The sequence below is a fragment of the Aedes albopictus genome, chromosome 3, assembly GCF_035046485.1.
Source record: "Aedes albopictus strain Foshan chromosome 3, AalbF5, whole genome shotgun sequence".
NCBI lineage: Eukaryota > Metazoa > Arthropoda > Insecta > Diptera > Culicidae > Aedes > Aedes albopictus.
This window is the reverse complement of record NC_085138.1, coordinates 256412172-256556350: the sequence shown is the minus strand read 5'-3', so window position 1 is coordinate 256556350 and position 144179 is coordinate 256412172. Positions and strand designations below refer to the sequence as shown.

At 38.5% G+C, this 144179-nt stretch overlaps 1 protein-coding gene across 15 annotated transcripts; it reads right to left on the bottom strand.

The window, feature by feature from the left end:
* Nucleotides 1-26517: 26517 nt before the first annotated feature.
* On the bottom strand, nucleotides 26518-143843 carry LOC109422342 (MAP/microtubule affinity-regulating kinase 3). Of its 15 annotated transcripts, none has more exons than XM_062860339.1 (16): nucleotides 143593-143843; nucleotides 132789-133009; nucleotides 132431-132712; nucleotides 132165-132358; nucleotides 117529-117641; nucleotides 109246-109426; nucleotides 108192-108441; nucleotides 107735-107862; nucleotides 97152-97329; nucleotides 95418-95570; nucleotides 77026-77123; nucleotides 70368-70482; nucleotides 40354-40389; nucleotides 39064-39216; nucleotides 38875-38993; nucleotides 26518-27258 (listed from the first exon to the last, which is right to left on the bottom strand). In XM_062860339.1, exons 1-16 carry the CDS (start codon nucleotides 143791-143793, stop codon nucleotides 27200-27202), a joined length of 2481 nt encoding a protein of 826 aa, XP_062716323.1. In that variant the 5' UTR covers nucleotides 143794-143843; the 3' UTR covers nucleotides 26518-27199. The 15 variants fall into 15 exon arrangements, with proteins under 15 accessions (XP_062716323.1, XP_062716325.1, XP_062716324.1 ...); XM_062860341.1 differs by having other exon boundaries at nucleotides 39064-39213; XM_062860340.1 differs by having other exon boundaries at nucleotides 40354-40386.
* Between the last annotated feature and the right edge of the window lie 336 nt (nucleotides 143844-144179).

Here is a 144179-nt window from a genome sequence, read left to right as displayed (position 1 = left end):
GCGGTAACATCCACTCTGGCCACATCCTGGAGTTGACAATCACCAGGACCATCACCACCACTGCACCCAAAATTCAACGTGGAGTGGTTGAGAAATCTCTGGAAGAATTTCAATTCCTGGAGACTATCCTGGAGTGATCTTTGGGGGACAAATTTTGAAGGAATCCCTGGTTGAATTCTAGGAGAAATCCCTGGAAAAAAAAAATGTCTAAAAAAGAAATCCTTCCAGAAGTGTTTCTAAAGAAAATCATGGAGGAATTTTTGGAGGAAATCCTAGAGCAATCCCTGGAAGAATTCCTGGAGAAAACCCGGGAAAAATCCTGGAGTAATTTTTGGGGAAATTCTGGGGAAATTCTTGGATTAATTCCTAGAGAAATTCCTGGAGGAAGTACGGAATTCTAGAGGAATCCCTGTAGCGATCAGAGTGAAACACGTATTAACTGTTTAACGGTTTATTACAGTATGACTCTGTTATTCCTACCGTCTGTCACTACTCAAATGTCAGTGCCTACTGTGATAATAATTGTTGAGTGTATTAGTGTATTATTGTGAGATGTTCAATCGTTCAATGACTTATGATAATTACTACATTTCAGTCATCCTGACCCAGCGATGCCCTCATCGACATCATCATCACCCGTTAAACTACTAGAAGATAGCCATTTTCGCATGTTTCCAGGTGAACAAATTGAACTGTATGGAAGGCAAGAGACTTGAAATCCGTCTATGTCGGTAACTAAATAGGGGTGGTGGGGGTAAAGTGAACAACCTAAGCGTTTTGGTCGTTTCCCGCGGAAATGCGACAAAATCCATCTGCTTTACCGAGTAACATGGAAGGTAATGATATACTCTAGAAATCTTGTAAGGGGCTGCTTTTAAAAAAATATTGTTTTCTTCGATTATTTTCTTCACCAAATCGTGCATTAAAATAGCGTGAAAAAAATTGGTGGGGGTAAAATGAACAAGTCGTTAAAAGTTGTATAACAGCATATTGTTTCTATGTTTTTAAATACAAACTATCAAATTTCATACGATAGCTTTATTTTGTTGTTTTCAAACTTTTAATACAAACTTTAAAACACACTTAAATAATTATTGTAAAAATAATGTAAAAAAATAAGCACTGTTTTGGATGAAAATTATATTTTGTTGATATAAAATATTTTTTTATAACTTTTTACTTTAACTATGTCACGATAGGTATGACGGCTGATGATTCTGAAGTTTGCAAAAAATACAGGGTGTTAGGTTCGTGAGTGCAAACTTTTTAAAGGGTGATAGAGGACCATAAATGGTGAAAAAAATTGTTCTACGCAAATTATTTCCAAACCCTTTTTTTTACAAAACTTAATTTTTTTTTCGGTCGAATATATTCTTCTACGTGGACTTTATTGGTTTAGGGTTTAAAACTTGTAATAATTTGAAAATAACTTACGAGAAAACCTTAGCAATTATAAGCATATTTTACATCATTTCCGATTTTTCACGTGATTTTTTAAGTTTTTGTCATCTTGAAGAGGTTTATTTGATTTTAATGTTCAAGATCAGCAAAAGTGTAATGATTCATGCTTAAGCATAAGATCCAATCGTTGAAACATTCTGAAAAACAATAAAAGCCATGAAACTGTACCTTGTCCACTTTACCCCCACCACCCCTAACGATCGTTTGGTAAAATTTTCTTGATTTTATAAGGTCCTTTAAATTTACTGGACAGTTTATGATTATCAACTGATTTTTTTACCACAAAATCACCCTCTTTATAGTCTTGCACACCTTTTCGTTTTTTATCAACATTGCGCTTATTGTAAATTTGTAGCTTATCAATGTTTTCTTTTGCAACTTTTCTAATTTCTTCAATATTTGGAGATTCGGTGACTAACTGATTGCTCAACTCTATTACAATGATTTTGAAGTTTGCCAAATAACAGTACACTAGGATAATTTTTTATCGATCTATTAAAAGTGTTGTTATAAATAAATTCAATATTTGGTAATAATTCATCCCATTTTTTATTAGAATTATTCAAAAGTTTGGCCAACATTGGCGTAAGAGTTCTGTTAACCCTTTCTGCTTGCCCATTTGCCTCTGGAGTGTATGCAGCTGTCTTTATATGTTCAATTAAACGATCTGAGCAATATTTCTTAACCTTCCGTAACTCGCGCGTTTGCCCACCACCGTCAGCACCATGCTAATGCTGAACGCGAAAAGCGAGATTATTTCAACGTGTTGTACAAAATACAACAGCGCGATCGCTCGAGGGTTAAATTTATCAGAGGTGAAACAACTTCCTCTATCCGAAACTATTCGTGTTGGTTTGCTGTAGTGATTTATATAGATATTTAAATTTTTTAAAACTTCATTCGTATTTGTAGATTTAGTTGGATGAAATTTGAGAAATTTTGTAAAACCATCAATAACAACCAAAATGAATTTGAAACCTTTTGAAGATCGTAATTGTATTGGGCCATAATGATCAATATGTAAAGTATGAAAAGGAGTTTCACCTTTATCAATATTTTTTAAGAATCCTTCTTTTTTAGAGTCAGATGGACTATAAAATATGCAACTTAAACAATTTTTTATATACTTTTTAACCATTTTTCTCATATTAGAAAACCAGTAAAACTTTTTTTATTTCTGTAATAGTTTTTTCGATTCCTATATGCCCTAGATTGTCATGGCAAATTTTAATTATATTATCCAACATTGTTCATCTTCGGTAAGTAGGCCTTGACCGGGTTACAGGTCTTTTTTTCTGCGCTGTCAAGTTTTTTTCTGTTTTGCAGGTGGATTTTCACTTCGAAGTATTGGTTTGCTGTGGCGAGGTTTTGGATGCTGTATTGTCGAAACAACAGTTGGAGTCAACCGGAGAACAGTTTCATTTGTCAAGATTCAAGCTTTTTTGGTGTTTTTGGAGTTTGAACGTTGGTCATCGTTGGACGTTGGCGTTGTGGTAGCTCCTTGGCGTTCGGTTTGAGTTTTTCCTGAAGTTTCGTTATTTGGAGAAGACCTTACAAACAGAAGTCAGTTTGAAGAGGAGCAGAGGAATTTCCTGTGCAGTTTCAAGTTGGCGTTGGTGCAGCCAGGCGTTCCATTTACCTGTTTTGAAGTTCAAGCATTTTCCGTTGTTTCTGAAGTTGATTGGTGTTTGTTAAGTATTACTTTTCTTTTTATTGTTCAATTTAGTAGTTTAGATATTTTGATATTGCATAATTTGAAGTAATCCCCGTCATTTTTCCATCATGGAGACTGACGGGGATGTATCTCCTGCAGTTTCTGATGAAACTGCTGCTAAAACTAAACCTTTTCGTATTAAAACTTATCCATCCACATATTTGGGTCCTTTTGTGGTATTTTTCCGCAAAAAAGAAAAGCCTATTAATGTGCTTTTAATTGCTTCGGAAGTTTATAAAATTTACAAATCTGTCAAGGAAATCAAGAAGATTTCACTTGGCAAATTGAGGATTGTTTTTGGATCTCGTGATGATGCCAATGCATTGTTGGAGTCCAAATTGTTTCACAATTCATATCGAGTTTATGCTCCATGCGACTCGTGTGAAATAAATGGAATAATTTATGACGAATCTCTGAAATGCGATGATATTTTGAATCGTGGTTCTGGAGTATTCAAAAATAAAGCAATTTCTCCAGTGAAAATTTTAGATTGCGTTCGTTTATCTAAACTTATTTTCACTGATAAAGAATCATCATATAAACATTCAAACTGCATCAAAATCACATTTGAAGGAACTGTGCTTCCTGATTTTGTTGTAGTTAATAATGTTGAATTTGATGTTAGGCTTTTTTATCCAAAAATTATGCACTGTGATCGTTGTCTTCTTTTTGGACACACATCGCAGTTTTGCTCTAATAAAGCAAAATGTTCCAAATGTGGTGGTATGCATTCTTCATTGGAATGTGAAAAACATTCTGATGTTTGTATTCATTGTGGTAAAAAACACAATCTTCTGAAGGAATGTTCAGTATATATTGATCACCAGAAACAATTCAATTTGAAAATAAAAAATAAAAACAAATTTTCTTATTCTCAAATTGTCAAATCTACTGACAATTTTACTTCTGATAATGTTTTTGAACCATTATCTCATGCTGTTGATTCTGAGGACTTGAATGCTAATCAAAATGTTTTTGTTTACAAACCACCTATAAAAAGAAAAAGGAATAGTAAAACATCTACTAACCATAACCCCACTTTAAATCCTCAGCCTTCAACATCTTATGATAAAAATTTCCCCCCTATAAATAATTCCAATTCTCCTCGTAACATTCCTGGTTTTCAGAAAAGTAGTTTTAATTTTTCTGAAAGTAAAGATAATCAAAATACTAATGAGACATCTCAAGACAATGGAAATAGTAATGAAAATAGTTCTTTTTTAAGTATCTTGGGCGATTTGATAGATTTTTTGGGATTAAACGATTTTTGGAAGAAATTGATTAAAAACATTTTACCTTTTTTGGCTACTCTTCTTGAAAAGTTGAATTCTTTTGGACCCCTCATTAGTTCTCTGTTTTGTTCGTAATGGCTGGATTCAAAAATAAAGGCTTGAATATTCTTCAATGGAACTGTCGAAGTATTATTCCAAAAATCGACAGGCTCAAAGCATTGATAACAAGTTGCGACATTGATATTTTTTGTTTAAATGAAACGTGGCTAGTGGATGCAAAAAAATTTCGAATTCCATCTTTCAATATAATTCGAAAATATCGGAATGTTTCATATGGAGGTGTAATGATTGGTATTCGAGAAAACATTGAATTTAAATATTTAGACTTTTCATTTGTTTCACAAATTGAATATATTCCTATTTCTGTAAAATATAATGGTTTGGAATTTTCTATTGTTTGCATATATATTCCTCCTCAAGCAAGATTTTCATTGTCAGATTTAAAAACAATTTTGAATAATGTTCCTTCACCTTTTTATATTCTAGGTGATTTGAATGCTCATAATTTAGCTTGGGGCAGTGATTTTACTGATGGCAGAGGATCATTGATTTTGAATTTAATTGATGAATTAAATTTAAACATTCTCAATGATGGGTCTTTTACGAGGATTGCTGTTCCTCCTGCACATCATTCGTGTATTGATTTATCTGTTTGTTCAAATAATTTATCCTTGAAATCTTCTTGGAAAATTATAAATGATCCAAACGGTAGCGATCATTTACCTATTATAATTTCCATGGAGAATCCGATTCGTGATAAATTTGTCCAAGAACCTTGTGTTTTCGATTTAACAAAAAATGTTGACTGGGTCAAATTTTCTGATTTAGTCTCTTCTGCTTTAATTGGTTTTGATGAATCACTTTCTTCTATTCAAAATTATGATTATTTTTCAAAATTATTAATTCAATGTTTGTACAAATCCCAAACAAAAAAACTATCTCCAGGTTCTTCCAAAAGTAAACATCCTTCTTTTTGGTGGGATCATGATTGTACAATTGCTCTAAAAAATAAATCAAATGCTTTCAAAAAATTTAGACATTCTGGATCTAGAGACCATTATCTTTTTTATTGTAAAACTGAAGCTCAATTTACCCGAGTTTGTAAATTCAAAAAAAGAAACTATTGGAAAAATTTTGTTCAAAATCTTGATTCGCAGACATCTTTGTCTCAATTATGGTCTGTTGCCAGAAATTTGAGAAATTTCAGTAATCCTCCATCGCCTGTATTGGAGTATTCGGAAGATTGGATTGAACATTTTGGTTCTAAAATTTGTCCTGATTTTGTCCCGACCTCCATTTCGTTCAAAAAATATCAATGTTATAACTATTATCCGGATCTTTGTGACAAATTTTCCATCGAGGAATTGGATTTGGCCCTATCTATTACCAAAAATACTGCACCAGGTATTGACAACATAAAATTTATTGTTTTAAAAAATTTACCACTTGATGGGAAGATGCATTTACTTTCTTTATATAATTCATTTCTTTTTCAGAATACTATTCCTTCTGAATGGCGGTCTATTAAAGTAATAAGTATTCTAAAACCTGACAAAAATCCATCATCAGCAGATAGTAGGAGACCTATTAGTTTATTATCATGTCTTCGAAAATTAATGGAAAGAATGATTTTAAACCGCAAAATTCTTTGGATAATATAAATACCTGGGCGCATAATAATGGTTTCAGTTTTTCTGCTCAAAAAACCAAATTCATAATATTTTCTCGTAAACATACCCCAGTAGGTATTGATTTATATTTGAATTATAATCAAATTGAACAAGTATTTGAATATAAATATCTTGGCATTTGGTTTGATTCAAAATTGAAGTGGAATAAACATATTGAATATATTCAAAAAATTTGTTCGAGAAGAATAAATTTTCTTCGTACAATCACTGGCACATGGTGGGGTGCTCATCCTACTGATATGATAACTCTTTATAAAACAACCATTCGTTCTGTTATGGAATATGGTTGTTTCGCTTTTGGATGTGCTGTACAAACACATTTTTCCAAACTTGAAAAAATTCAGTTTCGATGTTTAAGAATCTGCTTAAAACTGTTGAATTCTACTCATACAAAATCCGTAGAAGTTTTAGCTGGTGTTGTTCCACTCAAAAATCGTTTTCATGAATTAAATAGTAAATTTTTGATCCATTGTTTTTCAATTAGTCATCCACTAATCGATACATTAAAAACACTCAATGAAATCAATCCTTCTAGCAAAATTTTAAGTTCTTTTATTTTCTGTTCTACAGAAAATGTTGTTCAAAATTCTTCCCCCGGTTTTCATGAATATAGTATGAGTGTCCATTCATATCGTCCTTGTATTGACTTATCATTACTTGAAGAGTTGAAACACATTCCTCATCAGGATTATCCTCGATTTGCCAATTTGTTATTTAAACGAAAATTAATTGGGATTGAAAATGATAAAATTTATTACACAGATGGTTCCATGATTGACGGTGTTGCAGGGTTTGGAGTGTTTAATTTGCATTTGGTCCATTTTTATAAATTGGAATCCCCATGTTCCAATTTCACAGCTGAATTAATTGCTCTATATTTTACATGTAATTTGATTAAAAATTGTACACCTAGCATATACATGGTGTGTTCTGACAGCTTGAGTTGTCTTTTGGCTCTAAATTCAATAAACTTTCATTTCAAAACTAACCATATAATTTTGTCAATCAGAGGGTTACTACATGATTTAAATTCTCGAGGTTATTTTATAAAATTTGTTTGGGTTCCAGCTCATTGTAGTATTTTTGGCAATGAACAAGCCGATTATTTGGCAAAATTAGGTGTTTTTCGTGGAATAATTTATAATCGTGATATTTTTTCCTATGAATATTTCTCCAAACTGAAGAAATATTCATTGAACAATTGGCAAATTTCTTGGAACGAAAGTGAACAAGGACGATATTGTTATTCCATTTGCCCAAGAATTAAGAATCATCCTTGGTTTAAAAACTTGGATGTTGGACGTAATTTTGTTTGTTCTATTTCAAGATTAATGTCTAATCATTATATTTGTAATGATTATTTGTATCGTATGAATATAATAGATTCTAATCTTTGTGCATGTGATAAATCATATGAAGATATAGATCATATTGTTTATGAATGTCCTCGTTATAAATTACCTAGACAAAAACTTATGGATAGAATGGTTTGCTTGAGCAATGATATTCCTGTGTCTGTTCGAGATATTTTGGCCATTAAATTTCTGCCCATCTTAAAAATAGTATATCAATATTTAAATGAAATTTCTTGTCAAATTTGATGCTCGCTGTTTTGTTTTTCCTTTTTATTTTTAGAAACCACTTCCCTAGGATACGATTCCGATGATTCCGATCAAGTATTTGACCCCTGATTTCCATACGTGTGGTGGCCCATTGGATGTCGTCGGCTCTGGCATGGAACAATTCCGGATGAGCCTTCAATATTAAGTTTTTTTTTATTTTGTTATTACTGTTTTTTTGAAAAGAAAAAGAGGTTTTATGCCTTTTTGAGAACGATTTCGTAATGTAAGGAAATCACTCAAAGGGGCTTTTCCCTCTTTCAAAATCATAAGTTAAAAAATAAACATAATAATAATAATAATATCCAACATTGTTTTTGGGATCACTAATAACAATTTATTGTTGTCTTTTCTGAATAAAATTCCGTTTTTCAGTTCGAAATTAGGAAATGTGTGTGTTTCCAAATGTGTTTTAATATTTCTTAACTTTTCATCCTGTTCTTGAGCTAAAATGACATTTCTTTCTACTTCTTCAGTATTCAATAAGTTAATTGTTTCAACCGTACTTGTATCCAAGCTTGCTATTTTATGAAAACATTCGCGAAATGATGCGATTTGCTTTCGACAACGAATAAGGTTTCACCCATCCTCGCTTTATTCAATCAACCTCCCATACGAGTAGCACACGAACGGACTCAACATTGATCAGCATAGTTGACTCTTCCTTTTCGCCGTTGCGTTCTAGCCAAGCATCTCTTTTCATCGCTTTCGGTGCTTTTCGACAGCTTATCGCGAAGCATCGTTGGCTGGAAGCTTTATTAGTATGGTATCGGTACATGCGAATGTTGCTTCTGTGTGCGTGTCGAGCGTTCGTGCCGTAGCTTCGCAAACCAACCCATTCGGTATGGTTCGGCTGTTCGGGCGAGCTTGTGGCAGCACAGTCAGATGTGTGCAAAATCGTTTGTGATTTACATCATGTTCGTTTTGCCACCTCTTTGCTGCTGGTCATCGCTGATCAGTGCACAGTTCAATCGCACGCGATAAATATACAGTTGATGAGTTGTGATGAGCACTAGTGAGGTGATAATTTGCATCATTGCTTGTATCTTTATTTCCATCAGTGACTGGAGGTGAATTTCCGTCACTCATAGCTAATCTACTTAAGGCATCAACATGGCGCATTTTCATTCCATCTCTAAACTCCAAAGTATAATTGTAATTTTCTAAAAATAAAGCCCAACGACTTATTTTTGGATTAATTTCTTTTTTCGCTAAGGTTTGAGCCAAAGCATTGCAGTCAGTGAAAACTTTGAATTTCAATCCTGATAAATACACATGAAAGCGCTTTATTGCATGTACTACTGCAAGTGTCTCCAGCTCGAAACTATGCAGTTTTGCCTCAAACTCATCAGTTTTCTTGCTGATAAAGCTAACAGGATGAAGTTTTCCATTGTTTTGCTTTTGCAATAATATGGCCCCAAATCCAAAAGAACTTGCATCACAATGCAGTTGTGTTTCAGCTTTTGAGTCATATAATGCTAAAATGGGAGCCGAAATAAGTTTATCTCTAAGTTGAAGAAAGGAATTCATTTCAGAATCACCAAATGAAAAAACCGAATCTTTTTTCAATAGATTGTAAAGTGGTCTTGCTATTAATGCAAAATTTTGAATAAATTTTCCAAAGTAGCTAGTCAAACCCAAAAATCTCTGAACATCCTTTGAAGTTTTTGGCACGGGAAATTGCAATACTGACTCAATGTGGGTTTTACTTGGCTTTCGTCCAAACTCGCTAATAACATAACCTAAATATTCAATTTCGCTATGACAAAATTTACATTTATCAAAATTAAGCTCCAATAAATTGTTACTAAGAATTTCAAATACTTTTTTGAGTGTTTCCAAATGTTCTTCAATAGTTCTAGAAGCTATCAAAATGTCATCAATATAAACACAAATCTTTCCTTCCTCAATTAGTTTCTTAAAATTTTTGTTCACATATCGTTGAAAAACCGCAGGAGCATTGCAAAGTCCAAAAGGGACTCGCATATATTCATATTGACCACCAGGAGTAACAAATGATGTAAATTTTGTGCATTCTGAAGCTATTCTTATTTGATGAAATCCTGATTTTAAATCCAAAATTGAGAATATCTTTTTGCCTTTTAATTTATCAAATATATCTTCTATCAAAGGTAAAGGATAATTATCACGAAATGTATCTTTATTTAGCTTTCTATAATCTACACATATTCGTATATCATTATTCTTTTTTGGAATTACTATATGGGACTTGCGAAAGGAGAATCACTTTCTTTTATGATGCCTGATTCAAGAAGTTCATTAACTTTTTGATCAACTTTTAATTTATCATTGTGTGAAAGTCTCGTTGGCTTAAAATGAAAAGGTGCGCCAGACTTTAAAACAATTTTCATTTCATAATCTATTTGTGGTGTTATTGGTCGCTTAAAATCAAAATAATATTTTTTAAGAACAAACTTTAAATTTTCTAAATGATCTTTATCAATGCCACCTGTATTTTCTAGAATTTTTTTGAAAATCAACGGAACAAACAGTGTCTATTACCTTTTTTCTGGTCCAATCTACACACTCGTGAAAACTGGTTTTTCAAAAATCTTTATATGGCCATTTTCTATAATTGTACGTATTCCTGGCTTCATAATTACATCCCTCCCAATAATAATGTCATATGAGCTCATCACTGAATCAGGAATAACTAAAAAAATAACTTTCAAAGATAAATTTTGAATTGAAACATTCGTCACGAAACATCCCACAATGTCAAGCCTGGTTCCTCCGATACCCTTATAAGAAATTTTATCATCATATTCAATTATATTGTCTTTTTGCACTAAACTAAGGCGTATCAGACTAACTGTGTCGAACAATGCTTCATATCGAGTGTTAGAATTTGTAAAGTGTATAGCTACCAGTCCATTCCTAGCTTTGTCGGTTATTTTGGGGTTTACAGCTCCAATCTTCACTGTCTTCTCCATACGATCCTGTCTCCTGATCCGATCCTGATTCTGGGCGTCAAAATAATTGCAGTTGTAAGCTTTCTTTTTGCGGCATTAGGCAGCGACATGACCAGGCGAATTACAGTTGTAGCACACAATGGTCTTGAACAGGCGAATGGATGTAAAAGCTTGAAGGAGTGCACTGACCGTCGAAAATCTGGATAGTTTGGCGAAATTTTTCAAATTGTTGTCCGGGATTCCTTCAATAGTGTATTCTATCAACTCCATCTCTTCAGGGTTTAACGGCGCGGCAAGGATTCTTTTGTCAATGAAATATTCTTGAAATGATTCGTTACTTTTCCATTCTCGATGTTCAAGTTTCCTCCTTAATTCCAGCGATACCACTGTTTTTGCAAACGTTGTTTTCAAAAGCTTGAGAATTTCGGGCAAACTTAAGGTGTAACGGTTTTGGTACGACTGCATCCATTTCTGAGCGTTTCCTCGTAATTTTTTGAAAACTATTAACTTCATTATTTCTTGATTGATTTGAAAAATGTTTCCCGTGTGTTCAATGCTGCTGATGAAATGCTATACGTTTTCTTCTTCATATCCAGAAAAGCTCGGAATAAACTGTTACAGATCATCCAATTTCACGGAAAAAGTTGAATTTTGCATCTCCGTAGGAACTTCAGTTCTAATTCCAGTAACTCGATCTCTAGACACATTTTCACAAAGATTCGTCCAGGTGCTTGATTGGGTGCTCATAACATCGGGTTTTTTTCTCCAGCCAAAGAAGGAAGATTTCTTCCGAGATTCTTCAGCATTTCAAGATCCGACATGACCAATAAGGACTGAGGAACGTTTCGACAACTATTCGGAACGACTATTGAAAAGCGTTTGGCTTTATCCGACTTCTGATATGTAGCGATCAAAGTGAAACACGTATTAACTGTTTAACGGTTTATTACAGTATGACTCTGTTATTCCTACCGTCTACTCAAATGTCAGTGCCTACTGTGATAATAATTGTTGAGTGTATTAGTGTATTATTGTGAGATGTTCAATGACTTATGATAATTACTACAATCCCTGAAGCAATTCCTGGAGCAATCTTTATAAGAATTCCTGGAAGCATTCCAGAATGAATTGCTGGAGGTATTCCTGGAGCAATCCCTAGTATAATTCTGGGAGAAAATCCTGGAAAAAATCCTGGAGAAATCCCTGCAGGGAATCTCTGGAGGAAATCCTGAAGGAACCTCTGGAGGAATTCTAGGAGAAACCTCTGGAGAAATTCCTAGAGGAATTCTCGAAGGAATACCTAGACTAGATATTCCTAGGTGAATTCCAGAAGGAATACTTGGGGGAATTTCTGGAGGAATCACTGAAAAAATTGCTGGAGCAATTTTTGGGGAATTTCTTTTAAAAAAATCCTGTAAGAATCCCTGAAGTAAATTGTGCAGGAATCTCTAGAGGGATTCCTGGAAGAATGCCTAGAGAAATGCCTGGAAGAAGTCCTGAAGGAATGCCTGGCGTATATCCTTTGGGAATCACTGGAAAAAAAAATCTAAAGGAATCCTCAAAAAAAGCACTGGAATAATTATTGGAGGAACCTCTATAAATATCCCAGGTGAAATTCCCGGAAGAATGTCTGATGATATCTCTGGAGGAATTTCTGAAGCAATCTCTGAAGCAGTCCTTATCGAAATCACTTAAAAACTATGGGAAAATTCCGGGATGAATTCTTCGATGCATCCTTGCAGAAGTATCTAAGATATTTGAAAGGAATCGTGGGAGGAGTTTCTGAAACATTTCTTGGAACACGCCCTGAAACAATCACTATCGGTATCGCACAAAACGTCCATGGAGGCGATGGCTGGCAATCGCCCAGGATGGAGATCTTTCAATTCGACCACCATGGGTACTCAGGACTGAAAGTAAGTAGTAGTAAGTTCTGATTGATGAACGGCATTATCGACGTTAGGATCTATCGTGGCGTTAAAATTACCTCTGATCACTACCTAGTGATGGTCAAACTGCGCCTTGAACTCTCCGTCATCAACAATGTCCGGTACCGGGGCGGCTGCCTCGGTACGATGAAGAGCGACTGAAGCAACCGGATGTCGCCGCAGCATATGCGCAGAATATTGAGGAACCGTTGCCAGATGAGACTGATGTGCCCCCCTCTAGCGGACTACTGGAGTACAGTACATTAGTCATCAACGACGCTGCAGAAAGTTCTGTCGGGTACGCGAAACGTAGTCAAGGGCGTAGCCAGCTTTTCTCTCAGGGAGCCCCCTTGAGAAATCCCTGAAAGAATTTCTAGAGGAATTGCTGAAGCATTTCCTGGAGGAATCTCTGTGGGGGAATCTTGGAGGAATCCCTGCATGATTTCCTGGAGGAATCCCTGAATGAGTTGTTTAGACAATTCCAAAAGGAATCCCTAGAGGAATTCTGGGAGAAATCCCTGGAGAAATTTCTGAAGAAATCCCTTGAGGGATTCCCAAATGAATTTCTAGAGGAAATCTTGGAAGAGTTCTTGGATGAATTCCTGAAGGAATCCCTGGAAAAAAATCCAGTAGAAATTCCTGGAGCAATTCCTGGAGGAATAGCTGGGGGAATTCCTGGATAAATTTCTAGGAAATTAATGAAGGAATCCCAGAATGAACTGCTGGAAGTATTCCTGGAGCAATCATTAGTGTGATTCTGGGAGAAAATCCTGGAAGAATTCCTGGAGAAATCCCTAATTTTTTAGGAATTTTTGTCGCGTGTCAGTCTTTTCGAGAACCAAAAACAACTATATGTTTCCTATTTCCAACGTTTCGATCCTTATTGGATCTTCTTCAGGGAATCGAATAAATTGTTGTTTCTTCGTCTAGTAGTTGTATTTTGAAACATTTTAACTGTCATTCCTTGTTTTAGAAATTTGTCCGAAAACCGAAAATTATACACAAAGTAATGGTTTGCGGTCCGGGTTCCGACTACCTGTTTTTCGAAATTTGAAGGTTTTCCGGTTCCAAAAAACGGACAAAACAAGGAATGACAGTTAAATTGTTTCAAAATACAACTACTAGGCGAAGAAACAACAATTTATTCGATTCCCTGAAGAAGATTCAATAAGGATCGAAACGTTGGAAATAGAAAACATTAAGTTGTTTTTGATTCCCGAAAAGACTGACGTCACAAAAATACCCAAAAAGTCTACAAAACAGTCGTTGTCTAAGCTGTGAAATCCCTGAAGCAGTTCTCGGAGAAGTCTCTGGAGAAAATCCTGAAGGAACCCCTGGAGGAATTCCTGGATAAATTCCTGCTGAAATTCTAAGAGGAATTCCCAGAAGAATACCTGGATGAGATGTTCCTGAATGGATTCCAGGAGGAATCCTTGGAGGAATTTCTGGAGAAATCTCTGAAAAAATTGCTGGAGCAATTTTTACTGTATTTCCTAGGAGAATTTCTGGAGGTTTTTCTAACGGATTTCCTTGAATAATTCTGGAGGAATTGCTGGAATTCCTGGATCAATTCTTCGAAAAATTGCTGGGGTAATTTCTGGAAGCATTCTTCCAGGAATTCCTGGATGAATTCTTGAGGAAATTCCTTTTTGGGGGAATGCCTAGAGGAAATCCTAAATTAATCCCTGAAGGAATATCTGGACGAATTGCAGGATAAAGTATGGAAGGAATTGCTGGGGGAATTCCTGGAGGAATCCCTGTAGTAAATTGTGCAGGAATCTCTAGAGGAATTCCTACAGGAATGCCTGGAGGAAGTCCTGGAGGACTTCCTGAAGGAATGCCTGAAGGAATTCCTCTAGAGAAATCCCTAGAAGAAGCCCAGTAGAATCCGCAGAAATTCTTGGGAAAATTTCTGGAGGAATCTTTAGAGAAATCCATGGAGAAATTCCTAAAGAAACACCAGGAAGAAACCCGGAAGCAATCCCAACAGAAATTCGATCCCTATTCTTGGAGATATTCCCGACTAAACCCCAGGAGGAATCCCGGAAGCAATCTCATAAGGAATTTCTTAGGAAATACCAGGAGAGTTTTCTAAACGAATTTTTGGAACAATTTCTGTAGGAATCCTTAGAAAAAATCTGAAGGAATCCATGTTTGCAAAAATGTATGGACGAATTATTGAAGGAATTCTTGGGTGAACTCCTAAAAGATTTTTTATGCAAAATTTGAATGAGCTTCTGGATTAATTTTTGAAAAATCACTGGTAAGTTTACCGAGAGAATTCATGTCGAAATACTTCGAATATTTCCAGATGGAATTATTGGAGCAATCTCTAGTGAAATTCTCGAAGGGATATAAGGACAAACCCCTGAAGAAATCTCTGAAGAAACACTTACAGAAATACCTAAAAGGATCTCTAGCGAATATCTTTTGGGAATCCCTGGAAAATTTTCTGAAGGAATCCTGAAAAAAAAAGCACTGTAACAATTACTGGAGGAACCTTTACAGATATCCCAGGAGAAATTCCCGGAGGAATGTCTCATGAAATCCCTAAAGCAATTTTTGAAGCAATCTCTAGAGCAGTCCCTGGTGGAATCACTAAGGAAAACGATGCTAAAATTCCTAAAGGAATTCTTCGATGCATCCTTGCAAGACATTCGGGAGAAATCGTGGCAGGAATTCCTGACACATTTTTTGGAACAAGCCTTGAAACAATCACTATGCTGCCGTCGGACGCATAAATGTCACATGTTACATTTCGATTTTTTTGAGGTTTTTATGTCAAAAGTCATATTTTGATAAGTATTTTTGAAATATTTGGTCAAAATCTAAATTTATAAATATTTCGATAGTTGAATTGCGTTGAAGTCAATCAATTTTGACAATAGTCTAAGTTTATTTTGAAACTTCAAATGTGTTTTTCTCGGGTTTTTCTACTGTAACATGTGACATTTATGCGTCCGAGGGCAGTAAGGGAACCCCACAAATCGTCCATGGAGGCATTCAAGAAAGAGAAATTCCTGGAGAAGTCCCTTGAGGTATTCCCTGGAGAACTTCCTGAAGAAATACCTGGAGGAATTTTGAAAGAAATCCTGGGTTTTTTGGTATTGGCAGGGCGTTCGTATGAATAGGACTCAAAGCGGAGACTACTTTATCAAGAAGATATGCAACTCTGTTAATTTTCCATACTAATGGCAAGCGTCACCGACGGCACCGCCGCCTGGTGAGCTAAGGTGGTACCTTTGTGTAAAATGTGAGAGTGTATTGGTTCGAGTATGAACATTTACACACACTATCATGAATAGTGCTACCTTCATCCGGGGTGGCGCTGCTAGCACTGACTCCCGTTTTTCAGCAGTGCTGCAAGTCTTCTTGATAATGTGGTCTTCGCTCAAAGCGAAGTTCTAGATTGAAAGTAGTGAGCTGGATTTTTGTATGGTGAGATGATCAATTGTCTATTTCTGCAATGGAATGGTGCTAACAGCGTGGGTGTTATGATTTCTTGCCTAATTTGATGCTGTTTGAGCAAAAGTTTGGGTAACTGTGTTGTTGAAGTTGCAAGAAGTAAATAATACAACAACACAGTTACCCAAACTTTTGCTCAACCAGCATCAAATAAGTCAATAAATCATCATCGTTACGAACAGAAGCGGAAACAGAGTGTAGAATTAGCTTAAGTTAAAATATACAAATAAAAACAAAAAAAGAAGCGGAAACAGCAGACTCGCCTCTATCGGTAGAAAAAATGGTCATACAATAGCTTTTTGAGCTACTGTTCAATGCTTTCTTTCATTGTTCCATCGTACAAAAAACAATCGAAAACCACCTGCAAATGTATAGGTATTTTCAATTTCATTTATTTGAAACATTTTCTTCACTTTAGTTCTGAGAAAAATGAAAATCATAATCGTATAATTATGTGTAAAAAAGGGATTAGCCATCACCACAATTGTATGCTTTTCTTCTTTCTTTCCGGTTGTTTCTTGTTGTTTTTTTTCTAATCTTCGGGTATTCTCGGGTATACTATTGCCGATGTGTGTGAAGTGTGAGTGTTTGCGTATGGTGTCTTTTGGTGGCATTTGTTTGTTACATTTTTCCACTACCGTGGATTTTAGTGGTACAGGAACGGAAAAAAAAGAAAGACGGATTGCAAAAATACGAAAGCTTTCAAGCGGCGCAAAAAATAAAGCTGTAACAGATTTGCTAATAGGACTGCTAATCGAAGGACGAACTGTGTGGTTGTGTGGGTGTGTGAAAATGAACTTAACCATAATTGCGTTGCTGTTTTCTTCTTTCTGGCAAAGAAAACCGGGGAGGGATTTACACTTAAAACATATTACACCTATAAAGGATTCATGAATCTGTGCCGATGTGTGTTTGTGTAGGTTATTCTTTCTTAGGATTTTGGGCTTTTGCTTGATGCTATTTTTGATGGGATTTCACGTCTGCGTCGTTCGGCCTCTAGTTAATAATGTTTCTGTTTTCAGTATATTTACACTACAGAGCATCAAGCATGTCCTACGGGGCTTTTGTGGGCTAATCGCTTTTTGTTGTTTTTAGGGGAAGATCCACCAGATGGCGCGTTTTCGTGGCTCTTCAACGTGTGCGTCCATCTGAATCTCGGAATGGTGGGTAACTCTTTCACAACACAACGGATACAATTTCCGAAATCACAATGGTGCACGGGATGGCGCTGCCATCTGGTTGTGAATTTCGTCTGGCAAAATGTGCTTCTTGATGGGATGTGTCTATGTGAAAGAAGTCGCTTGTGTCTTCATATTTTTTCGTTTGTATTGGAGTGAACATGTGTTTTGAATAATGGGAGTGAACTTTCAACTGTTTTGGGTCTGTTTTTTTTATACATACTTTTGAATCCTTTTCTTTTTTTGTTGTTGCACTTTTTTGTAATCTAACAATAACTAGTTTTATATAGGTTGTATTTGTAATAATAATAATAATGTTAATATTCTAGGTTCGCTTCTTTTATGCATAAGTTTCATGTGTTCTCTTTCAATAATTTCCCATCGTGCGCGGGGGAGCTTATCACTTGTTTACGTCGAAGAAGATATCAATTTGATCTTTTCTCTTTGTTTTTAAAATTTTATCCCTCACTCCCCGCAGCGAACGGTGATGAATGCTCATTATATTAATATTTATACTTCTTGGATAGAACATTACGTCAATGGTTTCTGTTCTTCTTCTAGATATTAACAGCTTTCGGCCAATTTACAGATCTGATTTGCGTCCTTTTTTTTCTTTGCGTGTCGTCGTCGACACGTCGTCGTATCGTACTGATTCAGTGTGTCCATTCTTTTTTTTTTAGAAAATAAATAGTCATTTCATATTAGGGGCTGTCCATAAACCACGTGGTCATTTTTTTGGGACTCTTCAACCCCCCCCCCCCCCCCGCGTGGTCATTAGTCCATACAAAAAATTTTATTTATCCATACAAAATGGTCATTGGCCGAACCCCCCCCCCCCCTTTTCATGACCACGTGGTTTATGGACAGCCCCTTACTTCCCTCTCTCTATCTCTGTTTCTCCCCTTTTCCGTCTCTCCGTGTCGTGCAATTTAATTAAATTTTAAATTTTCTCTAAGTCCATTTTGTAGCTTAATGTTCTAGAAGTTCTGCGTATTTCACCCTTCCATTCACTCATTGGCGCTTGTTTGTTTCCCCCTAGTTGGAATCTAAACTCTAAACACTCTAACAGTTAATGAGATTTACATGCTTGTTTGTTTCTATATCGTCGTTCATGAAATTGTGTGGTATGAGAGTGTCTGTGTAGCTGGCTACAGTGCAGAGTGTGAATAAAAACGTACATTTTTTGCAAGAACAAAAACTTTCTGGAAGTCTACCAGCACATTCGATGCTCAATTTGTTTCAGCAACTCATGTATAACAAGATTTGGTTATATATCAGTTTCTCTAACTTATTTGCAACATGTGTGCTACTCGAGTAGTTGAATGTGACTTTTTCATCCGAGTTACTCTAGAGATTCGACCCTAGTAGTGGACTACCACTCTTATATGACCATAATCAGTCATTTAAAAGTCGTTTATACTTTTGTAGAACTTGTGTGCTACTTGGGGTACCACGCTTGCAATTATTCATGGATATTTTGCTGCAGAACTTAATTGTAACCTAATTTGGTCACATATGAGTTACAATAATAGATTTGTTACATATAAATTGTAAGTAGCAGATGATGACAAATTTTAGTGGTTTGTTTCTATTGATAACCAGATTTAGTCGTATATCAGTTACTGCAACAGACTTGCTATACATGTGGTACAAAAGTTACAGATAGGAAAGGGATATTTCTATCCAAGGTGCTTGGGATCTACATCAAGCCTTAGCTTCAGTCGCACAAATTTTAAAACAGTAACTCGTTTGTACCACGATTCGGTTATATATAAGTTGGTATAGCTGACTTGTAACATGTACGCTACTCACTGCTTGTGCAGTTTGATATAAACTATGGTGGTATCTTAAGGCAATCGAGCATCCAGCATAACTCGTGACATTTGACACCAGTAACTTCAGTAGCACCAGATTTGATCATTCATGAGTACTTGAAACAATGTTGCAACATCTATTCAACTAGAACTAGAGTTGCCGATGGACATATTTACACTCAAGATGCTTTTAGGCGATATCGAGTATCTATCCAAGCAACACACATGTCTCAAAACAGTCACGACAGCGCAAGTTTTGGTTGCACAGATAGAAGTCTCTGTAACCTATGTATAACACAATGCCAGAAGTAAGTCACAGTGACTTTTGTGCAACAAAAATTTGCAATGTCGTGACTCTTCTGTGACATTTGTGCTACAGGGGTTATATGATCTAACGCGACTGCTACTTTGGGGTAATATGATCTAAAGCGATCAACCAAAGACGCTTGGGTTCAAACTAGTGACCACATCTAGTACCTCAGTATCCAACTTTGACAGATCATTGGATCAATGTTCACATATTTTAAATAATCTTGCAACTGGAACTTATTTAGACATTTTTTTCTGTAGTAGGTGATTAAGCTGGCAGTAGTCGATTGAGCCATCAATTAATGAACTAGACAACTATGAATAATTCCAATTTGAACAAGTACAAATGTTCCGTTACTACACTAGCCTTAAAACTCCTAGAAAAGGTGTTTAGGGGATTACTGGTTGAGTTTCTTATGGAATTCGTTGCGGAATTCCCTTTATAATTTGTTGATCTAGTACTTCAATATACCCAAATTACTGGAAGAGATTTCTGATGGATTTTTTTTTTCTTTTGGAATTCACGCCGAAATTCCTGGTGGATTTCATGGTGCAATTCCTGGTGTGAATTCATGGTAGATTTCCTTGTGGAATTACTGAAGGAATTCCTAGTGGAATTCATGTAAGAATTCCTGGTAGAATTCCTTTTGTAATTTGCTGTTCTAGTACTTTAGTACTTCACTAGCCTCGCATTGCTGGTGAAATCCTCAGTGCAATTCCTGAAGATGTTCCTGGTTAAATTTCTTGGTGTAATTCCTGGTTGAATTTCTTGTGGATTTCCTGGTGATATTCCTAGCGAAATCCTGATGGAATTCCTACTGGGATTCCTACTGGGATTCCTGTGGATTTTTTTGTGGAATTTCTGGTGGAATTCCTAGAAGAATTTTATTGTGGCATTCCAGGTGAAATTCACGATCGATTTACTGGTGACAAACAGGGTGGGGTCTCTAGTGATTAAGGCTATGAATCGCCAATCCAGAGACGGCGGGTTCGATTCCCGTTCCGGTCGGGAAAATTTTCTCGACTCCCTGGGCATAGTGTACCATTGTACTTGCCTCACAATATACAACTTCATGCAATGGCAGGCAAAGAAAGCCCTTCAATTAATAACTGTGGAAAAGCTCAAAGAACACTAAGTTGAAGCGAGACAGGCCAAGTCCCAGTGAGGACGTAGAGCCATAATGAAGAAGAAGAAGAAGAAGAAACAGGGTGGAATTCCTATTGGGAGTTCCTGTTTAAATTCCTGGTGAAATTCTTGGTTGAATTGTAGATTTCCTGGTGAAATTCCCAGTGAAAATCCTGATGGAATTCCTAGTGGAATTCCTGGTGGGAGTCTTGTGAAACTTTTCGTAAAATTTCTGGTGGAATTCCTGGGGAATCGCGGGTTCAATTCCTTTTGTAATTTGCGGTTCTAGTACTTCCCTAGCCTCAAATTTTTTGGAAGAGTTTTTTATGGAATTCCTGGTGGATTTTTTGTGGCATTCCCGGTGGATTTTCTGGTGGCTATCCTGGCGGAATTCCTTTTAAAGTTCCTGGTTAGATTTCTGGTCGAGTTCCTTGTGGATTCCCTGGTGAAATTCCTAGTGGAAATCCTGATGGAATCCCTGGTGGAAATCCCGATTTAAATTTCTGTTGGATTTTTTGGTGGAATTCCTGTTCGAATTCCTTGGAGAATTCCGGATGAAATTCAGAGTGGAAATCCTGATGGAGTTCTGGTGGAATTCCTGAAGAAATTCTTTGTTCAATTCATTTTGTAATTTGCTATTCTAGTACAACACTAGCCTCAAATTACTGGAAGAGATTCTCATGGAACTCCTGTTGGAATTTTATTGTGGCATTCTTGGTGAAATTCTCGGTGGCTTTCCTTGTGGCAATCTTAGTGGAATTCCTGATGAAGTTCCTAATTATAACCCTGGCAGATTTCCTGGTGGAATTCCTTGTGGATTTCCTGGTAAAATTCATAGTAAAAATCCTGATGGAACTTCTAGTGGAATTCATGGTTGAATTCCTACTGGGGTTCATAATTGAATTTCTATTGGAATTCCTGTGAAATGTTTCGTGGAATTTCTGGTGGAATTCCTGGAGGAATTGTTGGTTCAATTCCTTTTGTAATTTACTGTTCTAGTACTTCACTAGCCTCAAAATCATGGAAGAGATTCTTATGGAACTCCTAGTGGAATTTTATTGTGGCATTCCTGGTGAAATTCACGGTGGATTTCCTGGTGGCAACCCTGGTGGAATTCCTGATGGAGTTCCTGGTTAGATTCCTGGTGGATTTCCCGGTAAAACTCCTAGTGGAAATCCTGATGGAATACCTAGTGGAATTCATGGTTGAATTCCTACTGGGATTCCTGTGAAATGTTTCGTGGAATTTCTGGTGGAATTCCTGGAGGAATTGTTGGTTCAATTCCTTTTGTAATTTGCTGTTCTAGTACATCACTAGCCTCAAATTCATGGAAGAGATTCTTATGGAACTCCTAGTGGAATTTTATTGTGGCATTCCTGGTGAAATTCACTGTGGATTTCCTGGTAGCAATCCTGGTGGAATTTCTTATGGAGTTCCTGGTTAGATTCCTGGTAAAATTCCTAGTGGAAATTCTGATGGAATTACTAGTTGAATTCATGATAGAATTCCTAGTGGGATTCCTGAGGAATTTTTCGTGGAATTTCTGGCGGAATTCCTGCAGGAATTTCTGGTTCCACACCTTTTGTTATTTACTATTCTAGTACTTCGCTAGTCTCAAATTCCTGGAAGAGATTCTTATGGAAGTCCTGGTGGATTTTTTTGTGGTATTTCTAGTGAAATTCCCGGTGGATTCCCTGGTGGTTTGTCTGATGTGAGTTCATGGTAGAATTTGTTAACCTTATTTTGTGATTATACATTTCATGAATTCTGGCTACACTTGAAAGCTTCCACTGCGCTTAGATGTATTTGGGAGCGTTACAAATGTTTTGATAAAGCTCTCTACCATACTTAGCTTAGCAATCAGAAGCAACAAATGAAAAGAGAATTGACGACAATCCACGATAACCTCACGAATTGTTGTTTGCATAATGATCGGGTATTCAACAGAATTCATTGTGGAATTCGTGGTAGAATTTCCGGGGGACTTCCTGGCTGAATTCATGATAGATTTCTTGGTGTAATTCCTGTGGAACTTATTGTGAAATTCATGGTGGAAGTCATGGTACAATTTCTGGAGAAGTTTCTGGTTGAATTTCTCTTGGAATTTTTTGTGGAACTCGTTGTGTATTTTTTGTGGAATTTCTGGTGGAAGTCTTTGTGGAATCCATGTTAGAATTCCTGGTGGAATTCATTTTCCTGTGCTAGTACTTCACCAGTTCTCAATTCCTGAAAACGATCCTTAGGGAATTCCTGGTGCAATAGGACAGATCAGTGAAGTACTAGATTTGTAGTAGTGAGCTGAATTTTAGTATGGTGAGAAGGTTAATTCTCCGTTTCTGCAATGAAATGGTACAAAAAGTGTGGGTATTATGATTCCTTGCCTAATTTGATGCTGTTTGAGCAAAACTTTGGACAACAGTGTTGTTGTTTTCTCTATTTCTTGCAACATAAACAACATAGTTATCCAAAGATTTGCTCAAACAGCATCAAATTAGGCAAGGAATCATAATACCCACGCTTTTTGCACCATTTCATTGCAGAAACAGAACTAAAATTCAGCTCATTACTACAAATCTAGTACTACATCGAACGTGCCCCATTGTTGATGAAATTCTCGATGAACTTTTTGTGGAATTCCCAGTGGATTTCCTAAAGAAGTTTGTTGTGAAATTCATGGTAGATTTTTTGTTGGATTTTCTGGTAGAATTCCCGGTGGTATTCATGTTAGAACTCCTGGTGGAATTTATGTTAAAATTCCTGGTGGAATTACTTATGGAATTCGTTTTGAAATTTGCTGTTCTAGTACTACACTAGCATTAAAAAGATTCTTCGGAAATTCCTAGTGGAATTTCTGATGAAATTCCTGGTGAACTTTCTTGTGGAATTCCTGTTTCAGTTCCTGGTATAATTCCTGATTGATTTACTGTAAAATTCGTTGTGGAATCCATGTTAGACTTCCTTGAAAAAATTTTGGTTGAATTTCTTAAAGAATTTGTGGTAGAATTTCTGATAAAATTCCTGATCAAATTGCTGATGAAATTCCTGGAGTAATTCATTGTGGAATTCACGGTAGAATCCCTGATAGAATTCTTTGTGAAATTTGCTTCACGAGATTTGAATTCCTCGATGATATTCTTAGGGAATTCTGGTATAGTACCCTCTGGAATTCATGGTGGATTTTTTTTGTGATTTCTGGTGAAATTCCTTGTAAAATTCTTGGTGAAATTTCTTGTAGAATTCGTTGTGGAATTTCTAGGGGGCTGTCCATTAATTACGTAAGGCAATTTTTGCGATTTTCTGACACCCCCTCTCCCCCTTGTAAGATTTTTTGTATGAGAACCCAAACATTTTTGTATGACGCGTAAGATTTCTCAAACCCCCCTCCCCCCATAAACCCTTACGTAATTAATGGATAGACCCTAGTGGAATTCCTGATAAAATTTCTTGTGGATCATAACTGACTATTGACAAAAAAGCTGAAATTCTGACAAACTTCATACGATTTGGTTTTTGGCACATGCCTTTCGAAAGTGGATCGATTATATCGATAAATGTACTGAATATACGCAATGCATTCGTTAGATTGTCTCTTTAATAGAAACTGAGCTCGATTCAGTTAACTGCTAGATCTCCAGCAATTTCGATTCACACACAAAACTTTCACGTTTGATGGAAAAACCGTTGCGTGGAAATTCTTCAACACACTACTGTAGCCCCAGGTGACGATTTTTAGTTCTTTATTCTAGCGAAAGATGACTCGTTATACGATAGGGATGATAACCAAGAGCATATCGATCGAGAAACCCATTTCCAAGATGGCGGCGACTCACCTGACTTTCAGTTTCAGAAGCATATATCTTTACAACTACATAAGTTACAAAATTGCACTAAATTCGGTAGCAGCTAACTGGCGCTATGCTATGTATTTCCGTAAATATGCAAGCATTTCTCACTAACAAAAACGTAAACACAGAAAAGAGAAAACTAAAATAAACATCTACGCATACTTACAAATGAGCAATTCGGCGCTGCGCGCCATCTGTACGTGATAAGCTTGACCCGACTTGAGAAAGGCTCCGAGCTGCGCTCGCACCATTTTGGAAATCGACGGCATGCTTGACGCTGCTGCTTGGCAAAACTTGAGGGGGCTCTTGAATCTGCGCGATAAAATTTACATTTAATGTGAGTGAGACTTTCTCATGAAAATGGAGGGGAAGGTTTCTAACCTAGAATCGGGGGAAAACAAGAACGCGCTCACATTCGTTACTAATCATACACACGTTGTTGACGCACGCACATTACTAGAAAACAAATTCTACCACGGTTATTCTAGTACTACTACAATACGCTAACACACACGAACGAACGCCCTTTCACTTTCGCTCTATCTCGCCGTTCCCCGGCGATAGCCGGACGGACAAACGAACGAACGAACGAACGAACGAAAGAGCGGGAAGCGATAACAGGGGTGACATCTAGGTGGCGTTACATAATTTAGTGTTTTGTTTCTTCTTTTCATTGTTTTTTTTCTGTTTGTTTTCTTTTTGGTATTTGATTATACAACAATACACGGTCCGATTCGCTGATTTAGCTGCCACACATACACGCGCGAATCGTCGGAGATAAATTCGACCTAGCTACGTGGGAGACACGCGTGATTGAACGATGAACGATGATGCGTTGATAATACAGGTGTGTGTTTTTGAGTTTGAGTGTGTCTGTGTTTGGGTTCTACAAAATGTGTTTCGATTGACAGATGCTGACGACGGTGCTAGTACTACGCGCGAAAGATGTGTGTGCAGTAGTAGCAGCTAAGAGCTAGTAGTAGTAGTAGTAGATTCTGTGGGTTCGGGTTACGAACAAATCCCACGGATAAAATCAGTCGTTTTTGTTTCAAATATGTTTTTTTTTACCTAGAAAACGGGAGCTTCCACTTGAATATAAGTCTTTTCTCAGTTATTTCCACGGCTGCTGAATTTAGGGGAAACGGTTGAATGGTTTCTGCAAACTTGCTGTTTCACACAATAAGAGGTGATGATGGCGACGCTTTTTGTTGCTGTTAAAAGGCATTTTTTTTGTTATTCGCGTTTTGGATTAGAGTACCTAGAGGTTTTGTTTTTTCGTGATCAGGTGAAAGTGTGAACTAGTTCGAAATCTCAAATTTTTATGTGAAACTGATGTGATGTTGCGCATCTCGAATCGAAATTATTGAAGATAGCTCAGGAATGAAAATGCACATTTTGAATGTAGTACTAGATTTCGGATAGTCGTTCGAACAACTTGTATAAAATAATTCGTAAAAGTACTGAAATCTTTGTCTTTAGCAACTCCACAAACGTTAGAGCTGTCAATGAACATTCATTTCATCTATAGATTTTATCTGTATACAAACTCAATAACATCAACGTTGGTGAAGCTCCTTGTCGAGGTTAACCCATTTTGTAGAACTATCTCGAGTAGCAATATTCTAGTACTTCACGAAAAAATATTACCGAAAAAACATACATAGCCGTTAGAGTGAAGCTGAATTTGGTTTTCCAATCGCATTATAGCCTTAGATGATGATCTAGTACTACCACAATTCGGTAATCTAGTACTACCAAGATCTAACTCAAAAGTTCGAATTGAGATACACAACATACGATTTACTGTGATTTACTTTCAATAAAACATCATTAGTTGAGCAGCAGTTCGTCGATCTAGTACCTCACAAAAGTAAACTTTTGTCAGAATTTCAATCGCTTCGTCTAAACAAGGTAAGAATTCGCCCAACTTCCGCTCTTTTTGGAGTTTTTCATCAAGTTTCACCACTATTCATTAGTTTGTTTGTTGTTTTAGTTTCTGAATTAGCTAAATATATGTTTGTTTCTTTTTTTTAATCATGTTTAACCATCTACCATCTGGAACAACTGTGTGTGTTATGCTGCTTTTGTGTATGTGTGATTTTATAAAAAGGGCTTCTTTCTTGAATACGATATTCCGGTTACTAGTTTTTTTTTAAAGATAAACTGTCAACACTCTAAAAACTTGACAACATGCTCGGTAAACTTCGCTGCTCCTGACACAATATCATCCGCTCTAAAGGGTAGTAGTTCTCAGCAACGATGCAAATATATTATTATATCCGACTACCTTGTCGCCGCCATCGCCATCGCCGCCACCTCCATTCGAGGTGGCGGAATCTCTAGCCTCGATTCCTCGGCCCCCTTCTCGTACCGGCCCATACGGTCCATCGCTGGGATAATCGTAGTGATGGACGGCGTAGCCACCGTTTGCTTTCGCCATCGCCGCCCTAGTCGTCGTCATATAAGTAGTACCCGTAGTACTAGAACCACCACATCTACTACCAACGAAACCGTACGCCACCGCAGTACTAGCATATCCCACGGAACCCTTCCGGTTGCCACCGCCACCGTCCTCTTCGAATGTTGTTCTAGTTGTTGTTGTATCATCACCACCTGCGTTGTCTTTGTTTTGGTTGTTGTTGCTGTTGTTGCCACCAGAAGTCTGATGGTCATTGTCGCCATTGTTGCCACCATTGTTGCTGCCACCGCTGCTGCCGCCATTTCCGCCATCGCCTCTGCCGTCACCGTCGCCATCGCCGCCCTTATCACTGCCGTTCGGGGCATCGCTACCGACCGAGTGATACTCCTCCGACTTTGTATCGAGTCACAGGCGTAGGTCGTACGCGATCTTGGAGGCAATGTTCTTGAAGCCGATGCTGGTACCTGCGGAGGAAGGAAATCACATGGGTTGAGTTTAAACTTCAAGAATAAATATGGTTAACCCTTTCCTTCCCACGACTTTGAACGACTATTTCTATGCTAAGAAAGCGTTTCCGAAAAAAGTGCTTGAACAAAAGTTATTGCAAATTGGGCAAATTTTTCGAAATCAACGAAAAAAATTTTAGTTGTAAATCATTAGTATTTTGATTGTTTATCAATAGTTCCACTATTGAAACAAGTAGTTGGGAGTTGGGGTTACCTAATGGGATTGTAATCATATTCTAAAAACTATTGCATCATATTCATCTGATTCCGTTTGTCTCGAGTGCGTCGAAAATCGATGGTGCTCTAGAGCAACCATGGGAAGTAGAGGGTTAAAAAATACCATAGTTTAAAAACAAAAAGATTGAATTAAGGTGAAACGGGACGCCGTGTTATTTTTCCTATCTTGCCTCTCTTTCTAACAATTTGCCTCGCGATTTTGAAGATGGTAATCTCGAGTTCTATCGCACTGAAGATGCTGAAAAACAATCAGCATATGCACTGCAAGTGAGCATACACAGTGATAGCTTTTTGTTGCAAAATATGAAGTAGAATCTGAGATTACCATCTTAGTAGCAACAGAGCAATGGCGGATATTTCCCCGACCGTCCCGTCCGCCCTTAAATAAATCATTTCAGTTACACATTACTCTTTCTTATTTTAAGCAAATGATCGTGTGATCAATAAGAAACAATCGGTGAAGTACTGGATTGAAATTAGAGAGCTGAATTATTTGTATATATATCCCTTTCGTGACGAACCAGCACAATTGTGCTGTTGAAACGCGCTTGGTGGTCTTGTGGCTACCGCTTCTGATTCATATGCAGAAGGTCATGGGTTCAATCCCTGGCCCGTCCCTTTAATCCTACTTTGTATCTTTCTATCCACTTTCTTTCTCTCTCTTCTCTGCATATACAACTCTTGTATATTCATATGTTCATAGCCATCGCTAGAACCAGAAACGAATTGCAAAAATTCGTTTCCCGTCCAACTTCCATAGCACAGTGTATATAACGCCTACAATAGGGCAGTTCAGACTTTAAACATGTCGAAAATTTAAAGCTCCCATATGTTCATTGCAATCCTTGGTGCAAAACTAGACTCCTGTAAAATTTTCAGCCATTTCGGTGGTGATTTAATGGTGGCCCAAAAGCAAAATAGGTTTATATGGGAATTACTATGGAGAATTTTTAATAAAGTTTCTCCGCGCTGTAGAGTACAAACACATGGATGAAGGCATAGGGTCAAAGTCATATTGAATTCTTCGCACTTCAATGATGAATGTTGCCGAAGACCGCAACTCGTATAGACTCACGAGACAGAAGTTATTAATCAATAATCATCCATGCATGCGTGAACAGAAGACCGCAGCTCGATCGACACGCTTGACACGCAATCATAGTGTGCGTGTTACCTTCTTGCACATCTTGCAGGACATCGTGTAAGAAGATGCGCATATGAGTGAGGATTTGTTTAATAACTTTTTACCCGATTTTCGAAATAAGTTCCGATATTCGGCAACATTTATCATTGAGATCCGAAGATTTCAAATTGACTTTGACCCTATGCCTTTATCCATGTGTGAATGCTCTACAACGCGGAGAACCTTTTTCGAAAATTCTCCATAGTAATTCCCATATAAACCTATTTTACTTTTGGGCCACCATTAAATCACCACCGAAATGGCTAAAAATTTGACAGGACTCTAGTTTTGCACCAAGGATTGCAATGAACATATGGGAGCATTGAATGTTTGACATGTTTAAAGTCTGAACTGCCCTAGCCTACAAGTTATGCAACCAAAGCGTGCTGTGCCGCTTGACCTTATTCACCTTATTCACCACACAATATATCACGAACACTATAAATAACCCCTATCCATGGATCGCATCACCGACCCAACGGTGACTCCCAGATCTCTTGTCCTTTTCGTCTAACAAATACTCCAGTCCGTGCTGGTTGTGGGGATGCAGAGGTGATCTCGGTCTTTAGTATCAACAACCAGCACACTCTAACATTCCTTTCCCTTCCCAACTGACTATAAGGACGTGGCCGGCGCCGTTATTGATCCAAAATGCATGAGCTGCTTAAATTGCACTTTGAGAATAAGTGGAGTGTACCAGCCCTTATTCATTTGGATCTCAGTGCAATTGGTACCAGCTCAGATCAATCACGGAGGAGCAACCATTGACATGTATAGTCAGGTTTGATCGAACCAGCACAATTGTGCTGTTGAGCAATAACAGGTTTGTATATTGATTACTTTTCGGTTGAGAATCTTGGCTCCCAGTAGAATCAAATAGTTATGGTGCCTTCGTGTTTCTGCCTATTGCTACAAATCTAGTACTTAAATGAACGTGCCCCATTAGCCTGTGTATGCTTGCGAAATTCTTTTGTTCTTTGACTTTTACTGCGATCTCTGTTTTGGTGTTGTCCTGCTCACTCTTACAAAAATTTTGAACACAGTGCTCGCAGTAAAAGTCAAAATCTCACAGTATGCAGATGCTAATTCACGACGTTAAAATCATTGTTAGAACCTAAGAATAGGCCAAGAAGAGAAATTCGGATCGACGATGCTTAAGTTTATCGTCCATCAGTTACCGTCAAATGGGGTAACTTGCAACGCTTTTCAACTTCGATGGAATATCACTGAACATCTAAACATTTGAAATATATTGTGAAGCATCGTGTACACTAATGGGGCACGTTCAGTGTAGTACTAGATTTGTAATAATGAGCTCCGTTTCTGCAATGAAATGGTGCAAAAAGCGTGGGTATTATGATTCCTTGCCTAATTTGATGCTGTTTGAGCAAAACTTTGGGCAACAGTGTTGTTATTTTCTCCATTTCTTGCAACATAAACAACATAGTTATCCAAAGTTTTGCTCAAACAGCATCAAATTAGGCAAGGAATCATAATACCCACGCTTTTTTGCCCCATTTCATTGCAGAGACGGAGAATTGACCTTCTCACCATACTAAAATTTTGCTCATTACTACAAATCTATCACTATGTTATTATTGTTTTAATCGCCGCGATTTGATGTGCTGGTGGTTCATCGATTGGTTTTCGGCGAGCAGCACAAATCTAGTATCTACACCGAGTGTGCCCCATTACCACGAGTAGAATACTATGCAGACTTGCCACCTAATCAACCTAATGCTTGTTGAAAGTTACCCTATCTGTGGGGTAACTTGCAACATATGACATGAAGCTAATGTCGTTTTCGTTTTTGCGGTGGTAGATTAAATCTTTAGGTTATTTTCAGTGATGTTTGGCTACCTCAGCTAAAACAACATGATTTAAACATCTATTCAACTTTGTAAGGCATTCAACTGAAATAATTTACTCCATCCATTCAGAATTGATGTTGGTGATTATTTTAAAACGTTCATAATCTAAGTTAAACTTTAAACAAAGTGAAACATGAAAAAAAAAATCAGAATATGGCCGTCTTTAGCAATGTTTGAATGTTAGTCGAAATTTGAAAATGTGCGTGTTACGTAATTAATAAATGACCATTTTCGATTGTTTCTATCAGAAATATCGTGAAATGAAAATATATATTAGAAAGTTTTGTCAATTTCAACTGTTGCAAGTTACCCCAAAGTGTTTGCCATTCGTAGCACCTTCTTCCAGCACTGCCTCGCTTATCGATGCCTGGAGATCATCTCAGCAGACAAAATCGCAAATCGATCACACTCTGATTGATGGATGGCGTATCTCTGACATTAACGACATCAGGATCTATCGTGGTGCTAACATCGACCCTGACCACTATCTAATACTGATGGTCAAGCTGCACCTAACATTCTCCGTCATCAACAATGGACGACCGCCACGGTACGGCCTAGACTAGAGCGTTTTAAGCAACCGGATGTTGCCTTGCCATACGCACAGAATCTCGAAGCAGTATAATCGGACGAGTGTGAGCTCTATGGACCTGATAGACCTGAACACCGACCTACCCTCTAATTGCGATATGGATTACATGACCTTTCCCGCAATTAAATGCGTCCTTGTACCTGTTAAATGGAAAGCTGTCAGATATAAAGAAAATGTTCGAGCAGGCGCTCCAAAAGATACCTAAACCTAGACTGATCCTCATCATCAACCATGAGAAAGACGGGCATCCAATCCCCGGGGCTCTAATCTTCTCAGCACTTCGTTAGCAGCATGAAATTTAGACCCTGAATACCTTTGGACGGATGAATAGCCGAAACAAGGACAATATCAATCACCGACCCTCAACGCCCTTCTAGCCTCCACGCAGATAAGTGGAAAACTTGTGGAAACAGAAACTGCGCTAAAAAAAATCAGCTGGATTGGATGCAAGACAACTGAGAAATTGCGGTGGGCGTGAAGTGGGTGGCAACGTTTAATAGGAGACTCGACTGTAATCCCCCATAATGGCATGACGTATACGCCAGTGAAATTTTTATTCACCTGTCAATAGAGGACAATTCGTCAGTCAAGGTCAAGCTTCCTCTTGCGCATAATTTTACTCTTTTTTGGTACCTCTAAGAATTGCTTCAGAAGTTTCATCTGGGGTTCCTCCAAGAATTTCCTTCTGCAGATTTCTACAGAAAAAATATCTCCAGAAATCCAATATGCTCATTACTACAGAAATACCATCTTGGATTTCTTCACGAATTCCTAGTAGGAGTTCCTCCAGAAACTCCCTCTGGATATTCTTCAAGGAACTTCATCCTTGCATATATCTCATCTGAGTATTCATCTAGAAGTTCCTTCTAAAAAAAATGATTAACCGCCCGTAGGGGTAGGCGGGGCATAATGAGCAGCTTAAGCATTTTGCCACCAAATCCAGTAAATTAAGCGCAATCAATGTGTAATTTTGACGTATAATTCTCATTTGAACCTTATCTGACAAAAACTAATCGTTGAAATTTCGAATATAGCTATAAATGTTGCAAAATTTAATGTTTTTAAAAACGTATAAAATCGTGGATTGCGTTTTAGAGGTGGGGCGTAATGAGCACCTTAGGTGGGGCAGGATGATCAATCGCTGTTTTGTACACAATCAAATGTTAACTGACTGTTCTTGTCAATGATAAAGCATACCGGCAACAACCAATAAGAATTTGAGGGGATTATGGGGTTTAATTTGTAGAGAAGGGTGGGGTTCCATGGAGTTTACTATTAAAGCATTTTTAAACAGTGATAATTTACAGATACTGATTTTTAAAGCTAATAAATTGAAAATTAATGAAAAAACCTTACTATAGGCATCGTAACAGAGAAAACCAAAAGTGAAAATCGTTTGTTTAAAATGTTAAAAATTTTCATCAGTTGCTCATTTTACCCCACCCTACTATCAAATTTTGTATATTTTTTTAACAAAATAATTATACAAATATTTTGAAAGTGTTACAAATACATTTCACGGACCCAGTTAACATCAAGAAATTTGATAGATACCCATTACGTTCTTATTTTGATTCCAAAACCTTATTTTGGGTCAGCTGATTCTTATAATATTTCCCCAGTACATGACCACTCCACGCATTTTGACTTTTTTTTTTAAAGCAAACAGCTTTTTTGACAAATGTTTCGTCATCAATTCATTGGATTTAAGGTAATTAAACTATAATCAAGCAATTTGTTTTGAAAATTTGGAAATTTACAGTGAAAATACAAGGTGCTCATTATGCCCCGCCTACCCCTAGATGCTACTCCAGTATCGCCAGGCCAGCTACACTCACACAAAGAACCAATGAGATGAGATAGCTGCTTGGGACGAACAGGTATCTTCAGTGTGTGAGCATTGATGATGCTATATGTTTAGGCGACAATAACGCCTACTACGTCAGGCTGCAGGTCAATGTGTTGTTGCCAACAAACCGCGGAGTTCACTGCATCTGCACAAGTTCATGCGGATGTCGGAGTGTTGTTGGGAAATGTAATATTTTTGGGTTAAGCATTGGTACGTGGTGCCAGGCGAAAAGTGATAGATTGATGGAAGATTACTGGGAAGCGCCACAATCCGCTCGGTTGCATTACGTTGAGCACATAGTGGCTGAGGTGCGATACAAAGAGATAAGAGATCGGATAAGCGTCGAAGCACACTCTGTGGAAACTATATGCAGAACGCATGAACCGTACATAGTAGATGAGTTGCGATGAGTGCGGAGATGCGATGGAGCTGCTTCGACGCATGTGATCGCAAGAGAACGCAAGAGAATGCTTGTCGGGTATGGATTTTATGATTGCGCTCGTTGTGTATGTAAAGCAATGCAGATTTAATGTGTTGAGAATGCTAGTAGGTAATATAAAATGCGTTAATATGTTGTTGTTTTTAAACATAACTCAATGCTTTTTCACATGACATACATTTTGATGGACCAGACGTAATAAAAATGTATCATATTGTCCATCGATCACCATGTAAAATAACATATTTCATTGCATATAAAATAGTATTCCATCAAATCGTTTAAGTTTTTTACAGCATAATTTTTCTCTGTTCGGGATTTGAATCAAGTGATCAATGTTTGATATGGTCGTTTGTTCAGTGCATGTTATTTGTGTGCAAGTTAGAAAGTTTAAGGTTTTATGGTATTCAACTTAATTGCTAAAAGGATTCTGATTGAAAAGTTCTGCTTTTTTCTTTGTCAAGCAAAACTAGATCCCTTAACGAAAATAGTGTGACATCAATTTCGATTGATACTCTTTTACCTAATATAAGGACTGTATCGTTAATTATTATTAGTACAGCTGAAAATGGCTGTATCTGAAAATGTTTTATTTCTGGAGCTCGATTTGAATAGGTCGTATGTGCTTTTGTCGATATAAAATTCGATCTGATTATTTAAGTTATTGTAGCAATATGATATCTTCTTTGAAACTTTAAATGATGGAACGGAAAGCTTATTTTGTGAGGATTCTGCTGTATGTATCAATTTTGTTCAATTTCAACGGTTTTCGCTACAATAAGCGAATCCAACTGATCGAATTTTTAATCGACAAAAGCACATACGACCTATTCAAATCGAGCTCCAGATTTGTTTTGTAAATTAAATTCAATTACATTGTTTATTGACCATCAGAAAAGCCCATGGTATCATTTTATGTTTAATTTTTCGTGGATCTTGCCAGCTCTCGCACCTTCTTCTTGGTGTTCTTCATAAGGTTTTGGACAACCGTTTCGTCGATGGTTTTGCTTGGGTTGGCCCAGTTTTTTTTTTAATTTGACCTCTGCTCCTCTATCCTTTTGCCGTAGTTTTCCTTTCATCAAAGCCAAATACATGCCTAATTTGCGGGCAATTTGAAAGGTTCATTGCCTTTTCCACAAATTGAACAATGTTTTCTTCGTACCAGTCAAAGGTATCACGCGCATAGTGGCAAGATGCCATATCCGATCAAAATAATGTAGGACCTTTGTGCTTTCAGACGAGTGGCAGAATTGGTTTCTGGAGACATTCCTTCCGGTATATTTCGACGTTCATACTTGGGACGGTGAAGAAAGGTGACGATTTCATACCACTTTGACAAATTGCTTGCCAAACTAATACATTTTGCAAAAAATTGATTTGTCCGAATTCGGAACATCAGTGCCACGCTTCACAGTGAAAAACTGTGCCCCTGGAAGTGCCTTGTTGTCCAATATGACATACGTTTCATCATCCATGATAATGCACACATAACTTTTGCTCAAAACATCGTCGTACAGTTTCCGAGCCCGAGTTTTAACATAATCCGCCAGAATTTGACTGTTTTTTGGACATTTCTGTTTTGGGTAAGTCTTCAGGGAATTACGCTCCTTGGCGCGCTGAACCATACCAATAGTCGTTCCACACTTTTTTGCGCAATCTATGATGAATACCTCCTTTTTCTTTTGAAGATTTTGCAAATTTTGCTGTCCAAATTTAACTTGGACGCACCTGGTTTTCTGTCACGTCCGGGTGAGTCTATCAGTGTGTTATGTATACCGAATCGTTTGACAGCGTTTTGGACAGAAAAAACGCTAACACCTCCAACTTTTGCTAATTTTCTTAGCGATAATCATTTTTCATAGCAGTACCTGATCACAATCGATTTTCGCTTCTCATCCGTAAACACTCGCGTTGCTCCAGTTGAGGAAGAACTTTATCATTTAATGAAGGTTATCTTTTGTTTACAACGCCAGCAACACATAAACACACAGCAGTTGTCAAAGTAAGACTTAGTTTTTTTTTAATACAGGGCCTCAAAGGTGTACTCATAATTAACGATACAATGATGAATATTGTGTACTTATTGGAGACATCTTTTCACGTAGATATCGCCGAAAATTTTGTAATATAAAAAACCTATACCCTTAAATAATACATACATTGCAACAGGATCAAAACTGACTAAGTTATAGCAAAAAAAAAACGGCCCGCGCAAAAACAAAAGCGAGTGCATTTTACCTTTCCGCTCTTATAGATGAAACGATCATTTCACTACCCACACTCAAAGAAGCGCTTCAACATACAAGCGACTTCATCGATCAAATCAGGCGAGTCGTTAATGCGCACGAAATAGTCGAAAAAGGATGTGAAAACAACATGCGCACCCTCATTGAAAACCTCATGCACTATGGCCTATCAAACATCCCTCTTCTCATCTCATAACTTATCGCATCCGATCGCATATCACCTTACCCACTATGGTCACAGCCTTACTTGTAGGCGTTATATGATAGATTCACCACACTGTACTGTGCTGTGAAAGTTGGATGGAAGGGAAACGGATTTTCTTTCAGTCTGTTTCTGGTTCTAGCGATGGCTATCTACATACGTTTATACATGAGATGTATATGTTTAGAAGAGAGAAATTAGGTAGATAGAAAGATACAAAGTAGGATGAAAGAGACGAGCCAGGGATTGAACCCAAGACCTTCTGCACATGAATCCGAAGCGGTAGCCAGGCTTGATAATTCTCCTCGAAATCAAAAGAGTTTTGCAATATTCTCTAGAGCGGTGTTTTGCTTCAGCCTCGTCGCGAGGGAGCGAACGAATCCCAAACAGAGAGGCAATAAAAACTGAGCGAGGAAGAGGGGAACGAAAAAAGAGCCGATGATTATTTCGGGTTTTTGAGTGCGATTTATGCCTCGAAAATCTTTCTTTGCATAGGAGTGGAACTCCCGAGTGCTTTTTGAGTGTGAGTGGACTTGAGAAACACAACAAGAAATTATGAGTGTTCGACGAACTCCTCTCTGCCCGACAAGCTCGCGCTCGGTGCCGTTGAGGATTTGCGTTGTGATTTCTGAGTTTTATTTTCACTCCTCAGAAAACCGCCGAAATCGCTTCCTCATTTTCTCGCGAGGGAGTTTCTGTCAAGCCTGGCGGTAGCCACTAGACCGCCATGCTCGCCTGGGCATTCGTCCAGAAGTTCCTTCTGTAGATTTATACAAATATTTTAACTTTTTTTTCAGTAATCCCATCCGTCGATTTCTCCAGAAATTGCAACTACTGGGGATTCCTTTAAAAAAAATCAGCTGGAGATTCCTTCAAAAAATTCAACTGGGGATTCCTTCCAGAGAGTTCTTAGAAAGAATCAGGATTCCCAGAAGTAACTTTTTTGAAAGATTCCTCCCAAGAAACAACAGGAGCGTTTGGAAAATAAACTTCTAAAGGATTTTAAGAAGGAACTCCTGTAGAATCTCAGGATAAACTCCTGAAGATATACAGAATCCACTTCTGCAGGAATCCCAGAAACTGATCCTGAAGGATTCCCAGAAGCAACACCTGAAGGATTGCTAGAGGGAACTCTTGAAGGAAACACAGTAATTAGTCCTGGAGGAAGAAGATGTTAGAGAAGATTAGCAAAAGTTCCTGCAGGTATTCAAGATCGAAGTTCCAGAAGAAACTCTTACGGGATTAAAAGAACTCCTGTTGGAATTCCAGATGAAAGGAGGCAGGAATTGCAGAAAAAAATCTGCTGCAGCAATCGATGGAAAAATTCCTGGAGCCATTCTTTTACGAGACTCAAAGAATTTCCGGGAAGGACGTCAGACGGAACTCTTTGCAGAATCCCAGAAGGAACTCCTGATCAGGGATGCTAAGTATCAGTCTCAGTGCCTGTTTTTCAACCGAAAATGAATGGCAGCGGCGGTCGTTTTCAGTTCCTCGATGTGAGAGCTGACAGAGTTCGAGAGCTCCATTCGTGAGCGACCCTACCAAGTTTCATTCCCAATCATCCACACACTACTCATGCTGACAGGCCATTCGTCTCAGGCGGTGACTTGTGAAAGTGATTACCTTATACGCTACCACGGGTGAAAACACTCAACCACAGAAAATTGAATGGAAATTTGGCCCTGTCAGCTCTCGCTTTCATCATGCTGCGTGCGAGTGTGAGTACCTTTTTCAATTCGCTCCCTTTTTGCCGGTTGAAACATTGACAGGAAAACAAAAACGGAGAAAATTAAAAAGGCAAAATATCGCAATCATAAAGGCCTGTCGAAAAATTGCAGCCCTGCTTCTGATGAAAATCCAGATAAAACTTCCAGAATTCCAGGGAGATTTTTTGGGAAGACTCCAAAGGAGCTCCTGGAGGAATATCAGAAAAAAATTCAGGAGGCACCCCAGAAAATAACTCTGAAACGAATCCCGTAGGATCTGTAGAAAACTACGGAGATACTTCTGAAGTAATTCCAGAAAGAGCATATGGGTGAATCTGAAAAACAACTCTTGGATGAATTTCAATAGGATCTCTAGAAGATTCCCTTAATGAATTCTGATTTCCTGTGGAATTCCTAAACCAAGCTGAATCCTACAGGATATTTGGTGTAATCCCATTTTTTTTTTAAAGAAATCCCAGAAAGAGCTCTTTGGGGAAACCCTTGTGCTGTGCAGAATTTTTAGCAGATTACACAAAAAAAAAACTTGTGATTTCGAAAGGTAAGAAGCTTCTAACGGAATCCGTGAAAGAATTCCTGCAGAATTTCGGCAGAAACTCATGGAGGTATTCCGTCTGGAAGAAGATTGTTAATATATCGAAAACGTAATCCGGGTAATGAATCGTTCTAGCATAATGTGTAATTCTGGAAAGCTTCATACCGGGTAATGTAACTGTCATATGCGCCACTCTTGCGTTAAACCGAGTATCTTGCCTTCTCCGAAAGCTCCTAGTTTTCAAGATGAGAACGCATTCACATTTTTTATCTGTATTAACCGGATTTTTGGCCCTAAGCTATTTCATCTCGGGACCTACGCTTTACTTCCCTTCCGAAGGAAAAACTCACATTTTGTAAGTTTGTCAGGAGTGGGACTCGATCCCAGGTTCTCGGCGTGATAGTCACGTCCACATGCTTTAACCATCACACCAGGTCCGCTCCAACGCGTTCACATTACATGGCGACCGTGACGGGATCACTTGATGAACTAAACTTCATTCAACAGTTTCACTATTATTACCCTCCTGGTATAAATCCAAATATCCAAATGAATGAGGAGGGATACTTCACTTATTTCCAAAGTACTATTTGAACAACTGTCAAGATGCCTTAGCGATTAACGGCAAAATGCACGCTTTCGACTATTTCATACTCTTCCCGAAATCAACTTCCCTATTTAATTTTAATTTCTTACCTGATATTCTCTTGAACCGCACTCCGTTGAGCGATAGCCGGGGCAGCTTGCAGACCTCAATTTCCCACTGCACCAACGAGTCCGTATTGGGGTCACCGTGCACACACAGCAATACAAACCTACAACAGGAAATGAGTGGCGTTTAAAAACAATAGAGAACACTCTCCGAAACCATTGCTGGAACCTTACCTCTCCCGCTGCTCGTAATCACAATTGTTCTTGTCCAGCACGGACCGAATCTCGGCCATGATCTCGTCCGGCAACCGCGGCGAAGTCGTCTTCATCGACCAGGTGAAGCGTAGCACCCGGGGCTTAACCGGTTCCTCCGCCGTTGAGCCACTACTTGATTTTGGGTGCGCGTTTCGTTCAGTGTTTTTTTACCATAGTTTTGTTTTTCATTTTGGATTTGAATTTTTCAGTGTTTTTTCGTTTTTTGAAGCAAGTGAGAGAAAAAAAGAAGAAAAATACGATTCGTTGTGGTTAGCATTCAACACTATACGCTTCCTATTGGTTTTCTAAGGTGAGCATTTCGCTAGGTGTGTGTGTGTAGTTCAACTGTACGAGTGGTGTATATTGTTTTCTTTTATTTATTCTAGGGAATTTAAAAACGTGTGCAGGATCCAATAGAGGGAGTTAGCTTACCTATCGATAGTTTAACAAAAAAAAAACGCTTGGAAACATAACATATCGAAGTAGGCTATAGTTGGCGCAGCCTACTGGTTTATGTTCAAATGTGTGTGTGTTTACATTTTTATCGCATTTCAGGGTTGCATCGATGTACGACAAAACCAGCACAAAAACACTCAAACTCTACATGCAACACAAATACAATCAACGTGAACCGAGGATACGCGTGTGCGTGGAAAACGATTGCGAATACGAAGCGGCATTATGTGGAACACACACAGATATAGTAACAAAAAAAAAAACGAATAAATTTACTAAGCTAGGAGCTACACGACGGATTACATTTAGTAACAAGAACAACGGGAAACATGAAAAAAAAACGACAAACAAAATCATACTGGAATTCACGTAAATAACTTCCTTCGTTTTGCCAGAATGACTGACGTCGCTCGATGTTCTGGTTTTATATTGTTTACAGATTTCGTTTTTCAGATAACTCCCTCTACGTGTGGTGTAGATCTATTGCAACTAGGTTCGACTATGTGTATGTACTTCTAGTGACACACTGTTTTGTGTATGTATGTGTCATTTGATCAATCGGGTTCTATATATGCATTTCTCAATTTAAAGGATGGGTGAAAGTGTCTAATAAGAAACTAAATAAAACGCTAATTCCAAGCAAATTGAAAAGAAAAACTAAATTTTAAAACTAATCAAAAAATATCAGTGAACTGTGTTTTGAATTGTCTAACAATGTGGAAATGTGTCGGTATTGGTGACATGACTGACTACCATTCATTTAGGGTGTGTGTGTGTGGCTGAATTTTCGTTTTCTATCAATCATATATTTACCTATTTGATGAAGTATTTGCTTGGCCTTCGGTACTACTAAAACGGAACGGAAAAATAAAAGAGAAAAACGCAAATATTCGGTTAACAACGAAACGGAAAACGAACGACAGAACGAAACGCAAGAATGGCGTTAGAAGAAGAAGAAGAAAAAACGACAAGGCGCGGTTAGAAATCGAACGGTGAGAGGGAGAGAAAGAGAGAATGGAATGAAAAAAAAGAGGCGGGTGATGAAACTTAGTACTCGGTGGGAGGCTACCTAAATTTGGAAAACTGTAACTAATAAATAATGATAAGAGTCTACCAAACTAGTGAAATTCAGGTGATACTGTAATTTGTTTAAAATAAATACTGTAGTCATGTAACACTACTATAAATTAACTCCCAACGAAGCGGATGAACCAGAAGATCAATAATTATTGTGAATTAGACACCATCACATGGTTGACGTAGGACTACGATAAATGCACAAGCGTTAGGAATTTCACACAGGCTATTCTCGACCTGAATGCGCATCACCCGGATCATATTTGAACGCTATGTTTTTGTCTCAAAAAATTGGTATGCCAAATAGGCTTCCAGGAAAAACATTAAAGTTGGGGATGTTCAAATATAAAAAAAATGAAAAATCAAAAACCAAAATTCACAAAATCGAGAATTAAAAAGAATCATCTTCCAAAACATGTTTAAATCGATTTTAGATGACGAAAAATGATATTTAGACCAAAATAAAAAAAAATGGGTGTTAGAGGGTTAACAGTCATTCAACAGATTATGTTTTTTTCTGCGAAACTGTTCTTGGTTGAACGGAATATGGTACCCTAATGGCATTTATCTAAGTCAATAATGAGTTCTTTATGTTTATTATTTTAAAGGAAACCCATTTTTTTTCTTTTCGACCATATTTTTTTCAATGCTGATCCCAAAAGTACATGAAAGTGAAGTCATAAAAAGTTCACGAGGACTACATTTTTTTAACCTAAGTTGGGCCATGAGCTACGCTACTGGGTGAATTTTAGTTAGTAAAAATATACTAGAAAATTCGCCTGCTGCAGAGTAATAATCCTCCATACTCAAGTAGCGTTTTGATTGCCAATACGTCTTGAAGAGGTTTTCAAAACCATCATAAAACCATATACCTTTTATTTTGGTTTTATGAAGGCTTTATGAATCTCTTCAAGTCTATTTGACTAAAAAATTTTACTTGGATAAATTTCGTCAGGCATTCATTCAGATGTTCCTTCTGAATTCCTCCATAAATTATTCTGATTTTGCTACGGGAGTTTCTTCTCAGTTTCTTACTTGAAGCTCTTTTTGAAATTCCTCCACGAGTACCTTCAGAGATTGATTTAAGCGTTCTTTCAAAGATTTCTCCAGAGGTTCCTTTGAGGGACCCCCGGGAGTTCCTACTGAAATAACTCCAGCAATTTCTTCTGGTGTTCCTCCAGGAATTAATTCTGGGAATCCTGTACAAGTTCCTCATAGGATTTCCTTTTTTGAGAATTTTTTCAGCAATTTTATCTGGAAATTCTTCAAAAGTTTCTTCCGTGATTTCCAAGGAATTTTTCTGAGATTCCTCAAGGAGTTTCTTCACGCAGAAAAAAGCATGGTAAAATCAAAAATATTTCAGGTAAACTCAAATAAATTCTCAATTTGTTCTGGCAACAAAAAAAAAAACTGTTTGGAGCAAATCGAACGTCACATTTGAAGCAAATTCAATCCATTTTTGAAACAAACGTGCATCTTCTGACAGGTTATGTTAGAAACAAATGTAATTTTTTTTGTTTTTTGTGGCAGATCGGCCCTACGGAAATATTTGTTTTCCAATTAAATTTACAAAGTCATTTCCTTCTCTAGGAAAACCCACTTCCCGCGTGGCACTTTCAATGCCAAATCATGTAGATAACATACGCTCCCGAAATCAATGGGATTTCATGGAAACTTTTGGTGAAACTTGACTTTTTTGCAAGAGGAAATCTTGTTTGGTGCTGCAGCTGGAACTTGAGAGTTTTGTTTATGTTCTCGACGGCGGAACGGGGGGCTCATCAATGGATATTGTAGAAATCAATATGTAATTGAGTTAGTTTTAAAAATTAATATTTTAGTTTTAAATATTTTATCAGTTTACCGAATAAACATGAATATTTTTGTTTCAAACGAACGAAATTTGTCTCGTGATCGTGATTTCTATCGGTATACCTCCACAATTTCCTTCTGCAATTCACTCCGTGCTTTTAGGATCTAATCTAGTACTTCACTAATTGCGTCTTATTCATTGAGAAATGTAATCCCAGAAGGAGCTTTCGAAGGAAATCCAGAACGAACATCTGGAGGAATTTATACAAAACTGCTGAATTCCATTAAAAAAAATGTTGAGGAATGGAGGAGGAACGTCGGAGGACTTTCCCTAAGTAGTCGTGGAAGGAGTTCCTAATAATTCAGGAATAAGTTCTAGGAAGAATCCCCCAAGAAGTTTTTCCTGGATGAACCAAGAAAGAACTACTGGAATTTTTGAAGGAATGCCTGGAAGGAACTTGTTAAGCGATTCCGATAAGAACTTCTTGAGGGAACTGAAAAAAAAACCCAAAGTTAAATTTCTAAAGGGATCCCACAAGGAACTTCTTGTGTGATCTCCGCATAATATACTGAAGGAATTTTAGAAGAAAGTATGGGAAAAGCATGAATGAATTCTAAAAGAAATTCCTGGAGGAATCCCGATAAGAGTTAATGAAAAATCCCGCAAGAAATTGTAGCCGGAATCTAGGAAAGAACTCCTGGAGACAGCCAATACATCCTAAAGGAATCGAGGAAGGAATTGCTGTAAGAATCCCGGAACTCCAGGAGGAATCTAGAAATTTTCATAAAAAGGAATCTCAGAAGAAACTCCTTGAAAAAAAATGAATTCCGGAAGAAACTTCTGGATGAATTCCAGTAGAAATCACGGTTACAATTTCTGGAAGGGGGCATCTTTGAAGGAACTCTTGGATAAATCCCAGAAGCAACTCCTGGTCAACCTTAGAAAATTTTGAAGGAGTCCCAGAAGAAACTCCGGGGGTATCCGTGAAGGAACCCCTGAGAGAATTCTCGTAGGAACTTGTGAAGGAAACTCATTGAGGAATCTCAGAAGGAACTCCTTGAAAAATCACAGAAAAAACTGCCAAAAGAATTCTAAAAAAAGGAATTCCTTAAAGAAACTTCTTGACGAATCCAAGAAAAAACTTTTTGAGGATTTCCAGAATTAATTCTTGGCGAAACACCCGAAGAAACTGCTGGAGTAGTTTCAGTAGGAACTCCTGGGTGGCCCTCGAAGGAAGATCCGAAGATATCTAAGAAATAATGTTTAGGTCAGTCTCTGAAGGCACTCCTGGGGGGATTCCAGAAGGAACTCCTAAATGAATCTTAGAAAGAGCTCTATGAGGAACCTGAAAATGTTTTCTCGGTACAAATCCACGTTACACGAAAAAGTCGATTTTTAGATGGGTTCAACCAAAGTATTTTTGTTAATTTCTGGATTTTATTGATTATTTTCACTGACTTTCTCAGTCTAGGGAAATTCAAAACGGCTGTATTGCCCGACGTTTCGGCCTTCGGTATTTGACTTTTTTTCAAGGGTAAACTAAATCATTTTGGATTTTTCTTAGGCTTACCAAGCCAAGTGGAAATTACAAAGTTAGAAATGTTTGTGTACATGAACGTCAAACACAACAGAACAACTTGAAATTGGAATTGCGAAAAAAAATCTACGTACTCTGGTGGGAATCCAACCAACGACTCCCAATTCGCTCTAGACGGGCGCTTCTTTCCTCCAAGCTACGGAGGTACTTGACCATCTCCGTACCCTGAACTCGGTTCCACAATCGTACATGGTTTTTGCTTCTTTTCACGATCCAAATTTCATTCGGATGGGATTAGTTGAACATCACTCACACATCTCTGCCACACATTAGCCTTCTAAGCAGCTTCATTTTTAAGTAATTTTGGAACTTGAAAGTTCTCATAAGCACGCTGGATAGCCTTCTAAGCAGCTTCTGACAGAACTTTGACAAAATGCATGCAAAAACAAAAATGTGTGATCAGAATCACAGCCCTGTTTGGTGGATTTGTGATTCATGCCTGGAAATTGCTTCTGATAATTATATTTTCACACATGTCGCTGCTATGTAGATTTGAACTGGATCCTCCTGCGTAATAGCCTGCCAACTTACCGCTGCGCTGCTGAATATACTTGACAAAGTCAAGCTAACTTCACTACAGCACAAATGTGCAAAACTTGCTGCCGACAGAAAATCTATTCAAGTCAGACTTTACCTGCTGTCCACTCAATCGCAGCTATAGTACTGTGGTAGAGCATAGGGTTCACACGCAGCGACTATCGGTTCGAATCCGATGGGCGGCATTTTTTTTTTGCTTAAGCCTAGTATTCATTGATTTGATAAATTCATATTTGTCTTTTATTAGTATATGCAAACAGTTGTTTTCTGTAAAAAAAAATAATCTTCATTGAAACACAACGCTACTGAACTGAACTTCTATGAACTTGAAAGTTCCGACGAAGTTCCGAGTAGCATCTTAAGCAGCTTTAAAGTTCCGCGAAGTTCAGATAAAGTTCCGCATGGAACTTTCTGGCTGCTTAAGAGGCTAACAATGAGCCTTGCCGGAACTTGTGACCGAAGTTCCAGCAAGGCTCATTGTTAGCCTCTTAAGCAGCCAGAAAGTTCCATTTGGAACTTTATCTGAACTTCACGGAACTTGAAAGTGCATTTTGTCATGGGAAGCGGAACTTTTGGTTACTTGGGATGTTAAAGTGGGAAAAGAATTATTTTTTAACTGTCGTGAGCTTCGCGTAATGCCTACCGATGACTTGACAACAGTGATTAGATTCAGTAAACTCTTGGTCATTGAATTTGAGACAAAATTCTGTGTAAGTTGATCTAACCAGTCTGGCTCTGGCATGTCCCTAAGAATCCCAATAGAAATTCTCCGGTATTTCGATCCGGATTTGCCTGTTGATTTCGCCGTAAACTTCTTAATAAATTGCAATAGTCATTCCACAAAACAGCAATTCGAAATCCAACTAAGGTTTTAGGGGTCCTGAGAACCGTCAAAAACCGAAATAATTTTATTTACGTTTTATTATGATTTCAAGAACATCCTCGAGTTTATTTGACTCGAAATCGTTACTCGGGTTTAAAAAAGTTTTAAAAGTTTTGTCAGAAACCTGATTAAATAATTCTTTAAGAAGAAGGGAAGCAAGTATTAAAAAATCCATTTTAAAAGTCGAAATATTTACACATTGTCATCATATCTGGCATGACTTTAGTCATAGAATGACACGTCTCATAGAAATCTGAATAAGAGGCCTCGGAGGTCTTAAGGGGCAGGAATAGAGATTTAAAAGGATTTCAGGAGTTTCATCAATAGGGACACTTCAAAAGGTTTCAAGTGCATTTCAGGGCTATAAAGAGGCTTCGTGGTCGTGCGCCAAGCATTTAGTCGCATCGTGCTGAGAAGCGCGGGTTCGATTCCCGCCGCAGCTGTCAGGAAAAGTTTTCGGCTGTGTCACTGGGCGTTGCATGCTAGTCCGTTGTTTAATGTCGAGCTTCCTTAAGGACAAACGTCTTGAGATCCCGCTTCAACAGTGCATCAGAATTTCAAACGCACAAATCTCAAGAAACAAGCTTTAAACAACAATGCATTTTATTATTCTGTTCTTGCTCACTTGTAGTTAGCTTAAAATAAGAAGGTCAGGTGAGCTGGTTTTGTTTACGAAGAGATTTGTGCTTTCGAAATCGTGAGTAGGTACCAAAGGCGGCCATTGTGGCGGCCATTTTGGGATTCTAACAAGTCTGTCCTTAAAAGAGCGAATAGCTCACTGGGAGTATTGAACGTGTCCGTGTCTTTTAAAATAAAAAAGAGGGGTTTTGAAGTTTCAGGGGCCTTTAAGGATGCGTCATGATGGCGTTTCAGGAAGTTTTCAAAGGCGTTTCAGGAGGGCTCTAAAGACTCTCATGAAAACTCCCTGAGACCTTCCGAAATGCCCCTAAAATCCTCGAGGACTCCCTGCAACTCCTTGTGACTCCCGGAAATCTCTTATTCCTCTGAAGAATCCCTGAAGCATCCCTGAAACGTTTTAAAATTTCCAGGGATCCCTTAAAATCTCTTGGGCCCTCCTTTTTTTAATACTCGTTAATAAAAACAAAAAAAAGGGGGGGTTTAAGGGTTTATAAGGAATTTCTGGAAATTTCAAAAGCGTTTCAGGAATGCTTCAGCGATCCTCCAGGGGAATAAGAGGTTTCCGGGAGTCACAAGTAGTTGCAGGGGGTCCTCGGGGATTTTAGGGGCATTTCGGAAGGTCTCAGGGAGTTTTCATGAGGGTCTTTAGAGGTGCTCCAGGCAATTTCACAAGATTTCAGCAGGTTGATTTTTCAGATGCGTTTCAAGGAGTATCGGGTGGTTTCAGTGACGTTTCAGGGTGCTCCAAATTGATACAGGGGTATGTTTCAGGCATGTTTCAGGTGGTGTCGGGAAAGCTTCAAGAAGTCTTTTTATGGGAGAAGCTATCAGGGGCGTTCGAAGCCGGTTTAAGATTCAGGGTGTTTTCAAGAAGCATTTCTAGGGCTACTTTAGAACGTTTCAGGTGATTTCAGAAAGATTTCAAGGCTTTTTAGGGCATTTCAGGAGGTATCAAGAAGTTTTAAGGACAGACTTGTTAGAATCACAAAATGGCCGCCACAATGGCTGACTTTGACACCTACTCACGATTTTGAGCGCACAAATCTTTTCGTCAACAAAACCAGCGCACCTGATCTTCTTATTTGAAGCTTACTGCAAGTGAGCAAGAACATAATAATAAAATGTACTGTTATTTGTAGCTTGCTTTTTGATATTTGTGCGTCTGAAGTTCTGATGCACTGTTGAAGCGGGATTTCAATACGTTGGTCCTTAAGGGGGTTTAAGGTGCGACCTTGGACTCACTGCACTGGAGCTCTCTGAATAATGGATTCACATTTCTTCAAATACATTTAAAACACTATGAAACCTCCTGGAGGCAACTGGAAGCCACCCAGAAACCAGATGAAATTTCTCGGTTTTTGAACCGGCTTGCAGACCCCCCGAAACATTCTGGAAATCCCCTGAAACCACCTAAAGCTCTTTTCAATCCTCCTGCAACTCCCATTAACTCCTATGAAACTCCTTTCTATTGGGCTCCCCTGAAGCACCCATCTCAAACCACCAGTAGCAAAAGCTATTCTCGTGAAGTGAGTTTCTTCATTCAGAGCACTGACCAAATTTATGCACAAAACTCCCTCTTTATAAATATACCCACTTTTTCAATGTATGCATAATTTCAATTTATGACCCCAGTCTATGGTATGAAGAGAAGATCAAGTGTAGTGTACAGAACTTTCACATTCCGTTCGATGTAAACTGGCTGTAGTAGTCCTACGTCAACATTTGAAACAACACAAAGTGGAACTGAAAACTTCGATGGTCATTGTTTTTAGACTCCATGATTTTTTTTTCGGTGAAACTAGCTGAAACTTGCCAAAGAAATCTTATGATTCTAACGATCAGAACAGCAATGACCAAATGAGTATATTAAGAGATAAAACATCCTTACTCACAGAATTCTAGCTAAATGCATTATACATTATCTATAAAGCTCAAAACTAAACAAAGGTATTTAAATTTTAGGTAGCCTAGTATTATTGTATAAACAAGTACAATGATTTGAACAGGTACAGGGATTGAAAGGTTAAAATAAAGTAGGTGTTAGTGCAGAGGAGTACTAATAGGTATGGAAAGAAGTGGGCATAAATGAAGAGAAGAGATTGATTCGATTCTAATACTTTGCCAATCTGGTAGTGTACATTCAACGAAATAAAACACCGACAACCACAAGATAAACATAACAATAATTGCCAAAATATCTGACATTGATTGGGTTGAGATACTGGAACTACTAACAGCATTCCTTAAGGGCAAGACTTCAGCATTCCACTTCCTTGAATGTACCAGCTGCAGTATCCCACAAACGCGATGGGATCGCATCACACAACAATTGGGAATCAGTGTGGACAGGTTTTCCATAACAAATGCGAATTAACCCTCGCTTGCCACGCGATTATGGGCCCAGTTAACCGTGTTTAATTAGTACACAATGATGAAGCAAAGTTATTTACATGAACCACCGATTCCGGCAAACACAACATTACGGACTGCGGATGACAGGACCTGTTTGGTGTTCTAAGCTACATGATTGTGTTTGTGCGCGATTGCGTCATTCCAGAGAACAATAAAAATACTCAGTGCAGTGGAAAACAAAGCCAGATCCCAAACACAAGAAAAAACGATTAAAAAAACGGGTGATTTAGTGCAAGCTGATAAAGATGGTTTTCCGGGGATCGAAACGTCACCGTTGAGGTCCACCCGCTTGGCGGCGCTGCGCTCGGTCAAAGGGTATCATCATCATATCTGTATGTGTGTGGGTGGGTGTGTGTCTGTGCGATTGAACCGCATAACAAAAGAAAATCGACGTTTGGCGTTTGTACTGTTTACAGTGAACTTGCTGTTTTTATTGGATCTTAAAATTACACAGTATGTATTGGTTAGATCGAATGTTTGTTTTGTTGTTACAATTGATTGTGGTAGCAGGACCTAACAACTAACGGACAGAGGACCGAAAAGCATTCTCGAGGTGTTGCGTGGTAGAAATCGATCGCTTTGAGCTTATTGTGTCTTTCGTTTTCAGCGTTGCGCCTACTCTCCCTCTCTCCCCAGCTACACACCTGATCTCGTCGAGTAGGCTCGTGTGTATTTTGTGTGGAAGCAAACGTAAGAAACTAGTGATTAGCTAAAATCAGTAGCTTAGATTGCGTATGTGGTTTCTTTCTTCCGCTTACAGCGCCACAGCTGTCGGAGTGATGAACTACAGCTATGTACTAACGTTTCGTATTTTTTCTCTCAGCTAAAAATCTACAGCTTTCTGTTCGATAAAATATTGATAGTAATAATTTATTCCATAAATGATAAGAATTTTGCTAAAAGTTTACAAAACTTTGTGGAATCTAGTCTAGGGGAAAAACTGAAAATAAAAATACTTTAAACTTGATAGTCTTCTGCTGTTGCGCGCTATCTTTCTGCTTTTCTCTTAACAACTACGAAAGGGTACTAAGTGTAATTAATTGGTCGTGAAATGAAATAAACAGTGTTCTCTATCCTTAACGCAACAATGATGCTTTCTCGATCTTCCGGAAACTTTCGGGTACTATCATTGCATTTAAAATTGACGGATACATATAGATATTCTAACGTTTAACAAATGTTTTGATTCGCTATCACACTCGCGCGTCTATTTCGCCGCCTGTCTCACGATTGTTTTTAATTTTGAAACTAAAAAAGAGAAAAAAGAGAAAGAAAACGAAGAAAAAATACAAATAAAAGTCAAATGTCGGGGGGTGTGAGAGTGGAAATTGAAGAGGGAACAGGATGGAAGACGTCGAATCGAATCGAATCGAACCGGGAGAAAAAAGAGAGAAAGAGATAGAAATCGAAGAAACGTGAGAAACAAGACAAGATGATTTTTTTTCTGGTTGTTGTTAATACTAAAGTCGTCGCATGACAGATGGGTATGAAGAACATTTTACAAGATAAGGGAAATACAAATCCAAGTGCTTTTCCACCCCTTCGCGCAACGGGACTAGAATCTATTGAGTGTCACTTTGATTTTGGGAACCCTGGCGAAGATTCGAAACGTCGGTCGACTCCGTTCAAGGAAGTCACTACTACTGTTAACAAAACTGCGATACGGGAGCATAAGACAGAGCAGTGCCAGTGCGCGTCGATCACCTATCACCTTGCGGTCGGTGTAAATGCCTATAATCTTCACATAATAGTTTTACGCGTTCTTCATTGCATAATCTAGTAATACACAGTGTAATTAAGTACATACGATTGCATCCTCTCACATAATGACCAAAGTTTAGACCATATAAATCCAATTGTGCTACTCTATTGAAATAGAAAAATAGACACTCAACAATTGCATTGTTCCTATCTAAATTTCAAACGACTTTGCTAGAAAAGTAGACCACTCTATTTCCCTCCGTGTATTTGTGTGCAATCTCTCTTCATTGTCTTTTTGCCGTTTGGCCTCTATACACCAATCAGTCCAGTTTGTAGATTACCAAGCAATGAGGAACGATTAAGTCTTAAAAAGTAATCTCCACGGAGTCGGTTTACACAGCTTTTTTTTACAGAGTTGCTTTACAAGGATCGACTGGAAATCTCCCATCAATTTTTCATGCATCATACATTCGTTTATGATTAGCCAGCGATCGGCTCACATGCGGATCGCTTTCACAATTGTTTTTGGGGAATCTCTACACTAACTACTATTTATTAGTCTCATGATTCAGCCTAGAAAGGTGGGGAAGAAAGAAAAAGAGAAAATTTGGCTTTTAGAATTTACAAAAAACATGTGGGGCAATGTTATTTGTTGTTCGGCATAATCTTATTTTCAAATCTTACGGGTAAGAGGGAGGAAAAAGTAGAGTAAAAAGAGTGTAGACATTTGGTTTTGGCTTGGCTCTGCGGGTTAGGTGGCGCACTGCGGAGACTCTAAAAGTGCACGAGCGGTAAATGAGACTACAATGCTTGCCAGAAATAGGCACTGCCACGCACATTATTTCAAGATGAAAAGTGAGAATTTAAAATTTTGACTTGCTTGTTTTGCAAAAAAGGAAAGCCGAAATATTTTACAATCTGGTCAAGAGTGAGAGGATGCACAATGTTTGTTCGCTGAATCTGTGGTTTGTTATCGCGATTTTTGTTTAGTTCTTACTATTGGTTTACTGTTTTGTTTTGCATGATATTAGAAGCTGAATTTTGTATTTTTTTAGATTGAAATGTTTTTTATTTACCCTCCTCTTAATACACTTAAATATTGCCTAAACTGTCCTATTGAATCGATCAAGTGTCACTTATAACTCTACTCTACACAAACTACAGGTTTCTGAAATCATAAATATTTTGTGGTAATTTGTCGAACTGGAAATTTGAGTAAACTATTGAGTTGCAGCGCAAAATACTGATATTAGGAATATTTTTCTTAATTTTTCAGCTCGAAGTTATGTTTGCACATTTTTGATAAATTTGAGATAAATTATTAAGGCATTCCGAGAAAATACGCAGTTCACACTACTTGTTGACCGAATATAAGAAAGAATAAATAAATAGCTCATACATTTGAGGATCAATTGTTGGTTCATACATTCTTCACTTGTGACGATTGCACAATGGTCGGAAAAAAATTAAAGTTCGCCCAAAACTATTTTTATGTTGTCTATGTGTTTTAAGTGTTTCAAAAGGGCCATTCAAAAATTACGAACCTTCAATAATTTTAACAATTGTATGAATTAGTAAACCTCATATTTTTCCGTTTTTTTTTTTTAGAAATTCAATTTGAATGCAACTAAATGATCTACTTTCGCTTGAATTCAATCAAGTTTGCGCAAAATTTGTAAAAAATACGGGAAGATACATTTTAAGCCAGTTGAGAATAGGAAAATAACGTAAAATATATGAAAACCCATAACTTTTTAAACTGCTCTAACTTGAAAAACATCAAATTGTAGCAAAATATTTAAACATATGAACTTTATGGAGTCCCAAGCATGATGTTTAAAATGTACTATTCGAAATTGCGGCGACACGAGACGAGACGAACCGTGTTTTAATATAAAAATTACCAAAATTTCTAAGGTATAATATATGAAAATTTGCAAAGTTTTGTGATATATTAAATTTGTATCATATGTGCATTCAAATTGTCCAACAACAAGCTTTCATGTGCTGGATAACATATAAAACCTATATTCCATTACACTAGTTTACAGCATTTTTGAACTCGGTAAGCTGATGATCGTTTTTGGTGTAGAATCATGCCCAGAGTTCGAAAATGCGAAGGAAGAAAAATACAGTAGAGCGGAAATTTTTTTCGACTTTCCATACAAGGTTGATGATTTGAAATCGATTTTTGTTCTATTTTTAAGCAAAGTCGCTCACTTCACACATCTCATTCTCAATCTCAATCAATGCTCCGATTGAGCTGAATTTTTTTTTTACTGTTACTCGCCTACATATGGTATGTCAAATAAACGTTGAGAAAGAATTTTTAAATCGTTTTTTATTGAAAAAATACATTTCTTCATATATTTTTGGAAAACTTGCTAAAATTTAAGGAGATCGTCCCTAAAACTCGCAAATATCTTGAATTTCATCAATCTGACGCAAAACCTGCATTCAGATGATTGAATAGTATTATATTCAGCTTTTAATTTATGGAAAAAGATTTAAAATTGGTTGGACAAAACGCAAGATATTTGAATTTTATTAAATTCCATATTTTTAAAAGTTGTAAAACTCGATATTGAACTAAAACTGAAAAACTGTTCTACTTTAATTTTCTTGAAGCGAAACCGTGCATCACCGGTATATTATGCTTCAAAAATTTTGGTCGTTGATAGAAGTTTACGACTTTCGTTTTATTTTGTAAACTAGTGTTATCAAAACATCAATATTTCACTTTTTTGGAATGAATAATTTTTAAATTTCATTACTTAGGTCACTTTGGCAGTGAAAATGAGATCTAAATTCAAAAGCTGGTATGCTTTTAATCGAGGGTAACAAAAGTACACCACTTCAATGTTGACATGGCTTTAAAGATGTCGACTTTTGAACCAACTTAATAATCCACTTTGAAAATTGACAAAAGTTGCAATGCCGGGGCCCGTGGCGCAGTGGCTACAAGTTCGTTTCATAAGCGGATGGTCATGGGTTCGATCCCAGCCCCGGCACTTCGTCAGTTGCTCTTCCCCCCGAGAGCGGGAGAGAGTAGAATAATAATATGATAGAATACATTTAGGCGCTGTACAAAGTGTAAGTGCAGCCGCCAATTGGAATCGCTCACGAAGTGCCCTAGTGGACAAAAAGAGCTGTAAAATAAGGAATCGCGCCACTTGGGCGGTGGCTTCTATATTCGTCTGTTTTCCACTTCCAAATTTGAACCGATTGACACAACTTTTGGAATGTGGTGAGATAGGTATAGTATCTACCCGTGTACAACATTTCAAGTCAATTGGTTCAAAATTAACTGAGTTATAATGGAAAACAGACGAATATAGAAGCCACCGCCCAAGTGGCGCGATACCCTAGGTTAAGTGGTTAAGAATAATAAAAAAAGTTGCAATTTAATGTGTAGGTTAGTCTTCGGTTTCGAGTGAGATGAAATTTAATGCGAAAACTGCTTTCAATCTTGGCTAAGTCTTGTATCTTCGATCATTCGGCCACATTTGGGATCTTCTTCAGAGACTCTAATATTGGTTATTTAATTGATTGACGGCTTCTAGTAGGGTTCTTAGTTGAGTCCCTATAGCCACTGCACAATAATCCACGAACCAGATTTACGAGGAAAGATGCATTCAGCGCCTTCAAATGATTTTTTAGATAAATATGGTCTTCTACAAAGTTGTCCTTATAAAAAGGCCCTCTTTCAATTGTGCATGAAAATTAGGGTGGTCCATATTTTCAAAGAAATTGAAAACCAAACTTTATCATTTGCAAGAATAACTATATACATTCTTCCGAAAAGTTATAGATCTATCAATTTTGGACAAGTTTGCCAAAGACAGTTTTTATGTAGTTTTAAAATTGACCGATCTAGAGATATTTTTCTGAATTAGCTTAGGGTGGTTCAAGAAAAACCGGTTTTCTGCCACTAACTTTTTCAGTTTTGATTTTTTATCAAAGTTGCCCAAAAAACACTTGTAGATCATTTGAAGACACGTCGTTTCGTGTGCTGAGATGATCGGTATCTCATTTGGTTCTATAGTTAGAGTTACAAGTGTTTTTCTTTAAAAATCATAGTTTTTTGAAAAGGTGATATGACGGGTTGGGGCAAACATAAAAAATATCAAAAAAAAAAAGAAACGTTGTTATTAAACATATCAAAAAATTAGAGTGGTGTTATTTTTGTACCTCAAGTAAAAAATACTTGAAAAGTGCCTATTTTTTCAAGAAAATCATCAATATCTTTTGAACGGATTGACGTAGCCAGGGATGGCAAAAATACTTTTTTCTCTTGTCCGTTCATCGATACCGACATTAAAAATAAAAACAAAACAACGGCAGCACCAATACCAACAGCAGCCGTGCCGTCGGCAGTCAAGCTGGCGCTTGATAGTTTTCGCTTCCCCACAAAAATATTTATGAGCAGTCATGCCGAGGCGGGTAATTGCGAAAAATGTCAAATATGTTCAACTGCTAATAACTCACTTGTTTTAGTGAAAAATTTGAATCTGTTTGCACAAATAGCTAGAGCGAACTCCTAGCTTTGTGATGCATATAAAGAAGTTTGTCTAGAAGCAGTTTGAAACGCAGAAAAATGCGAAAATGGGAGAGACAGAAATTCCCGTCGTCGTTGTGCTCGAGTACCGGTGCTCTCGCGCTTGGAAACCGTTTCGAGGAGAAAGGCTGCTGGAAAAAAAAAATGTTATGACATTTATTTTTCGAACAGTTTGAGTTTGGCTCGGCCTGTGATGTTCGTGTGGAAAAATGTCAAATGTACAGCCGGTAACCGTTTTTTCCAGTACAATTTTCATCCCTGGACGTAGCAAAAATTCTCCGCGCACGAAAATGTGCGTTTTATAGAACTTTAAAAGTGGTTCTTAGACAACTTTGGAAATTTGAAACAAAAAAGATAAAGCGTTTACATACACTGTTTTGACTAAATTTGGAGCATTTTTCCATAGTTTTCATAGGGTGTCTAGCGTCACCACAAATCGTTTTATCTCTTTATCTTTTTTGATTCAAATTACTCGTCAAAGTAGTCTAAGAGAACCACTTTTAAAACTTCCAAAAACGCGCATTTTCGTGCGCTGAGAATGTTGCTACGTAATTCCGTTCAAAAGATATTGATGATTTTCTAAAAAAGACAATTTTCATGTATTTTTTACTCGAGTTACAACAATAACACCCCTCTAATTTTTTGATATGTGTGGTAGTTTGGTACATCACTGAGTAGGCCATGCTAGTCTGGAGGATCATTATTATTACAACTGTCAACTGGACAAGTACCACATTGGCGACGAGAAAGAACCCATTGCAGTGCGAAGAGCCAGGAGAAGCTGAAACTTTTCTGGATGGACATTGTGGATGACTGGAATCTACTGAAGCACATTTGGAAGTGAAGATCTAATACAGCGGAAACAAGAAGGAGACCAGAAGATAAAAGAAGAAGAGTTAGCGGACAACTTGGTCGTGATATTTCTCAAAGTCGTGATGGAGAGACGTTCTTTTCGATGTCACGTTCTGTGATAGGACAACAAAATTGTGAGAAGCTGGAATTATTGGTAAATATTATTTGTCTGCATTTCCGACGGATAGCATCTGATCAGATCAGACACGAGGGAAATCGAAAAATCTCGCCTCGAAAGAGGGAGATGCCTGAGTGGTAGATGAAAATCTGACCGTGGAAGGCAATAATGTCTCGCCTCAGAGTAGGGAGACGCCAAAGCGGCAGATGAAAATCTGGCCGGAGCTGGCAATAATGTCTCGCCTTAAAGAAGGGAGACACCAAAGCAGGAGATAATAACCAAGCCTGAGTGGCATTAGAAATTTATAGTAAAATGGACCAAGACTTGACCAAGACTTCGAATCACGAGAAAGTGGAAGTTCACTAACTGTAACACAATATTTTAATGCTTTTCAGTAATGAAAAATACATTATGACAACCTTAGATTGTTTGTGATATGATTTGCAATGACAAATATTTTTCCATGTATAATGGACCGTAAAAGAACATTAGCTGTTAAACAAAAGGAGATGTGGTAGTTTGGTACATCACTGAGTAGGCCATGCTAGTCTGGAGGATCATTATTATTACAACTGTCAACTGGACAAGTACCACAATATGTTTAAGGCAAATTTCTTCTTTTGAATGCTGGCAGAAGATATTTTCTATGATTGCCCCAACCCGTCATATCACCTATTCAAAAAACTTTTTTTTAAGAAAAACACTTGTTACTATTAAATCAAAAGAGATAACGACCATTTTAGCGCACGAGAAAAAAAATGCCAATACAGTATTGTTCCGATTTTATCACGACCCTTTTCAAAATTGCTTTTAAATATTGTACAACATCTAGACGCATTTTCAATATTTTTAACGTCTCAAAACGACCTTCAGCATTCATCTTGAAGAAGACGGGAAGCGCCTGCTCTAAAATGTAACAGCAAATTAATGCAAAATGAAGGACTGACGCGAGGAGGGCGTGATATAATCGGAACATCACTGTATAAGAAAAAATCAAAATTTGTGCCAGCCTAATTTAGGATTCCTACCGTTTACCATTAAATGGTATTAAAAAAATGCCGAACAATTTTTTGGTCCATCTGCTAAATAAAAAAAAATATGGACACAAATTTGGACACATTTTTTGGTCATACATTTAAATCAGACTTTCCGTTGAATGTATCTTTTTCAGACATTTTTGATAACTTTTAAATGATCTACAAAGTTTTTCAACATGACAAACCTTCACCAGTTTCATCGGAAGATAACGACATTTTATTTTCAGTTTATTTTTGAAAGTATTCAAAAGTTAATGTTAGAAAATTGACCCGTTATAGATTTTGGATCATTTTGCACCCAAAACATTGATTTCAGAAGCATTGATTTACCCTAGTAGCGCAAATAATCACGTTCTACATTAGTTTCTGTGACTGTTATGTGACCGAATTTGGTCATGGTGTTGGTGCTTTCAGGAAAGTTTTGAAAAATGGCATTATAAGAAAACTTGACGAACATGGGTGTTCTATCTGCTTAATTTTTAGAGAAATTAGTAGTTTTTCGTAGAAATTAAATCAGTTTTTGTTGCAACTTTTTCTGCATTTTTTTTGGAATTTTAAATTTTTTTGCAATATTGTTTGGCATGGTAAGTGTTTTTTTCTGAATGCGAACGAATTTTTTTTTGTTTTTGGAGAATTTCATATACATTTTTCACAGTGCCGGAAAAATAATGTTACAAAATTATTATTTTTATGTAGGGTAAGCGTACCAATTATGGCTATAGTACCAATTATTCGCCGTAGTTGACTTTCACTCTTTACCGATGTAAATCAACAAGAAAAAAAATGTGAACAACAGATCTAGTTCACAAAAGATGGTTGCACTCATTTAAACTCAGGATTCGTATTTGCTACTCCATGATTATTGACCAGAGTTGGCAGAATTGCACAGAGAACCAATAGATAGAGCCCGGCTTCCCAACCGGTGGTCCGCGGCCCCCTGGGGGCCGTGAAGCCAGTCCAGGGGGGCTGCGATGTTACCAAAAAAATGTTTAATTTTTATTCTATTTTGTGCAAATTATACCAATTTTACATTTTGTATACCGGCACCCCCAAAAGCCACAATTTGAGGAACAAATTTTCAGTATAAAACGCTTTCAGAAGAAAAATTTTTCGGCTGCGCCACTATTTTTTTTTAGCTACGACTCAAATTGAATGTACATGACATCATTGTTTACAAAATAAGAGTGCCGAATAAAAAAATGTATCATTGATCGTCGAAAATCCCTCCCACAATAAATTCCTGGCTTTATCACTGTACACTGTATATTTTTTTCTTAATATTTTTAATGGGCCACAGATGTTTTGAGAATGTCTGAAGGGAGTCGCCACCTCAAAAAGGTTGGGAACCCCTGAGATAGAGCATGGGATTAGCATACTATTCCCAATGTACACGTTCCGAGAACTTAAACCTTAATGGATCAATAACGGAGCCTGTCACGTTATCACGGTCAACCAGGCAGGTTTTTGGCAAATAATTTCAGAAGGTTAAGATAAAACTGATCATTTCACCGCTAAAAGGTGCCTATGAGCACCAGAGCCTCATACTCCGGTTAGTAAACATTCTCTTGTCTTCGTGATAAGTAACTGATGGCCCGAACAACTGAATATTCATAAAAGTTGGTGGATTTTGTTAAGAACGTGTTTTTTTTTATATTTTGTTATATGACGATCGATGGTATCCACTAAAATTATAGTTTTAAGGTGGAACATCAGAAAATTAAAAAAAAAATTGTTGCCACAGTGACCGACTTGAACCCCTACTCACGTTTTCAAGAGTACTGAGAAAATTCGTAAACATATTCATCTGGTTTGGTCTGGTTTGATCTCTTTTTACAGAAGAGCTGAGCATAGCCATATTTTTTTGGTCTTACTTAGAGTATATCGATAAATACAACCAATTACCATCATCCCATGTAACGTTTGAAATTTCATTTGTTTCTACAAAATGGGGACCACAAACATGACTCAGAAGTACTCACACATCCTTTAAATTGTTACCCCAGCATCGCCAAAACGACGAAGGTGTAGCAAATACATCAACTTCCAAGTGCCGTTTTGGCTGTGATGAATAACGCGCAGGCACTCAAGACACTGCTCACAAGAAAAGTTGAATGGTTTCACCTTTTTGTCTTTTTATCCGTTCTTGCTTCCAACTGCTTGCTAATGGTCTGAAAATAGATTTCCGAGTTTCCGCAGTTGCTGCCGTCACCAACACAATCACATTCCAACTTTGTTAGTGGCATAGGTTCTGTCGTTTAAAACAATCCATTAATTTATTTGAAACTACTAAATCTCTGTTTATTCTAACTGTCAAAAAGTTCGTCAAATCAAAATATTTGTAGTATCAAACAATGAAACAGTTCAGTTTAAACTAGAAATCAGTTTGGCGCTATAGTAAACTGAAAAAAAAACGGTTTATTTTAACTAGAATTGTGTTTACAATTTATTTATCTGTGTGTATGTATATGTAGCCGTTCTTTCCAAAATAGCTTTCTATAAGTAATTGGAATAAGGTGTTTAATTGTAAATCACAATTTGTGATAACACGACAGCATCCAGTATGCGCATTAGTCCGTTACTACCCAATGAAAGTCAGGAACAATCACTCCATTTACTTGCAGTAATTTGTTCCGTAACTCGAAATCAATGGTTTAACGTGCTCATTTTATTTATTGTTTCCTATAACGGAAGAGGTTTGTAAAATACAGTGGCTGCTTCACAAAATTCATCATGGACAAATTGAACTACGATAAAAAGGTTGAAGTTAAGGCACACGTAACAAAATAATCTATATGCTTTGGATGCAGGAATAGAGCAAAACTACGGAATGAAATATCTGATGGCTGCTGGGTCAGAATACATCAGATGTTGGACCAACATCGGAGAAAGTTTTTGTTAGTTATATTTTGGAAACAGAAATCCCTTAGCGCGCACAGCCCATGCTATATCAATATTCCTGACGCACCAAACGCAAGAAATTGAAATTGTTGAAATTTCCGCAGAATTTTGATGAATTTCAGCAATGCGTGTTGCTGATAATCTGTCAGCAATTGCTGGATAGTTCAGCAAACTCAGATACTCAGCAATTTGTATTGCTAAATGCAATCAGCTCAAAAAAAAAATCAGCAAAGTTTGCTGATTACCAATGAAAATAATTTGCAGTGTAGGTTTGTGCGAAAGTGTAATTCTTGCTTTATGGGTTGTAATAGTAGCAGAGTATCCAATATATGTAAGTCAGTCAGTCAGTAATGGGTCTTTGTCACGGAACGAGTAAAGCGTAGCATTGAGAAGAATGTTTTCATATTACTTATATTTACTCATTTTACCTAATTTTGGATTCATTAATCTATAAAGAAAAAGTGATTCCTATACATAGTCCTACGTCAATAACGCGATGCAGAGTCTGAATACAGTATTCATTTTCACTAATTGGCTTCTAATCTTTGTATTGTTCCGCCAAAATATCGTTTCCTGTATCTAATAAACAGTTTTTTTTCTAACTACGTATGCCAGTACAAATTTTCACCAAACTAACGATTTTGACTATGACTAAAACTTGTTCCGGATATGAGATACCACTAGTAGCCACTTGGACTATTGGCATTTTTGGACGTCGACAAAAAACTCTAACCAAAAATCACTACAGAATAAAATCAAAAACGGAACGTTCACATAAAACTTAAACTAGGGGGAGAGAAGGGGGCGCGAACAGGGTAACTAAGTGACAAACGGTATAACAACTAAATGTAGCTCTGGAAGTAAGTAGGTAGGTAACAGTAGTAGTGGTAGTAGGTAGTATGCAGCAATAGTAGTAGTGGTAATTCTCAAAATAAAAAAAAAAAAACTAAAAAACAGTAACAACAGGAATCATATCATTGTGCAACCCTTTCAATCTTGAAACTCATGTAGTAGATAAGATGATGCGGAGGAGTTCTGAAATATGGGTGTACGTCACATCGTCGATGGGGGCGTTACTGTTTGAGGGGGTGGGCGGGAGCGTTACACGGCAGTACATTTCTAATTGTTGTGGCAAATATAACAGTGTTGTAATGTAGGGAAAAGTGTAGAAATGAGAAAGATATGGGTGCGATGGAGAATGACTTGGAGGTTTATTAGAACATTTGAGCATGAACGTGATACGGTGGTTAACACTGGTTTATTCAGTTTTCTAAACGGATGACCCATGGAAAGCGTTACACAAGAGCTGTTTTCACAACTGGAAAACAAAATTTATGGTACATGCACGCAACGTGTTGAAAACTGGTTGATTGAGCTACGCACATTATACACGGAAAAGCGATTTTATGCGTTACGTAACGTGGCAGACAAAAGAGAAGAAAACAAATGTTCTAGATGGCAACACTGCCGGCTATATTGCGGAAATTCGGAATTGGATCGTTTGAAATAAGCAAAGAAAGGTTTTGGTGTTGATTTTTCCCGGTTTCGTCTTATTTTGGTAATTATTCTGTGTTGTTATTTTACAATTACAAAATGATTTGCTTCGAACTCGACCGCATAATATTCGGTATTACACGGTGTTCTCTCTACCCCCTATCTATTGCTGATTACAAATGAAAATAAATAATTCTATTCGATTACAGTACTGACCCTAGTCTAGTCTTTGTACATCAACTTCTGATCGTTTCCATTTTACAACAGTATTTCATGGTTTCAGAACGGAGCCTCTTTGGCTCGTGAAGTTTAAAACAATTCGATTAACTTTATTCCTAAAATCGAGATAGTTGCGTTTCTCTATAACAATTCGTGTGATCATTCATCTATCTCTGCCTGTGTCGGAGAACCTAATCGCCAGCGGTTCGTACTTCGAGCTTTCCCGTAAACAAATTCGAGCAATTCGCGCACAGAAAATAAATAACATCTTATTGAAACAAAATTCGATTCTGTTTTACATCGATCAGTAACTGTCGTTATGAGGAAACCCTAAAACTTTTACTATTGTTTTAGAAGTTCGCATCCTTTCGAGCTGTTGCACACTATCACTCTTTATTTGTATCCTTAGAAGAACTACTAAACACCCTAAACCTGTAGAAATGGTGTGAGAAAAAAGAAAAAATACGCAAAGAAAAGAAATCAAACTTGTGTGCAAATTATAATTCCATTGTTTTAAAGGCAAAAAGAGGTATGTACAGAATTGAAGAGAAGCGAAACGAAAAAAGAAGAATAAACAACACAAAACACTGAACAAAATTCACACACAGAATCTACGATCGAATTTTATACGCAACCGCGCGATTCATTGTAGTCTTTGTATTTCTTAGTCCTTAACGTAACAAAAAAAAAAATAACAAAACGTAACTCTTGTGCAAAGAAGAAACTTGCGTAACATGCAACATCAGGTCACCGAACAAACATTCGCAGAAGAGAGAAAAACCAGTTTATAGAGAACCAAAGCAGAAAAAGTACAAACTCCCAAAAATGTACACAAGCGCCAACACCAAAACCAACCGAGAATTTCGGATCAGACCACTGCTGTCAGGCATGAAAAGTGCTGAAACTTTTCCGAGGAAGATGATTGCTCTCTGGTCAGTAGGAATACAAGTTATTAAATCAACAACTGTAGTCAGAGAACTGATTATAAAATCGACAATGATTTTTCATAAGGGCCTAACTGACTTGATCGATTTCTCTTCGTCGACTCTCTCTCTTTCGCTAATAACTTGATCAAAACAAGTTTCTATAGCAACATGTAGTTGTCTTCTTCGCATTTCAACCAAAAAATCTTTGGAAAACTCAATACATATTCTGTGATAACACAAAGGGAGGATGGATGGAGAGAACTCCAAAATGTCAGTTAGGCCCAAATGAAAAATCAGTGTCGAAATAAAAAAATCAGTGTAACGTAACCGTCATAAAACCGTTTTGATTTATTTTGGTTTTAAGATTTTTTCTATGTCTTTATTATCGAGACTTTCAGCCCAAGGCTAGTTCATCTCCATGATTTTAAGATGATCTTCTCGAATCTACTTCACGTGTAATGACAACAATCAGGACTGCAAATCCCTATGTTTGAACTTCAAAATAATCCTAAATTATTGGCAGCCAATAAAGCTTTTACAACCAAAAATCTCCAGAACAGTTTGGATGACCCAGCACGCTCGTGAATGATATTATCTGGCAAATGACTATGTTTCTTTAGTCAGTATGATAGAAAAACATGATAGTAGCAGAAGACCCTTTTCGTTGAACTTCAGAATAGTTCGGATTACCTAGAACACCTCAAAGTTCCCTTATAACATTTGTCAAACTTCCAAAGAATCCAACATCTTGGAACAATGTGAAAGAATAACATCAGTAATGACAAAAAATCTTGAACCGATGTATATCTTAAGTTCTATTCTCCACAATAGCTTAGAAAATTATATTGACCTTAGACCATTGATAAGGTCCTACGTAGACGCTTTGTTATATATAACTTGAACTAACCATGTTTGTCTACTAACCTACACCATTTGGAGTTTTGGATGTGCACGATGCTTCGTTTAGAGTGTAGATCTAAACGCCTGAAACACATAATATTATAGGTGACCTCCGATATCCCTGACGCTCTTTGAAACTTTCTCCCATGACTTGTATTGCGTGTATGACTCAAATGGGTAAATTCTTATATTTGTGCGCCTCTATTGATAGACCATTCCAAATTGAAACCACATATCTCAACTTCAGAACAGTTTGGATGATCCAGGATACCCTTAAGATGTATAGTATATACAAGTATCATACGATTCAACTGATCTTCTTTTTTTTTATAGAATGAGAAAATCTGCAACAGATACCCAAGAGGTGGTTCCTCGGGTGATGTGGGGATCGACCCACTAAAACTGATCTTCTATGACTACCAAAACGCACTATACTATGTTTGAAATGTACCCGATGTATTGTTACGAGTGTAGATATGAAGACCTTAACTCCGGTATGATTTGGATGGCCTAAGCCTTCGTCATTGTTGTGGAATCAACCTCACATACTCTAATTTATAAATATGGATCAATTGAACTTAGTTCTGACATGCATACGTTAGTTTAGTATACCATAACAAGTAAAGGGCTTACTACCAAAACTCCAAAGCGTTTTTCGTTGCCTAGAACATCACCAGGTCATAACCACCATTATTTCATGTTTCAAAATATATCTTTGCATGTAATGAAAAAAGTTGCAAGTGATTTAAAGAGAAAACAAAATTATTTGTATTCAGTAGACTAAGTTCAAAACTTGTGGATGTTTTGGATATCCTGGAGATATATGTTACAGCTGTAAAAGGACATAAATCATTTCTTCCTAACAGCTACAATCCAAACATGAAGTTTTGGGCAATTTTCATTAAAATATATCACATTTACATAGGAATATTACGCGAAATCTAGCGAAAATCGAAGAGGTGTACACTACATTTGCAGCTATATCTCCGAAATGTTCTATCATAACATACCCTCCATATATGCATATAATAGTACACCTAGTCCCCTTGATTAAACTGTTTTGATTTTGGAAATCTACTAGGTCAAAAGGTATGAGTAAAAGTATGAAAAAAAGGTTGTCCACATCCTTTAAGGGTTAAAGCGTCTACCACGAAAGTTCAGATCAATAGTTTTGTGATTACTGTATGTGTCTTTTTGACCTCACAAAAGACAAGACCTGCTAGCTGAATGGAGAATTGGGCTCAGCATATATTCTAAGGTTTGTTGGGCCATTCAGCAACAACCGGAAAATAGATCGACAGGTTGGCACCTTCATCTAGATAGAACTTATACTTAGATAAAATTCATTTGAGTACTTGGGAGTTTAGGAACTTAAGGTGAAGCTCACGGTGGGTTTAAATGGTATCTAAGAGTATCTAATAACTCCCTTGAGAATAGTCAATCGAATCTACAATTTCATTGTATGATGGATAAGGTTTTACTCTCCCCCCGAGCCTCCATACTCCCCTCCGTACACATTTTTTAACCCTACTGAACCATCCTGAACCCTGAACCCTACTGAATCCCCTGAAGCCTCTCGAAACGCCTTAAAATCCTTAGAATACAAACTAAGGCGACCCTAGATTTTCCTTAAACTCTACTGAAGCCCGCTGAAATCCGATTAAACCAGCAGACACCCCTCTTAACACCTTGGAAGTAACTCTGAGGCTCCCACAGACTACCCTCAAAGTCTACTAAAACCTCTCTAAACGCCTCAAAACACCTTGAAACAACCTCTTGAGGCCCCCATAGTTTTTTTTTTTTATGTGTATTTTAACCACAGCTACATCTACACCTGCACTCCTCTTCCCTCATAGACTTTTATAAAACTCTATTAAAGTTCCTGAAATCCCTTAAAACCTCACGAAACGCCATGAAATTCGGCAGAAAGGCACATCAACCCAAACACCAGACATTCTAGATAACTTAAACCCTTTCAGAAACATCTCAGAAAAAAATCCAAGACCCCCGTAAATGTATCTTAAACCTCCAAAGATGTTCGGCTAAGCGCACCACGAAGACGTAGTGCACGTTTAGCGAGCCTGTTTGGGTTACCCAAGTAACCACGGTGCAGATATACGGTGTATTTAGGGCAATCATTGCTTTACATGCAAACTTAAGGCTGATTTAAAGTGGAAATGGGCAATTATAGCATCAAATTAAGATTATACTGGTATAATCTTAATTCAGTCGCATAATTGCCAATTCCACTTTAAATCAACCTTAAGTGTTCATGTAAAGTAATGAATGCTCTAAATACACCTTCTGCATGCAATAAGGCTTCAGCACCGTGATTACTTGGGCATATTGCTCTCAATATCGACGGGATTGTTGGTCCCGCTTTCGAACCCTAGCCCGTCCCTACCCAGACAACCAGTAATCGTATAAGTTGTTGAATAAGATGAAAAAGTGGAGGCCATATGCGTACATGCCTTCTTTTAGGCGCATGTGAAATTTACGTATATCGCCTCCACTTTAACATCTTATGCAACATTTTATGCGATCACTGGTTGACTGGGTATCCTCCTACTATATATTTTCTCCATGCTCATATACAACTCGAGTATAATATGTCCATAGCCATCACTAATTGGTTGAAAAGCCGTTAAACACAATTCTATCACCTTACGCCTGGCATCCATGCACCAATGTGTGAACCCTCTGCCAACCATATCCCAACAATACTCCGACGTCCGCATGAATTTGTACAAAAGCAGAGGTATATTTGGCCTGCTGTGGATACAAACCATTGCAATCATCGCTTCCTTCCCACATTGACCAACAATCCGACGTGGCAGGCGCTATTGTCGCCCAAAAATAGAAAATCACCAACAGTCACACACTGAAGATGTCTGCTAGTCCCCGGTAGATATCCAATTGATTCCTTGTGTAGGTGTAGCTGGTCTGGAAATACTGTAGTAGCATCCCCAGGCGATCAATCAACCTCAAGCTCAAGCTATTGACCTCAATATCCTACTAGGGTTAAACTTCCACTGAATCGCATTGAAACTCAATTTGCATCCCATCTGAAGCTCTCACGAAAGCCCCAGAAGCCCGCCTGGAACCATCTGTACTCCTGATGGTCCTCTGAGACCCCTTGATACTCTCGGCAACTCCTGTAAAATCCCCGGAAATCACTTTAAATCGCTCTAGAACTCCTCTAAAATTCTCTTTAAAGTCTTCGTAAACTCCATTGGAACTCCCATGCATGGAATCGCCTTGAATTTTCTTGACCACTCACCCTTCCTTAACGGCCAGCAATCTTGATATCCATTCAGGTATTAAACGGTTTCTATTTAGGTAATGAATTCGTTAAGATAAAACCTCTATTCATGTAAACGTATACGTTCCAAGAAATTTGTAGAGCTGGACTTTAGAAGGGAATTGAGTTTCACGGATATTCTAGCTCATACAACCATCTGAAACTCTAGAAATTGAGGGCTTGCACATCATCAAGAGTAATGCATTGTTCTAGTACAGTATTGAACTCTCTAGAGATTTCGATTTGGAATTCCTGAAGGAAGACCAAGAAAAATTTCTAAAGAAATTCTATGCGAGATTTCTGGAGAAATCTCTGTATGAAATATCTTGAGAAATTCCAACATAAGTCATTGGAGAAATCATCGAAAGCGTTTCTGAAAGAATCCCAGCAAGAATGCCAAGAGAAATCTCTAGAAGAATTCCTGGAGTCATTACAGTAAGAATTTCTGGTAGGGTAGCGAACCACTTGGGCAGCGGCCGGTATTTTGGGCACTCTTCACTATAACTCAGTCAATTCCAAACCAATTGACTTGAAATTTTGTACACGGCTAAATACTATACGTATCGTATCGCGTTCCAAAAATTGTGTCAATTGGTTCAGAATTGACTGAGTTATAGCAGAAAAGTGCCCAAAATTGGACCCCTGCCGAGATGGTTCCACTTCCTTATTCCTAGAATGAATTGCTGGAAGAATCACAGCAGGAAATGCTTGTGGAATCCCAGCTGAAATTACTGGAAGAACCCTAGGAAGATTGTTTTAATGATTCCAGCAAAAATACCTACATGGATTCCAGCAGAAATCCCAAGAAGAAACTCCAGAATAATTCCAGGTGACATTGTAGTAAGACATTTTAGATAAACCTCAGGACAAGGCTCCAGTTATCTACCAAAAATCTAAAGAAGCCTCATGAAGAACTCCTAGAAGTATCATAAGAGAAGTTCCTTGAAGAAATAACTGGATGAGTCCTGCATAGACTACCTAGAGAAACCCCTGGAAGAATCGGTAGAGATATTCTGGAGGAACCCATGGAGAAGCCCTTGAAGAAATCGCAGGACCACTTTCTGTAGGAATCCCAGGAAGAATTCATGCTAAAATGTCAAGAGAAATCTCTAGATTAAATCATGGGGGGTACCACAGTTCGAATTTCCGGAGGAGTCCTAGCAAGAATTTCTAGGAAGAACCGCACGATCAATTTCTTGAGGAAACCCAGTGGAAATTCCTTGAGAAACACCAAGATGAGCTACAAGAATCCCATAAGGAATTTCTGGAGGAAACCCTGGAGGAAAATCTCTAAAGGAATTCCTGAAGAAATCACTGGAAGAACTTCTGAGAAAATCTCATGAAGATTGCCTCAAATAATCCCAGCATGAATTTTTGAAAGAAATCCCTAGAATTCCTGGAGATATTACATTTAGAATTTCTGGAGATGTCCTAGGAGAAATTCCTAAAAGAACCGCAGTAGGAATGGTTTGAGAAATCGCAGTTGGAATTCCTGGAGTAAGGCCAAGAGCAGTTTCTGGAGGCACCCCATGAGGAATTTATGGAGGAATCACTAGATAAACTCTTGGAGGAAACACCGGAGCAATTTCTGGAAGAATCCCAGGAAGTTTTTTTGGAAATCCTGAAGAACGTTAGAACTCAGCATTCAATACGTGCTCGTTCTATAAGTCTATATGGGTACATTCCAAATTTAGACGTGGCTATGAAGGTCTTCAGTTCAAGGAAATCTCGAGGGATCCTATAGAACTAGTTAAGTTCAAAACACATTGTAATGTTTGTCTGAGAGTCTACGTGGCTCCTTTAGATATCACAGATACTTCGATGCATAATTACGCTCACAGATCTAAAGGCGGTTACTTCAAGGGTTTCTTTGGAGATCCTGAAGACTTCAAGCACAATATCTGGAAGTTTTCTCGACATCCTTGAGCATATTCATCATTTTAACGTAAGATAATCAAGCATTCAGGAAGCCGCTTGAAGATTAATACATTCTTTTAAGACATTTTGAGTGATCCAAACTGTCCTGAAGCTCTTGACTTCTACATACAGCCATAACGACTATATGGCAACTCAAGATCAACTAAACTCACTCAATCAGAAGATGAGAACTTCAGATCTACACCAGTTAACCCTAGTGCTAAGGTCGATATGACCGAGACAGGCATGCTAAACGTATACTAGACTAGCGTGGTGCGCCCAACCTAACATCCTAGGAGGATTAAAGAAGTTTTTTCAATAGCTAATAGTGGAAAAACCATCTGTTACAGGTGTGGATCCTGCATTTTGATTTCCAAGATGATTTGAATACCACCAAATTCACTGCTTTATAACGCTTAAAGAATCAGTCATCAGTATATTACGGATATTGAAGGACATACAAATTATTCTGAAGTTTATACTAGCTTTGTACTGCTTAATAAATCAGGCCTTAAACTTAAGGATATTCGAGGACATCCAAATTATTCTGAAATTCTTACTGGCTCCAAACATTAAAAAATGTGTGCCTCCAAGTTATGACAGATTTCGATACGTTCGCATTTCGTAGTTCGTTTGGACCAAAAATGGGTAACTGCCTTCAACTCGACACCTGATCAACTGACCTTTTTGAAGAACATGTTAAACCAGGTCTTCCTAATTTCTAAGTCTCTATAATTCATCAAATAGAACAATAACGGTTTTTTTTATTATTTTCTGCAAAACATCTTTCTCGCTCTTTGTGTTGGCACAGTTTATACTCCTCTGTCATTTCGTTTGTGTTGTGTAAATAACAGTAAACCCCACAGACAATGAATCATGCTATCAACCGTAACTACGATCTGTCAGTTATCTGAAAAACTTTACTCAACCATTGCTGACAGAAGTGCAATGGAGACATCGGATTTGACGGAATATGACCGCTACTGAGTTGTAAAACAGTTTCACTGTTAACAACAATGCGCGTTCAATTTTGGACGGTTTTTTTTAAACTTTCAAAAGAAGTTATGTAAAAGTTATGTGAAAGTTATATAAGAGAAACATTTTTTTGAGTAATGTTGGATGCTTCGTGAAAGTTCACTTTTTGAAAGTAATCAAAACTATTTAAACGTGTAATAAAACTTCTTAGTAACTAAATGCTACGCGTAACTCATTTATAACTCAGTTTCAACTAAGTTTCCTGTTTTTATTGTTTCGTAAACAATACTTGTCTATTCCTAAGCATTTGACTCATCGAAGTTTGTTGAGACCCCTTTTTTACAAACAGTAACACATAGAGGCACAAAATGTCAAAAACACGTAACAAATCACAAATCACGGCACGAAAACACGGCACAAAACAAAACATTCAACACTGAAGAAGCTGATGTAGGTTATTAGTGGAAATGCAATGACTGGTTAATTGGAAAGTTAGTGGAATCCACAAAACCAAAAAAAAAGGGGTAGTGGTGGTGCATTAGATGTTGAGCTGTATCGACGCGTGGTGTTTGTGTTGGTGTTAGCTGTGGTGATTTTTGGTGTTAGTACTCAAATATAGAAGAAAAGCCAAAAACACAATCAGAGATTATAGGTGTAAAGAAAGGAAAAAAAATGGTGGAAAACTTGATGTTGAAGTTTTGCGAAATGAGGAAGATAATGAAGAAAAGAAGTAAACAACAACCAGCGCAGACGTATAAAGGTTGCTTAAAAGTTGTATGGAAGCGCCATCAAAAGAGGTATACATTTGCTTGGTTGAAGTGGTTGCGCAGACGGTGATGGGAACGATGATCCCGTTCACAGCGAAGAAATTTTTGGGATGGATTTTTCTCGAAAACGGGGGAGCAAATGGCGCGGGGGTATTTGAGGGGGAGGTAATATCAAGAAAAAAGAAGAAAAAAGCTGTGTGATCACTTACCGTTTGCTGAATCTGGTAGTAAGTCTTTGCAGGAAAGTTTTGCCAGTGTGTGGCGAGTCGCCGACGGTGCCTCCGGTGCCGGCATATGTCGTACTGTTGCGGGATCTGGTTTGACCTGTTTTCGGATGTGCGGTTTTTAAAGGGTGTTGGTGAAAAAGAAGAAAATGTACATTAGAATCTTGTAGAAAATATCTTTCGAAAAATGTTGCAGTTCCAGTTGCTTGCATCTTTGTTTTTAATTTTTCAACAACAGTTTTAGCAGAGTCCAATATAGAGTCAGAACACAATAGAGGAACGATTTACATAAAATTGACAGATTGGTACACCGCGTTCCAACGACATAATTCGGATGCGACAACATTTGGAAGACGATGTAGAGTTTGGCGATTTGATACAGATAGTAATGCAACAACATCACGATCAATCGATTCTTGAACCCGAGCAGGAATGAATAACAACACAGTATACGATTTTTTTGTAATAATGTATTTCTCTGTGTCGACTCGACACTGTTTCGGTAATGAATCAAGAGTGAGTCGGGATGAGTGATTTGAGAAACAGTCAAAAGTGAGTCGCAAAAAATTTTAAAATGAGCTAAGAGAACGGTAATATAAGATAAGAGTGAACCAAGAGTAGTTTCGATGGAATCGAGATTGGTTTAACAGTGAGTTCCAAAGTGATTGGAGTGAATTTATCTATTTTGGACGTCTCGATCACTGCAACTCGATGTCTGGTTTTGACTATTATTATGATGACTATTATTATTATGATTGTTGAGTGCTAATAAATCAAGCACAAGTAGAGAGTGAGTTGATGGTGAGTCTTAGTAGATCAACCAGAAGAATGTCAGGAATGAGAATGAAGAATGAGTGAGTTTACAGAGAGTCAAATTAAGTAATCGAGATTGAGAAGGGAGTGAGTATTGAGTGAGATAAAAATTGGTCACGTCTCACTACATTCTCTTTGACAGAAAAATGCAAGTGAGTCGGTCACAATCGAAAAGTGAGCCAAAGTTAATGAATCAGGAGTAAGTCGGAAACGAGTCGACAGCGAGTGGATAGAGACTCAGGAATGAAGTTAATAGAAAATCTGTGTTGAGTCTAGAGGTCGAGATCCAGCCAAGGGTGAGATGGGAGTGAGACACAGGTGAGTTGAGAAACTGGCGAATCGAGATTGATTCTAGAGAAAGTCGAAACTAGTCTGGTATAAGAAAGTTATTACTTAACGAGATGTGTTGAGTAAGAGCCGAGAACGATTCTAGAGTGAGTTCAAGCACGATTCGACTGAATTTGAGCCTCGATCTAGGCCTCGATAGACGTCTTGTGTCCAGTGTTTGTCGGAATGGGTCTATCAGGATAAAGCATCTAATGAGTTAGGAGTGAACTGACAGAGAGAGGCTAAGGTGAGCTAGGAGTGAGTCTCGAGGAGATGTTTAGTCGAGTCGATATAGAGTTAGGACAAAGTCCACAATGTCAAAAATTAGCTAAAGCAAAGACCATTAATGAGATGGATGTAAACCGAGGGAAACCATGAATGAGTTAAGATTTAATTGAGAGTAATTTCAAGAGTGATTCAAGTGAATCAACTGGATTCACTACATTCCATTCATACTTTTAAATTTGCTCCTCAGTGGGCGGTCTCCAGCGGAAATAAAGCCTAGAGTGAGGTGCGACAGAGTCACGAGTGAGATAAAAATGAATCGACATTGATTCCTGTTAAAGACGAAACTGTCAAAAAACAAAGTCGAAAACTGTATTGAGAATGAATCGACGATAGTTGTCAGGAGTGAGCCGATAATGACTCCAGTGTGAGTTTAAGAGCACCTCCAGTGAATCTGAGCCTCGATTGAGTGTTTGTCGGAGTAGCTAAAATGAGTAGAAGGCCTCAAACTCATTGCGAAATATTTGACAGAGTCTGGAATTTAGCTGAAAATAAACCTGGATTTTTTCTATAAAATGAAACTGAGGCTAAAGCGAGAAGGGAGTGAGTTTCGAGTGATATTGTCAGTCGAATCGGGTATGGCCTAGGAGATAACATATAATGTCGAATCTTTTTATAATTATTTTTAAATTTACTCCTTGGTGGACGATCTCCAGTTAGCCTACTGGTGATTAAGCATAGAGTGAGATGAGACTGAGTCACGAATGAGATAAGAATTAATCGGGATTGACTCCTGAGAAGGTTGAAACTGAACTAGAAAGCAAACGGGAAAGAGCCGATAACGATTCCAGTGTGAGTTAAAGAGTATTCCGAGTAAGTTGACTGTTTGTCGGAGTAGATGAATCAGGAGAAGACCTCACTCGTAATACGTTGACGGAGAGTCTGCAATTAAGGTGAGAGTAAACCTTGATTTATTCTAGAAATAGTCGTTAGTCGAGTTGAGGCTAAGGAGAAAGTCCACAATGCCGAATATGAGCTAAAGGAAAGCCCAATGATAAGTTGGGAGTAAGCCGAGGGTAGCCATGAATTAGTTAAGATTGAATCTGGAGTAAGTACAAAATTGATTTTAAAGGATCAACTAGATTCACAACTTTCTATTCGTATTTTTAAATTTGCTCTTCAATGGGCAACCGCCAGTTAGCCTAATGGAGATTAAGCTTAGAATGAGGTGAGACTGAGTCGCGAGTGAGATGAGAATGAATCGGGAATGATTCCTGAGTAGTGTGTAGTCGAGAGTGAGCCGATAACAATTCTGACGTGAATTCAAGAGCGACTCGAGTGGACCTGAGCCTTGATAAGCAGCTCGAGTGAGTTTGTCTGAGTGGGTCAATCAGGAACACCTATATGTAGTGAGTGGAGAGTGAATTGACTGAAAATCAATAAATTAGTTGAGTGAAAACCTGAGTTTAATCTAGAAATCGAGAATGAAATAGTGAGATGAGAATGAGTTGCTATTGAAATATCATGTCGAGGATGACTTGAAAAAAACGTCTACAGTAAGCAAACATAAATTGAGAGTGATCTGTGAGTGAGTTAGAAGCGATTTAAGTAAACCGAGATTGATATGAGGATGACTTATAGCTGAGCTCAGAGTGAATGAGAGGTATTAAAAAATCTTAGGCACTGTGTGGATCTCACAACTTTAGTATAAATCGAGAGTAATTTGAAAGTGATATAAGAGTGAAGAATGAGTTGAAATTGAAATAGTGTTAAATTTAAATCGTAATTGAATCTAAGACAAGTCATGAATGTATCTAGTATAAAAAAGTGAGTTGCAAAAAAAAGAATCGAGTAGAAAGTGAGTTGGAAATGAATCAAAAAGAAAGCGATCCAAATCAATTAGGGGACTTATTTGTGCGCATAAGCGTAAGCACAGCTTCCGTAGAGAGAAACTATAATAAGTTAAGGGCTGTTGAGAGTATGATTTCAATCTATACTTAGTGAAGTGTGATATAACAATGAGTGAAGAGTAAGTTGAGAAAGGAGATACAGCAAAAAGTGAACAAAGAATGCGTCACGGATAGTTTGAGATCATTACTCTTCAGCAGTGCTGAAAATTTCATTTCGTCATATCTAAATTCAATCACCTACAGCTCATTTTTGAAGCTGAACCTGAGAATACGGTATATGAAAAACTTGTGCGGCTAGACCAGTTCTGTAAGAAAGTCACGGAAAACCTGCTATTTTTCGAATAAATAAGGTAAATGTCACGGACTACCTTTGAAAAGTGCCAAATGATATTCACCGTGAATATCATTGGCATTTTTCGAAAGTAGTCCGTGACATTTACCTTAAATATTCGAAAAATAGCAGGTTTTCCGTGACTTTCTTACAGAACTGGTCTAGCCGCACAAGTTTTTCATACACCATATTCTCAGGTTCAGCTTCTTAAATGAGCTATAGGTGGTTGAATTTAGATATGTCGAAATGAATTTTTCAGCACTGCTCATGATGTGCTCATTCTACTAGTGGAGTGACGTGACGCAGCTCGACTCGAATATCGAGGCCGAGGTGAGAAAGCTCGACTCAAATAAGGTGATTCGCCTTGTAAATCAAATGAAGAGTGGGGATATTGGAGTCGAGCTGTGTCACGTCACTCCCATAGAATGAGCACATGAGTAACTTAAAGTGACTTGATGCTGAATTGAGAGTGATTTTTACGGTATGATTCGTTTGAAAATAAAAGTGAGTTGGGAATTGGCTGAGATACGCACACTGTGTATTGAGATTGAGACGAGAGGAAATCAAGTGAGAAAGCGTTGGAAATAAATTGAAAGGAAGTTCAGAGTAAAGAAAGACTGAGACGAGACTTTGGATGAGAGAACGTCTAGAGTGTCTAGACTGATTCAAGATTGCGTCAATAGAGATATGAGGCTCCATTTAGAGTGATTTCATATGACTTAAAGAAGGAGAGTTTATCACAAGATCGAAACAAAAATGAATGAAGAGCGACTTAAGGCTTAGTGTAGAGAAACTTTTATAGCATGATTGGCAAAAAAGTGAGTTAAGAATTAGTTGATGGAACGTCCAAAATGAGTAAATAACGATTTAAGTGAGTCGAATGTGAATCAATGATTACTTGCAGCTAAATCGATAGAATTTTATATTATGAATGAGTGAGGTAAGAGTGAGTAGAAATAATGTGTAGAGCGTGTTAAGAAGAGTATACAAAGGGTAAAAAGGCTAGACCATCATTTCAGAGAACGGTGAGAAATGAGAAGTGAGCTAAAATTGATTCAAGAGTAGCTTGAGGCGTATTCAGTGAAGAATGATAAGAGCGTTTCAAGTGAGTCAACAAGTCAAGTGTAACAAGGCTGAGTCAATACTCTTCAGAATGCGATAAGAGTATGTCTAGAGTGAACCGAGAGTGATGATATTGATTTAAGCCACCCTGGGTATTGGCTGAGAGAACGTCCGAAGTGAAATAAGATTGCGACGAGACTGATCAGAGAACGCCTATAAGGTACACCGGGGCAAGTTGAAACGGGTGGGGCAAGATGGAACGCGAAGTTTTGAAATAGTTTTCAATACATTATGGAAATTTTTCTTTCGTCAAAAGATTGTTTAAATCAAAAACTGTGTGTTACGGCATTCAAGCTGTTCACCAGCATTGGATAACATCATGATAACCCGCTGTTTCATCTTGCCCCACCCGTTTCAACCCAAGTAACACACTTGTCATGGAAGAGTCACGGCGGCGCAGGTTTTTGTTGAGCAGAAGTCACTATGACCGAATTCTAGCAAGTAAGTATTTATTTGTTAGAAGTAAGTCATAGTGACATCTGCGCAACAAAAACCTGCGCTGTCGTGACTCTTCTGTGACAAGTGTGTTACTTGGGAACTTGCCCCGGTGTACCTTACTGAGTCGAGATTGATACAAGAACGGTCCATGTCAGTCGAGATTGCGTCAAAGAAAGTTTGAACTGAGAAGAGAATGAGATAGAAATTAATGAAAAGCGACTTAAGAGTGAGTCGAGAAAGACTTTTATAGTATGGCTTAAAAATGAGAGAAAGTTGAAGAAACGTCTGAGCCCCGCTTAATTGAATTGAGATCAATTCAAATAATTCGAGAGTAACCAAAGGGAACATAGCTAAATCGAGAAGATTTTTTTATGCGTGAGTTACCAGAACGCGTAGAATGAGTCGAGAGCAAACCAAGTGACATTTGAAGTGAGTGAAGAAGAGTGAATAAACTTTGAGTCTAGAATGACGTTTATAAAATGATCCGAGACCGGTCTAAGTGAATCGGCAAAAAAAGCACTTCAAGTGAGCCGTGATTGAATCACGGGTAACAAGGTGGTATCGGGTTATTAGTCACACGACGGCACAAATTTCCCAAATGGAGGAGAACGTGCCTCTGGAGCCGACCTACTAATATCTGAGTCGGGTGATTGTTACAGAGTGAGGTGAGAGAACGTTTAGTGTGAGTCGTGATTGAATTGTTAGTAAATCAAATGAATTGAAAACGAGATAAGGGTGGCTCAAGGATGAGTTAAGAGTGTTTTTTTTTACCTTTATTAGAGAGACTTTCAGCCCTCGGCTGATTCGCCTCTAATGTTGAGAATGATTATTTTTAGAAATAATTTAAAATAGAGAGTTAATTGGTGAATCGTCTAAAATGAGCTGGGATTGATCCGAGTACGATTCAAGTGAATTGAGAACAATTCAAGTGAGTCCAAAGGTAAGAAGACTGAATAGAAAATAATACTATAACGTGCGTTGAGAGAACGTTTAATATAAGTTGTGAATGAATCGGCAGTGATTTTCGTGAATGAAGAATAAGTGAGGAGTGCATTAAGTCTTGATCGAGAGTTATTTTTACAGTCCGACATGAAAGAGTGAATAGACAACACGTCTATAGTGAGTCTAAATTGAGACAGTGAGAGATTCAGAATCGGTTAAGGGTGAGTCAAAAGTTAACCCAGAGAGAAAGGGGAGTGGTTTGAGAGAACTTCGAGAGTGAATTAAGAACGTATCGACTTTGGGATGAGACGAGGGTAATTTCTAAAGCAAGATTGAAACCAAACTGGTGAGTCCGTTTGACAAGACTATAGTTTTATAAGTTGTGATATTATAAATTGCATCGTAATTGTTTATCATGTTCGCCAAAACACACTAATCCGTAGTTATTCATTCCTGCTCTGGAACACCGCGCTATACATACAAACGAGTGGGGGTTGGGGTGCGACAGCACACCATATACGAGGACAACACTTACCCGAGTGGAAAGTCGATCGCGATGGAACATTCCTGGGAAATGCAACCGGTTGTCTGGAAGAATTAACGGCTGGTGTAAGACTATTGCGATTCACCATGCTGCAGTGCGGTTGTGAGGTAGGTAGGTAGGTACGTGGTGGTGGTGGGTATTGGTGATATGGCGGGTTTTTTGTTGATTGGTGGTGTTGTTCAGATTTCCGGATGTTTCATACACAGATTTGGTGGGATGTGGTCGTGAATGGCGATGGTAGGTTGTTGGTAGATTTTCGATTTGTACGATTGAATAAAACGAAATAAAAAAGGAAGATAAAAAGAAAAACGAGAAATGGAATACAAAAATAAAATTATTTAAAAGGATTTAGGAAAACTAGCTTAGCAATATATTATATACGCAAATGTACCCTTGCTCACTTAAAACTAAACACCTGAAAGAAAGCCGGAAAGAGAAACCACAAACAGGAAGAAACAAAACGAAAAACATAAACCAATAAATTACAAAAACATAAATGAACTTTCATCTGACCCTCCTAATCTGCTAAGGCACTTCTTAAATCGGTCGTTGATCGTAGGAGAGACAAATTCGTTCGGGTTCGATTGAGCAGAAAAAAAAACTAAATAAAGATTTGATTTTCAAACAACCAAAACAAACAAGGGAACAACGGAGACTAAGAAGGTTTCTCTACCAATTCCAGAGTCGATGTCTGGGGTTTTCTGGTTGGTGGTGGGAGTAGTGGTGTAAAACGGAGGAAGGAATTGTATCAATCATCCATCTCTATACTGTACTACTGAACGATACAGAACAACATCGACATAAAATCGAGCAGTAACTACTACTACTAGACAAGCAATAAACATAGCCAAGTGCAAATGGGGCAGCAACAGTACAAGTTTTGTCGGGGTTTTATTGCGATCTTGGATTCGATATTTCCTGCTGCAGCTTGGATTGTTGCTGGATGCTTTTGATAAAGATAATAATTGATGCTACATATGCAATGTGACGAATGCTAAAAATTGATTCAAATGGGTATCAAAGCATATTAAAAGGTGTTATATGAACCGCATTAGGAAATTCTCAGAAAATGGTGCGAATATATAAAAAAAAATGCAAAAAATCAACGTAGTTCTGGTGGGATTTGAACACATGACTCCTCAATTTGCTTGACAGGGCGCGTCAACCAACTTCGCCACAGAATAGGTAACGATTCTGTGGAATAAAGAGTCAAAACTGAATGCAAATAATGCCGAGGGACACATCAATCATCAAGATGTTGAAAAAATGAACTGATAGTCGGATTTTTTTAATGTTACGGTACAAAACCGATTAGGACCTCATAGCGAATGTTATGCTGGAATTTACAGAACTCTTTAAGGAGCTTATTACAAAATGCTTGGTGCATGGTTTAGTATTAATTTAGCTCTCTGAAAGAAATTAGGAGACTTTTGCATCGGTTCAACAAGGTGCTCTTAATTCCATCCTACTGAAAACAAAGGATTCGACTGAATCTATGTTAGTTTTTTGCATTTTCATTTGAATTCTGATGATAGATTTTTTTATATTTATGTATTTATCTCAAATTTTGCTTAAGCATTTTTCACGGCCAAAAAGGACAATTTGCATCATCAGTTTTGACTCTAGCTAGCCTTACTTTTGAGAAGGAGCTTAACAAAATATTAAAAAATTATATTCATGGAACTATGTGGAGAACATATACTGTAAAAACTGTCGAGTCAAGTACAAGGCACTGAAGACGACCTTACAGTTGAGGTCGAAATACGTATCTGTCAAAGGATGCAAATTCTTAGTGGAATTCCAAGGAACTGTACTTAACGCGATTTTCTTTTGATTTACAGATATTCCCCTAACAAGCCCAGGTTAATCATCATGTATTTTTTAATTTAATTTAAAAATAAAACTAAGAATTATTTTATCCCAAAAAGGAATGTATGACTTTACTAAGTTTCAGTTGGCATATAATACAGCTTATTAGCGTTGGTGTAGTTACGGTATAGTTGACATATAATACAGCTTATTGCACTCTACGTCAATGTGGAGAAATGATGTGCAAAAAAGTGATATTTTTTCAAAATTAAATTGAATTTTTGAAAGTTTTGATAATTTTTTTTCGACCCGATCTCTCCGGAAAAAAATCCTACATAACTTGGAATTTTGAAAACGGATGAAACTTGAATATTTTCGATAAATTTTATAGTAAAATCTCTGTACCTTTGCATTTAGCAAAATTTTGCCGTGTATTATTTTTATTGCAAGCCTTTGCAAACTATGCGTATGTACTTTAATAAAATCGGGTTGAATGGTTTTTGAAAGGTATTTCAACAATATGAATTCAATTGAAATGTTTGTTTGTTCATTATTTCTCTATTTTGACGCACTGTGCAAGTGACGGCATTACGAATATGTCCGTTACAACACATAAAAACCATTTTTGGATTATTAAATTTTATTTTAATGAAATTACAATACTACTGGCTTAGGGACAAAACGTCGAAAGACAAAACGTCGAATGCCAAAACGTCGAATGCCAAAAGGTCGAATGCCAAAACGTCGAAAGAGACAAAACGTCGAAAGGACAAAACGTCGAAAACGTCGAAAACGAGTAATCTAAGCAAATAGTGAGTTCTTTATTCTTTTAAAGGATACTCATTCTTTCACTTGTATCTGCCAACTAGTTCAGAGGGAAGCCTTCCTGAGGCTCCCTGAAACAACATCTCAGGGTCGGCATGTTCCTTGGCCAGTTCTTCGTGGGTGGGGAATATTCGCACTGTCGTATATGAAAAACACATATCACGTCACGTTAAGTGTAAAATTATTTATTCCCGAACTTTCCCGGCTTTTCTTCTTTGAGGCCCCTTCTACTGGCACCCAGTGTTGCATTTGAATTAAACGCTAGCCAAAAAGGAACTGAGCTTGGATGTGTCATCAAATCTTATGTGCGTCCTGACCAAGGTTCTGTCCTAGGACTATGTGACGCATCTGCATACATGCGTAGTTGCGCGAAAATATGCACCACAATGAAATGGGATATTTTGGCATCGGGCATTAAGATTCTGCACCGAAATCCGGATTTTCCGGTAATCCACGGTGACCGAACCGGTCCCCCCTCTCAATAGAGGGTGACTTTCTGAATCGAATCAATCCAAGATTGTTAGAATTTGTGAAAAAATGGCAGACTCATGACCATTTAAGTTTACCAGGTACCAGGGTGCCATGTTTTTGCGGGTGCAGTTCTTGATCAAATTTTGAACTGAACAATGTTCAAATATGTTTGATCGCAGCGTGCCGTTTTTGAACTTCAACGCAAATTGAACGCGTTCAAATGCAACACTGCGAGTGGCACACTGTCACAAATTTACTTCCACTAATTTTCAGCATTACGTCACAGCTTCCTTCAGGGTAGCTTCGATGGTAGCCTCTAGCGTGCTCTAGCTATCGTCTGCCGGATCTCTGACACCTTTAGGGTGGCGATGGCGATCATCGGGTGCATCATGTCTTCCAGGGCGTCTGGTTTGGTTTACGGCATGACTTGCCGGTAGTTTCCATCCCAACGTAAGGGGTGGGAGGGAATGTCTTCCTCATTCAGAACCGGAGTTCTACTTGAAATAGCGGGGTTTTGACTAGCTGTCCTTCTCCGCAGTTCATCCGGTATTCACAGAATATGGTACTAGTATAACAATGCTAAGTATCCTCGCAATAATCTTTACTCAGCTAGTGGTTTCAACTGAGTGCAAAATGAGTCACTGACCTTCAGCGTTCGGGCCCCCAGTGACCCCAGATAACGAGACAATGTTCGTGTGTCCCCGTTAATCAGTTCGTCATCCTGCCGTCTTGGTGGATCTACCGTATCACCACCCCTCTCAGGCTACCAACAGGATCGATTTAAATTCACACAAAATTTCAAAAAAAAAATCCACGCTGAACTGTGAACACATACACACTTTTCGACGTTTTGTCCTTTCGACGTTTTGTCCCTTCGACGTTTTGTCCTTTCGACGTTTTGGCATTCGACGTTCTGGCATTCGACGTTTTGGCATTCGACGTTTTGTCACCTATTCCTTTTTCACAGTGTATACGTTCTTAAAACATCTTCATGAATAGCCCAACAAAAATCCGTTTCGTGCTTTATTCGCTTTATTTCCGAATCGAATGAGTTAGGGTGCATAGGACTGTTAATGGCATCGGTACCCTACTGAAGGGAAACAATTCTTAAAAACGCTCCTGCTATATTTTTTAAAGATTGGTTGTCACTTGCGTGTGATCCTTTTTCCTGCAGAATCTTTAAATGGTTTTTATTTAGAAGAAATCACTGATGAAATTTTTAAAGAAATTGTATAGGACAAATCATTGCAGGTATTCTGATGATCTTTCTATGGAAATTTCTTAGGAAATTTTTGATGAGTTCAATAGTTCCGTAATATAATCTTCCAGGAATACTTCCACAAAGCACAAAAACCTCTCTGGCCTGAGAATTTTGAAACTTCGATACGAAAGTTTACCATTATTAATGCGTATTTTTTTTTATTTAACCTTCCGTAACTCGCGCGGTTTGGCACCACGCCAATGCTGAATACAAAAAGCGAGCTTTCTTCAACGTGTTGTACAAAATACAACAGTGCGATTGCTCGAGGGTTAATATGTCCCTTGAAAATCCGGCTATTCAAGAATTCTAACTAGAATAGCGTTAAATTCTAGTAAGAATAGCCGGATTTTTTAGACATATTAAATAAAAAAAAATCGCAGGAAAAATAATAAAATGTCCGTAACGGAATTTCAAAATTCTCAGACCAGAAAGGTTTTTGTGCTTTGTGGAAGTGTTCCTGGTAGATTATATTACGGAACTATTGTTTTTTTTTAATGAATGGATCACTAACTTCGGAATGTGGCAGCGTACAAGATTAATAAATTGCCATCAAGGATGCTACTGTGATTGCCACTCAAAGAAGCAGATGGCATCTGGTGGAACAAGAAGCAGCAGAGGAGCACCAAAGCTGCGATTGGGCGAGCTAAATCATGAGGAGCCAAAGCCGTTGCCCGCCATCAGGGATGGCATGCTCCTCAGTGCATGTGCAAGAGTGAGCGGTTTGAATATGAAAATGAGCTGCACATTTTCAGTGCGCAATGCCATTCTTGTCCGTCAGCGCCCTTCGGTTTTATAGAATGAAGCTAAACGTTCATGAAACGCATGAAATGTCCATTCTATTTGGCTGTATTCAAAAGTTTCATAAGCTTTCCTCCAATGACAAAAAAAATGTGAATCAATAACGTCCTAGAAGCAAAACTATGACTTTTTGACAAATTATTGGTAAAATATTTGTTTTTTTTTTGGGGCTCATCCAACGAAGATAAATGTGTCAAGTCGACCATGACAAGAAATTGACATTCTCTAATACCTTAATTTCCGATTTTGATCTGAGCTTCATTTTTGGTCATCTAAAATTTATTTTAGGATAACCCTGCGAATTGCTTAAGCCTGTTTGAGTCACCGATTTTCTGAGACAAAAACATTTGAGATTATGTGATTATTGTTAAAATATTTTAATTATAAAAGTTTTTCATAAAAAAAAACAATTTTCTTTACAATTTTCACGAAAATAATTTGAAAATGTATTCAACTTCACCATCTTTTTTTATCACAGAATGATTGGGGAATTTTTTTTAATATGTAGTAAAGGTATCTTATTCATCAATTCTTCGATTATAAAAAATATAAATTATAAGTGAAATGTTACTGCATACTCTTAAAATACGCTTTTTCACTTTTTGCGTAAATAATAAATTTATCGAGTAAGCTAAGAGATTCTCCTATTGAGTTATGCGATTTTACTCCAATTTCTTCAAGTACGCAAAACAAGGTCGACGAGGTGAGTGTAGAAACCGACGACGCTTGACTTGTTTTCAAATTTATTTGAGAACTTCAAAATTGGCAAATATGCAAACATAATTTTGAGAAAACACATCGGTGAAACATTTGGAAGAAGAATTTTAAAACAGCAATTAGAGTAGAGTGGGGCAAAAGTTCGAGTGGGGCAAGAGTTTCTTTTGAAGTTTTTGAGCTTAATTCAAATTCTTTCTTTCGGGTGTCAAGGTTGTTCGAAGCCTTTTTAAAAAAGAGTCTTTCACTCCAAAAATTATGAAAATAGATCAATATTTCGAAAAGTTATGACAAAATGTTGGTTTTTGATCAAAAAATTGTAATATGCGATGGTCCTTCCAACACATGGATTGGAATTGTAATGAAATCGAATTCAGTCTTTTGTTTTGGGGCGTAACTAGGTATATTTTGAAGATGCTTTAGCATGTATAACTTTTTGCAAAAAAGATTTGGAAGTCATATTTTACACATAGTGGGGCAAAAGTTCGAATTGTGGGGCAAGAGTTCGAGTAATGTGGCAACTTAGGGTAAAAACCTAAAATTCTGCAAAATATACATATTACCTCTAAAAATGATGAAATTAGTGAGAAAATCCGATTAAAGTTGAGAAAAAATGTTGTTTTATCTAAATTTAACGAAAAACTACTAATTTTTGGTGTAGTAAATTTAACCCTGATTTGGGTAAAATCCAGATCGAACTTTAAAGTGTATTCCAGTTCCAACATCAAATATTAATTGATTTCAGGTATTCCTATTACCAAAGTGTCAAAATAGTGTGCTACGGTTAGCGAAATTCCACAAACACTTGATTCGAACTTTTGCCCCAGTGGTGGGGCAAGAGATCGAATTAAACGCGCTCATACAAAAAGCGTTGTAACTCAAAATTGAAAAGACATTTGGGGTTACTTTATTCAGCAAAATTTTAGCTCATGGATGGTAGAATCACCATACGATATTCATTTATTTTTATCTGCTTTGATTTTTTGAAAAAACTTGTATTTTCAACTAGGGTCGAACTTTTGCCCCACCTTACTCTATAAATATTATAAAAAAATCTAAGGAATTTGAAATGAACATGACATTTTTCTTTGTAAAATTCTTACCAAAAAACCGTTTCCGGCGAAAACAATGTATACAACTTTCTAGTAACATACAGTGGCAGAGGCATTCGTTTAGCCAAGCTCTGTTTTTTTTTCTTTTTTTTCGCAACTGTAGCACTTTTTCAATCTTTTTTGGTTTTAAGATTATCTTCTGAATAATTTAAATTAATAAATGGAATGAAACAATGTATATGTACTTAATTTTTAAGCTGAAAAGCAGAGGAAATTTAGAAAAATATAAAAAAATTGAAATTTTATAAATAGAAAAATAATCAAAATCAATCCAAGATTTTTTTTTCTTTATTAAAGAGGCTTTCAGCCAGACGCTGGTTCACCTCTCCAAGAAAAAAAAGAAAATTTATTTCGGTAGCGACCCAAATTAGAGATCTTCTCGTAAATCATAAATTTAATCGTTTAGGAAGTGTTGCCATATAAATTTTACACGCATCTCATAGAAATTCGTCATAAGAATGAAAAAAATCTAAATTAATATTGTTTTGCAGTTGTTTGCATCCAAAATACTTCAACAGATGCTATAAAATTAAATACACGTTTATAAAAACCAAAAAAAAGATGTTATTAAAAGTAAATTGAAGAATGCAACTTGAAAGTTTTTTTTTCTATGACTATCGTTTACGATTGAAACTTTCAATGAGCGATACAATTTTTCGGCAATAGCAGTCTGAGTGGTAAGCAAACACAGTTGTTGCTGCTACGTCCGACGTTTCGGTTTTTTATTGATCCTTTGGGATAGGAGTTTGTATTTTTGTAAACATGTGTAGTGCCCTACATTTGGTTGTCTGTAATGTGTCTGTAGATGGTTTGTAATACCGTCCTTGGTGCTGCATGTGTTTCGACAATGTGTTTCGCAACTTTATAGCAGCTTAATCTTTTAAATATATTTTAAATATTGTAGATTTCATTGTGGTTTAAGTAAATAACAAACATTTGATGCTTCACATTATAATCCCAAAGATTCTATGAAAAAAATATCTTTTCTGCAAAATATAACATTTTGAAGAAATTCACATTTTTTTCACAATTAACTTAACACGAATCACCAATAAACTTTTTTTTTATTTTTTCCCTAATGTTGCTAAAACATACAACAAATTTCATCAATACTATTTTTAAATTTGAATTTCATAATTGCCTTTCTCAGGAATTTTGATTTTTTTGTCTAAAATGTCAAGCCTAGTTCAAGTTACATGTTTTAGTCAAAAAAAAACTAGAAGAGGTTCTTAGAACCATAATAAAACCAAAATTAGGTTTAAAAAATAGGTTTTTGGCAGTTCAAAAAACCTTTACAAGACTAATGGACATCAAAACGTCACTTGGGAGATACAATCAATAATTTTAAAACATATTTGACGCTATTATTTCACATTAATTTGAGATGTAGATTAGAGCAAGTAAAATGTGAACACAAAATCCGTCACTTGTGCAAATAAGTGAAATTTAAAATAATTATATTTCTTGCCAAATTGTTCATCATTGAATGAGCGTTGGGTTTTAAGTAATTGAGTACCCAAGGCAAAAGCATTTCACTGATATTGAACAACCGTTCACTCAATATGCTGAATTACAAATGTAAAGTTTTTCCTTTGCTACGCAAACTTTCGCCTCTATTAGAGAAGGACGAGTAAAATGTCCAAGCTAGGAAAAGATTCTAATCACTTTCAACCGACAGTGATGAAAGGCGGCGCTAAAGATAGAACATTTGTACATCTTTACTTGCGTTACATGCGTCACACGGTGCATACATTGTGGCGTTTTTGCATAGCGCATGAATAAAGAAATTGACATTTGAAGGATTCCATTTCTTGAATAACACATTCCTATTGTCGTATTGGTATCGTTCAGAAGGCATACTGCAAATCCCAACGACTGTTTCGGACTGTTTTATACCGATTTCACCTGCTCCCGCAGGTCATCCATCCATAATTCACGTGGAGACGCCCTAGGCGGAAGATGATACGTTCACATGGCATGTTATTAGACCTGACAGAAAACCATTGTCGTTAGGATAATCGGGCAATTGAGGCGAGCTGCCCGGCCCTCCTAACCAGGCTAAAAATACTTCCCGGTAGACCTATGTAGACTGGGGACCGGAGAGGTTCGGTTCGATCAATCATGCAGAAGTAAGGAACACAGACGTCACAACAATTTTCTGGGGTGGCAGGTGTAACTTTTCCTGACCCCGAAACAGGAGGCCCGACGTTATAAATATTCCTTTCGGGGGGAGTTTCACATTTCTATCGAACTCGTTTAACATTACAGCTGGAATGGGTTGGAATCGATCACAACGGAAGTCAATGGCAATTAGAATAGGTTACGTTTAGAAACCTTGGTGATTGAATTGTAGCGAAGAGCGTAAAAATAGACTCGAAGAAAAGTTTATATTTCCGCATTGTGATCGATGTTGCGTGTTTCTAAGAATACAGCAATTAGTCCTTAAAAAAGTATGCATTCTAAAACATATCAAAATGGAAATGACGTGAAGTTCTAAATCATGCAGCGTGATGACAAATGTAAATGTTATGTACAATAATTATACTCCAATTATTCGCGAATGGCTTTTGAAAGGGAACAGTAATAAATACACAAGAAACATCGAGTAGATAAACCAGAAAACAGGATAAACGTCATGCCACATTCAGAAAAAAAGATCAATCCAAAAAGTACAACCGTCAATTCAACTACGAAAACGTATTATACAATAGAACAGAAAATAGACCAAGAAATCAGAAAGTAAAAGTAAAAAAAAAATTAAAGAAACTAACGAGAGAGAGAGAGACGAGAAAAGAGCAATGGAGAAAAGAGAGCGACAGAGCCTAACGAACGAAGAAAACTCTGAGACTCCACAGTTTTTGATTGTTTTTTTTTTTTAATTTATGATTGTTGATTTGTACAATGACAGTTAGCACTCACCGATCATATGGAGGTTTCGTTTATCGAAGGGTGTGCGTATGTATTTCGCGTAATTAGGTGTGTTTGATCGGAAAAGACGGGCGCGCGCATAAAGATTTTCATTTTGGACGTGATTGGTTCGAACGAACGGAAGAGATATTCGAATTTTCGGAATTCGCAGAAGAGAAAAGAAAACAAAGAACATTCAGTGGTTTGTTTGCTTGTTTGTTTTTTGTTTGGAAGACGGTTGTGTCGTTATTGTCGATTTCAGGGCTGGAACTAGGTAAAGGTGGATTAGGTTTGAACTACCTAGTTGCAGCGCACTATCATCAAGATGATTAGAATTGCCTATTTGAATGTGCAGAACTATGATGAGAAGCTATAGATTCCGTGTGCAGAACGATGAAAAAAATATATTGAAAGGCAGACGCTTTCTAGCTTAAAATATGATAAAATAAGAAAACTATTGGAACATATTAAATAAATCAAAACACCAGCGGAAGGCATGATTGAAACCTTACGGAGAGGGCCTCATCCAACCTAGAAAACTACTCATTCTATAACGTTTTTAGGTGATTTAGATAACTTATATTTGTGCTTCATCTCATTTATAATTCAGGCATGTTACGTTAAAAAATAGTCTTTTTACATCATATTTGGAGTTCAAAAAAAAAAAAAAAAAGATTTTAATTTCAATTTTTATTTATTTTTATGACGTTTTCAAACTAGTGTAGAACAAAATCCCCGAGTTACCCCACTTTTCTTGCCGCACAATATCGATGCTAGTGGTATTGATATGTTTTGGCCAAAAAAATAGCTGCCTCCACCTGCTGCTTCATTTATTTCATTCACTTCATTCATTTATTCAAGTTAACAAATAAATTGTAAATCACCTTATTTTGTTATTTGATTAAAAGAACCTTCCAAATTCCGTGATTATGTGGATTTTTTGTTATGGAATAATCTTTTTCTTATTTATTTTTGCTAACCTAACATCTGAATTGTTTTCATGTTTTTTTTTTCTTGAAAATATTGATCAAAATTGATTTTTTGGACCCACAGTGACCCACTGTGCCTTTTGTGTGCAGTATAAATGTGTCTTCGGAAGAAATGTTAAAAATAACAGAATGAACTACTTTGCGGAAGACAGATTTCTTCTAGGACGCTTCTTTAAAAAGCTAAAACTGATCTAGATCAGTTGCAACTTGTCTAGATCAAATATTGTGTTACCAGATTTTAGTAAGACTCTTACAAGACACTTCTCTGAAGACACCAAACCTCTAGGATACATATCCACTATCCAGAGCACTAAAGGTTTTGTCTGTCCATAACAGCGTTCTGCCCCAGTGTGCAGCAGTGCCTTCTGGTAATGCTTCAAAAGTTTCTTCTGTGATTTTTCTTCTGGGATTTATCCAAGAGTTCCTTCAAAGATGCATCGTTCTGGGATTTACAATCGTGATTTCTTCCAGAATTCACTCCTTCCTTTTTGGATTTCTTAAAGAGTCTTCTGGGATTTTTCAAGGAGTTTTTTCTGAGATTCCTCCTTTGACAATTCCGAGATTTCTCCAGGAATTCCTTCTGGGATTCTGCAGGGATTTTTTTTGTACTGGATTCCTCAACGAGTTCCTTCTATAATTCCTCAAGGAGGATTTCTAAAGATGTTCCTTCTGAGATGTCTCACAGAGTTCTTTCTGGGTGGATCCAGGTGATCTTTCCTGGATTTCACCAAGAATTTCTTGCGGGTTTAATATTACATATCTCTTATCGGGATTACTCCAGGAACTTCTTCTAGAATTCTTTCATGAATTCCTCCCATACTTTCGTCTGGGATTTCTTCAGGATTTTCACTAAAAGTTCCTTGTGGGATCTTTTCAGGAATTTCTCCTGGATTTATTCCATGTTTCCTCCACAAGTTTTCTTCGGGATTGCTTAAGAAGTTCCTTCCAGGTATTCTTTCAGAAATTTCAACAATTCGTCCAGGAAAAACTTTTTGGGGAATTCCTCCTAGAGCACATTCCGGGATTACTGAGGGTTTGCATCCCGGCGTTCCTCCTCCATTCCCCAATTGTTTTAATAAAATATCTCCAGCAGTTTTGTATGAATTCCTCCGGATGTTCATTCTAGGTTTCCTTCGAAAGCTCCTTCTGAGATTACATTTCTCCAGGATCTCCTTCTCGTAATGCCGGTGAAAGTACTTTTGAAGACACTTTCTAAAAGGAATCTCAATCCTTGAGGGAACCTCTATAGAAATCTTACAAGAAACTCCTGGAAGCATCATAAAAATAATTCTTGGAGGATTCCTAGTACTCCTGGATGCATGCCAGATGGAACCTCTTTATGAATTTCAGAAAAAAAAACTCTTGGAAGAATTACAGAGTGAACTTCTGAAGCAATTCTGGATAGACCCCCGGGAAAATATGCATCATTCATAAAAAATCACGTTGGAATTTTCCAGAGTCACTCTTGAATTTCCCAGGAATTTCAAGAAACTCCTTGAAAATCCCAGGAGGCTCTTAAAAAAATCATAAAAGAGTGAAGTGAATTTCGGAAGTAACTTCTGGAGAAATACCGAAAACTCCACGGTTGAAATTCCCAGGAAAAGGCATCTTTGAAGGAACTCTTGCATAAATCCCAGAAGCAGCTTCTGGTCAATCTTGGAAAATCTTGGAGGAGTCCAGAAGGAACTCAACGAAGTATTCGTAAAGGAACTCCTGAGGGAAAACTCAAAGGAGCTTGTGAAGGAACCCAAGAAAGACTCTTAGAAACTCCTTGAGGAATCTTACAGCGAACTCCTAGAAAAATCGCAGAAGAAACTTTTGAAGCATTACCAGAGCTGGATGAATTCTTAAAATTCTTAAAAAAGTAAATCCTAAGGATCTTCTTGACAAATCTAAGAAGAAACTTCTTGCGGATTTCTAAAATATAATTCCTAGAGAAACATCAGAAGAAACTGCTGGAGTAATTTCAGCAGGAACTCCTGGGGGTCCCTCGAAGGGAGAAAGCAGTCTTATAAGTCGCTCCTGAATAAATCTTAGAAAGAGCTCTACGAGAAATCTAAGAAGAAACTTCCGTAGAAAAATCTGAAGGAATCTATGTAGGCATTATGAAGAAACTTTTAAAGGAATGCCTGAAGCAATTCTTTGAGGATTAGCACTCTGTAGCAGGCGAATTTGCTGGTATTTTTTACTAAGTAAAATTCACCCAGTGCACATGACTGTGTTGTGTGTATAAAAATAAATAAATAAACGGCATGTTTAAAGTGATGGAGACGCATGGTCATTTCATGCGTATGTGAGTAAAACTTGAAATTTTCAAAAAAATGCAGCTCAAAAACGACTTAATAATATGTTGATATGTTATCTAAAACTAACTACAGTACAGTACAGTCATTGTGGTCCAACATTGTAAAAAACATAAAAACTGATATTTTGACCATTTTTGCATATTGAAGTTGACTTATTTTGTTTCGCAATATTTTTTCCTAAATCTAGAACTAATATTCTTTTCATTCCTAAAAAAGATTTAAAATCGGTCAATTGGTTCAAAACTTATGACGGTTCAAAAATTAAAAAAAAAGAAATTTCGTTTTTTACCACCCTATTTTTAAAATATCCACCCTAATGACGAAACCAGAAATTACGGGTCTAATTATATTCAGTAACGATCATTTCTAACGAATTTAAGTAATTTCGGACCACTTTTATTTCCGAGACTATTCTTGTTTCATGGAATGGCTGTATTCAAGAATCAAACTTTTGCTTCCAAAAATGTTTATGTTGTTAAATACATGCCAACCAGTGTATCAAACAATCAGATTTGATTGAAAGATTTAATTCGCGCTTTACAAATGAATATTGGAACTGTTTTACCTCAAGAAAAATCAGGAAATAGAACTTAGCGTGACACCTTCGCAAAAAAATGACTAATTACATTTTTTTTATTAAATTTCATGTACTATTAGAATAACATAAGTAATTATCTTCATTTTATTGCATAACGAATCAATATCGTTCAATGAAGCTCAAAAACCGCGGTGTAGATATGTGTGGAATGCGTCATGTATGATTCCCTTGCTATACGGTCGCCATATTGAAAGTGTATGAGCCGCCTAGATTGGATCTTTCGACTACGGTCGCCATGTATTGAATTTTGTTCGTCATGCGGAATATGCCAGATGTAAAAATGTGTGCAGTTCATTTGAAGAAAAATCAAGAGAATCGAATATCGCTTGAAGAAAAAATCCCCCCGATGCCCCCGTTCTCTGATATCAATAACAATAACAACGCTGCACCTTAGGCATGGCCGCTTTAATGCTTGTAATACACCTCTGTGTTGCAAGCATTAATAATAACAAGAAAAATTATGGAATTAATCGATTCTATCATTTTTCAGGATTCATTCAATGAATGGCTGTGTATGCGTAAATTAGACTAGAATGTGAAAAAAATGTGACATGTTTGGGAAAATCATGATACTTGGGCAAATCGAACATGACAAAATATCGACAAAATTCGAGAATTTGGTGGAATTTGTAGAAGAATTCTCTCTAAATACATTCGTTTGCGATAATTTTTCGAAGCAGTTTTTGTTAATTCCTTTGAACTTGGCAAATTTCTCGTATTGGTTTTTTTAGAAGTTTAAGAATTATTAATATTAAAAAATTTCGACTTCTTATATAAAATTAGATATTTTGCAATTACACGAAAAAAAAAATGACCAGAAACTCAATAGGAATTGGCTGCAGGATTTATTCCGGAAAATGTTCCAGGATCTACGAAGTTTATTCTTCAAAAATATTAGTATAACTCCACGAGGTAGAATCATACTGACAAGCAGTTTGGTTCGCAATTCTGCCGCTAGGTGACACTAGTGAGCATGGAAAAATGAGCATTTATTACTAGTTCTATCTCGTGATCCTGATGAGATAGAAAGTTCAAGTGTTCGGCAAAGTTGTTCGGAAGGTCATGGACATCATAATGATAAGCAGTTCATCCACTTCATATTCAATAGGTTTAGGTCTGATTCACTTAATGTTCATGTGATTCAGGTGTATGTCATTTAAATCCGTGTGATTCGGGTCTGATTCACTAGATATTCAAAAGGTTCAGATCCGATTCATTTCATGTTCAAGTGATTTAGGTCTGATTCACTTCATGTTCAAGTGATTCAGGGCCCATTCGCTTAATAATAAATTGATTTAGGTCTGAGTCATTTATATTCAGGTGATTCAGGTTGATTCATATTCAAGTGATTCAGGTCTGATTCACTTTATTTTCAAGCAATTCAAATCTGATTCACTTGATATTCATGATATTCAAATGATTCCGGTCTGACTCACTTCATAATCAAGTGATTTAGGTCTGATTCACTTCATATTCAAGTGATTCAGGTCTGAGTCATTTTAATCCAAGTAGTTCAGGTCTGATTCACTTCATATTCAATAGGTTCAGGTCTGATTCACTTCATACTGAAGTGATTGAGTTCTGAGACATTTTAATCTAAAAGATTAAGGCCTGATTCACTTAATGTGCAAGTGAATCCGGTCTGATTCACATCATATTCAATAGGTTTAGGTTTCATTCACTTCATGTTCAAATGATTTAGGTCTAATTCAATTAATATTCAATAGGTTCAGGTCTGATTTAATTCATGATCAAATAATTCAGGTCTGATTCACTTCATATTTAGGAGGTTATTGTCTGATTCACTTCATATTCAAGTGATTCATAGGTTTATTTAACTTCATATTAAAGTGATTCAGCTCTGGTTCACTTCATGTTCAAGTGATTTATTGCTGATTCACTTCTTGTTCAAGTGATTCAGAACTGATTTACTTCATATTCAAGTGATTGAGGTCTGATTCACTTGATATTCAAGTAATTCAAATCCGGTTCACTTCATGTTCAAGTGATTAAGGGCTGATTCACTTGATATTCAAGTGATTCAGATCTGATTCACTAACATTCAAGTGATTCAGGTCTGATTATCTTCATAAACTGCTTGTCATTGGCAAATGCTCATTTTTTCATGCTCACTAGCGTCACCTAGCGACAGAATTGCGAACCAAACTGCTTATCATTATGATGTCCACGATCTTCCGAATAACTTTGCCGAATACTTGAATTTTCTATCTCATCAGGATCGCGAGGTAAAGCTAGTTAAAAATGCTCATTTTTCTATGCTCGCTAGCGTCTCCTAGCGGCAGAATTGCGAGCCGAATTGCTTGTCATTATGATGTCCACGACTTTCCGAACAACTTTGCTGAAGTCTGTGCCTTCGCATATTATCAGGACCACGAGATAAAGCAGCACAATTTTATGTGTTTTCAGGTGATGCTAAACAGAAAAAGGTGATGCAATATTCAACTGAATGTTGGTATACTTTTTTCAGTGAGTCCGTACTTATGACGGGTAGTGTATACTTATACGGGATTCAGTCAAATTTCTTTTTCAGAAATTTCCAATTTTTATCTTTTTGCTTATGTGAATTATCATTTCTCAAAGAATTTGGTAAAGTTGTTATATGTACCTAATATACACCAAAAACTCTATAAGAATATTTCATTAAAATCCCTTCTTAAGGCGAAACTGGACCCATTTCCTCATTTTTTTAAAAATAACGAAGCAACATTTTCATAATCGGTTTTCGTACCTCCTGATTTTTTTTCGTGGTGGAAAATGTTTTTCGTTTTTGCAGAAACCATTTTTGAACAAAATTTCACAAAAAAATGGTTTCTGCAAAAATGGAAAACATTTTCCACCTCAAAATAATTAGAAGATACCTTGATCCATACTCTACATGTGTAAGAAAATCGATTTTGAAAATATTGCTTCATTATTTAATAAAAAATCAAAAACCGAAAAAATGAGAAAATGCTTCCAGTTTCGCCTTAAGGGGAAAATTTCAAAATTTAATTTTGCATTTTGAATGTCAAATTCACTAGTTGTAAGAGTTTATACGCGTTATTCGTGTTTAGAAGAGCAAAATTAAGTGCATAAGGAAACTGTTCTTTTTAACCGATGCTTAATTGTATACTGATCAATTTCGCTCTAAAGTGGCAACTTCAATTTTCTGATTTTTGAAGTAATTTAACTAGAAGTTTAAATTTGTTGAACAAAATTCTGCCACATGGTTTCATGGAGATCCACTAGGTACTGATTTTCCAGAAATTCTTTTGGCAATTTTAGAATTGCCACTAATTTGATTCGCAAAATTTGTTTTAAAGTGATCAATTTGACCCCAGATTACGGTAATCAAAAAAAAAAATATTCAAGATTGTTGAAAATGGTCACTTTTGAACAAAAGTGACATTAGACACCTCAAAATAGGAACTTTACAGTGACTGATTCAAAAATAGTGATCGAATCACTAAAAGCCGACTTGCTATCAGGTCTATCAGATCTGTGTTTATCAGAAATTTAAGAGAACGGTCAATGGCATTTCCACAAAAAAAAACCTTTTTTTAGAAGTTTTTGAGAAATTAACCCGAAAGTTCTGCACCAATCGTGCAAGAAACTCCACTCAGTATGTTTCCCAATGCAGTCAAAGTTGGCTAAGTATTCTTCAGATATTTCTTTACACTACCTACACCACCAACTTTGGAAAATCTTTTCAAAATTTTGCCTGAAATTTCTGCAGAGATCTGCCATGATATTCCCCGCTTTTTCAGTGAGAAACTATTCTAAATAGAAAGCTTTCTTGGTTAAAAGTTCACAGATGCCCAAAATCCGTTCCCACTAGATTTGTTTGCCTTCCGCTGGATCAAAATATAAGTTATTTCACCATAAAAGTAATAAAAATAGAATCAAAATCATTAACAGCTTAAATTGACTTCGCAAAAGCAGATTTTACAACACTGTACGAAAAGAGTCATAAGTATTTGACTTCACTACGTTTCGGCTGACTAGATGGCCTTCTTCGAGAGTTATATTTGTTAATATTATAAAAGCATTTTCTTATGCTGAACAATGTGAATACAGACAGTTCAAATACTGCTTTTATGTTAGTATTTGTTAAACAAAGTCTCAAAGTATAAAAATAATATTAATATATACAAGTGAAACTACGAGACCTTCACGCATTAAAATGAATAAACCGTAACTGAAACGATCAAATTTGAACGTTTTTTTGCCAATCCAAACAACGCAAATATCGAAAAATAACCATAAAACAAAACAAAACTTGGAAATGTTGAAACAATAGATGACAATGAGATAGATGTAGTCTGTACAACAGTGAACGATGAGTAGAATCAACAAGATCGTAAAGGATGGTACTGGTGTCTACTGATGAAAAATACTATGCGGAAAAAAGAGCAAAAAACCAAACGAAACCCAAACGAAAAACCAAGAGCAACAATATAACGAGAGAGTGAGTAAGAAACAGACTGAGCGAGAAAAAATATGAGAGAGAGAGAGAGAGTGTGGGGCACTCGCGTCTCCAAGGTACAATATGTAAGGGAGGGTCAGCACTAGCCGAATCAAGCAACAATATACCTTTGACGGAGGGGATCGGTTGTGGCGGCGCTGTTGGCACTACTGTCGGCCGACGGTCCCGGGCTCGATACGGACGCACTCTTCACGTGACCTTTGCCACTGCCCGCTCCGGCCGAGCTGCCGCGGGTGAATTCCGGAATCGGACCAATGAAGCTGTGTTGTTGTTGGATGTTTGTTGATGTTTTTTTTGTGGTTGTTTCGTGGTGTTGAGTTAATTGGTGTTAGTGTGATGGTTGTTCGGTTGATTTTGATGGCAGATGTGTCGAATTTTTCGGTTTGTTGGGCGTGGCAAAGTTCGTGAATCAGAGCGACGTCGACATTCGAGGGGCGGTTCGAATCGGAGGGGGTGATGGTTTTACGCGGGTCAGATGGTTTTTGGTGTTTTTATATGGGAAGAAATTAGGTTATTTGTTTTGTTTCATGAGAAAAAGAGATAAAAGGGGAGAGAAAAAAGAGAAAATCGTTTGGAGAAATTTGGGCGTCATTAGTATACATCGTAGTTCGTGGTGGTTAACAAATTATTCTTCACTAAATGCAAATAAAAAAATGGGTAACATTAGGCAACTTGGGCGGGCAAATGTTAAGACGAACGGAATGCTATTAGACCTAAGTGTTCTTTAGCACAAAGTATGGGTCATTCCATGCCTAATCGATCTATTACATATTACCAACTATTCAAATATTAGTTCAACAATCAGCTTTAAAACTTAGAAAGATTCTTTAAAACATAAGCAATCAGTTGATTCACGAAGTACTTTTGATTTATCTAATAATTTATTAAAGGCTCAAGTGTCATCGAGCGTAACGGAGCCGAAACAAAACACTGTAAAAATATTATTCTTGTGTTTATTTTCACGATTTTTGTTTCTCCGTTGATTTTTATCGTAATTCTGGCAATTTATGATTAGTTAAGATACAGAACAATGTTTAAACACTGTTAAGATAACAAAATTATTATCTTGGTTTTCACTATGTTGGTTTCCACCGCATTTCTATCGATTTCCGCTACATCCATTGATTTAATAAACCAATACAAATGTGGTTGAACTGATTTATAAAAATCCAGCTTGTGACTATTGTCGATTTGGCTTGGAATGAACCCAGCGTTAGTCTAAAACTTCCTCAATAAGTAATGGGGAGGGTGGATAACAACAGTAGTAGAAGATGAATCGAAGATGGACGACACACGATGGGAGAGCTACTCTTTGTACAGCGCTATGTTGGTATGTAACGAAGATTCAACGAAATAAAAGAACACTCATTCTAATTATTTTACCAAATTAATGATACCCTGAGACATTTTAAAAATCAATCAGAAGACCATAATCTCACGGATCATAACTTCAAGTTAAAGTTGAATTGAAATTCTATTCTATTTCCAAAAAGATATCAAAACGCTACTGGTAAAGAAAAGCTAGATGAGAGTAAACCTGACGGGAAATCACGCAAAATGCAAAACGAGTTTGTGAATTTATAAAACCAAACTGAAAAAGACCCGAACGTGTCGAATTTATCAATTGAAACAGGAAAAAAACGTAAATTTTCCCTAGCAAAAAAATGTGAGCGCAATGAGTAGTAGTAATAGTAGTAACTGTTATCGGTGGTAACGCTGCTGGAATGTTTGTGGTGGCTGATCGGTATGAGCAGAGAATTCTAGAGAGCTAAATCAGGTACATAATGCGCGAAACGAAAACAAAACTCAACAGTTGTAGTGGCGGTAGTAGCAATACGTACGTGGAATCTGTGGTGGCGTTTGTCTTTTCTGTCGAGGACGTCTTCTCGTACAGTGTGGTGGACCGCCTCGGCATCATGCCGCCGGCACTGGGACCGACCGTTCGGTTGCCATTGCTGGGGTCAAACTTGCCCGCGGCCGTACTGGTGGTACGCGGTTTCGCCGGGCTGGAGATCGATGCTGCGGGTGGTGGGAAGAGAAAGTGAAACGTTAGTTGAAGTTATTTATTTACTTATTTATTCATTTATTGCCTGTTAAAATATGCCAGATTTTCACCTCTTGAACGCTCTGAAACCTCCTGGAACACCCCTAAAAACTCTTGAAACTCCTTGGAACGCTCCTGAAATCCACAGGCTTACCCCTAAAAGGTCCCTGAAACCCATTGGAACGCTTCTAACTCTTTCAAGCAAAGCGAACGGCAAAGGCCACTGCATTTTTTTAGAACGCCCCTAAACCCCCTTGAAACCCCCTGAAACACCTCTGGAACGCTTGTAAAGCCCCTGGACCGCCCTGGAACAACTCTGCAACTTATTGAAAACCCCTGGAACGCCCCTGAAACATCCTTGAACGCCACTAAAACTCTTGGAACACTCCTGATCCGTTTGAAAACCTATAGAACCTCCCTGGAATCCATTGAAACACCCCTATAACGCCGCAGAATTTGTCAGAATTATTCTTGATATTTATATAAGATAGAAATCCCAATAATGATTCTGAGAAATTCTGGGGCGTTACAAGGGTGTTCTAATGGATTCCAGGGAGGTTCTAGAGGGTTTCTTCCAAAATTTCTGTTTTCATGATTTTACGAGATTTCTGTAGAAATTCTTCAAGAGATTTTTTTCAGTGAACTTTCCAGGACTTTTTTTCGTAATTCGTCCATTTATTTATTTATTTATTTATTCTCAATCAGTATGATTGAGAATGAATTGAATGATTTCAGAGTTCCTCTCCGGAAATTTGTCGAGATGTTATAGTTTTTTTTTATACGGGATCGCCCGTAGCAACATTTTTACCTTTTTGCATGTGTATACCGTGACAGACAAAGGTGTTCTACGCTCGAGGAATTCATTTTCATTTATTTAGTATTACATCAAATTCAAGATAAAACTGAATCAAAAATATTTCTCAATCAGGCTTATTCTGCGCGGCGTGTGAGGTGAGACAGATGGTTTCGTTTCACGTGACGTGAGACGACTAATGTAAATCAAATGGGGCGAGTCGACTTTTATCACCTCATTCGACTCGTCTCACCTCACACGCTGCGCAGAATAAGCCTGAATAATACACGGTTCGTGGCTGCCGTTTTCCACCATCGGTCACGCCCGATGCTCGCCAAGTCAAGCTCCACCTGATCCACCCATCGTGCTCTCTGCGCTCAACGCCTACTTGTGCCAACCGAATCTGTCGCGAACACCAACTTTGCAGGGTTGATGTCCGGCATTCTGGCAGCATGCCCTGCCCATCGTATCCTTCCGGCTTTGGCCGCCTTCTTGATGCTGGGTTCGCCGTAAAGTGTAGCGAGCTCATGGTTCATCCTTCTCCGCCACCACCGTTCTCCTGCACACCGCCGAAGATCGTTCTTAGCACGCTTCGCTCGAAAACTCCGAGTGCTTGCAGGTCCTCCTCGAACATGGTCTATGTCTTGTGTCCGTAAAGGACCACCGGTCTTTTAAGCTTTTTGAACATAGTGCATTTGATGCGTGGGTGAATCTTTTTAGACCGCAGCTTCTTCAGGAGCCCGTAGTAGGCCCGACTTCCGCTGATGATGAGCCTTCGAATTTCACGACTAACGTTGTTGTCAGCCGTCAGTAAGGATCCTAGGTAGACGAATTCCTTCATCACCTCGAAAGTATCCTCGTCTATCGTTACATTACTACCCAGACGGTTCGTGTTCGGTTCTGCCTACCAGCATGTACTTTGTTTTTGAGGCATTCACCACCAGTCCGACCTTTGCTGCTTCGTGTTTCAGTCGGGTATACAAGCTTTGCCAGCGTTCCAAATGTTCTGGCGATAATGTCCATGTCGTTCGCAAAGCACACAAATTGACCGGATTTTGTGAAAATAGTTCCCCGGCTGTTGTGCCCTGCTCGTCGCATCACACCTTCCAGAGCGATGTTGAAGAGTAGGCATGAGAGTCCACCTTGTCGCAGTCCTCGGCGAGATTCGATTGAACTGGATAGTTCACCCGAAACCCTTACGCAGTTTTGCACACCGACCCTCATTACTTCAATCAGTCTAGTGAGCTTCCCAGGAAAGCCGTTTTCGTCTATGATTCTCCATAGCTCTGCGCAGTCGACAGTATGCCCCTTTGATGTCGATGAACAGATGATGCGTTGGGACCTGGTATTCAAGGCATTTCTGGGGGGATTTGCCGTACGGTGAAGATCTGGTCCGTTGTCGACCGGCCGTCGATGAAGCCAGCTGGATAACTCCCACGAACTCATTCGTTTTAGGTGACAGACGACGGAAGATGATCTGGGATAGTACTTTGTGATCGCTTTGAAATTCTCACATCCCTAATGGTCGTTTTTCTTGTGAATGGGGCAGATTGGCTGTTCGGCTTCCCAGATCCTGACTATCAGCCGGTGCAGACAGGTGGCCAACTTTTTTGGACACATCTTGATGAGTTCCCGAGGAAGTCGATGAAATTTCCATTACAAAATGTTCCTTAACCGACCGGGAATCGAACCTGGCACCATAGCAGCTGCGGCTATATGAGCCCTGATTTCTTCAGCGAGTGTTCACACCGACTTCGTACGGGTACAGCAGAAAGAGTCGAGCTAAACAGATTCAATTAGGGAGGAACGTAAGGAGATTTTCCGCGCAGTCAGGATCGCTTCCAAGCTGAAGATTGCACTAAGCAAGGAAAATTGCTACAAGGAACTTTGTTTATTAGCTGATGCCAATCTTTGGGGTCACCGCGTCGTTATGGCAAAGATCAATGTTAAACGATGCAAGCTGCAATGTTCTCTGACATGTTGAGGGTAATGTGGAAGGTCTCTTTCACAAGTAGAAGAATATATTATAGTAGCAAATGCACTTTCCGCGGTCTGCTTGATATTACCAATGTGGCATTGAAGACTGCAATCCTGACATTTCCGGGCATGTTCAGGACAGTGCAGTACTGCAGAAATGTATAGACGATACTTCCCAAATTCAGAGGCTGATGTTGCTACCAAAACAGGGTAACCACCAAGAGACGCAGTATCCTATCGGTCGATATGCCTGAAAAGGATCGAACTAGTGAAATACACGGGAAGCGAGAGCGAATAGTCAAATCGGCAGTTCGGGTTTCGGATAGGAATGTCAGCAGAGGATGCAATTCTTGTCATGACAAGTGCGGAAAAGGTGTAAAAACAGACGAAAGGAGTAATCAGCATTGCTGGGAGGCCACTGCCGCAGCTCTGCACAGTATGCGGGTTCTCGACAACCTGTGCAAGGTGCTAGAGAGCCATTGGTCTTGTGCCTGATCTACGTGACTGATCTGGGTCAAAGGTCGATCATAGTCACAGCGAGAGTGTCACAGGCTTCATACTGGGTTTTCATCAATTTTCAATTTGATTCAGAACCTGAGCTCTCCGCCATTACAAGTTTTAGGGTCGTTGAATAGGTAAAAAGTGAGGCCACTGACCATGAAAAATGCACGCTTGTGATACACAGCGTGAACGTAGTGCCGAGGGTTAAGACTGGAGCTGCCTGAGGAGTCATTTATCGGTTTCGTGAGCTAGTGATGATCAGCAACTGCAAAGCAGTTCAAACCCAGTTTACATCGATTCGGACATGCAGGCAGAGTCTTCACTTTGTCCAACTTGCCTGAACAGTGGGGAGACTAGGGCACGTGGTGTGCGTTTGTCAATGGCTCAGGGAAGTGCGTATCCAGATGATGGTAATTTCGGCCCCGATAGCATTGTAGCTAGAATGTGCTATATGGAATGCGGTCAACAGAGCGATCACGCAGTTCATGTCGTCACTGACTGCTGCGAAAATGGCGTGATGATCATGGCCAGTGATCGGAGTAGGCCTGGTACATAGCAGGAGACTTGTCCGAGAGGACAATATGTGGAGTTGCGAGCCAACATGGTCCACTGGCCTGCTTACTCTTACCGCAAATTTGACGTTTGAGCGGTGTCGGCAAAATTCGTGTGAGAGTAAGCAGGCCAGCATAAATTCGTGCAGTGGACCATAGGCTGTCCTGGTCTCCAGCCTTGTGAATAAGGCTTTGGATCGCCAGTATTCGAGCAGTATTTTGAAATGATTCTTATCAGGCGCCAAAATTTTCCTTCACTCACGCGAGTAATGATCTATCACACAGCGATATTATCCGGATAAAGCAGCCTGTGATATTTTCCTTGCACCCATGAATGATTAAAAAGGCTCTCACTCCGGTTCCTTTGTGGGATACAGGTATGCTCTCTCCAACTAGCGCTCACTCACAAATCGTTTGCTTTCGCAGGAGAAAATGTTTGCTCGGTCTGCACCAATCCACGTTTTCACCCGGTTGACGTCTGAGCGGTGCCGTGTTAGCTAGATGGCCTGAAGCAAGTACACGTTATGTAAACACTGTACCACTAAACGTCAAATAATTGATCTCGTGCATCGATGGAGATGTTCTGTGACTCGCAGACGGAGTGAAAAAATTGGATACTTTGTTGTTTATCCGTGAGTTGCCCATGGAGAGAAAGAAAATTATCGTGAGCGCTGGAGTGAGAGACTTTTATTTTTCATTCCATGCAGTGAGAAATCATGATCGCGGAGGGGGATAAATCCGGGGAATTTGATCACGTGAGTGAAAAATTGGATGCCTGATTCTTATGATTACAAGAGATTCGCGGTTTTCGCGAGTGTGTTGTGGATTGACATCTAAGCCGAAAGAGAGATGGATTTGTGAAAAAGAGAGCGTTCATGGGAGTATTCTATTCCGCAGAATTGTTACTTGTTTTGTGGCTTAGTTGGTTAAAGCGCCTGTCTAGCGAATACGGAATCGCGGGATCGAAACGCATCAGAACACAATATCTTTACAAATTCAGCAACATTCTGTGTGTTCTAATTACAAGTTTTCCAGTAGGTTGACGGGTATTGGAGCGCTACTGAGAAAAACCAGTTACTACAATCTAGATTTCAAAAAATGAGTTCCAGGACACTTTTGACAACCTTGAATATTGAAAAATTAAGCAATGCTAGAAATTTAGAAAACATGGTTGAATATGTCATATTTTTCAGTGTATTTCGCTCCTTGGAAGACTAGATGACTAGGATTTACTCATATGTATTTTGAATTGGCACATGAGATTTTGAGATGCCCATGTTGCCTATTTGGTTGTGTAACGATAGCTTTTATAGTGAAAACCTAGGATGTGAAAACAACTAATGTTACGGCGGTAGATTTGAAGAATTGAGTCCAAACAGTTTGGATGACACAGAATGTACCAAAAATAGGGTCTGGGACCTATTTTGGGCACTTGCTGCTATAGCTCAGTCAATTTTAAACCGATTGATTTGATTTTCGAGACACGATCAGATTCGTACAGCATCTATTCATGTTCAAAAATTAATGTAAATAGATATGAAATTGACTGAGTTATAGCAGCAAGTGTCCAAAATAGGTCCTCCTGCCCAAATGGTACCAGACCCTATATAACAAAGTATATTGTTTTTCAAAAACATCACTTAAGAGGGAAACAAAACATCATCGTTTGGCCTCGCTTCCAGCGTGAAGTTAGTTCCAAATTAGATTTGTTGGACCCTGCGATTATAACCCTCGATAACGAAGCTGAGGTTGATGCTGCGATCGAACTCCTGACAACGACAGTAATGGAAGCCGAAGCTGTCCCGAAACGAATATACCAAGTTACTGAGATCCCGGAAAGTACTCGAAGATTGATCGCGCTGCGGAACAAACGCCGGCGGCAATGGTACAGAAGGAGAGATCCAATATACCATGACATAGTGCTTTCGCTGAACCGTAGAATTAGAGAGGAATGTGACAAAGCGAACTACAACAGATTCAAGGAAACGCTTCGAACACTGAACGGCGATCGTGAAACACTGTGGAAAATCACAAAAGCGCTGCGGAAATCGACAAAGTGTAGCCCACCCTTGCGTCATGACGACAAGATGATTGCTTCACCGCTAGAAAAAGCTCAACTTCTGGCAACAAGCTTCGCTCGCGCACACACGAATCAGATGGCAGACGATCCGGACACTGTTACAGCGGTGAATGAATCAATCGTGCACATCGACCAGGCGAACTTATCAGGAGACCACCCGTGGCTGATTCGTCCGAAGGAAGTTATCCAGTGTATTCGTAGGCTCAAATTCAAAAAGTCTCCTGGAGAGGATAAAATACGAAACTGCGTGCTCAAGAAGCTGCCTCGGAAAGCTCACGTCTTTCTCGCCAAAATCCTTACTGCCTGCATCCGGCTCGGATACTTCCCGTCCAGGTGGAAACACCAGCTTGCCCGACTAGTCCGAGATATAAGAACCAACTTCTCACGGGGTAAGTCCTCCGGAATGATACTATTAGATGTCGAGAAAGCATACGATTCAGTTTGGCAGGATGCAATCCTGCACAAGATGCTAGTAGTAAACTTTCCACTGTACATTTTGGAGATTATCCGCTCCTTTTTGTCAAACCGCTCCTACCAAGTGTCTGTCAATGGGTATGCGTCAGAACGACACGAAGTACCCTATGGTGTCCCGCAAGGTGCTGTACTCAGTCCCACGCTCTACAACATCTTCACCGCTGACCTGGTGATGCTAGATGATGTTCAGTATTACCTATTCGCTGACGATACTGGATACGTTGCATCAGATTCTGATCCGGCTATTGTGGTGACCAAACTACAAGCGGCCCAAAACGCCATCGAGAGGTACCAGAGAAGAATGGAAGATTTAAACAAACGCTGAGAAGTCGTCACCTGGAAACGAAGTCCTCGAAAACTATGTACCCCAAAATGAGATTTCTGTGTGCGGACGCCAATTGCCATGGTCGGATGACGTAGGATATCTGGACTTAACATTGGATCGGAAGCTAACATTTGCCGTGCACGTGAAGAACACTTTGAGTAAATGCAACAAACTCACGAGAATGCTGTACCCGCTGATCAATCGCCGATCACATCTAGACAAAAAATCGAAGTTGTTACTGTACAAGACTGTATTTAAACCAGTAATGACTTAAGGGTTTCCCGCGTGGTATCACTGCGCAGCTACTCACAGGAAGAAGCTTCAGGTGAAGCAGAATCGAATTTTGAAGATGATGATGAATCTAGATCCTTTCCACCCAACCGCAGATGTCCATTGCACTACGAAGATGGAACAAATCAACGACTGGTTCCAGTGAGTGCTTCCAAAGTTTTGGATGGGATGCATCACATCAGCAAATCCGTTGCTGCAAAATTTACCACATAGTCTGTGATATAAGGTTTAAGTAAACTGTTTCCTCCAACTATCCCAATACCTTTAACGCAATTATAAAGGTTTTTTTTAACTTTTTCCTTCCCCCTGATTAAATTCATGTAATTGTTCCTTAATCCGCACATGCTGCAATATTAGAATTATATAGCTGTTGAAAGGTAGTCCATAGCTCAGCTCATGAAAACAATTTGTACACTCTTATCCTTGAACTAATACTGAGAAAATAAAAATGAAATGAAAAAAAAGCAGTTTTCTCGCTGAAATCTCAACCAATGTTAATAAACATTTATCACTGCACTGTGGCCACCATTTGGGTAACAGTAAAATAATTTTCAATAACGGTTTTGTGACTTGGAGGAAAAAAAACTGCTTTTGAAAAATTGATGATTACTGATGACTGAATAATGGCTATTTGAGCCTTAAACATGATTAATCCAATTGATTATGTGTAATCAGTGCTGAAAATTTCATTTCGTCATATCTAAATTCAACAACCTACAGGTCATTTTGGAAGCTGAACCTGAGAATATGATATATGAAAAACTTGTGCGGCTAGACCAGTTCTGCAAGAAAGTCACGGAAAAATCGCTATTTTTCGAATATTTAAGGTAAATGTCACGGACTACCTTTGAAAAATGCCAAATGATATTCACCGTGAATATCATTTGCATTTTTCGAATGTAGTCTGTAATAGTAACATAGGACTGCAATATTAAAAAAAAAACTTTTGGAATAGTTCGAATTCAAAGGGGTCATAGTTAGACAAGTGAAGCTGTAGTTCACAGCAAAAATAACTGCTGCAACGGCTGTAGATGTCATGGTATAAGCTCCAGAATAGTTTGGATGACCCTGAATTTCTCAAAAGTATATTGTAATATCTATTAGTCTTTACTTACGTCCAAAAATCACAGATGCAACGTTACTCTGTATAGCGGATATGATTACTCAAGTAGCATAGTTTAGTCAAAGGTTCTTAGATTTTTCATACTTGAAACCATGATTTATGGCGGTTCTTAACCTTCACATACTCGCCCCCCGACAACTCATTTTGAAAATGCTGGCATTTCATCAATTTTCATCCGATTTTTTTGAAGTCGCCCTTAATCGATCATAAATTGGTCCAAGTTTATTACATTCAAGTGGTCATGTAATATCCGGAACCATTCCGGAGATATTCTGGATTGTACTGGGGTCAGGGAGGATGCCGAAATTGCTAAAAATGATTATCCGTGGTTCCGCTTTTCGGTCTAGAATAAGATTCGGAATGGTTCGAACAATTCCTATGGGTAAAAAATTAAAGTTGGATACGTGATGTAACAGTTTATAGCGAAAGCAACTGCTGTAACAGATGTAGATGCCAAGGACTAAACAATTTGAACCCTGAATAGCATAACATAACATGCATACTTGCACCAATCTTGAATGAGTACAATTTGAACCCTCGATGCCCCAAAAGTATATGGTAATATCTATTAGTCTTCAAGTAGATTCATTATGGATTATTATGAAACGTTATTTTGTGTATAGAATACAACTACTGTTATGTGTGTAGATTTGAAGTTCCCAAAAAAAAAATGTTTGAATAGTTCGTACAATTACAAGGGGGTCATAGATTATAGGGTAATTGTTCCCATCGTTGTGGTAGTACCTAATGTTGCGGTAATGGCAATTGAGCACTTTTCCGACTGAAATGTTACCGAAGGGTATTTTTAATAGATGTATGGTGCCTAAATTATGAGATTGCACACCATTTGTTTGCTTAATATTTGCCCAAAAACCTATTTAAAAAATATTTTCCTTAATGTGTTTGCTGTGTTCTTATTGTTGCGGTAGTGTTCCTAATGTTGCGATATCCCATATGATTTCAATGAGATACCGCAACAATAGGAACAAATACCGCAACATTACACACTTATTTCTGAATTGCCTGTTCGGTACTTTTTTGACGAGATTATAACAGCAGTACGATCTCGGTAGTTTCGGTAATCGATTTTACTGAGGCTCAGTAAAACAACTGTCAAAATCGTATGGAAAAGGTAAACAATGCATTTTTGCTGAACGAGTTCGGTGCTCAGCAGTTTTAATCTCGTCAAAAAATTACCGAACTCGGTAATCAAAATTAAGTGTGTAGGAACACAATGTTCTTTCAGATAAAAACGAATAAAATACTCATAACAACAAAAAAGTGGCAATATTTCGTTATTTTCCCGTAGATTAAGGATGGATTTTATTATTTTCAATTCAATCCATGTTAAAAGTTTGCTTGGGGCGATACAATTGTGGTTTAAACATGAACCCAGTGCTTAACTCCTCCATGATCTGATCAATTACCCTATCTAATGTTCAATTTCATCGCATAAATAACAACAACAAATGATGCTACGGCTGTAGATGGCATGGCTTATACTCCAAGACAGTTTACGAGACCCTGAATGACCCAAAAGAATATAACAACAACTTTTAGTCTTCTAGCAGCCCGCATAAACGATAACCATAAGATGTGCTTAACCACTCCATTCGGGATACAATTCGAACAGTATGTGGTATTGTTGAACCGTCTGCGTTACGGTCTGTGTATGGTGTTGGTTTATTAGGGAGGTCCAGTAGCCATAAAGGATTATGCAGCGTTTGTTTCTTTGTATAGCGAGCATGTCTAATGTTACGAGTATAGACCTAAAGTTCTGAACTCCAAGTCAATTAGGATAACATGCCTCTTAACTACTTTTAATACAGATTCCAGCAGATTATGCAATGCCATTAATTAGTACTAAATCTAACAAATTTACTCCTATAGATTTGGAAAACTGAATTTTAGGACAGTTTGGAGCACGTTTAAATGTCCCAAGCTATGAAATACTGTTTCATGTTTAAAAAGACGACTATTAAATAAATACGTATGAACGCAGCATTTAACGCTACTCAAACCTAACTTATATATATTTTTTTTTCTAAATAGAGTAATAGAGTAATAGCTTTGCCGAAGACTGAGTTCACATTATGATGCCTCTGGTCTCGAAGAGTTAATAAACCGGTACAATGTGCTGGATACAGCTTTTTATGAACTAAACCGTGATGGAAAACTCATGGATTTTTTTTGGGGTTTCAGAGAAAATTCGAGGTTATAGAGAACAATAAATGCAAAGCTGAACGAACATACAATGATACTTACAGTTATCCGCCGATGTGATCGGTTTGGTTATGCTCGACGCCGGCCTCTGGTTTTGTGCGACTAGTCTGGCCGTGTTCTCCTTGATGGTGGCTGAGTCTATGGTGTTCTGTCGCTTGAAATTACTGCTACTGCATTAGAAACAAAGGAAAGAATCCACATTAAAAAATGATTAGCGACTTACCGAAAAGCATATGGGCGATGGAAATACAATACGTTACAAGACCAGAGTGATATATTTCATTACTATCATTTATATAGTAGATGTATAGTAAGTTGTAAAATTGTACAATCTGGTTGTTGGAAACAACCATAGAAAACAATTGAAATTGTTCCAATTTTGAACTATTGTTTACCATATGTCATATGATATCTACCATACGTCATATGGTAATTTGAGTATTGTATCCCTATTGATCTTTTTTTTTATCAGGGCTAGTCCCGCCCTCCCGCTACTTACACTGATGTCCGTTCCGAGGTGCCACTGCTGGCCCCTGAGCTGTGATTATTACTGAGGGCGGTGTTGTTGACCGCTGCGGCACCGGCTCCGCTGGCCGCCGATGCACCGCCGGCCGCCGCCGAGTTGGCACCGGTGGCACTGCTGCCACCGCCACCGCCTCCGCCGCCGCCGCCACCACCGCCGGCTGCTGCTGCCGCTGCGGCCACCGCCGCCGTCGGTCCGACACCTGTAATGAAGCGTTGGAAGATCTCTAAATTTTCCCCGATAATACTGTCAAGCCCGGAGCAGCGTTTGGGAGGAGGGGTTAGTAACCAGGGGTCAAATTTTACACATTTTCCCGTTTTTTTTATCGGCGGCGACTTCTGCCGCCTGCGGGGGATGGGGATTTTGGGGGCCTGGGATACGGTTAGCAGGGAGCAGATAGAATAACTCCGAAATCGAAGCGCAGCACGGGTGGGTGGAAGCTGATAAAAACTTGGAGCCGACTTACTGATACCTGGTAAAGTAACTCCGCACATCAGGTCAATTGATTAATAGATGAAAATTTGAGGGAGAAAATTAAGTCCGCGAAGAAAGTATTGATAACGGAGAACGAATATGCTGAAACAGTAATCAACTTTTCTTTTTCAACAGATTTTGAGGTTTTCATCAGTTTCCGGCCCACCGTGCGTTGTTACAGCACAACCGGGAAGTTCTACACGACCGGCACAGCACCGATCCCAAACTTCCGGTTTGCTTTGAGCGTTTGGTGTTTGCACCTGTATTTTTGCAGGTTTTCTCCGGTTTTTCGCTAGTTGCCGATAAAACTCGAGAGGTGATTAGTAAATAGAGGGTTCAGTGTTAGCCACTACGTATGTGTATATGTATGTAGGTTTGTACTCGTCTACCGCTACGTCATCCCATTTGTATTGTGAGTGTGTGTACTGCTGATGATGATGGTAAGCTAATCCAAATCGCGCGCCTAAATGGAAGTGTTTTCTACAGTACAGCAGGGGAATCGGTAGCATCGGAAGCTTCGTACTCTATCCGCCGGCGCTGCCTAGGATGTACTTACGTAAGGTTTCACCGCCACTCGAGGCCCTTCGGCCCGGTTTGGTGCTCGAAGCCGATATACTTCGGTGCACGCCTCGATGGGTGGGACTTTGCACTTGGGAGCTGCCGGTGGCGGCACCCTCGTTGCCGGCGATATTACGTAGCGACAGAGACGATCCGGACCGGGAGCCGTCGGACTCCGGCTGTTGGCGATGTTGTTGTTGGTACGGAGAGAAAAGAAATTGGATTAGTTTCGAACGATTAGGGCAGATGATCCCAGGTGCAGAACAGAAAAGAAAACGAAGTCAAACCAACAAAAGTATAAGCCTATTTGTAAGCGACTATAAACTGAATTAACTCTTTTGGCTGTTGAACGGTTGGACGCTGGGTTGCATAACTTACACGTGAGAAGTTCAATAGCTTTTAAAAAAAAGCGAATGACCCAAATTCATTAAAACATGCTTTCGAAAGTTTTGAACGAACATGAAATCAAAAACTCACATGTATAGATTATGTCATATTAATACTGAATTAAATCGCAATAAGTTTTAACATCATAACTTGTAATACTTTATAATATAATGATTAATACTTCATATTATTATGCCTCTTCTCATAGCATAAAAGTAATAATTCACGTTGTAAATTCGTACATATGCATATATCTCGCGCTTAGTATCATACAGGCGTATCTACAATGATCGATTTCTCTTTATCGATTGTCTCTTTGGTTAATAACTTGGACGGCAAATAATTTTCGGTTGTTTTTGTTGATGTAGATGCTAGCCCTAGTCGTCCTTTATCCAAATACACCGAGAGATCATCCGAATATTGAACGTATATCCCGTAATAATCCGAAGAGAAAATCGATGAAGAGAAATCGATCATTGTAGATACGCCCGTATGATACTAAGCGCGAGATATACACTCGGGTCAAAGTATGATATACGTACATACTGCGATTGGAAATGTATGATTTTGGTAAGAACATTCCGAATGTTTTCAGAACATCCTGATGCTCGGAGAAGTATGCTATTAACCCGATATAAATTTCAATGGGATTTCTAATGGGTATTCTATGGAATGAATAAAGTCGTACAGGTACATATAAAAACTCATATAAGAGTCTGTTATACGTTCATAAATATATAATGCGATTTGTAATGTATTTCGGTTGGGTTGGGAACTGCTGGTGTGATTACCAATAGTAATTTTGTTACGATATCTAACAGGAATTCTTCTGAGAATTCTCCCAAGGATTCCTCTGGGAACTCTCCCAGGGATTCCTCTGGGAACTCTCCCAGGGATTCCTCTGGGAACTCTCCTGGAGATTCCTCTAGGAACTCTCACAGGGATTCCTCTGGGAATTCTCCCAGGGGTTCCTCTGGGAATTCTCCCAGGCATTCCTCTGGGAACTCTCCCAGGGATTCCTCTGAGAACTTCCCAGGGATTCCTCTGGGAACTCTCCCAGGGATTCCTCTGGGAACTCTCCCAGGGATTCCTCTGGGAACTCTCCCAGGGATTCCTCTGGGAACTCTCCCAGGGATTCCTCTGGGAACTCTCCCAGGGATTCCTCTGGGAACTCTCCCAGGGATTCCTCTGGGAACTCTCCCAGGGATTCCTCTGGGAACTCTCCCAGGGATTCCTCTGGGAACTCTCCCAGGGATTCCTCTGGGAACTCTCCCAGGGATTCCTCTGGGAACCCTCCCAGGGATTCCTCTGGGAACTCTCCCAGGGATTCCTCTGGGAACTCTCCCAGGGATTCCTCTGGGAACTCTCCCAGGGATTCCTCTGGGAACTCTCCCAGGGATTCCTCTGGGAACGCTCCCAGGGATTCCTCTGGCAATTCTCCCAGGGATTCCTCTGGGAATTCTCCCAGGTATTCCTCTGGGAATTCTCCCAGGTATTCCTCTGGGAACTCTCCCAGGGATTCCTCTGCGAATTATCCCAGGGATTCCTCTGCGAATTATCCCAGGGATTCCTCTGGAAATTCTCCCAGGAATTCCTCTGGCAATTATCCCAGGGATTCCTCTGACAATTCTCCCAGGGATTCCTCCGCGAACTCTCCCAGGGATTCCTCTGGGAACTCTCCCAGGGATTCCTCTGGGAACTCTCCCAGGCATTCCTCTGGGAACTCTCCCGGGGGATTCCTCTGGGAACTCTCCCCGGGGATTCCTCTGGGAACTCTCCCATGGAATCCTCAGGGATTCCTCTGGGAACTCTCCCAGGGATTCCTCTGGGAACTCTCCCAGGGATTCCTCTGGGAACTCTCCCAGGGATTCCTCTGGGAACTCTCCCAGGGATTCCTCTGGGAACTCTCCCAGGGATTCCTCTGGGAACTCTCCCAGGGATTCCTCTGGGAACTCTCCCAGGGATTCCTCTGGGAACTCTCCCAGGGATTCCTCTGGGAACTCTCCCAGGGATTCCTCTGGGAACTCTCCCAGGGATTCCTCTGGGAACTCTCCCAGGGATTCCTCTGGGAACTCTCCCAGGGATTCCTCTGGGAACTCTCCCAGGGATTCCTCTGGGAACTCTCCCAGGGATTCCTCTGGGAACTCTCCCAGGGATTCCTCTGGGAACTCTCCCAGGGATTCCTCTGGGAACTCTCCCAGGGATTCCTCTGGGAACTCTCCCAGGGATTCCTCTGGGAACTCTCCCAGGGATTCCTCTGGGAACTCTCCCAGGGATTCCTCTGGGAACTCTCCCAGGGATTCCTCTGGGAACTCTCCCAGGGATTCCTCTGGGAACTCTCCCAGGGATTCCTCTGGGAACTCTCCCAGGGATTCCTCTGGGAACTCTCCTAGGGATTCCTCTGGGAACTCTCCCAGGGATTCCTCTGGGAACTCTCCCAGGGATTCCTCTGGGAACTCTCCCAGGGATTCCTCTGGGAACTCTCCCAGGGATTCCTCTGGGAACTCTCCCAGGGATTCCTCTGGGAACTCTCCCAGGGATTCCTCTGGGAACTCTCCCAGGGATTCCTCTGGGAACTCTCCCAGGGATTCCTCTGGGAACTCTCCCAGGGATTCCTCTGGGAACTCTCCCAGGGATTCCTCTGGGAACTCTCCCAGGGATTCCTCTGGGAACTCTCCCAGGGATTCCTCTGGGAACTCTCCCAGGGATTCCTCTGGGAACTCTCCCAGGGATTCCTCTGGGAACTCTCCCAGGGATTCCTCTGGGAACTCTCCCAGGGATTCCTCTGGGAACTCTCCCAGGGATTCCTCTGGGAACTCTCCCAGGGATTCCTCTGGGAACTCTCCCAGGGATTCCTCTGGGAACTCTCCCAGGGATTCCTCTGGGAACTCTCCCAGGGATTCCTCTGCGAACTCTCCCAGGGATTCCTCTGGGAACTCTCCCAGGGATTCCTCTGGGAACTCTCCCAGGGATTCCTCTGGGAACTCTCCCAGGGATTCCTCTGGGAACTCTCCCAGGGATTCCTCTGGGAACTCTCCCAGGGATTCCTCTGGGAACTCTCCCAGGGATTCCTCTGGGAACTCTCCCAGGGATTCCTCTGGGAACTCTCCCAGGGATTCCTCTAAGAACTCTCCCAGGGATTCCTCTGGGAATTCTCCCAGGGATTTCTCTGGGAACTCTCCCAGGGATTTCTCTTTGAACTCTCCCAGGGATTTCTCTGGAAACTCTCCCAGGGATTCCTCTGGGAACTCTCCCAGGGATTCCTCTGGGAACTCTCCCAGGGATTCCTGTGCGAACTCTCTCAGGGATTCCTCTGGGAACTCTCCCAGGGATTCTTCTGGGAGCTCTCCCAGGGATTCCTCTGGGAACTCTCGCAGCGATTCCTCTGGGAACTCTCTCAGGGAATCCTCTGGGAACTCTCCCAGGGATTCCTCTGGGAACTCTCCCAAGGATTCCTCTGCGAATTATCCTAGAGATTTCTCTGGAAATTCTCCCAGGAATTCCTCCGGGAATTTTCCCAGGGATTCCTCTAACAATTTTCCCAGGGATTCCTCTGGCAATTCTCCCAGGGATTCCTCTGGGAACTCTCCCAGGTATTCCTCTGGGAACTCTCCCAGGGATTCCTCTGGGAACTATCCCAGGAATTCCTCAGGGAATTCTCCCAGGGATTCCTCTGGGAACTCTCACAGGGATTCCTCTGGGAATTCTCACAGGGATTCTCATGGAAATCCCCCAGAGATTTCTCTGGGAATTCCCCCAGGGATTCCTCTGGGAATTCCGGCAGGGATTACTCTAGGAATACCTCCCGGGATTCCTCTGGAAATTCTTCCAGGGATTTCTCTGATAATTATCCCAGAGATTCCTCAGGGAATTATCTCAGAGATTCCTCGGGGAATTATCCCAGAGATTCCTCGGGGAATTATCCCAGAGATTCCTCGGGGAATTCTCCCAGAGATTCATCTGGGAATTCCCCCAGAGATTCATCTGGGAATTCTCCCAGAGATTCCTCCGGGAATGCTCCCAGGAATTCCTGTGCAAATTCCTCCATGTTTTTCTCCTGGAATTGCGAGATTACTCTAGAAATTCCTCCCCGGGATTCGTCTGCAAATTCTCCCAGGGATTTCTGTATACATAGATTCTCCCAGGGATTTCTCTGATAATTCTTCCAGAGATTCCCTTGGAATTTCTCCCAAGAATTCCTCAGGGAATTCTCCCAGAGATTCCGAAAGATTTCCCTCAGGCATTTCTCTGGGAATCACCTCAGGGATTCCTCTGGGAATTCCCCAGGGATTTCTCTGGGAACCCTCCCAGGGATTCCTCTGGGAATTCCTCTAGGGATTCTTCTGGGAATTTCCCCAGCGATTCCTCTGGGAATTTCCCCAGAGAATCTTCTAGGTTTACACTCGAAATTCATCTAGGAATTTCCACAGGAGATACCTTCATGGGATTCCTCCGTGAATTTTCCCTGGAACTCTTCTGGAAATTACTCCACGGCTTGCCCTGGGAATGTCCAAATGATTCCTCTGGGAATACTCGCAGGGATTCCTCCGGAAATCCCCCCCTCCCCCTTTGGGATTTCTACCAAGGTTCCCTCTGAGAATTGCCCCGAGGTTCCTCCATGAACTACACATGGCATTGGGTTCCACCAGGAGGGGGAGTCCTCGAAGAATTTCTCCAGAAATTTCCCTAGGAACTGCTCTAGAAATTCTTCCGTGTCTTTAGTAATAGCTGTTGACGTGTTGAGCTGTTGTGTCACCGAATTAATTCCCGCCGAATATATCCGTGATTTTCTCAAGTATAGTGGCGAAACAATTGCTGGAATCGCGTTCCGTTTGTGAGGTAGCTCCTATTCCGACTAATTCCCAATAAATAATTTCGCAATCTGCAATCTACCGTCTGCAAGATGACTGAGAAAAGTTCTACAATTGGCGAAGAATTGGTTCTGTGCAAAAAGTGTTCAGTTGTCATATACACTGAACTTGGACTAGTGTGTGCTGGACCGTGTGCAAAAGCCTATCATGTATCATGTGCTTGTGTTAGAAAGGAGGATCTTCGGGCGCAATCACGAGGTTTCATGTGGATGTGTGGCGACTGCTCGCACGCATTTATTGAATGGAAGCAGTCTTATCATAAATCCGAAACGCCGAATGATACAACTCTTCACACCGAGATAGCCGAGTTGAAATCTCAAGTATCTCTCATCGCGGACACCCTACAGCGTTTTATCCCGAACGAATCGTTTTCGCCGAATATGTCTGTGCATCATTCCACTCCTGTTGTTCCTGCTTCAATAAAACGTAAACCAACTGATGACAATGCCAATGCTACTGACCATGACCAGCCTGAGTTAAATGAGTGTTTGTATGCCGAATCAAACGATCATTCTTTTTCGTTGCTGTTATCGAATATCGACAATGCCACCACCGAAAGCGATATCGAAAGGTTGGTGTGTCGATGTCTAGGCGCATCAACTGGAGACTGTAAAAGAATTGTAAAACTAGTATCGAGTCGAACGGACTGCAGGCTTTTGGACTACATTTCTTTTCAAGTTGTCCTGAAATGGGAATATAAAGATCCTGCCCTGCGCGTGTCAACATGGCCTGATGGAATCAAATTTAGAGAGTTTCGTCATCGGCAGAGAAACGTTTGGAAACCGTGAATAATTTGTGTCATGTGATGTTGTACTTATATGTTGATTTAATTTGGTTATTGAATGTAATATTGAATTTGTTTGAATGTTGTAAATACCGATTATAATGTTGTGTTTTTTAGATTTAAGTATTAACTAGATATTAAGTAATTTAGTCTGTACAACTTCATTGTTGAAGACGTTGGAAGAAATAAATAAATAAATAAATAAATAAATAAATTCCTGAAGAGATTCCTCTAGGAGCTGACTTTGAAATTCTCTCAAAGATTTTAGTGGCATTTTTTAAGGAATCCCTCAAGTAGCTCCTCCTGATTTTTTTCTTAGAATTTCCAGCAGGATTCAAGGAATTTCTTCTGTACTTGAGAAATTACACTAGAAGTTCTTTATATAGTTTACTAGAAACTCTACAAATTTCTACACAGTTTTTTTTTCTAGCCAATTGCTGCATGGATTTTTCAATAAAATTTTTCAGAGAATTCTCTAAGGATTCTCTTAGTTTTTTTTCACAATTTATCTAGGAAGTGGCAATTTCCCAAGGAACTTCACAGGTAATTTCATTAGGAAGTTCTCTGGGATATTCTCAAGGGTTTCTTGTAAGGATCACTCTTGGGGTTTCTGTGGAAATTCCTGTCAGTGATCTTATGGGCGTTTCTCCAAAAACTCCTGAAGAATTTTTCCAGGATTTCCTCTGGAAGTTTTTTCATGGATTTCATTCGTAATTTCTCCGCGAATTTCTCTGGGAGTTTTTGCAAGGATTTCTACAAAAAAAAAACTAAATATTAAACTGATAAACCCTCCAGAAATTATTGCAGAAACCACTTTTGGGATTCTCCTGGATTATCTTTTGGAAATGCCTTCAAGGATTAATCTAATAATTCATTCATGGATTTTTCTAGGAACTTTTCTAGGAATTTCTGCAAGAGTCACACTAGGGGTTTTATCAGAGGTTCATATGGGAACTCCTCTAGCGATTATTCCGAAAACCCTTCACGAGTTCCGCTAAGAATTCCTTGCAGGCTTCCTCCTGGAATTCATCCAGAGATTTCTCTGACAATTACGAATATTGCCCTAGAGATTCCGTGTTTATCCGAGATTGTTCTGGGATTCCTAAACGAAATTCTCCAGAAAATTTTCCTGAGACCTCTTTGGGAATTCATCGTTGAATTTCTTCAGGTATTCCACAAGAACATCCTCTCTGATTATATCTTGGAGTTCCTATCGAGATTCGTCTTGGAAATCCTCCAAGGTTTCGTTTTGAAATTCCTCTAAGAAGTCATTAAGAAATTTCTTTATGATTTTTCCAGGAAATCATAAGGAATTCCGGCAATGGTGCTACTGGTAATTCTCACAGAGTTTTTAAAGAATTTTTTCGTTAGATTTCTCTTTAAGTTACTCCTACAACTAGGATACTACTAATAGATTCTCTAGGGAATCCTCTATGTATTTTTTGAGGAATCCATGTAGATGTTTTCTGTAAAAGTTCCAAGTATTGAATTTGATTTCTCCAAAAATCCAAGGCATCTGATATCAAATATTCAAACTTTTAAATGCAAATTATTAACAACCGTTCAACAGCAACGCCAAAATGTAACCCAAACGTATAAATTTAATTCTAATTTCAAATAATCTCTACCGACTAACTACGTACAAATCGGTGCAAATCAGCGTTTCGAAGCACTAATGTGATGGTCTCTGGTTCAAAACGAATACAAATGACGATTCGATGATAATGGGCGAATATGATAACTCAATTATTTGGTTTGGGTTCGTTCCAAAAGCGCGGCTCAGAAACTGGAATCAAAACTTTCACTTTCAAATTTACGGGGATTTTCTAGAAACTCAAAAGTCAAACGTTACCGACTGTACTTTTTTTTCAAAATTACTACCTACCTACAAAAAGTTGAAATTAGAACTAAAAATTACAGTCATAGCACAATCATGGGTCACCTACAATTATGGGTCAATTCCATTTGAATAGCATGGGGAACTGACTGACTAATAATTGTGACAGAGTGACCCATAATTGTGCAATGACTGTACTTCAAAATATGGAAACGAAACAAACACATCAGGAAAACACCAAATAACGAAAGAAAATTATAAAATCGTACATCAGAAAATAAAAATCAGCAAAAACACAAATTACACACACGCATATATGACTTGATCAAAAAGATACTGGTTGCAGTCGATATTACAGTTACAGTGGACAAGTGGTACTCTAGAGAGGAAAAAAAAACTTACGTCGGTGCTCTTTCTTCCGAGTAGTAGGTAAGTGGCGAATACATCATCGTATCGTGTGAATGTCAATGATTCTTCTATGTCTTGCCTATTATAGCCCATCGCGACTAACGCTTCTGTAGTGTCCGGACGTCGTTTCCACAGCGAGAGACCGGATGAGAGGTGATGGACACCGCGTTTCGTTGTTGGATTGGCACGGTGAACACACACGATACAGTTTTTAGTTTTGATGATGATTTTTTTTTGTTTGGGATTTGGTTCGATTTTGACACGTCGATCATGGTGATATTTGGTGATGCAGTGGTGGTAGTGGTGGTTGGTGGTGATTGTGACGAAAATATAAGAGATAAAAAGAAAAGAACAAAAATACGAAACATTTTAGATACGTTATTTTTCGGTTATCAATTCGGTTTTGGTTTTAACATTGAACAACAACGAATAACATTCAACATGATTACAACGAATGAAACGTTCAATGGTGTTTGATTATTCTGTCACGGTACAACAACGAAGTTTAGTATTGGCCTCTGATAACTCACAAATTTTCCTGTTATACGATAAGTTTTCTAGCTAAAGTACATCTTTAATTTTAAAACAACTTCAAAACAATATAAAGAATAATAAAATAAAACACAACTAACATTAACTGTTAGTTATTTAGAATACGCAATACAATGAAATTATGTACATTTAATAAATGAAGACCAATCAACTCATCGCCACGAAATGATGTTTCATCGATATTAATAGCGATGCAATGATATTAGTGATATTCAAATGTCAAATTCGAGTGAATTTCATGACATTTTACAGCAATGAGTCGAAGATTAATCTTCGCCAAGAAATGGTGTTTCATCGACACGTTTTTCTTATGTTTTTAGTTCATACTGAAGCTATTCAATAGTGATTTTTTTAAAGGGCTGGAGACGGTGAAATTGAAATATCTTAGTCACGTGAATTGTATGACATTTTACAGTACTGACGAAAACAGATGATACGTTTATTTTTCTTCAGAATTCCCTCAAATGATTTTGAGCTCCCTTTGTAATTCCTCGGTAAATGCTTTCGGTATACCTTTTAATAAGCAATTCTAATGGAATGCACAAGATTCTTGCGGAAACATTTCTAGAAATCTTTTAATTTGTGTACCACTGTATTTCACAAATCGATAATCAGCCATCTTAAAAATTTCCGTTTTAAACATCTGTTGCAAATGTAAATATACGTAAGCATTTTAACCAGGGAACCTAAATAAAGTGAGACCTTTTCTAAGGTTCTCAGTAATCGCTCGAAACAATGAATTTATTCCAAAATCCAAAGTCGTCAGTTACAAACGAATTTTGAACAAGTTCCTGCAAACCAGAGAACGTCACGGTGCTGTCTGTTGGGACAAAAATAATATCGAAAAAAAATCAGTATCGAGTGATATTTGTTTAATGAGTGACGTTACGGTCGCCATGTCAACATTCACGACACCACCACCGGTATGGTATTGTAGAATTTGATTATAAAATTATCAGGATCGCTATGTTATCCACCCAATGAAAGCTAATGGTCTCCTCTTTCATTTAGTGCTAAGAAGAAAAAGTTCTATCGGGGATCTAGAACATTTTTGTTTCTGTGATTTCTAGAACAAATTTCCAAGAAATACCAATTTTTTGGGAACTTTTCACCCAAATTGTAAATGGAAAAATAATCCCCGATAAAACATTTTGCTCTTGGCACAAAATGAAAGAATAGATCCTTGGCTGTCATTTGGTGGGTGACTTAGCGATACCCTTAGCTGTCATTTGGTGAGTAATTTAGCGATACTGATTTTTTTTTAATAATAATATTTTGCTACCATAGACACCGTGAACTTTGACATGGCGACCGTGACGACCGTTTTACTATATTTTTTTTCCAAACGTTCATCATTAAACGAATTTCTCTAAGAAACGGCCCAGGATATAACTAAGAGCTACTCCTACGATTCACTTAGAGATACTTTGACGATTATCGAACGTTTTCCAAAGAAAATCTTTGTAATTATATTTTGAAGTTCTGATGAAAGTTTGTTTGAAAATAGTTCTAGAGTTTTCAGAGTTTTACTCTTGAGCTCTTCAAAGGTTTTATTTCCGGAAATATTTTTCTAAAGAAACACAATGAGCAGTTCACATTATCCAGAGTGTTCTTATGTAAACTACTTAATGATTTTTGCAGCATTTAATTTTTCTAGAAACTTAAACAAATGTTTGTCATTTTCTCCAAAAAGCTTAAAAATGCTCCAGGTTATTGGAAAAAATGTTTCTTTCTCGATAAATTTTGAAAGTTTCTCCAGTGATTATTCTGAAGTTCCTAACCCCTTAAAAGTTCATGTAGAAGAATGAAGAAGAATGTTTAAAAACATTACTTGAAATTTGTTTTCGAGGATTATAAAAGAAGTAAAAATTGCGAAAGCGAAAGGAATTCTTTCGAGAAATTGATAACTACTACTTCAGAATTGTCTCACTAGGTGGCTCAAATGATGCTGAGAAGAAAACATACGGCTGGGATCTAATGAGAACTTCTCTGCCGTGAATCGCATATCAGTCCCATCTTTGCTGGATTTCCTATGCAAATGGGACAGGTATGCGATTCACGGCAGTTCTGATATCTCGATCACATACAATTTTATTGTTATTTCAGTAATTTTTTTTTAGAAATCCCTCCAAGGTTTCTCAAGGAATACCACTACATATTTCACGGTACTCTCCAAAACTTCCTCAAAAGATTATTTCAAGATTTTTTTAGGTTTTCTTTAGGATTTTTCCAAGACTCTATCTGGGATCCTTCCAGGAACTCCAAATGAGAATCCTAATGTATTAACTTAACGACTCCTCGAAGAATTTGTCTAGTAATTCTTCAAAAACTGCTCAAGGATTTTCTTTGAAAAATTATCAAAAAATTTTGAATTTTGAAAGAGGTTGTGAAAACTGCAAAAGCAATATCCAGAGGAAAACTTCAAAGGAAATGTTCACTAGACCAATATTTCCTACTTTTTGGACAATTTACTTCAGAATTGTCTCACAAGAAGGCCTAAATATTGCTGAGAAGGAAACAGTCGAAAGAGTCGAATTTTTAATGAGATTTTTTTCCAGAAATTCTTCCGAAGATTTCTGCTAGGAAGACCACAACAGATTCCTCCTGGATTCTTTTAGGAATTCCTTTAAAAGTTCCTCTTAAGATCGCTCCAGGATTATTTCCAGGAATTCTTTTAGGACATTGAGTTGCTACTTTTTTAGGAATTCCTTTAGATGTTTATATCGAGATGCTTCAAGAAATGTATACAATAATTCTTCAATAATTCCTTAAGGAATTTCTTTGAAAAATCCTTCGTGAAACTCCTCCAGAAATATCTTCAATAAGAGATCTTGGAATTCCTAGGGGATCTTCTCGGAATTCAACGAATTGCATGTATTGTTCTAGGAATTTCTATAAAAGCATTTCAAGGTATTCCTTTATAGTTTCCTCTAAGGGTCTCAAGGGATTCTTCCAGAGATTTCTCTAAATGTTTCTCTATGGATTCCTCATAGGGTTCCTCTGAGGGTTTCTTTTGGAGAAATTCCTTAGGCAATTCCTCCAGAAATTGAGTCCTCTAGGAGTACAACAAGAGATTCCTTCTTTTCTTTTCTTTTTACTTACAGGTATTCCACTAACAAGCCCTGTTTCATCATCAAGAGATTCCTTCTAAGATTTCCTTTCGGAAATCTTTTAGGGATTCCTTCTTTTGGAAATCCTATTAAAACTCTTCTAGAGATTGCGTAATGGATTTACTCTAGGATATTTTCTAAGAATTTCTCTGAATATTCCTCCACATTTACTCTAGGAATTCCTTCAGGGTTACCTACAGACATTTCTTAAGGAATGCCTCTAGGGATTGTTCTTAAAATTCCTTAGGAGATGTCTCCAGAAATGTATCCAGTGAGTTCCCTAGTGGTTTTTAAAAGGAATTACTCTAGAGATTTCCGTAGGAATTCTTCGGATTACTAGAGGTTCTTCATATATTCCTCTAGGAATTTCTTCAGAAAGTTTTCCAGGAATTTCCTTTGTAACAATGTATTCTACAAATTAAGTTATCAAGTAAAGTTTTGGCTTCTCTGTCTCGAAATCCAAAGCAAAGATTCCAAAGCTCTTTTAATTTTTTTTTTCCAATGAGTCCTCCAAGAAGTTCTTTATGGCTTCCTCTCGAAATTTATTTGGGGATTCCTCAAGAAATTCATCTAGGAAGTTCTATCAATACTTTTCTAGAGACTTCATTATTGATTTTTTTAGAATCCCTAGAGGTTTTTCTAACAAGTTCTCTAAATATTCCTCCACATTTACTCCTGGATTTTTTCATAGAATTCCTGTACATTTCTTAGGAAGTTTCTCTAGAGATTACTCAAGAAATTCCTTGAGAGATTCCTCCTGAAATGATTCAGGAAGTCAGTAAGTCCCCTAGCTGTCCCTGAAGGAATTCCTTCTGGGATTTCCGTAGGAATTTCTTTTGGGATTCACCATTATGGGTTCTCCATGAAGTCATCCAAAAATTTCTTCATAAATCTCCCTTGCAATTTTTCTGAGATTTTTTTTCTAAAGATTCATTCGTGAGATTCTATATGAAACCCTCTAAAGTTCTCCACCTCAGCCTTTTTAATCGCCCATGATTGACGGAATGAAAACAAATTCTACTGCCTACAGAATAAGCAAACTAAACGTTTGTGAACACTTTTCTTAATTGTGGGGATGTTTTCGAAAAAAAAAACTGTTTAGTTAGTTGTTAGTCCATTAGCCTGGCAGCATTTCTTTTTTCGCTCACATTGGACATAAAATGCGGGAATTTATTTTGAACTTATATTTCGAAAGAGGGAAAAGTCCCTTCGGGTGATTAAAGGTGACTCTCGTGCAAAGTTGGATAACGTCACGAAATGTCATGGAAAATATGTCATGACATTTTTCAGTTCCACCATTTTCTTACGAGATTACCGTTATTTAGACCTTCTTTTGTTTTCTTCAAAAAAGACAAGTTGTAGGAAATATCATTATGAGAAAACTTGCCAGAACAAACTTCTGTTCTATTTGCTCCATTTTGAAAGATATGGGTCATTTTCTGTAAACGACCCCTAAATATCAGTTTTTATCATTATTTTTAGTTCTTCTTGAATAACTCATGCATCAATCTCTTGTATACTTTTTTTGGAAAACAAATGGAGGAAATATCTAACGGAGTCTTAAAAATTTTTCTAGTAAAATTAGGATGGCAATTTTATATATTTCTATAAAATTGGAGAATAAAATTTTATTGTAGAATTTAATAGAAAATCGTTGAGAAATATTCCTGCCTGACGTATTTTGTCGAAAAATATTTTGTGGAAATCCATTTTTCCTGGAGGAATATTTACCAAATCAATTCACGTGTTCAATATTCATTATCCTGTGGGAATTTCTCCTGGAAATCCTGAAATTGTACCATTGACGGAAATACCGTTTCAATTTCAGACGTAATTCTTCTCATATTGCTGCTGAAATTACCGAAATTCAATGACACATTTTACCGTGACGATGAAAACTAACCGTTCAACAGATCATATTTATTGGAAACTTTACAAGGATTCCGAATATGCAATAATGTTTGAGGGTTTAGGGACGAATTTACGAGTTATAGTGAAAATTCTGACCATAAAGGCGTCAAAACGTTGTAACGTCACGGTAGAATGTGTCCTATATAAATTTCAAAAGACTTCTTTCGTTTTCCAGAAATAAATTTTTAAAAAATCTAAAACAGCTCGATTTTCTATAAGTTTTTTATTGATTCCTGAATAGTTAGTATTGCAAAACCATGGAGCACATTTTCCAGAATTGCTATTGCAATTATCGTCAAAAATTTCCATTTGTGAAGATTCTACGAAGAATTTGAGTTGAAATTGGAGCTCTTCAAGACTGTTGCCAACATTTCAGAAATTCTAAAAAAATAATTTAAGAATATTCGAAAAATTCCACACGAAATTATCCTGGATTCTCAATTTCATTTTATGTTTCAATTTGGTTTCAACGATTTTCACATTTCTTTGACGATTTTAACCAGGTTTATTATCCGGAAAATCTGAATTTCCCTTGAATTGATAGAAAAATAGTGCTGTAATTGCCAAGTTTACTTTATCACTAAAAAAGCAAAAAATTAGAATTGTGCCAGAAAAAAAAATATAGAAATTACTCTGGTTTTTATTTTTATTTTTTCAAGTGGAAGCTTTTAATGATCTGTTTCGGTATTTCCATTATTAAGTCTCTATGATGAAGGGTATCGCGCCACTTAGGCGGTGGCTTCTATATTCGTCTGTTTTCCACTATAACTCAGTCAATTTTCAACCAATTGACTTGAAATGTTGTACATGGGTAGATACTATACCTATCTCACCGCATTCCAAAAATTGCGTCAATTGGTTCAAATTAGACTAAATTATAGCGGACAACAGACGAAAATAGAAGCCACCGCCCAAGTGGCGCGATTCCCAATATCTAGGCATACAGTCAACTAAAACGGCGCTTTTCATTGAACACCTTGAGATGTGTGGATGCAATCAGGACTGATATTTCAAAGGAATGCATCATCTATCCACGCAGACAGCCCAGATAGAATTTTGGGAAGCTTCGTGATTAGGAAGAAAAAAGTTGTTGTTAATGAAAAATCCCATATAAATACAATACGTAACAATGATGTAACACTATTTCATCGTAATAAAATAATGCGTTCTACAGGGGATACTCAAAATAACTGAGACAAGTAAAATTTTCACTTTTAAAAAAATGTTCAACTAGCTGTAACTTTTTGAAAAGGGTATCAAATTTTCTCAAATTTTTACTGTAAGTTCATCAATTAGGTGTGTATCAGTGGTCCAATTTTGGAAAAGATCGGGCTATTCTTCACGAAGTTAGGATGATTCTAGAAAATGGTATAATTATCCTATAGCCAACTTTGAGCTGTTATATCTCCGGATTCAATGAACCGAATCAAAATGAAATTTTGATCATTTATGACTCATATAATGAACTTTGAAAAACATTCGACCTAATTTGAAGTTATTAATAAGAAAAAAAGTTATAGCGATTTCATTTATTCTATGTTTTTTTTAGTAAATTTATCTATTTTTCATATGCATCCCATTACTTAATCAATTTGTTGCTGGCCATTTGGTTGCTTTCCTTCGAAACATAAATATATTCAAGTCAATTAGAGGAAATTTAAATGAACTATAATTACTATCTCGAATTTTGAAACGATAATGAAGTTTTGGATAAATTGATGTTATATTTAGCATTCGATTCATTGAATCCGGAGATATAACAGCTCAAAGTTGGCTATAGGATAATTATACCATTTTCTAGAATCTTCCTAACTTCGTGGAGAATAGCCCGATCTTTTCCAAAATTGGACCACTAATACACACCTAATTGATGAACTTACAGTAAAAATTTGAGAAAATTTGATGCCCTTTTCGAAAAGTTACAGCTAGTTGAATATTTTTTTGAAAAGTGAAAATTTTACCTGTCCCAGTTATTTTGAGTATCCCGGGCAGAGTGCAAGTACTGACGATCAAAATGTGATATTTGTTTGTTTGAGATAAGAGGTAAAAGTACTGAAAATAATAGCAAAAATTTCTTCTTGAACCATTTAACCAATAGCAAAATATGAAATTTAAAGATCAATCAAATATCTCACTGCTATTGGTTAGATCTTACCAAAAGCTAAATGTGCTATGATGATGATGTTCCAGGAGTAAAATTGAGATATTATTTTCAGTACTTTTACCTCTTATCTCAAACAAACAAATATCACTTTTCGTTCTCCATATCAAAATATGCTATTGCTGTGTGCGTTCAAGATGCAAACGGTGCCCAAATGCGCTTCAAACGCGGTAACACATGTTACCAAAGGCAACGTAGCAACCATAGCCAATATCACCGCCAACCTAGGATTCGAAAGCTCCCACTGACATCGGGTTACTTGTTAGAAAATCTTACCGCATTTGGTGCTACCGCATTTGATATTTGCATTTTGAATGCACAAAGCAATATTATTGAGCTTTTTTCCTCTGCTCGAGGTCCCCTGTATTTACAAACATTTGTATGGTGTGTGTGTGCTTGAAGTTTGTTCGTAAAATGTTAAAAAAAATACATTATTACGGTACGTAATGACCTAGGATAGCGAACAACTTCGGCAGTGGTCGGTATTTTGGGCACTTTTCACTATAACTCAGTCAATTCCAAACTAATTGACTTGCAATTTTGTACTTTAGGTGTGTACTATACGTATCTAACTGCATTCCAAAAATTGTGTCAATGGATCGGAATTGGCTGAGTTAAAGCATAAAAGTTCACAAAATAGGAGTCCTGCTGAGATGGTGCCATTTCTCTATGTATTATATATGTTGAAAATGTTCATTTACGATACATCGTATGGTGCTTAACCATAAGTGTCATATGATGTGTATAGTAGCCACAATAAACGATATTGTCATGTTACAATATAATGCAACGTTTTGTATTTTTATCATATTGTTCCTAGTATCATAGTTTCCTTAGATTTGTATAAGAATATTTGGATTTTCGTATTGTAAAAAAAGCAGAAAATCATAAGAGATGTTGTTATTTTATCGTCAGAAAAAAAGAACATACTATGGGGCTACTGCTCCACAACATTCACACCATATATTCTGTTGTGTTTGTATGATCAACTAGATCAGGATTTATCGACCTAGACTAGATTAAAATTCAAGGTCGTAGCTGTAAGTTATTATCTCAACTCAAATCATTATAATATTTATGGAAATCAAACAAAATGATGCACATGAAAACTAGAAATCTAGAGTGAAATTTGAAGCTGAAGAACCGTGTTGTACTGTGATCAGAATATTTTTTAAATAACGGATGCATTCATTTGGGGATATACTTGTTTATACAGATTATTTGGGTTAGTATTGGTATCGAGGTGCATTTGCTAGCGATGAACCTGATCGGACGACCTGAAAGACTGGACTCCAGACTAGTGACTGATACTACTCTTGTTGTTCTACAAACTGAACTATTTCTCCGGAACAAACACCGGATCCAGTTGGGTTGAATCAATCCGGAAAACGTGCGGCACGTGTTCGGCATTAGTTCCCAACTACACCACACACAATCTCCTGCCTGTCTCCTAATCTCCAACGAATGCGAAGCGACGCGATTTTCAGTGGACCAGTTGATAACGAGACCAAGACGTGGGGAGAGATCCATTTCCTAATAGTACCTAGCAGCACTCACTTTTAGCTAGTTAGGTAGAGGGAGGAGGACTTATCTGGACATACTGACTGTTTACCGAACCCCCGAGATGATGGATTGATGTTGTTTCAGACTGACTGACTGCCACAGGCAGAGCCAGAGACTACTACAGCTGCTGCCTACAACACAATTCCTACCTAAGTCAACAAACGCGGGATGTTGGAAGAGCCTACCTACCAGCCTAGAAGCAGCTTTAAGCAACTAGAACGGGTGGAACTGAAGAAAGTACTACAGTGTGTACAATTAACTGCCATAACTTTAATACCTAATGAACATGGTCACAATTTCGCCGTTGATATTAGTAAAACAGTACAAAAACTCAAATCATCAAATTTTTGCAAAAAATTCTGAAAATTTGATAATTTTCCCTAAATTTACAGAATTTTACCAAAACATAACGATAAGTCTACAGTATCGGTCAACTAATTTGCAACTTTTCAATATTGAATACAAAACTTTGAAAGATTGAATGTCAGCCATTTGTGAGCTGATACAGCTGAAATTTTGATTTATCTCAAAATCTTAAACCAACTAGACTAAGGAAGAGTTCTTCGAGCAAACTTTTGTATTTTGTCAATTTCTCGATTTTTGCTTAGACTTACCAAGCCAAGTAGAAATAACAACGTTTGATTGCACTGACATTCATACACGAAACAGTAAAAAGTGTTTAATAAAAAAAAGGATATTTGAATTATGAAAAAAAAAAATCCACGTGCTCCGGTAAGAATCGAACCCACGACTCCCAATTCGCTAGACGGGCGCTTCTTTCCTCCAAGCCACTTGACCATCTCCGTTTGCGTCTTGTCAAAGTTTAAAATGTTGATAAAGATGTCATTGAGCTAGGTTATCTTTTTTACCACAGACATTTCATTTCTTTATTCTGCAATAATCTATTAGCAGTTTAGTGGTAGTTTCAATAACAGTTGTTAAGTTTTGTTAATTATTTGGGAAAAATGCAATGATTTGGTAAAACCATTGTAATTCTTGAAACAACAAATGGAAAAAAATCTTCAAAAAATGTAAAAATCACAAAGATTTCCGCCGGTAATCGTATCAGCTGGATCGATTCGCATGAATGGCTAAAATCCAACCTTCCGAAATTGGATCATTTATATTAAAAAAAAATCGAAAAAGTTGCAACTGTATCGAACGACACTGTATGTACGAATAATTTCCCGACACCCTGTGCAATAAGTTCTGCTGTAGGTTTTTCTGTTTGATTTGAGATTTTCCTCGAGAAAGTTCTACCCCGGCGCTTAGCTGAAGCAACAACGAGATGCTGGCTGGCTGTGTTGACTGACTGCGGTGAATAGGAGAAGATTGTTGTTTACCAAAATAAGCGAAAATTGCGGTGCTTCTTTATTCATGGAATTCCTAGAAATGGACAGGCCCCGGTGTCCGTTGTCTGTTGAATGTTATAAATTGATTTGATTTGCAAAATTATTTACTATACTAGGCACTAGGCAGTGGGGATGGTGCTATATTTGACCAAAAATGATAGATTATTAGGACCAGGGATGGAAAATGTCATGAACATGTTATTTTGTTATCTGGCAATTTCACTGTCACTAGTTAACATTTTTTATCTACGACATCGACGCGATGCAAATTTTGATAACTTATAGCATTATTGCTTAGCTAACAAACTGATAAGTTACCAGGAAATGGTTAACTGAAAAATTTCATGACATGTCTTCAATGACATTTTCTTGACATTTTTTATCTCTGATTAGAATCTATTAAATTAGTCTAAGCATCGTTCGGTAACGTAATGCCGATTGGTCAGGCATTTTCTACGTTTTGCACATACTTTACTTGCTGATGCAACTGAGAAAATTTCCCGATTAGTCACAACGTTTAATAATTAGTGGTTAATGAAAGTATTGCTGCTTACTTCAATTCTAAGGTTAATTTTTGAATTTTTTAATGAAATTTGAAAATTGTCATAGAACACCTTTCTGAAGCACCGCAACTTTACTTCTGACCTGACCAATTAACTGTTCATGTATCTCTTTTTCTATCTAAACACAATTGAATAACGAAAACCTAACCTTTAAAATACTCCTAAGCTAATGCAATACATTCTGACTAGAGACGTTACATGGGAATGACCAACAACAACAAGTCACGAAACAAAACAAAAAACATCATTCCAATAAACATCACAAAACTGCATTCAAAAAAAAAATCCGAAGATAACAGCATTCCTTAAACAAAAAGTAAAATATAAACGTGGAGATATACCAAAAAAAGGGGAACGACACTACGAGGGTGGGGTATAACAGTAAAAAAAAAAAAACAAAAACCAACAAATTTAAAGAAACCTAAAAACGAACGATGAAACATTTAGAACAGTATCACTAAAAGTAAGTTATAAAAGATATAAATTTCCAACAATTAAAAAGTATATAGCAAGACAGAGAGGTACATAGTGTTACGCGATCGATGATGACGCGATGCTGTTCTGGCAGTAGAGGGTTCCTCCTAGTGGCACGAATGATGTCCTCATTCGGATTTGCTAGAATGATTTATGTGCTATTCTTTGATGGGCGGAGCCCATAAAACTGGGCTCCACTGGGACGCGCGGAACTGTTAAATGTGATAGATTACCGTGAAGATAGTGGTTCTAAGAGAGAGAGACAGAAAAATCAAGAGAAACCGAAACGAGAAACGAGACTTGGTCGAGGGGCGGGATAGACAGAGTTGATCTCGAATGGTGAAATAAGTGGTAAGAGGTTTGAGAAAAAAAAGTGCGGGTTAATGAACAGTTGATGGACGTAGACTTCCTCCGTAGATTTTTTGGTAGATCGTCCGTAAGAAGATGAAATGGGAGAAAAAATGACAACTGTGGGCCGTTCCACGCGAGATAATCGAAGGGAATTTTCAATCGTGACCTTCATGATTTTAAACCAAATATGAGTACATTATTGAAGCTTTATTTATTAAGATTCCGTGGAAGCTCTTGGAATTTTCCGTGGAAGCTCTTGGCAGCATCAGTTAGAAGCTCTTGGCAACTTTAGTAGAATCTCTTGGAAGCTTCCGTGGAAGCTCTTGACAGCTTCAGTGGAAGCTCTTGACAGCTTCAGTGGATGCTCTTGCAGCCTCCGTGGAAGCCCTTGACAACTTCAGTGAAAGCTCTTGGCAGCATCACTAAGAAGCTCTTGCCAACTTCAGTGGAATTTTTTGGAAGCTTCCGTGGAAGCTCTTGGCAGCTTCCATGGAAGCTCTTGGAAGCTTTAGTGGAAGCTATTGAGGGCTTCAGTGGAAGCTATTGGAAGCTTCCATGGAAGCTCTTGGAAGCTTCCGTGGAATCTCTTGGAAACTTCCGTGGAAACTCTTGGATGCTACTGTGGAAGCTCTTTGAAGCTTCCGGGGAAGTTATTGGGCGCTTCTGGGGAAGCTCTTGAACGTTTTCGTGGAAGCTTTTGGACGTTTCCGGAGAAGCTCTTGGGCGCTTCCGGGAAGCTCTTAGGTGCTTCCGGGGAAGCTCTGGAGCGCTTCCGGAAAAGCTCTTGAGCGCTTCCATCACAGCTCTTGGAAGATTCCGTGGAAGCTGTTGGAAGTATCAGTGGTAGCTCTTGGAAGCTTCCGTGGAAGCTTTTGGAAGCTCTTGGAAGCTTCCGGGGAAGCTCTTGGAAGCTTCCGGGGAAGCTCTTGGAAGCTTCCGGGGAAGCTCTTGGAAGCTTCCGGGGAAGCTCTTGGAAGCTTCCGGGGAAGCTCTTGGAAGCTTCCGGGGAAGCTCTTGGAAGCTTCCGGGGAAGCTCTTGGAAGCTTCCGGGGAAGCTCTTGGAAGCTTCCGGGGAAGCTCTTGGAAGCTTCCGGGGAAGCTCTTGGAAGCTTCCGGGGAAGCTCTTGGAAGCTTCCGGGGAAGCTCTTGGAAGCTTCCGGGGAAGCTCTTGGAAGCTTCCGGGGAAGCTCTTGGAAGCTTCCGGGGAAGCTCTTGGAAGCTTCCGGGGAAGCTCTTGGAAGCTTCCGGGGAAGCTCTTGGAAGCTTCCGGGGAAGCTCTTGGAAGCTTCCGGGGAAGCTCTTGGAAGCTTCCGGGGAAGCTCTTGGAAGCTTCCGGGGAAGCTCTTGGAAGCTTCCGGGGAAGCTCTTGGAAGCTTCCGGGGAAGCTCTTGGAAGCTTCCGGGGAAGCTCTTGGAAGCTTCCGGGGAAGCTCTTGGAAGCTTCCGGGGAAGCTCTTGGAAGCTTCCGGGGAAGCTCTTGGAAGCTTCCGGGGAAGCTCTTGGAAGCTTCCGGGGAAGCTCTTGGAAGCTTCCGGGGAAGCTCTTGGAAGCTTCCGGGGAAGCTCTTGGAAGCTTCCGGGGAAGCTCGTGGAAGTTCTTGGAAGCTTCCGTGGAAGCTCTTGGAAGCTTCCGTGAAAGCTCTTGGAAGCTTCCGGGGAAGCTCTTGGAAGCTTCCGGGGAAGCTCTTGGAAGCTTCCGGGGAAGCTCTTGGAAGCTTCCGGGGAAGCCCTTGGAAGCTTCTGTGGAAACTTTTGGACGCTTTCGTGGAAGCTATTGGCAGCATCAGTAGAAATTCTTGACAGCTTCAATGGAAGTTCTTGACAGCTTCAGTGGAAACTCTTGACAGTTTCCGTGGAAGCTCTTGACAGCTTCCGTGGAAGCTCTTGACAGCTTCAGGGGAAGCTCTTGACAGTTTCAGTGTAATTCCGTGGAAGCTCTTGGAAGCATCCGTGAAAGCTCATGGAAGCTTCTGTGAAAGCTCTTGGAAGCATCCGAGGAAGCTTTTGGAAGCTTCCGTTGAAGCTTTTGGAAAATATCGAAAGGTTCTGTTAAAGTACCCAAATTTGATTCAAATCTATGGACAATTATTACTCGTGGTATGATTATTTCGTGTGAAACCCCTAGAGGTTGCTTATGTATGGCATTTTCGAACACTTTGAGGTGAAACTATACATACAGAAAGAGCAGTGGTGAAACTAAAACTTAAGGAAATTAAGAAATGGAAGTAACATAATCGAAACGAGGATACCAACAATAAACATAAGGAATATAAAACATAAGATACAAAACAAACAAAAAATAAATGAAAACACATTACGAAACAAATGCTTAAAAATATCATGGGAAACAGCCCGACAAAAAGGACTGAGTAGAAGACCAAAAAATCGAATTTCTTCAGACGAATCACGAGTGTGACAAATGTAACAGATAAGTGGGAGCAAGAACACGTAAAATGGGGTAGAAAAACTTCGGAGACCGGAGACAAAAAAAAACGAAACGGAACAAAAGAGGAGAAAAAACAAACGAACGAACGAACACGAAACACGAGTTGTTTTACGCCAGCAAGTGAATAGTATTAGTGGGGAATACAGTACCCGTCTTACCTATCCGTTTCTGATCTTTCAGATCGGGCTTAGGTTCAACGTATGGTGTCAGCTCGTCGTCCTCGTAGCCCATGTTCATCCACTTGTCCTTCATGATGGACTCGAGGCTGGCCCGCTTGGCCGGGTTGAGGACCAGGAATTTTTTCAGCAGGTTCTCGCAGTCGGTCGACATGTAGAAGGGGATTCTGTGAAAGAGAGGGGAAAACGAGACATTCGGGTGAGTATCGACTCGGAGCGTTGAAATTCCTAACCCTTACCTGTACTTTCCCCGTAGGACTCGTTCCCGCAGCTCCCGCAGCGTAGCTCCGTCGAACGGAAGCGACCCGCTCACCAGGGTATACAGGATAACGCCAAGGGACCACACGTCCACCTCCGGTCCGTCGTATTTCCGCCCCTGGAACAGTTCCGGGGCGGCATAGGGGGGCGACCCGCAAAATGTGTCCAGTTTGGAGCCGGGCGTGAATTGGTTCGAGAAACCAAAGTCGGCAATTTTGATGTTCATCTCACTGTCGAGCAGCAGGTTTTCCGCTTTTAGATCTCTGCAAGAGGGAAGAAGAAATATAGGAAAACGATCATTTCTTTCCCTAGCATTATTTTTTTCCACTCATCACTCACCTATGGATAATTCGCTTCTGGTGGCAGTACTGGACGGCGGATACGATCTGTCGGAACTTGGCCCGGGCTTCCTTCTCCTTCATTCGCCCGTGCAGGACCAGGTAGTCGAACACCTCGCCGCCGGACGCGTACTCCATCACCAGGTAGAGGGTTTTCTCCGTTTCGATCACCTGAAACAGCTTGACGATGTTTGGGTGGTCCAGCAGTTTCATTATTCGCACCTGTTTAGGAGGGGGAGGATAAGGAAAAACGAAAAAGGAAATTACTATGAGCATCCTTGAGATGGGTGATATCTTCCGAGAGGGAAATGCTTTCACCTTTTGTCGTGGAGTGTGTGTATATATTTGTCGTCAGACGAAAGGATAATCCATCAGCGGAGCGAGTCTGAGCGAAAGTGGATTTAATTAAGCCGCCGACAGAAATTAGTAATGATTCGCTTCTTGAGCATAATAATGCTCCAGGGAATGAGAGCACATCGCATCGCTTATAATATGGTATGCGAAAGCCGACCCGCCCGTGCCTAGTGGCCTACAACAGCGATGATGCTGCGGGAAGGGGAGTAGTGGTGGTAGTGTGACCTTGGAAATGTAATTTATTGCTCGGAGCGATGTGAGGGAACGGCGACGTGTGCAAGGACGTCGTAACAAGTGCACAGAAGAACCAGGGTAGGAGTAGAGTAGAACTAACGTGGTTCGTTCAAGCTGTCAGCTGTAATCAAGTGAATGTGACACTCTCATTTACGAGGAGTGATGGCGCCTGTCAGGTCGAATAGCAGCCAATTGCGCTAGATAAAAGTGTGACTGCAATGTTTTCATAACTTGCATTTCATTCAAATGAAAAAGAAATGAACATTTTAGGAATAAGCTGTTGAAACATACATATTAAAAATACACATAGAAATTGTTTGCAGCAACACATAACCAACTACACTGAGAGTAATATTCATCGCGAATCTATGTTAGATGTCATATATTTTAAATTGTCGCTGAACAAAAACCTTACCCATCGATTTTTTTATTTATTTTTTTCTGTAGGAAGCAGATTTGCCAAGTTACTCAGAAGCAAGTAAAAAGAAAATCGAGTTAGGTAATGATCCTTTCAAGTTTTTGGAATTTGAAGATTTTGCAAAATTGAAATTCGCGATGAATATTACTCTCAGTGTGTTTTTCTTTAAAAGTCCTTAAAATATCCTCAAACGTCTTTGAACACGTTTGAACGTTTCAATCAAAGTTACAATTATTTCAAATACGTTTTTTCTTGGACGCCCTTTTCAAAAGTTAGGTGAAGTATATTGTAAAACAAAAGAAGCAAGTACATGAGTAAAATTCCATTTGACTTGAAAAAGGTCGCGTCTACGCGTTGAGCTGGAAATGCTCAATAGTGACTTTAATGAATATGTACGAGAATAAAGCAAAACTAGTATGAAACGAGCTCACCAATACATGGTAATTGTTTGAAGATACTCTTACATGGTTCCAGAGCCATAACTTGGTTTGGAGAAATATATCTCATATTCAGATCAGATGAAAAGTGCATTTTTTAGAGAAAATCATCAATATCTTTTGAACGGAATAACATAACAGCAATCTCTGTAAACGGAAATATTCGTTTTTCAAAGCTTTTCGACGTCTTTAATAAGAAATTAAAAAAAAAAAGATTGAACAAGCTCAATTATCTCAAATTATTGAATGGCCCTTGATATGCCGGCTAATTAAGCTGAAAAATTCTAAATGAATAAGTTCATCACCTTGAAGTTAACTTTGCCAGAGATAAAATTCTTCCTTGTGATCTAATTCTCGAGATACCGAAGTTCATCAGTAGGTATCAGTAGGACGGTTCCAGAGACATGTTCTCCTCTATTTGGGAAATTTGTGCCATTACTCCACTGTGCCGAAGACGGCATTCCTTGTACAATTTCTAAGACCTTTTAGCGCCACTCGACGGATACACATGGTATCAAATAACTTATCAACGAATAGCTCTTCATGTTCTTATCAACTTTACAGAAAACGAAATTCTTCCATGTAGTCCGATTGTCGAGATACATAAGCTTAGATTTTCTAAGACTCATTAGCGCCACCTAGCGGATATATTCAAAATCAACTAGTTCATTAGGGGGGGTCTCCAGTTAACGCAGTAGTTAAGGCTACGGATCGCCAATCCGGAGACGGCGGGTTCGATTCCCGTTCCGGTCGGGAAAATTTTCTCGACTCCCTGGACATAGTATATCATTGCATTTGCCTTTCAATATACAAATCCATGCAATGGCAGGCAAAGAAATACCTTCAATTAATAACTGTGAAAGTGCTCAAAAGAGCACTAAGTTGAAGCGAGGCAGGCCAAGCCCCAGTGCTGACGTAGATCCATAAAGAAGAGGAAGAAGGAGTAGTTAATTACCGGATAGCTTTTGAAGTCCTGATCAATTTTGCTGGAGATAAAATTCTTCTATGTGGTCTTATTCTCGAGATACAGTAGTTTTGAATTTGTCTGACTCGCAGTAGTTTAGAAATGCACACACTCCGCCACCTACCGGATAAACCTAGAAGCAGTTAGCTTATTGTCGAATAGCTCTTGATGCTTCGAAGAACTTTGTCAAAAAGGAAATTCATATAAGTGTTCTAATTTTCGAGATTCAGCGGTTTCGAAATTCTCAGACTGACTAGCACCACCTTCCGGATAAACCTAGAATCAACTAGCTTACTTATGTTCTGGATTTCTGTTATTAAGCAACATCTAACAAAAGTTAACCCAAGTAACAATTTTATTGTTGATTGGTTTTGTTTGATTTTTATTACGGTTTTATTACAGCAATGATTAAAACTCACAGTTTTATGATTACTTTTATGAAAACCATTGGTGAAATGTTTTATAGTATACTTGAAGATATTCATAAAGTATAATTTTAAGAGTAAACAAAACTCTCCAATATGTAAACCTTTTGGCATTCATTATTACCACAATAAAACTGTTCAAACTCTCAACAGATGGCGATCCGTTCGATTAGTAACGATATCTGTTGGTGGAACAGCAGAAACTATGACACTGTTAGGTTTATTGCGGTCATCATAAAAGTAAACTTGCTTTTGTTTTATTCAGAGTTTCCCATTGCTCATGTGTACATAAATGTGACAGCGAGCCTCCCACCAAATTAAGGACTGTATCGGAAATTAACTATGTATAAACGTTCACAATTGCCTGAAAAATAATCTGTTCGAAATAAACATAACTTTATTTTTGGAGATCTATATATATAAAAATGAGTTTGAAGTCCCTTTGAGGCAACAAAACTTACGAACGGCTGAACCGATCAGAATGACTCTTGCATGGTTAGATTCGTATTCATGGTGGCTGTGTTTATATGTAAAAAAAAGTTACAAAAATGAACTAAAAATGAAGAAAATTTACAAAATCCTAATTTTTATGACCTGGGAGGAAAATCAACCCGATTGCAATGAAACCAATCTAGAGTGCGGTGCTGTTTTGAGCCCTACAGTTGTCAAACCAGCACAGCTTGGCAAGACAAAGTTTGCCGGGACAGCTAGTACTATATAAATCTCTTAAATGAAGGATGGCAGTTCTGATTTTCAAAAAATGATCATTTCACTTGGTCTTTTATCTCAAAGATTACACATATGTTTTTGAAATTTTAGACACCCCCTAAAAATTTGAAATTGCGAAAACTGTGGGAAAACATTCAATTTTTTCTTTTGTTTTTGCGCAAATACATTCTTTTCCAGAATGCTCATGATATAGGAAAATTATTTTTATCAATAAAAAATTCCTTCCGCAGTTTAGGGCAATTCTTAAAAATGAAAAAAGGTCATTTTTCGAGGAACTCTTTTTTTATGCGTCTTCAAAGAACGATTACGCAAATAAAAAATACATTAAGTTGAAAATTTGCATTTTTTTTGATTTGGTATGTATTTAAATCTATTGAAGAGGTAGTTTTACCAGAGAACGGAATTTTATAACCTCTGAAGATATTTAAAACAGAGCGTCAAAGTTCGACCAAAAAGAAGGTGTTTTTTGGAATAGACCATTTTCTAAATGTTGGGGGTTTTCCTATCCAAAATAAGAATTTTAAAAGTCGGTATTGAGCGATATGTTATGTGTACATAACTGCTAGTAATAATCATTATTTTCCAGATTTTTCCCCGTACAAATTATTTTCGCTACAAATGATTGAAACTTTAAAAAAATTTGAAAAAAATGCAGTTTGTACAGATTGTTATTTTGTGTGGTGTATTCATAGAACCATATTTTCAATAATATTAAACATTTTCCAAATTTCTTCAAGCTGTTCTAAACTGAACTATATTGTGAAGATTTCATAGAAGAACCGGAATAAAAAGACCAACCGTGCTTCGAGATAGAGCATTTTGAATGTTTATAGTTAATTTCCGATACAGTCCTTATCTCACAGCTCTTCAAAATCGCAGTGTGCTGCGCTGCTAGGAGGTTCACGAAAATCTGGTGGGTGCGAGCTAGGCGCATAGCTCCCGGGGAGCTCGTCTCATGCGCTGCGTGAGCTGTTGGTATCTAAGGTGAAAAACAACTTCTTGGTAACGAAGAACCTCAACAACTTTTTCCCGTATACACAATCCAAGTGTCTGGTTGGTCTACGATACGACTAGGGACTCTCAATGCAAAGGTTAAGGTTTCAATTCTCGTTCGTTTAGAAAGTTTTTGTCGTGAAATTTTCTAATTTAATCAGCGCATGAGACGAAGCTCATGTCATATTGAAGAATCAGATACGTGAAATAAAAATAGTTTATTTTGCTCAAATTAGCAACAACTTGATAGTTTGCCGTCATTTATATAGCATGCTCACATAAATAAACTCTCTAAGCTAAATTTTCTTGAATTTCGAGATAGTTTTACTAAATTATCAAATTGATTTGATTCATTCCAAGATGATAATATTCACCTTTATTTTAATACGGTTGCAAAACCTCTCCGAGAGTGGTCCACTTAGCCGGATGATGCACTTAAAGAGGTTATCAAGAGGTTTTGATGTATAAATCAGTTTTATTGCAAGTTTTATTAAATTGATCATTTAAAACTTCCCAAGTAACAATGAAAGCTGAATAACAGCTTATCCAGCTAAAATTTTAAAAATTGAGCTTAAGAGCGGTTTATTCATCCATTGTACAGCAATAATGTTTGTTGGGTTCATTTCACATGTTAGAACCGCTTATAAAGCCGAACAAAACTTAAAATGTTACTTGAGAAATGATTTATGATCCGTAGCGTATAGTGGAGTCTCCTATTAAACGATGCCACCCACTTTACGCCCACCGCAATTTCTCAGCTGTCTCGCATCCAATCCAGCTAATTTTTTTGAGCAGTTAGTCCTTATTTAAGCCTCATCACATACAAAAAATAAACTACATTGGTTAGAAGGCAGCCTGAAAAAGTGATGGGCGTAAAGTGGGTGGCAGCGTCTGATAGGAGGCCCGACTGTACTATCGGAGAGTCACTGACCTCCTTAACAACTTTGCTGAAGACACTAAGGGGCGATTTCTTCACCTTTGCTTAAGCGTTAAGCCAGGCTTAACTATATGGGTAAGCCTGGCTTACCGGTTAAGCCGAGGTGAAGAAATCGGCCCTAAGGGGCGATTTCTTCACCCTAGCTTATGCATTAAGCCAGGTTTAACTGTATGGGTAAGCCTGGCTTACCCATATAGTTAAACCTGGTTTAACGCTTAAGCCAGGGTGAAGAAATCGCCCCTAAGTCTTCCAACATGGCCCATTTTCCACGGCTATCGCAAAAGTTACTGATCTATAAATAGATCACTAGGCGTTCGAGGCATCCGAAGTCTTAACAAAAAGCTGGATGTAAATGGGTTAAGGATGTTAAAGTTCTTAAGAAAACTCAAGGTGTTGCAATGCGAAGTTTCAGATGAGTAAAAAGAAGTTTAGGGTTGCTCCAGAAAGATTTTAAGTTGTTTCCGGAGCTTTCGAAGAGATCCGGGGGTTTCAGGAGAGGAATTTCAGAAGATTTTAAAGGCGTTTCGTAGAGGCGAGCAGGCAGTTGTAGCTAAACGAACTGTTAGTTCGTGAAGTCAATCGACAGTGATGTCACGATTTCAATAGAGGCAAAGGATTGCTTGACGTGATATTCGCTCGATACACTCTAAATTCAAGGTAGCACTCTAAAACTAATTTGCACCACCATGTAAATGACGTTTACCGGGTCTAGAGGCTTTAGACGTTTTTAAGCAGAATTTCAGAAAAGTTTCAAGACCTTTCAGGGTGTTTCAGAGTCTTCAGGAGAATTGCAAAGAATTTCTGGGGATTTTACGGTGTTCAAGAGAAATCTACGAGATCCACAAGGGGGTGTCAAAACATTTCAAGGTGTTTCAGAGGATTGCAGGGTGAATCAAAGGATTTCAAAGGGCTTAACAGGAGCCTTCAGTAGAATTTAAGAGAAGTCAGCGAGAGCTAAAGGAAGGATTCTATGGGATTTTAAGGCCCCTCTGGGGGTTTCAGGACAATGTCTCGTCTCACGTTCTACATACGTATTTTGAATGTCTTATCTACTGTTTGAGGGAGTTTAAGGGAAGTCTGCGGAAGCTTCAAAGGGTTTCAAAGTATTGCAAGATGTTTCGGTGATTTCTGCGATTTCAGTAGAGCTTGATGAAAGTCTAAGGTGGTTTCAGGGATTCCGAGGGGTATCAGAGAGCTTCAGAAGAGTTTAGGTAACGTCTACGAAGTTCTACGCCTTGAAACGCATCAGAAAACTTCTTTCTGATGCGTTTCAGAAGATTTGCTTCATGGGATTTCATGCATCATCATTTCAAGCCATTCCAATGGATTTCAGCATAAAGCATAAAGTTTAAAAGGAGTTAACAAGTATTTCAGGAAGTTTCAGGGGGATTTCAAGGCATTTCAAGACGTTTTGGGGTTTTATGAAGCTTCAGTAGAATAGAACCTGATAAAAGTCTACGGTGGTTTCAGGGGGGTTTCTGAGGTGTATCAAAGCCTCTCTTAGGGGTTTCAGAGAGCTTCATTAGAGTTAAAGGAAAGTCTTCGAATTCTATGCCTTCAAACGCACCAGAAACCCACCCTCTCCCTGAATACGTCTCAAGCATATCGTGGATTTCAGGCGATATTAGTAAGGCGTAAGGCTTCAGTAGAGTTAAAAAAAGACAACACAATAACTTAAACTAGACAACGGACAACACATACGAGTCGTATGATACGACACCCAATGGTATAATGAAGAATTTTTCGTTCGACGAAAATTGTTCACAAACTGGAGTAGGAATCTAATCTATACTACCTACTTCGTGGTTTAGAATACGCCTAAATGGCTGGCACGGCCACAAATCCTACAAAGCGAGTTTAAAACAATACGAATCACTCGGTGGGATTTCAGAGATTTCAGTGGGGATGTTTTCAGTAGAGTTTGAGGGAAGATTACGGAGGCTTCAACAAATTTTTCGTGTCAGCTGATTTCAGGCGGCTTGAAATGGCTGCAATAGAATTTAAGGCAAGTATTCGGGGGTCTCGGGGGAATTTTTGTGGGGTTTCTAAGCGTTTCAATGGATTTCCTGGGATTTCGGAGGGCCTCTGTACTGTTTAAGAGAAGTCTGTGTGGATTTCAGGGGGTTTTCTAGCGCGTTTCAAGGTATTTCGATAATTTTCAGCTGAAAAACCTTCAAGAACCAAGAAATGTGAAGACCTGGGAGTTCTGGGGGTTTCATGTTGTTTTGTTAGGGTTCCATGTCTTTTAATTGGTTTTAGGAGGTTTCGTAAGGCTTCAGTAGAGTTCAAGGGAAATCTACAGGGTCTCAGAAGGGTTTCTGAAGGCCTCAAAGCGTTTCGAAAGGTTTCAGTGGAATTTCCTGTAGTTTGAAGAGGTTCTAGGGATAATCATTAAAGTTTCTGGTGAGTTTCACAGGGATGTTAAGCCGTTTTAGGCCGTTTCCGGGGGTCTGAAGAGGGACTTCATGTGGGTATCAAGGGGTTTTAGTGTGTTACAGGAGAGATAAAGGGGACTTCAGGGAAGCTTTAGGGACATATTGATAAAACGCACGACTTGGACTAGATTATCCGGAATTGTATATTGAGAATCGCTAAATAAAAATCTAACAAACGGAATGATGTACAAAGCTGTAATTTTGACTGAGTTCAACAAAGTTGGTTCAACAAAATGCCAAATGGGAAGACTCCGAATAATGGAGTTCGTCCTGTACATGTTTGAATCTTTGTGAAAACAAATTTTATTCGTAAAACAAGGATAGATCACTAGTAACGCCTGTAGCTGACCTATACTCGAGGAAGTGCTAGGATACCCTTGGAATTTATATCTAGAAATCCACTGCAGATGAGAGAGCACTATGGATTCGCTCATTTCAGCACATGACTGTTATTTCGAGGGTCGCCTCCTTTTCGTCCGAAAAAAATCACAAAGATTTAGAATTAATATTTGACACATAGACGTCCATAGTTTACGCTCCATACAAATTTTAAAGTTTTTGTACGAGGGGGGGGGGGGGTCTGATATGACCAAAATTTGGTATACGTGGTTAATGAACAGCCCCTTGGCAGTATAGTTCAGAACCTCTTTTCAGATCTAGGAGTCGGCCACGTCCTTACAATAATTTGAGAATAGTAAGAAATGTTAGAGTGTAATGATTGTCGCTAGTTACTTTTGGTTCTGTAGTTACTTTTGGTAGCATATTTTGGTGATATTCGAGAAGAAAAAAGATTGTACCACCTGATTTCAGGATAATTCAGGGGGGCTTTTAGAGGCGTTCCAGGGATGGTGTTTGTGGAAGGGTTACGGGGCGTTCCAAGGAGGTTTCAGTGACGTTTGAGAGGATTTCAGGGGGTTCTAGGATGCATTTAACGAGGTTAATGAATGTTTCAAGGAGATTTCCGAGAAGTTTAAAGTGGTGCCACGGGGTTACAGGGAGACATTTCAAGAGTATTCCAAGGGATTATTGCGCGTTTCAGAAAGGATTCAGAGGCGCTTTAGGAGGATTCAAGGGCTTTTGGGGGTTCCAGGATGTTTCAGGGGGGCTTTTAGGGGCATTTCAATGTGTTTCAGGGCCTTACGGGGTTACATGACGTTTCAGTTTTCAAAGGCGTTTCACGGGGTTCCAGAGAGTTTCAGGTGAGCTTTAAGGGGCGTTTCAATGCGTATCTGAGCGTTTCAAGGGGCTTACAAGACGTTTCAGAGAGGTTTCAGATGCGTTTCTGGGGGTTTTAAGAGGCTTCAGGGGGTTTTGGAATGTTTCAGGAGGGCTTTTATTTACAGGACGTTTCAGGATGGTTTTAGGAACGTTTGAGGGAATTTCAAGGGGATTCAGTGGCTTCAGGATGTTTCAGGTGAACATGTAGTGGCGTTTCATGACGAAACTTACTGAAAATCGCCTAGAACATCCTGAAATCCCATCTATCCCCTGTAACGTATTTGAGACCCCCAAAAACGCCTCTGAAACGTGAAATGCCTTCGAAATCCCCCCACAGCTCACTCGGACCACATGTAACGCACCTGAAACCCTCCGAAAATCCTGAAAATGCCTCTGTATCGTCTCTAATATCCGTCTAAAATACTCTGAAACTACCAGAAAACCTTGGAAATCCCCGTAAAACCCTCTCGGATTCCATGTAACAAATAGAGGGGGGGGGGATCTCTGAAAAAATGTTGAATGCTTAGAAATATATCGGAAGGACTCCACGAAAAACAGAAATCCCAGCAGTGATTTCCAGGGGAATTTCTGTAGTAATTCCGGGAGAAATTTCTCAAATGATTCCAAGAAAAAAAATCCAAAAGGAATCCTTAGAGAAATTCCTCAAAAAATCCAGGGAGAGTTCCGCAAAGGAATCCAGGGAGAGTTTCGCAAAGGAATCCCAGGAGGAGTCCTTGAAGAAAGGAATCTCGATGAGTATCACTAAAGGAATCTCAGAGAGAATCCCGGAAGAATTTCTGAAGTAATCCCAAAGAAATCCCTGAAAAAAACATGGAAAGGATACTCTGAAAGAACTTCGGAGAAGTTTCGGTAGAATACATGAAGGAATCCCCGAAGACACCCTGAAGAACTCATGGAAGGAATCCGGGAATCAATCCTAGGATGAAACCTGAAAGGATTCTCTGTAGGAGTCCCGGGGTAAATTTCTGGAGGAATCCCAGGAAGAACATTGGATGGAGGTCCGGGAGAAATCCATACAGCAAACTCCGGAGAAGCTATGATAGGAATCCCGGCATTAATCCCTAGAACCTAACTTCCTAAACTTGGAGTTGCAGCCTCCAATGAATTTTGACACCAACTTCAAATTTTTAACCGTTATGTGGCCGACAGGGTACCCGGGTACCAGCACCCATCTAAAAAGCACGGTGTAGAAAAAAGCAAAAAGTTTGCCGGACACATAACGGTTAATCATGGTCAAAATACTAATCAGTGATACAAATTTGAATCACATTCACAATCTTTACAGTATTTTTTACACCACCTAGTGAGTTAATTTTGAAGTAAATTGACTTGATCTTTTGAACAACCTTTCCGCAGACCTCATAAATATGAACTTCATAAATACTGTCCTATAAACAGCAATTTCGCCAATTTATTTGGAAGCAATCTAAAAAGCTAATATTCTATTTCTGGAATGTGGTTTAACTGACTTTTTGTTTCTAAGTGAAGTTATATGATCGTAGAGCGTATCACAAACAGACGCAGACAGAATTCCGTATAAACTGGGATACAATTACACAAGTTTCTCAATGGATTATCCTTTCAACCAACAGATTTATAAAGTTTGAAGTGGCATGTATTGCAATCAAGCTGAACCTTACCTCCCGGTACAGCTTCTGCAGCGAGGACGCATTCAGCTGCGTTTTGTCGATGATTTTGATGGCCACCTCCTTGGACGTCGGCACGTGCTTGGCCAGTTTCACCTTGGCAAAGTTGCCCTTGCCGATGGTTTTCAGCAGTTTGTACTTGCCGATGTGTTCCTCGGCCGGTCGCCACCGGGCACCGGTTCCGCGCATCTGCATATTTGGTGAACCCTGTTTGGGGAAAAGAAGAAAAACGCGAGCGCACGATTAGTCATATGTTGTTGCTGATTTTCGTTTTTCTTTTCGTGACGTGTGAATTCCATTCCGGTAAGGATTATTACTGCAGTAAATAAATAAACAGCGACGCTATAGCTGCTGCTGCTACTGCTGGCGTACGTCGCCGCATCGTGAGGTGATTACCCTCTGTTTGGTGGTGGCCATTGCGTCACCATGTGTGTCACGACTCAAGATTCGCCACTACAGAGCAGTTCCTTCGAAACCAAAACATGACCGAGTCGGTCGTATTTTACTTTTTCGAGGAAGAAACATTACGTGTACCGCCGCATGCAGGAGAGATTGGGTATAAATTATTGGCTTTTAAAGTA

Excerpts from the sequence above, each read along its gene's own strand:
- LOC109422342 (XM_062860339.1), bottom strand. The coding sequence starts at position 143,793 with ATGCAGATGCGCGGAACCGGTGCCCGGTGGCGACCGGCCGAGGAACAC. Across the intron at positions 109,427-117,528 it reads TCGGAAGAAAGAGCACCGAC|CCGGAGTCCGACGGCTCCCG; the intron begins GTAAGTTTTTTT and ends CATCGCCAACAG. Across the intron at positions 38,994-39,063 it reads GATTACGAGCAGCGGGAGAG|GTTTGTATTGCTGTGTGTGC; the intron begins GTAAGGTTCCAG and ends TTCCTGTTGTAG.